At 36.5% G+C, this 115,886-nt stretch overlaps 1 protein-coding gene across 6 annotated transcripts; it reads left to right on the top strand.

The window, feature by feature from the left end:
• Positions 1-17,762: 17,762 nt before the first annotated feature.
• Positions 17,763-101,306, top strand: PUM2 (pumilio RNA binding family member 2). 6 transcript variants are annotated; one of them, XM_063077701.1, is made up of 21 exons: positions 17,763-17,872; positions 36,520-36,588; positions 43,776-43,884; positions 47,004-47,191; positions 47,749-47,918; positions 50,793-51,063; positions 51,297-51,390; positions 56,721-56,846; positions 59,805-59,947; positions 61,562-61,700; positions 70,486-70,629; positions 70,745-71,032; positions 75,256-75,492; positions 89,684-89,951; positions 91,120-91,249; positions 92,883-93,011; positions 94,831-94,968; positions 95,626-95,751; positions 95,970-96,091; positions 96,780-96,972; positions 98,323-101,306. In XM_063077701.1, exons 2-21 carry the CDS (start codon positions 36,538-36,540, stop codon positions 98,452-98,454), a joined length of 3,198 nt encoding a protein of 1,065 aa, XP_062933771.1. In that variant the 5' UTR covers positions 17,763-17,872; positions 36,520-36,537; the 3' UTR covers positions 98,455-101,306. The 6 variants fall into 6 exon arrangements, with proteins under 6 accessions (XP_062933771.1, XP_062933769.1, XP_062933773.1 ...); XM_063077699.1 differs by having other exon boundaries at positions 92,883-93,017; XM_063077700.1 differs by lacking the exon at positions 17,763-17,872 and adding an exon at positions 18,218-18,362 and having other exon boundaries at positions 92,883-93,017.
• Positions 101,307-115,886: the final 14,580 nt, after the last annotated feature.

Genomic DNA, 115,886 nt, shown 5'->3' with positions numbered 1-115,886 from the left:
AGACCCTCAATAAAATACTAGCAAAAAAAAAAAAAAAATACTAGCAAACAAACAAACAAACAAACAAAAATACCAGCAAACAGAATCCAACCAACAACACATTAAAAAGATCATACAACATGATCAAGTGGGATTCATCCCAGGAATGCAAGGATGGTTCAACACACCCAAATCTGTAAACATGATACATTTTATCGACAGAATAGAGAAAAACCATATGATCATTTCAATAGTTGCATAAAAAGCATTTGATAAAATCCAACACAGCTTCTTGATAAAAACACTCAACAAATAGGTATAAAAGGAATGTATCTCAACACAATAAAGGCCATGTATGACAAACCCACAGCTAATATCATGAGGGAAATGCAAATTAAAACCACAGTGAGATACCATCTCACCCCAGTTAGAATGGCTATGATCAGCAAGACAAAAAATAACAAATGTTGGTAAGGATGTGGAGAAAAAGGAACTCCCCTACATTGTTGGTGGGAGTGTAAATTGGTACAGTCACTGTGGAAAACAGTATGGAGGTGGGGGCAGGGATGGAGAAGTGTTAGGGTAATGGGTACAAAACTATGCTACCTACCCTAAGTGAATCATTGTGCAGTATATGTATGTATTGAAACACCACGCTGTACCCCACAAATATATACAAGTAAGTGTTAAAATAATTTGAAATTTTTTAGAATATTAGGGAATATTAGGTCTATGGAATATGAAAATACATTATAAAGCTAAAATAATTAAAAGTGTAATATTGGCATATGAATAAACAGAGAACAGTGGAAGAAAATTAAAAATTCAGAAATAGACCCATATATGAATGGAAATATAGTTAACAATAAAAATGACATTTCAAATCAATGGGGAAAAGATAGATTTTCTAATAAATGGTGTTGAAACATCTAGGTAGTCACCTGGGGAAAAAATTAAGACACATCTATATTCCATGCCTTATACAAAGATAAATAGCAAATGAATCAAGGATTTAAATGTAAAAACAAAAATCTTAAAAAGAATATAGGAAACTACAGAAAAATTTTCAGCCAAACTAGAAGAAATATAATCCACAGTCTCCAGAAATGCATAAAGGCTACCAAAAGCTGCTAAATTCACTTTATAATCTTTATGAAGGTAATATGTTATAGAAGTACCTTGAGGAGGAGTAAGATAGGGGAGTAAAAGCAAAAAAGCCCAAGGGTAACAGATCCCAGAAAACATCAGCATGAAGACTTTCTATACTTCAGAAGCTCCACCTGAAGTCATAAATCAATATTCTTTGCATATAATAAGAATCATGATAGTTAAGGAGGACAGGACAGAGATCTCATTGGAGGAAATGAAACAACATAGTAACAACCAATATGAGAAAAATGCAAGCAAAAATGTGTCCCCTGAAGTAACCTCTAACAAATAGTTAAACCAGGGAAATTCAAAGACAGCCAGCATTGATACAAAGAAAAAAGAAAAAAAAACTACAGGAAATTGCTGCCAAGCTTACCAGATACAAAGAATCACCAAAAAAGTTACCATGAAATAGATGAAAATTCTGACTAAACATTTGGCCATTACTTAAAAAGACTTAGTGAAGAAACAATCTCAATGAGGGAAAAATGCGAAAAAGAAATATACTGTCCTAGAGAAGAAGTGGTGAGAAAATGGGGAGATAAAACTTAATCTTGCATATTTGCAGAATTCATGGAAAAGGTATAAGAAACATCACAGAAATCAAAGCAAAAGTAGAGGAGCACAAGGAGGTATAAAAAAAGTGGAAAACACAGTAAAAGAGCTAAACAATAGAAATAAAACAAGCATAGAAAATAAAAAGAAAATACAGTCCTTAAACAAATTATAGAGACATTGATAAGTAGAAGACAGACAGTGGAGATCCAACAAGCACATAAGTGGAGTCCACAAAGAAGAAAAGCAAAACAATGGAACTGAACAGATGGTGCAAGAAAACGTTCCTGAAATAAAAGCAACTTGACATAGTGTGAACCAGAGAAAATGACACAAAATGGTCACTGCCAAGACATACACAAGTAGTTATTAGACATTAAAAATAAAGAAACAATTCTTCCTCTTTCTATTCCTCTTTCTTTTTCCTTTCCCTTCTAGTTAATTCAGTCCAAAAGCCATTATGTGGTATCAAGCCAAATAGGCATGCATGTCGGAAGGCGGGGGGCCACTGCAGCAGCCCCAAAAAGAGTAGTGTTAGAGCTTGTGCAGAGGAAAAAGGACATCCTGGTAGAAGAGTGACCTGTCCTGGGGTGTTGGAGCCCACGTAGAGTAAGCAGGGTGTCCTTGCTGGAGGGCAGCCTGGCCTGGGGTGTTGGAGCCTGAGTGGGTGAAGAGGGCTCCTGCATGGTGGGACCTCTCAGTGTGAGAACAGTCTCAGCACAGGGTGAGAGGCAGTCCAGCAGGAGGTGCTGGAGCCTGACCACAGCCTGGGGCAGTAAGAAGCAACCAAAGTAAAAGGGAGCCAGAGCATACTCAACAAAGCTCAGAGATACAACAGCGATGGTGGCTGGCTGGTTATCAGGACCCATGTGTAGGTAACAAGAAAGGCAGGCAAGGAATCATGCACATGTAAGCTGTAAATGTAGGATACCTCCCCACCCTCAGACTTGGGAACCATGGGGCCCAGCTCAGTATAGCATATGGTGCCCAACATGGCCAGGAGGCCACAGGCTGCTGAGACCTTGAGGCTGGACACAGTCAGTGCTGTATGGATTTCCCAGTGGAGTACAACCCCAGTGAGCCCATCCCTACCTAAACCTTGCCCTTAAAAGCCTATTAGCCAGAGGCTAGAAGAAGACACATTGTTGTGTTCAGACCAGCATCCATGGGGTCTCTTAGTGCAGGGGTGTAACAGAGAGAGAAAGAAGAGAGTAGGTGGGAAATGAGGGGTAAAATGGGTCAACAAGGGGAAAAGAATGTCTGGTTTATAAGGTAACAAACCAGCAACTTCCAAGACCCCTCTAGTGATGATTTATTAATGTATACACAACCCACAAGCATGGGGTGATAAAAGACTGGGAAGGACCCATAAATCCACAGGAAGATGAGGATATGAGGCAGGCTGATCCCATTGGCCAGCAGAGCCTGTGCCCTGAAAAGGCAGATATACTGTAAGATTGGAGAGCTTAGACCTGCCGAGAGAAGACTGAGGAAGCGGAGACGAGAGGGTAAGGAGCCAGCTGGTCTGAGAGGACTGGGAGGCTGAGGCTCACTGGCTATGTCTGTGCTAAACCAGTCCTCCTGCAGCCCTTCTCCACTTGTCAGACCCAAGTGGGAGAAGTAATGTTCACAGCCGTAAGTCACATTTTCTGTTCTTTTCCCATTTGCCCACTCTGGACTCAAGGGCCCTGCAAATTCTCCTCAAGTGTTGTGGGGAGTTCTCACAGGTGCTCACAAACCAGCCTGTCAGCTTCTCTCAGCACCAACCCAACTGTCCCTCCTGCCCCTGCCTCTCTTTGTTGGTATCCCAGCTCATGATCCTGAAGCCAGGGCTCCTCATCTCTGCTCCGGGGACAGTGCTGCTCATGAAAAGGCCGATATCTGTCCCAAGAATGCTGTCTCCCATGTTTCCAAAGCTGCAGACCAGAGGTGCCAGAGGTGCTGGACTCCAGGCAGAAATTTCCCTGATTTTGTGAAATATTTTGCCACCTCAGTGTTGGAGCAACTCTGCTTCTGTCACCCTAATGCCCAGATCTCAGCACCCTGTGACTGCCAAATAAGGTCTTTAAAAAAACAAAACAAAACAAAATACCCCAACTTTTAATAATAATGAGTTCCTAGTCTACCTCCTACCTCCCTCTTTCTGAGATGGAAGCCCAGTTCAATAGCTCCTCCTTCAGGTATTTTGAGCCTCTGGGAGCTTATGCCACCCCATGATCTATTCTTCCTTGTCACTCACCAGCTTTCTCTGTCTGTGAAGCTGGTGTTCAGTCATGTCCCTGGCAGCCAGACTCTGCAATCACCAACCTTTGGCCAGTCTTGCAGCTGGTTTGAGTTCTCTCCAAAGTACCATGTGCTACTATGCCCTGAAAAAGACCAGGCAGGTGCTACACTCAGAGCTCTGAGTGTTCGTATATAGAAACTGTTTCTCCGAAAGCCCATAAGATGCATCTCCCCTCCTCCGAGTCAGAGAATAGCAGTGCTGGAAGCAACCCTAGAGGTGACCCAAAATAATGCTGTCGTTTATTTCCACTTGTGAGGACAACCCCAGGCCACTGGTCTTGTCATTACCAGAACACAGGATGGGTAGGATAGGGCAGGCAGGGAGTGGCCAATTTCTGGAAACTAACTCATGTCAGCCTAGAGTGTTGTTAGCCCCACCCTGCTGCTTCACATGTGTACCCAAGTGTTCACATGTGACTTCACACCTCCAGCTACCATACGAGTCCAGCCATTCCCAGAGTCCTACAGGAAGTGTGAGTGAGCCCTGTGGCCACTGTGTCTAAGGTGGCTGGGGAAGACTGCAGAGCTGCATGCCCCTCTAAAGTTTCTGTGCATCTCCAATTGCCTCCAGGCCTTGCACCCAGGGCACCTCTGCCAGAGTCGAGACTGGCCCTAGTGTCAGTGCCTGAGCTCCAGTTTCAGGGGCTGAGCTCCATTCCAAACTCCTAACATGACAAGCTTATCATTTAACCCTACCAGAGTCCTCTTCAACTACAGCTGTGGCCAGCACCCCCAAAATACCCCACCCTAAAGAAACATGTCTCGTTCCATTTTTCTGCTTTCTCACTTGGCACAGTCCTCTTCCATGGCCCCAGCAAGCCACAAGCCAGTGCCAGGGACAGACTCCAGGATGGTGAGGGGAGGGCCCACCAGCAGGTGGAGCTCTGGATCCAGAGCACAGGGCGGCAGGCATGGGGAGGTGGGGCAGTCTGTCCATCCATCAGGCAGTTAGCACCAGGTAGGGGAAGAGGGCTGAGGGGTTTCCATGGTGAGGAATAGAGGTGGGAACTCAGCACCTCCTTGGGTCACCAACAGCCTCGGTGATGCAGGCAGCACAGATCTCTGCTGGCTTTGGAGAGGCAGCCAAGCCCCATACCTGCAGCTGCCTCCCAGGGAGAACAGGGAAAATTTCCAACTCAACGTGGTCTCATCATTCTCCTGAACCGACCATCAGCTACTTCCTGGGGCCCCGTTGGTCCATATCCCAGAAACCTTCAGCTCCTAGAACAATCTTTCTAGGCTCCAAATGGTGCTTGGCACATATTACATACTCAGTAAATGATTGTTGAATGAATGGAGGACTCTGGAAGTAAGACCTGCTTACCTATAGCTGCTCATTTCATGGCAAAACATTTTACTAGTCTGGCCGGAATCCCGCCCCACTCCCGTCAGACTGGTTTGGATGACTTCACTTCACAGGGCCCGCATTCCTCAAAACAGCATCCTCACAGCATCATCTCGCAAAACAACACCATCATCTCAGACACCTCACAGCGTCGTCATCTCAAAACACCTCGGCGTCGTCTCTCAAATCAACCCCTCACAGCGTCATCTCTTCCACAGCTCACCTCTCTTTCCCCAGGCAGCTGCCACTGTCTGTGCTGAGGACAGAAGCAGAGGCCATCAGCCTGGAGTGAGGGGCAGAGGCCTCCCTCACTGCGTCTCCTCAGAGGGTCTGAAGAAATGCCTCTCAAAGCTGTTTTCCCAGAAATGCTCAGGCAAGGGCGAGGAGACACCTTCCCATGGCATGTTTATTCATTCATTCCACACCTATTTCTTAAGGGATTACTTCATATGAGGCACTGTTCTAGGAGCTGGGGCTCAGCAGTGAATGAAGTCCCTGCTCTCATGGAGCTTACACTCTAGTGCAGGAAGACAGACAATAAAAAATAATATTTCAGGCAGTGGTAACTGCTAAGAAAAGCCAGTCAGACTGTGGGGGCACAGAAGGATGTGAATGTGTGTGTGCTATCAGAAGAGGGTTCTTTTTTGGTTTGTTTTTATTTTTTGTGGCTGGCTTGTCCAGGGATCTGAACCCTTGACCTTGGAGTTGTAACAGCATGCTCTAACCAACTGAGCTAACCAGCTGGCCTGATGATGAGTATTTAGAGAAGGTATTCCTTACACAGTGAATGTGAGCAGAAACCTGAAGGAAGCGAGGAAGTGAGCTGTGTGTGTATCTGGGGGGATGTGGTCCAGGCAAAGGAATTAAAAAGACAAAGATCCTGAGCAAGTGTGTTTGGTGTGTTTGAGGAACAGCAAAGCATCCAGTGTGGCTTGAGTAAGGGTGAGAGGAGTAGGAGATTTGAGAGAAAGCAGGGAGCTAGATGATGCAGGCCATGGTAGAGATTTGGATTTATTCCAAGTGACACAAGGGACCATTAAAGGGTTCTGAGCAGCTTGAGTTACAAAAGGAACACACTGGCTGGTGCAGACCAAATTAGACTTGGGCAAGGGTGGGAACAGGAAGATGGGAGGCTTTGTAGTAATCCAGCTCAGGGATGAGGGTAGCTTGGACTATGATGGTCGTGGTGGAAGGAGCCAGAACTGGATGGAACCTGGAAATATTTCAAAGGCAGAGCCAACAGGTTGTTCTGGTGGATTGCATATAAGGTGTTAGAGAAAGATAAAAGTCAAGGATGACTCCTGGGATGATTCAGATCTAAGCAAATAGGAAGAATGAAGCTACCGTGAGAAAATGCTTTCAATTCCAGGATCGCATATTTGTCTGAAAAAAAAAATGAAAATCAAGACTAAATAAAGAACACACCAAGAACCTAGGCACTGTGATCAAAGTCCACTGCAAACATGCATGCTGATAGGCGTGTAAGTACAAATGGGGCACAGTGAGGACCAGGACACTGATGGTGGGCATACAAGTGCAGATGCAGATGAGCGCATTGCATACAGAGGTGACACTATAGCTGTGCATTGGGATATGCATGTCCCATACATCCACCCAGAAGGAATCTTGTTAAAATAGCAGCCTGAAGGGCAGTAAATCACTTTGTTTTGATTGATGTGTGTACTAGACTTTTGAAGTGAATCATTCGGTAAGATTCATCCAGACCTAATATCTTCTATGGTAAAATCTTGAGGTTTTATTTAGGACTTTGTATTTGAGGAACCCATACCCTGGAATGAGAACCACAATCAGTGTACTCTAAATTCTCATAGACAAGAAATCATAAATGTTGTGCAGAAGGGTTTGATTTTGGACTCCAGTTTCTCCTCACTCAGAAACTGGTAAAAATTCATAACTAACACAGTCAAGAGTATTGTCTTTTCCTTGCAAGTTTCCCCTACCCAAGGCTTTCCCCAGATCATCCTTGGCAGGTACTGTGCTGAGATTGTCTCACTTGGTGGAGTTCACTCTGGGATGTTTACTTCTTGCTTAAAACTATTTGTTCCTATTCACGGTCAAGGATTCTTAATTTTTTATTACATCCATATTTCAAAGAGGACTTATTTATCTCTAACATACTCTACGAAATGTTGAATGTCAGCTCTACTTTCAACTCAAGAAAACCACATGATGGGGTAGTTCTGTTTTCCCTGCCATGCTGGGTTTCTCTCCGGGATCAGCCTTCTCTGGGAGCTTTGGCAATGGGAGGGATATCACAAACTCCCCCTGAGAAGAGCCAGTCTTGTGCGTAGCACACAGGGGACTAGGAACACTGAGGCTGAGTCTGCTACATGACCAGAAAGTTTTAAATAATATTTTGTATATATTTTTATACAAAATATATATACAGACTATGTGGATAATGGGGATTTTGGAAGTGTGGCATGCCCGAGATAGTACAGGGTTTCTTGGTCCAGTGTTGCACTTGGATTTATCTAATGGTCAGAACAATTAGACAATGTCACAGTTCTCAGATCTAAGACTTGTCTTTCTGATTTTAAGCCAGGGAAAGCCCCACTTTCTACTATACCCAAGTGTGAGGAATTGCCAGGATATTCCCCCTGAGAAATCATAACAAGCTGGGAGAACCCCACCCTATCCAGGTATGTTTATATACAGGAAAATGCCACTGGCTCTCCCTCTACTGTTCAGTTGGCCTCTCCTTCAGGGGTCAATGGAACATGTAAGATTATGACAGTACTGGCCTCATACACAAACATTTATAGAACACAAGCAATCAAACCCACAGCCACCATGGCTTATCTAAGCTAGAACCCAAAAGATACCAAAATCCAGATCCCCATTTTTTATTGTCTGTCATGGAAGAACAACGGGTAGTCAATATTTAGTTAACAGTGAGGTATTTATTCTGTACATTCTTTTGGCAACAGAGTGGAATTCAAGCCTACATGAACCATATTGTTCCTTAGAATATCACCAGAATGACAGAAGGAAATTGCAGAAACTACTCTAAGACTAGAAATAAAAGCTTTGGAGAAATCCCCTACTTGAGACTGGATGTTTCACTTGAAGAGTGAGGTATTATTCAGTGTTATGTAAGTTCATCAGACTGCAAACACTAAGAAATTTCCTCATAATTTTGAAATGAGAAGTTGATGTAAACAAGTTCTTTAAGAAATTGGGCTCTGTTCTGGAAGGGGAAGGAGGCATAGGGTAGCTATGCATAGGCTTGTTCAGAGCTCTCACTTTGTTTTAGTACTGAGCTAGGACTCTGACAGACCAGGTTGCTACAATAGGATAAGTCAGGGAGCAAAGCGGGTGTCCCCATGGCTCACCATCTTCCAGGGCACTCTTCGTTGACAGAACAAGCTGAGGCCCATGGGAGTGGAATAGACCTATGCCTGAGTGGCATAGGCCTTGGCAACAAATGCTCAAGAGGATCTCTGTCTGAATATGGATCAACGGCAAAATGTCCACCAAACTGAGAAGGTTATCTTGAGACTGAAAAATGAAATAGGCAATTCCATGCAGTAAATTCAAACATTTTATTAAAGGGTAATTTACATACAGGATGACGGATTGGGTGGATGACCACCTAGAGACATAAGTAAAGCTCCACACCACCTCCTAGCCAAGCTCAGGCTTATATGGGCAGTTCCTACAAAGCAGTGGAAAAAGCCAAAGGCAGTTACTAATTAAAAAACAAGCTAACAGTAACTAACTCCAAATGTTGATGGTGGCCAGGCAAGCTTGTCACAACATAGGAACTTAATCATTAAGTTCTTTCTTTACAGTCAGCAGGTTGTCTCTATCTATTGTTCTAACTACTTAACCCTAGTTACTGTAGAACTTTATGGGCAAAGCTAACACAAAGGACATCGAAAGCAATAAGGGCTCAAGATGGAGTCAATTATGCTCACATTCTCACCGTCTCCATGGAGTGATCAGAATCTAGATCCTCCAGTGAGATTTCAACTTAGTGCTGACTAAACTCTTTCCCTCCCCAACCATCATTTCCTTGGGCTACAGGAAGTATTCAAACTCCTCAGTATTCAAACTATAGCTCTGAAGGGAAGATGCATTGGTTCCAGATAGAAAGCTATCAAAAAAGATTTCACTCACAGTAGTTCAAAGCAAAAAACAGTGCACCAATCTGCCCATGGTAACCTGGAATAGCAAGAAAAAAAATAGTGGCTTTTCCATTAGGCAAACATACTACAGGCAGGAGAAAAGGAACACATCACACAAAGACAGAGAACCCAGTCTGAAAGAAATCATAACCTAAGAACAAAGGCATTCCATACAAAACGTGTACATGAATGTTTATAGCAGCATTGTCCATAACAGACAAAAGGTGGAAAAAATCAAATGTTCATCATTGGTGGACATATAAACAAAATGTAGTATATCTATGCAACAGAATATTATTTGGCCATAAAAAGGAATGAAACACCGATACATGCTCCAAAACAGATGAACCTTTAAAACATTATGCTAAGTGAAAGAAGCCAGTCACATAAAACTACATATTATATGATTCCATGTACATGAAATGTCAAGAATAGGTAAATTATCTATACAGACAAAAAGTAGATTAGTGGTTGTTTAGAACTAGGGGTGGAGGGATAATGGAGGAATAGCCTACGTATATATGGTTTCTTTCTGAAGCCATAAAAATATTCTAAAATTGACTGTGGTGATGATTGTACCTATCTGTGGATATACCAAAAACATTGAATTGTTCACGTTAAGTGAATAAATTATATGGTATGTAAATTATATTTCAATAAATCTCTTTTAAAAATATGAGCTAGAAATGTCTATAAAAGACTTATTTAAGAAAAAAATAAGATGCAGAAAATTTGTAATAAAGTATGGGGAAAGGTTTTTTTTTTTTTTTTTTTACAGAAAGAAACAGTCACATTCTCTGCAAATGCTTATGCTAGGAAAGAATTTAATAACATGACTTTAATAAAATAAGTTCCAGAAGATGGTGTACCAATTAAGGTCCTGACAGGGAAACAGAAACCATACTGATGATTTTAACAGAGAGAATTTAACACAGGGAATTGGTTAAACAGGCATTCAAAAACTGGCAAAACAAAAAGGGCGAGTGAGGTAACACAGAGTTAGTAACTGTAGTAAGCAGCTACCACCCCTGGGAAAATAAAGGAGTAAAGGGGAGATAAAGGAAAGAGATGGATGTTATCTGAACTTGGAGACTTAGAAGAGGAACCCCACGGAGCGGCCTCTGAGGAAGAGGTGCCCTGGTTGCTCCTGACAGCTCAGGATTTTGGAGAAAAGGCCTTAGACCTCTGAAAAGGGGTACTGTCCAGGTGCTGCTTATTCCTCTGGTGGGGCGGGACTATGAGGCTAGTTCTACAAGTGTGCAAAAAAGTTAGAAACTGGCCCAAGCTGCTGAAGTGGGACTGACATGCTGCTCTGGGGTCATGCTGACGGGAATTACACGCGAACAGGAAGGAACAAAAGGCTTCTCATTTCTCCTGCCTTCTAATCTCTCTCCAGTTGCCTGCTATTGGCAGATCCTAGCAGATAGCTAGCTGGTAAAGCAATGCAGTTTGCAGAATCCCAACTTCAGCTTCACAAAGTTTGGAGCTGAGAGTCAACAGATGAATAATCAGTACAGATGTCTTGATAAAATATCGAAATGGATGATTGCAGAGCTAAGGAAACATTAAAACCAAAACAGTACAGTTACGTTGCACCATTGCACAATTTGGCAATGAATTGCTATTAACTCACAAATTGAGATAATTTGCAAATTCACAAATTGAATTAATAACATGGAGAAAAGTCCTGATTTAATTATAGTAAATTCAGAAGAAAAGGACAAATTTATTAGAGCAATCAGCAAAAAGAGGATACATGTGGAGGACAAAATGTTTCAAAAAAGAATAATCATAGTCCCTGAAGTAGAGAATCTATCAAAGGTGAGAGCAAAAAGTATTTAGAAATATTATACAGAACTTTCCTGAAATGATAAAAGAACTTAATTTTCAAATTTCAGGGTTATATTGTAATACCAGGAAAATCTGTTAGAGAATGTTTGGCATTGAGACACATGTGGTTAAGATATCGAATTTTAAAGGTGAAGAAAAAATTCTTAAGTAAATTAAAATCAAACTAGCCTCAGACTTTTCCATAAAAGCAATAACAAAGTTCTGAGGAAAAAAATTATTTTAAGAAAAATAAGACCCAAGAATAGTTGTTTAAGTTTAAATAAATCAGAAAGGCATTTTAAACATGAAAAAACTCAGAGAATATGAGGCTATCACGAAAGACTGCAAGGGGACACACTTTTTTTTTTTTCTGCTAGTTTTATTTTTTTTAATTTTTATTTATTTTTTATTAACATAGATAACTTTAAAAACATTACAAATGAATACCACTTTATATAAAAGTTTTAACACATGCAAACTATTCTTTACATTATCATGCATTTATTTGTAATTTTAAAAAATTTTAAAATTTATTTTATCATTATGCAACATAAACATTTTTTGTGGTTCTTTATTAATTTCTCTTTAACCCCTCCCCCCCACCCTTTCCCACCTCTGGTAGGCACAAATTTTTTATAGCTCCTCCCATTAAAAGTAATATCTGTTTCTTTTGACCAATAAATTATGGAGGAAGGGATACCATATGAGTTCCAAGCCTAGGCCTCAGGAGAAACCTTGCATCTTCCATTCTCGCTTTCTGCTACCATGTGAACAATCCTGAGCTAGCTTGCCAGGGAGGCTACAAGGTGCCTTGGCTGATCTCCAGACCACAACCATCCGGCCCCTGCCAAACCACCAGCTGACTACAGTTCTGTAAGTGAGACAGGAGAGATCTGTAGAACTCCCAGTTGAACCCAGCCCAATTCGCTAACCCATAGAAGTGTGATCTAAAAAATGATGGTTGGGGGTGGTTTCTAACACAAATAAAAGCTAACTGACACATGACAAAATCCATGTAATCAAATCAAAGTGAAAAGGGCAGAAATAGAGAAGCAGTGAACAACGAATACATTTAAACTCTGAAACTATGACAAATCAATAGGGAAATGATAGATAAAATGGAATGTATATGTTATAAAGCCTGGCAAAGTAAAAAGTAATACTATAAGCAAAGAATTAGATAGCACAGGGAAGAGGTGGCAGAAAGTGACAGAGTGCTAACATATTGTTAATATCAGGAAATTCAGTACTGACCAATATTGAAACATACAGTTTGAAGAGTTACTTTGTCCTATTAACGATTTTTAACATTTTAACCTTTGAGAAACATTTTCTGAATCAATCTCTCTTGTGATGAAGTAACATGCATCTGAGCAGTTCTTTCAGTTTTCTTCTTTTGTCAAATTCAAATAAGAATAAATTCAACCCAGGATTTTAAACATACTTTATTTTAAAAATAGCATGTGCAGAAGGAGCCTATTCCTGTTAACGTCACTCTATGTATCTTTCTATCCATCCTTCTATATGTATTTATGCATGTAATAATGGTGTTCAGCAAATGTGGATATTAGTATCTCTGTAATGTTAAAATTGGGATGATTTGAACTTTTCTAGATTTCTGGATATTTTCATAAAGGCTTTGTATCATTTTTATAAAAACAACAAACTTATAAAAAGAGTTTACAAGAAGTTTCACAAACAGTCCCAGTGGAAGGGAAGCCTAGGGAGTATTCAAATAGCATTATGCTCTAAGATGTGATCTGTCTAAATTGGTGGCTCTCAATCATAGGTTCACATTAAAACCACTGAGGAGGGCCGAGCCCGTGGCGCACTCGGGAGAGTGCGGCGCTGGGAGCGCAGCGACGCTCCCGCCGCAGGTTCAGATCCTATATAGGAATGGCCGGTGCACTCACTGGCTGAGTACCTGTCACGAAAAAGACCAAAAATAAATAAATAAATAAAACCACTGAGGAGCTTTTAAAAAAATACCAATGTCAATGCTTCAGCCCAGACCCTTTAAATCAAAATCTCTGGGGGTGGGGCCTAGGAATTGATATCTTTCAAATGTTCCCCAGGTGATTCTGATGTGCAGCTCTGGTTGAGAAGCACTTGACCAGACAGGCCATGCAGGCATATTCCCAAGATGCAATGCGTGTTGCTGGAAAGTCAGGACACTCCATTCTGTGCCTTGTCCAGCCCACAGGAACATCTACAGCAGGGCCAGTTAGTAAGGAAGAAGGGAAGGACAAATACTGGATAGGCTACTAGCAGTCTCAGCCTACAACAGAGTCTCAGTCTCTGGTTTCCCTGGTGGTCATAAGATGCCTATCACCAGGAACTGTGGCAACATGTTTTCTTGTTTACATCCAGGAGAGAGAGACCAGCTTTCACGCCCCCAATGCTGTGAGTTGGCACTTCTTTGAGTCTCACTGGCTCAAAATGAATAGGACACACCCATTACAGAACCAATTTCTAGCAAGCAGGATGGAATTATTGTGATTGGCTTACTAATGCTTCTCAAACTTTATCGTGTAAAGGAATTGCCCAGGAATCTTACTAAGATGCAGATTCTGATTCAGTAAGTCTGGCATGAGGCCAAGATTCTACATTTCTAACAAGCTCTCAGGTGAAGAGAATGGCTGTTGAAGTGTCAATTACAATGTCCACCCTAACTTCCAAACATACCAGATACTTACATTAGCTCAGGAGCACATTCTTTCCTTGTAGGTAGATCTAAAGAGAAGCCAATTATAATCAGAATTTCTTAATGAGTATGGCAGATTGCAAAGCATATGTGAAGGCACAGAAGCAAGAAACTGTTCAGTGTGCATAGAGAATCACGGGCTGGAGAGAAGATAGGGACACAGGCAGAGTCAGATCGCTGGAAGGTTGGGCTTTAATCTGTGTCCTACAGAGCCCCAAATCTGTAAGGACTCTCCACGAAAAAGGCCTTCTAGGGTTCTGTGGTGGCTAATTTTAGGTGTCAACTTGACTAGATTAAGGACTACCTAGACACCCGGTAAAACATTATTTTGGAGTGTGTCTGTGAGGTTGTTTCCAGAGGAGTCTAGCAAGCAAGTCTGAATGGACTGGGTGGGAAAGATGTGCCCTCTACAGGCAGGCACCATCCAATCTGCTGGAGACCAGGAGAGAGAAACAGAGGAAAAGGCAAATCTGTCTGCTAGAGCTGGGATACATTCATGTATTAGTTTTCTGTTGCTTACAATAGAATACATGAAATGGGTAATTTGTAAAGAAAATAAATTTATTTCTTACAGTTTTGGAGGCTAGGAAGTCTAAGGTCAAAGGGGTGCATCTGGTGAGGGCCTTCTTCTTGGTCGGAGACTCTGCAGAGTCGTGAGGCCATACAGTATATCACATGGAAAAGGGGGCTGAGCATATGTTAATGTGCTCACTTGCTCTCCTTATAAAGCAAGCAGTGGCACTCCAGTGATAACCCACTCATCCATTAGCCCATTAACCCATTAACCCATGAATGAATTAATCCATTCATGAGGCATAGCCCTTATGATCCAATCACCTCCCAAAGGCAGCACCTCTCAACACGGTCACATTAGGGATCAAGCTTCCATAGCAGCTTTGGAGAGGACGTTCGGACCACGGCAAGTTCAGATTTGGTTGGGAAACATTGTATCCTATGTCCCTCACTTGGTCATATACAATGCATGTTTTGATTTTAAAGCTTCTAAGAAGTCTGGCAGTAAAGAAAGCTTTTGTCAAATAGAGATAATAACTCATAGGCATGGCAGGATATATAATTTGTGGAGCTCGGTGCAGAAAGAAATTGAGGGGCCCTTTTTCCAAAAACCATTAAGACTTTCAAGATGGTGACAACAGAGCATTAAACCAATTGTGGGGGCCGGCCCCGTGGCGCACTCGGGAGAGTGCAGCGCTTGGGAGCGCAGCGACGCTCCCGCCGCAGGTTCGGATCCCATATAGGACTGGCCAGTGCACTCACTGGCTGAGTGCTGGTCACGAAAAAGACAAAAATAAATAAATAAAAAAAAATAATAAATAAATAAATAAATAAAAACTAAAAAAAAAAAAAAAACCAATTGTGGAACGCTTCTAAGTTCGAGGCTTTGTGCCCATGCCTATGAAGCCACCCTTGCTCAAAGAGGTATCAGAAGCATTAAATGAGACAATGAATGGTCCTGCATACTGTAAGCACCAAATAAATAATAACTGTGGTATGCACACAGCTTTTAGTTAGGACTCTTGGTTGTAACAGAAACTCACTTCATCTAGCTTAAGCAAAAAAGTAGAATTTATTATAGGCATCCAGGCAGGTGTCTCAGATTCTAAATGTAGAAGCAGCCAGCCAGGCACAGGAATAAGTGGAAGGGAAACATTGACAGGATTCTCCTGTTCTCTCTCAACTCCACTCTTCCCTATGCATTCCCTGAGTCAGTCCAAGAGATCCCAGGTTCAAGAGACTTCTCAAGGGGAGATTGGGGCCTCAGTTCAATTCCACTTTCTGAGGGAGGGCCTCAGATGGGTCTATTTTCAACTGTACTAAGCCACTGTATGTAAAGATTTTTCTGCTGTTAGCCCAATGTAGGGGTAAGGAGAAGGCAGACAAAATGTGTACATCCCAGTATCTCCCATACTTACTTAATGCTGGACATTTCTTAAAGGAACATCTATTAATACGGAAAAGAAAACACTTGGAAAATACTGTTGCAGTTTACTGGAAGCAATGGGATGGTTGAAGCAAAGGCCTGAGTGCCAGTAATCAGATTTGTATTTTAGATGGCAGTGAGCAGAGCTAATAGGAGGGAGTGAGACTGGAGACAGGAAGGCTAATTAAGAGCCAGCTGCAGAAATCCAGACCTGGGAAGCAAGGCTAGTTATAAGAGGGGATGTGAAAGAAGACACTCACTCCAGACATATTTAGGAAGTAAAAGATCTGCAAGATTTGGCAATTTATCTACATAGGCAGTGGGGGATAAGAGGAAGAGACAAGGATGTTTCAGAGGAGTAATCGGGGGAATGAATAGGTGGTGGCACTGCCAACTGTGGAGACAGGGCAAGAGTTGGGGGTGGGGTATGAGTGTGACTTCAGTTAACATTTTTGGTGACAAGAAGAATATTCAGATGGAAACATCTAGAAGCCTGAAATCTGGGCCGTAGGTAAAACCTTGAGATGGATTTCGATGTCAGATATTTTGGGTAATAATTAAAAACCTAGGAGTTCATGCGTTCAACAGGCACTAGGGGACCCAGAGTGGGATAAAACACAAATGGTCCCTGGCCTCGTGGAGCTTACACTATCATGGGAAGACACACATTAAGCAAAGTGATTACAAGGCCCTGAATGTTTATGAAGTGCGGAACGTCAGGAGAGCCAGGGGCTGTGCAAACCATTAAGAACAGGTCGGACATGTGCTCTTCCACGTTACAGCTGTGTGACAGGGAGGGAGCGGCCGCGAGTTGGGTCAGAATCCTGGAACCACCACGCTGCAGAGTTGCTGAGCCAGGGGAAAGGCTGTGCCTCGGCAGGGCCGCTTTGGAGTCTCCAAGGAGCCTTTACAATGGGGAGGGGAGTGCGCGCTGCCCGGGATGAAAGACGGCCACGACAAGAGTGGGAGTCGCTGGCCCAGCTGGAGACCGACGTGAGTCTCCTTCGTGCTGATCCCGGCCAAGCACTGGGGCCGGCAATTTGCTGAGAGCTGGCTCCACCTGCCCAGGTAGCAACCACTAGGTGACAATCCACAGACGGGGTGGAATTTTTCACCTCCAAATGCATCCCCATCATCTTGTTGGGGGGGCGAGGGGGTCAAGGGTGACAGCTAAGGCCTGGATGAACGCCCGGCTCCTGTGGGTGCCAGCACCCTGGAAGCCAAGTGCGAGGAGTACCCCGCGGAGACGGGGCGAGCGCCGCCACCTTCGCGGGCGGTCGCGGAAGAACAATGAGCTGCAGGGGAGGAAGCGGGAGACGAGCGATTTCGGAAGTCGAGGGCCCACGCGGGAAGCCAGCGGAACGCCACGCTCGGAAACACCACGCCTGCGCTGTCCGAGCCCGGGGCGCGTTCCCGCCGGGCATCGCGACCGAGCCCAGGAGGTGAGCGCCAGCCGCGGAAGCGCAGAGCTGGCTGCGAGCCCGCAAGGTGAGGGCGGGGAAGCGCGCGCCGGAGGGGCCGCCGAACACGCGAGAGCGCAGAGGGCTTGCGCACGCGCAGAGTCCCCGCCGGCCCGCGCCCGGAGCGCGGGAGAAGGCACGCACACCACTGACGGAGAGGAGCCGCGCCTCGGTGAGTGCTTCCCCCCTCCCCTTTCTCCCGGAGTGCACTGCGCGCGCCCGGTGGGCGGGGGGGCGGGGAGGTGGCGGTGGCAGCCATGTTGTTGTGAGTCTCTGTGTCTCACCCTCGGTACTTCGGTGGTTCGGAGGAGGAGGGGGAGGAGAAGGAGGAGGTGGGGTGGGGGGGAGGGAGGTAGGTGGAGAAAGAAGACATCGCCGCCACCGAAGGCGGAGGAGGGGGAGGACGGCCAAGAGCGACGCCGCCGTGTGCCCAACGGTCGGTGTACCCGGCTGAGGCAGCGCGGCCGCAGCAGCCCCGTAAGTCAGTGCGCGCTTGCTCCCTCTCTGGTCCCTCCGCGCCACTGGGGCTGGCTCCCCGGGCTTTGTGTGGCGGCCTCGGCGGGAGCAGACTGCCGGCGGGCGGGTCCACGGGCCTGCGGGGGGCCGGGGCAGGCTGCGGCCTGGGCCCGCTCGCACAATGCAGGGGGAGGGGTGCCGGAAGGGGGTGTGCGCCTGGGGGGGGGCGCCGCGCTCGCCGCTTTCCCGCTTCCTTTCCTCCCCCGCGCCACCTCCTCGCGGGCCGGAGGTCCCGATCTGGTTCTCCCTGCGTTTCGGCGCGCTTGGGGTTAGAGAAGGCGCTGTCCGGCTGCCCCAGCCCTTGGTCTCGGAAAGTGAGGGAGAGAGGCCGGGTGAATCCAGAGCAGCGTGCGCGCTGGAAGTGGGTGAAGAGGAAGCTCTGGGCTCATGAAAACAAGTGGGGATTCTCCAGGGCCCGAGCGTGTCCAGGAAAAGCTTGCGGCAGGCAGATGTGGGTATGAGAGGAACAGTCACTTGGGTTCGACTCGTTCAGGTGCCGTTCGTAAGCAATGTTGTGTTTCGTTATGGGAACAGATTTCGATGCTCGGGAGGATACGGTAAATTAAAACCAAAGACAAGATTAGCGGCTTCAGATATGTCAGCGATAGTTTTGTATCTGAATTGCGCCAAACTTGGGGGAAATAAATTATTTAAAGTTTTATGCCCAAGCACGTGTTACTTCTGAGAACATAGAGAAACCTCACTTTTCTTAATTGAGTTTTTCATTCTAACACATATTTAAGCTATTGGGGAGGGGAATGTATTGCCGACGTGTTAGGTCCGTTAAGATAAATCATGTCAGAACTCGGTACTGCCACAAAAGCTGGTGGCAGAGTTTCTGGTGAAGATTTTTAGGGAAAGCCTTATTAGAAAATGTTTTTAAACGCTTAAGAGAAGCATAAAACCTGTAAAGGTGTTGTATCTCAAGGAAAATTTTTTTATTGAAAAATAATTGGTTAAACGTATTTGTGGGGGGTACAGAGTTAATATCACTACCTGTGTAACGTGTGTGATGACCAATTCAGGATGATTAGCATGTTCATCATTACAAAACGTAATCATTCCTTGTGACCATTAACCAGTAAGAAAATAATTTTAATAAAGGGAGTTACCTAAGGATTTTAAAAGCTTGTTTACTGCTTAGCATCGTGTTTAATAGGTGACTCTTCATCATGTGACCTGGAGTTTTGGAGTATGATTTACAGAATTCTGGATAGGAATCCTTTTAAAAATACAAGGGTTAATATTTTTAATTGGTTGAGTTTTTGTTCTTGGTCTTAATGTCTTTTAAAAACCGATTTACTTCATGTGCACAGTCATGAGTAATTGATGGCATTTCCTTTTTTGCAAGAATGTCTAAAATTACAGTTTTGGGTGAAATTGAGTTGTGTAGAATTGATTTTTGGTGTCTTTGAGAGTAGCTTTTGTATACAGGAAATGTTTACAGTAATTAAAGTTACGTTTCTGAAACCTGATTCCTGGGCTTTTAAGTTCAGTTTAAGTTTTCATATTCTGTTCAGAAGTCTAGGTATTTTATCTTTGAGTTTCTTCAAACAATTTAAACTGTGTTTAATTTTAATACATGGTGTCCTGAACTTCATTTGTCTGAGTCCAAAGTTCTCTTAGGTGTTTGAATATTTAGTAAGATTTCAACTTTTTAAAAAAGCCTAAATTAATTACTGATTTTTAAGTCGGTCTTATAAGGCTGTCACTTTACTAGGCCAAATTTTCTTAGACATTACAAGTATTGTATATAAAATACTAAATAATACAGAGATTTAAGATATTAATATTTGGATTTTTTTTTTCTTAAGCTTTCCATACTTGTTTATAAATCTTTCTGGTGTTGAAAAATAATTTGTCTTCCTCAGTAGGTACTTATCCTAGTTAGAGAAGTAATTATGATCAGATTTGGGCCATGTGTGCTATCTAAAGCCATTCTTAGTGCCGTGGTTTTATAGACACTTAACAAGATCTTCATAATTTTAAGTAGAGGTTGATTCTTGTCTCCTGGACTTAAGTTCTATATACTTCCTAATCTAATCTAAAGACTTTTCTGGGTTTCTAAGATATGGAAACATTTTGTATTTTTTCATACTCTTAAAATTTATGGATAATATTAGAAATATCTGAATATTCAGATCTCACATGGCTGTGAATTGCATTCACAGATTGAGGCCATTTTACTAACAGGTGTGATTAAGATAAAAATTGCGCTTAAGAGAGTACTTCAAAAAGTTCATGGAAAAATAAAAGATAATATGAATCTTTTCATGAACTTTTTGAGGACCCCTCATACTTGTGACATATTAAATAGATTTCTTGCTGTTTTTGAGAAGGTATACAAGTAGTCTGACTTGTTCCTGTTGTCCTACCTCTTTCTTCACTTTGATGAATTTGTAAGAGGGAACTGATCAAGTATGACTGAGTCCCTTCCTCTTTTCTCTGGGAGTTTGTCCCCTGCAGAAAGTACTTAATTTTTTTTTGCTTCTTCATGAGGCCACCAGGGCTAGACTGCCCCTGTGAACAGGAGGAGGACAATTGTTGTCCCTTGCTACCTGTGACTGGGTTGGGATAATTATGGGGTATAATGTTAAGAAGCCCACGTGGCCGAGGTCTAAATTATGCCTTCTAGTGTAGCTTTATCAGTAGTAAAGGAGGGAGGTATTTGGATTACCATCAGTCTAACTCCTGTGTCTCACTCAGCTCCAAAGTGGTGTTGTGGAAAAATGTTTACTCTAACCCTATCATTTAGAAGCTAACATTCTAATAGTGATTTTTATGTTTGGCAATGGAAGCAGAAGATAGTTTTGATTTAAAATTTATTGCTTTTGTATTTGAAAAAGTGAATTTACAGAAATATTTTCAAAATTTTTCAGTGAATAAAACTCTTTGTAGAATTAATATATAGGCAGATTCATGATAAATGCTTTTTCTTATCAGTTTCGGTTGGCAGTATGTTTAGAAACAAAGTTAATGTTTTTTTCCTTAGTGACTTTTTCGCCAATAACTCAAAAGATCCAACTTCTTTATAAGTGAAGAATTAAGATTTGCCTAATTGAACACAAGTGTCACCTTCCAGAGAGTCATTTTAATTCTTAATGAAATTGTGCAAATTTTTGTCTTTCATTGACATTTTTTATGTTAATAAAAAGTTTTGTTTGACCCTTGCCTAGCTTCTCTTTATAGTCTTCTAAAGTGCTTTAAAGAATTGAAAAGAATTGGTTATTCAAGCATGTTGGCAGAAGGATAGTTTCTTTGCTGTGTTCATTCTGCAAATTGAGCTACTGTAATCTCATCCATTTTCAGGTTATATATCACTGATTTTCACTTAATGTCTTACTCTTATTTTTCTCTTGTGGAGGGATAAAAGATTTTAGGTAGAGTTCTGGGAAACATCCATATGTGCCCATCTTATGTGCATATTACTGTAGCTGCCAAGTACAAAAAAGGGGAAGAAATATGAAATGTGAAAGAGGGAAGAGGGTAGTTGAAGTGTCAGAATGTTTTCATTGACTGCAGATGGAACAGGAGAGAAAAGGTTGTCATTATCACCCAAGCAAATACGTGTTTGGACCACAGTAACCCCCCGAATTTGTTTCCTGGAAGGGATTTGGTGCAGTTGGCTACAAATGGTAGTACAGAACCACCTAGTCAACAATGCCTAGGAGAATAGAACCTGCAACTGACTGCCAACATACTTACAATGTGGGGGTGAAATGGGGAGGTGGGGAAGAATTACCTTTTTTAAGTACTGGAAACAACCCAGTAAGTATGTAGGGAACCTGGGTTGAGGATAGATCTTTGTGATTTCTATTGTAGTAGACATCTTAACATCAAGAATAAAAAGTTCTAGATCTCAAAGTGGTAATCCCTAATTTTAGGCACTGTTTCTGACTTATTAGAGTTGATAGGAGATAGTCTCAACTGACTAAATAAAATGCAATTGTTTTTATTCATTCAGACATTAAAGAAGGTAAATGAGTGGTAGAGGTAGGGTGACCCTAAGTATGGGTCTTTACGAGGCAGTCAATGAGGCAAATTGTAGGTAGGGAAAAATACGGACTGTACTGTATGATATTGTTAAGTACCCCCAAAATTATATACGAACAGGAGCTACCTGCATCTTCCGTTTTGATGACCAGGTCATTTTTTTGACCTAATTTGTGAAGAACATCTCCATAGTATTTTACCAGTATCTTTAGCATAATTAAATGCAAAACATTCAGTTTTCTGTGGTAAAACCTGAATCTTTAAAGCCAGTTCAGCAGGAACAGAGCTAAGTTTTGAAGTTTAGAGAGGGTGAGGGCTCCAGGTTTTGCTTACAGATGTTTTCTTGGAACACTTTTTCATTGCAGTGTAATTGATTGCATTTCACCCAGAGGAGAGTCTTAGGTGCCTTTATTTAATCTCTAAATTATGTGGATGCTACAATAGCAAAAGCAGGAGTATTCTAGTCTCTTGCTACATATGAATCGTTTGCCAATACTTATGAGAATTCTGGTCGAGCAAATATTCATGGAGTATGGTTTGAAGAACATTCAATCTGTTTGTAGTCTGAATATTCTTAGTTGTATCTTTTTATCAAGCTATGCTACTAGAAACCATCACACTTTTTGGGGGGGTTGCAGACATGTCATGTGCCAGACTGTCCTCAGATGTTGGTGATGCATGGTCTTTGTTCTTAAGGTGTTTATAGTAAAATAGAGAGGAAGAGAATTTAGTGACCCTGATGGGGGACAATGGTAGAGCTTATAATGCAGGTATAGGGAAGAGGATTGGCAAAAGATATGACTGGAGAGATAGATAGGAGCCTACCAGATTGAAGAGGTTAGTCTAATATGGACAGTCCTGAAGACTTTGGAAATCCAGGATTATAATTTAGGAAAATTTAGACTATATTGTCCTGTAACCCTTACATAATTATTGTGGAATTGCTTTCCATGGATTATTTAGGAATTAGGTACGTGACTTTTTCTTGAGGGACTAACTATAAAAAAAAAGTAAGATTATGAAACCTTGCATGTGTTACACGAATGTTGTTGGGGATATTTTCCATTACAACTCTGTCCCTTGTAATACCACATGTAAGAAATTTATTTTAAAGGTTAATGCTAGGAATAAGGTTGCCTCAAAGGGATTGGTATGATTTCTTTCTTGGACAATGAGAATTGTATATATCTTACTGTGTATTTTCTCCCTTTTTATGGATCATCAGAAGTTAGTAAATTTAGAATTTATTTACTATTTTTGTTACTCAATATTTGTTTTGTTATTTTTCTAAATTAATTTTTGTTTCATTGTGTGTATTTTCTGTAGAATAGTCTGCTTTCTTTGAAAAATTTCTGTTCAAATAACTATAGAGTAAATTTCATTTAAATTATACCCAAGAAATAACCTCCCTCCAAAACACCTAAAAGAAATTATGCCTAAGAATCTTTTTCTACCACAGACCCTTTAAAAAAAATTTTTAATATTTAATTTTATAAACTAACATATATTTGGTTTCTCATTCCATACATTGAAATCTAGGTGTTTGGGGGGTTTTTTGTTGTAGTTTTCTAGACAACTTGCCTTTTTTTAAATTTAAGTATCTTTAGGAAGTTGTTTTGGTAATCTCATTTAAAGTTATTGGGAAACAAATGCCTACCGATTCAAGGATTATTCTTGAATACTTGAGGAACATTAAAAATCACAGTTTATACTCATCACCTAAAAGATTCCTCTTATTTAATTCTAAGGTTTGTACAACGCATATATTAGAATATTCATAACTCATAATAAACATTTTAAAACTGTTAACTGTCAAAAATTAATAAATTATGTTTTCCCACACAAAAGTTAAATCTGTTCTATCCAGTTTGTATGAGAAATTTAAAGTATGTTAAATAACTCACTTATTCATTTTTCTTTGTCTTGGAAATGACTAGAAATACTGCTTCTTAAAGTATCTTTTTGGATTAACATTTACCGAAAAAAGCTGTAAAAAACACTGGGTTAAAGTTAAACAGTTTTGATTGTAGGATTTCTCAGAACCCTTACCATGCTAATGACAGAGAGATTGAACGGGATTGAGGATGTGCTCAAAAGAGGATGAGCTTGCAAAAGAGCAAGTGGGTGCTGGGGAGCAGCGTATCTTAAATGCATTGGACAAGGAACCTCTTATTTCAAAGAACACTGTGAGTTGGTGAATAATACACTTTGAAATGTTTTAAAGAAAAAAATCCTTTTAAAATTGCATTGAAGGGGCCAGCCCATGGCTCACTTGGGAGAGTGTGGTGCTGACAATACCAAGTCAAGGGTTAAGATCCCCTTACTGGTCATCTTTTAATTTAAAAAAAAAAAAAATTGCATTAAAGTCAACTGCTTAAAATAGTTTTTATTCCCTTCCATTTGTCTCAGACCGTGCATTCAAATTACTTTGTTTAGTTCCCGATTACAACCTAATTAATGTTTCTTAAGTTTTCCTTGGTGCTATATTAATTCTAATTGATAATGTGTAACAATTGAAAATTACTAAGGTAGCCATTTGAGACAAGTCTTCATTTGTTGGGCATTCAACCTAGTACTAATATGAACTAAAAATAGCTGTACAAGCTCTCTTGTACTCTATTGTGTGATAAAGCGCCCAAACTGTAATGCATTTAAACTGTATTAAATAGGACCTTTTTTAAAAAGTTTATTTTGCTAACTTCAGTAAGCCTTACAACACAGAAATACAAAGGTAAAGCCAACGGTGCCTCCTCCTAAGATGAGTTAGGTGTTTATTTTTTCACACTTCACACACACACGTATCTAGTCATATATTTTGTCTCTCTCCTGTTTTTGAACAAAAATGGGATCAAAGATTAAACAATTTGGTACTTTTTACTTAACATCATAGACATTTTACTATATTAGTACATATAACTTTAATTTTAATAACTTGTAATTTTTAGCGTATGATTTATTTATTGTTAATCTGTTTTTCTGTTGTTGAGTTTCGGTTGTTCAGTCCTATTTTTGAAACACTATAAGCAATGCTTCAGAAAATATCCTTATATGGTTAATTCTTTTGTATTGGTGCTGTTCATGTAAGGTAAATTCCTAGAAGAGAAACTTCTGAGTCAAAAGATTTTATATTGATTTTTGTTTTTTATTTATTTTTAAATTACAACATTGTTTATATAGCTCTGATCATTTTTTAAAGTTCTTTGAACATGTTAGCAAACTTTATACTTCCTAACTATCTTTTAATTAAATTTTCTTTAACCAAGCATTGAAAACTTTGCAGAAATGTTAATTATCTTAAAATGGTGGGGTTCTTTTTCCTTTTTTCCCTTAAAGAGTATAAAGCCATGGCAGGTCCTTTGTAGATACACTTGTTTTTATTCCAACGGGCATGTGATTGATTCTCTGTCAAATCAACATTTTCCGAACAGAAAATCTTATCTAAACAGGGTATATTGATTTTTAAACAGAAAAAAGTATGTTCACTCATTATGGTGGGTCCTTAATACTCTAGAAAGCACTTATATTCCAATTTTATATATTGCCTCACTTAGTCCTTGCAGTAACCCTAGAGGGAATTGTTATTTCCATTTGCAAATAGAGAAACAGGATCAGTTAAAGTAATGTGAGTTCATTTAGCTAGTTAGAGACAAACCTGGAAATATACTCTAGGTCTCGATTCTGGTTTCTGTTACCCCATCGTGAATGATACTAACAACGTTTTAATTGGAAAACCTCTACGGTGTTTGTCGATATATTCCTTAGCCAAATGGTGAGGTATAAGGGTCTCAACCCTGTCTCCTTGCCCAGACTAATTCAAACCAGCCTTGGGTAGCTATGATCTGAGCATCTGCAGTTTTTTAAAGCCTCCCACCTAGATTCCGATGCACTGTGAGTGTTGAGAACCAGTCATCCTAAAATTGGGGTGGTTATATCCCTGAGGTATATGCAAAATTTCCAAATGTCAGTTAGGGCATTTAGTCTTCTGGAAATCAATTAACAGGTCCTCACTATATGTACTAAGAAAGGTAAACCTCTGATTGAGCCCACATCTTACTGTGGTGGTTAAACCTGGGTACCAAAGAGTTAGCTTTCTTTAGTGATTTATATCTTAATTCACATTGCTGTTAAGAGTGAAACAACATTAGAACTGGGTATTTTGATCTCAGTGGTACTTTCTGAATTCAGATCAGTGATAGTCTTGGGTGGTACGAGTAATTACATATTCTTTTAAACCAGTACACCTATTTCTTCCCTAATCTGTTATCAAAGAATATATTACAAAGCAAAGAACAATACTAAAATACTTTGAAAGCCAGAAATACGTAAATCACATTTATCACAGCCTGTCAAATGTATTGAGTTTAAATGTACAATTTGGTTGGCTCTGTTTTTTTTTTTTTTTACTTTGAGGAATTTATCAAAGTACGGTAGAACTAACCCAGGTGAAATAGCATTTATATTCCTGTAAATCAGATGATGAGAGAATATTTAGATCTATAAATGGGCTTTTTCTTTTCTAAAACCCAGAGTGTCATGAAGTTAGGGCTGGAGATATTTTATTAGTATTGAGTGTACATTTGAGTTCTTTTATATTGCCTCTAAAATCATTGAGAGCTTACAAATAAGACTAAAATGAGAATATTTTTCTTTTAGTGATGCTTAATTTATTGAAAAGGTATTTTTGTGTCATATTTCTTTTCATAGCTTATGTATAGGTGTGTTTATTTTAAGAAAAATCTGGCCTTGTTTGTACGTTTTAGTAAATATACATGTTCCTTTGAGATCAACTATAGAAATCTCTTATTTTTAATGTTTAGATGTGGCATGTTCTTAACTAATCTATTAAATATTTGAGCCCTACCATATGTGAGGCCATTGATTTCCAAGCAAATATGACTGTAATAAGAACTATGTAAGTGTGTTCAGTGATTTTAACACATATTTTAAATATTTTCAAAAATACAAGTAGTGTGTGGAAAATATTCCGGGAGTAAAGAATTATGAAATGTGAAGTAAAAATAATGTATATTCTCTTCCCAACTGTGACCACTATTAATGGTTGGGTGTCACTCTGAGTGTTTTGCCATATATACATATGTGTGTATACTTGTACTCTGTTTTTGCAAAATTGGGATGATAGATATATAGTCTGGTTTTCACTTTGCCTTTTCAGTAAGTGACTTACTATCCTGGAATATTTTTATTTTTTATCATTTTTCCTTACTCTTCAATATCCTTAATATCTTTGTTTTGGCCTTCTCCTTCATGACTATTAATATGTCATGAAACATTGGCGTAACCAGAACAGTTGTCAAAATTATGTTAGATTTTTTCCTGGCGTAATTTTGATTTAGAGAAATTTTAAAGTTTAGTGGGTCAGCTGTATTATTAATATTGAAAAATACCAATTAAATGTCATGGGAATTAAGGAAAAGGTTATTTTATGGAGAAAGAGGCATTTAAGCCAGACTTTGAGGGATATGTGGTATTTCCCCTTGAAGAGATAAATGGTAAAGAGCTGTCTAGGGGTCTGGAATGGTGTAAGCAAAAGGAAGATTGGGATAAAGAGCTTTCAGCTGAGTCATGGTTTGTGCTTGGTAGGTATGGGAAAGAGCATGGGGCTTTTGTTGGAGGCTTGATAATATTGAATCCTCTGCCATTTTAGTAGCTTTGTCTATTAGGATAGGGAAATTGGGCACAATTTTCTTATTTGTGAAGTTGGAATACAGTACCTACTTTGCTGGGTTGTAATGAGAATTAGATGTAATTTTCCTAGTATAATCTTCGCATAAAATTGAGTGCTCAATAATTTCTATTGTTATTCTCTTTGGGGGAAGAGTGTTTGATTAGAAATGAGTCCAAAAAAGTTTGTACTCATTTGAAAATCAGTTTTCAGGAAAAAATTTTTCATATGTTAGTCAAAAGTGTGATTGAGGAAGTAATAAACAAAATTAAATTCACACGATGGCTTGGACCCTAAATCAGTTAACCTTGAGGAAAGTAACCCCTTTACAATCTGCAGTTTATAATTTTTTTTAAGGGAGAAGGAGTCCACATTGTGTACCTGTCCTTTAGGGCCCACCACTCACTTCACATGGCTTTCTGTCATATTGTGATATGTATGTTATTAAACTTTGTTATGGAAATTTTCAAATTCAGAAGTAGAAAAGTACAGTGAACCTCTGGATATCTATCAGCCATACTTAGCATGTGTGAAATCTTGCTTATACCCATGTTTTACTTTTTTTTTGTTGTTGTTGTTGTCTTTTTCGTGACTGGCACTCAGCCAGTGAGTGCACCGGCCATTCCTATATAGGATCCGAACCCGTGGTGGGAATGTAGCTGCGCTCCCAGCGCCGCACTCTCCTGAGTGCACCATGGGCTCGGCCCCCCATGTTTTACTTTTTAAAGGAGTATTTCAAAGCAAATCCCAGACAACATGCTATTTTAAGCATAAATTTTTTTATTGATGAGGACTTTAAAAAAAAAAAGCATGGTCCTCTTGCTAGTATTACAAATAAAATTCCGTAATATCATCTAATACCCATTCTATAGTTGGATTTCTATGATTTTTCTAAAAAAAATCTTTTTGTAGTTTGTAAGAATAAGGATTCAGACAAGGTTTACACAAGTCATTTGACGTTTAAGTCTCAGTCTGTAAAATAGTCCTCCTTTTCTCCCTCACTTTGAAAATTTCATGTCGTAAATATGTTAGTGAAACCAAGTGATTTTTACTTTTCCTGCATTCTGCATTTACTTTCTTGTGTATTCACTTTGTTGTTCTGTCTCTTAAATTTCTGGTAAGCCAATATTTAAATCTAGGTGCTTTATTAGATGGATTGAAGGATTTTTTTTAAGGCAAGAATTGTTTGTAGGTGGTGGTACTGATGCTGTTTGGTATTAAATTACATCCTGAGGCATATAAGATCTTGTTCCACTTTTAGGATGATGATACATTTTAAATTACAGAAAATAACATTACTTTAGAAATACTATTTTTGGGGGAGCTCATTTTATAACATGTTTTACATTTTACGTGTATCTTTGACATTAGAACCCTTTTTTGTAACTTTTCTAACGCATGTCATCTTCATTTCCATCTAAATTACTATCTCACCTGCTCTCAGACGATAAAACTAGCATTGATTGAGGTTGTTTTAGTATGTAGGTCTTCTCTAAGCAGTATTTTATTTCTGAAAATAAATCATTTGAGAAAATGCCTTATGAGACTTTGTAAAGGCACATGTGGTGGTTCTCTTTTGAGAGAATTTGCGGGGGGGGGGGAATCTTGCTTTATATTTGCATGTATAAGTAAAAATTTATCCTATTTTGCCTTCTTGAGACTGTGATCTCTGTGAGATTTTATCCTCAGAGAGCTAGAGCATTCTTGCACAGAAATATTTGTAAGTTGTCCCAGCTGGCTGGTACCGGGATCCAAACCCTTGACCTTGGTGTTATCAACACTGTGTTCTAACCAACTGAGCTAACCGGCCAGCCTTGGTAAGTTTTTATTAAATGTCTAAATGCTGGGGCTAGAATGAAACATATAAATAGGAGATTTGCGCTAATAGGGTCTTTGAAGGAAATTTATGATTTCCGGGAGTCTGTATGTTAATAACACTAATTCTTATGCCAAATTTCATTCAAAACATAAAACTTGACTTTTTATTAACATAGTTGAGTTAGTAATACTGTTATTTGCCATAGAGTTTTTGCCTTGCTAGTAAAACAAGCATATATAATTTCCCCATGAAGTACAATGGACAAACAAATAGAAATTATAAAAAAACTGTTGATGTGGATTTTGGTTCGTCCTGGAGCTAAGTGATTTGTCCCTGCCACTAGAAAAGTATGTGATTCAATTTATGCCCCCAGAAAAAAAATGAATTACTAGGTGTTGATGGTGATCAGTAGAAACTTTAAATCTTTGAGGGCTAGTGGTCTACTATAAATACCTAAAGCTGGATATGGATAATAAAAGGCATTGCAAAACAAATTAATTTTGTTGGCAAATTTGCAAAATAATTTAATATACTGAAGAGGAGAAAATATTCTTTAGGACTTCAGCACCTACCTGTTTGTTTGCAGTAGCTTCCACTAATGCTTAATGATTATATTCATTAAAAACAGTCCAAGGAAGATGATTACCAAGAATATGTCATTAAACAGCTTAAGTCACACTTGTGTATTGACTTACATTTATGTGAATCAATTAGGTTTTTATGTAATTTTGTTATTATTGTAATCGATACAAAAGGTAGCTACAGCCTCCAGGTATAGAAGATCAATTTGGAAAAGTAGTGCAAGTGGAGAGTTGCACTTGTAATTTTGTGTTCTTAAATGTGGTCAGCAGTACAAAAAGTCTGAGGAAGAGCCTGTTCATTGCCTTTCTGTTAAAATGAGCATTGTGTATTAATGTATATGAAGCCATTTATAAATAGTCACTATCTAGATATTAGTTGATTTCATGATCTAAATTGACATCATAAAATATTGAGTAATTTTTTTCATTCAGTATATATTGAACATTTAGATGGCTAAGACAGTCTCTAGTCCCTTTGACCCCAGAGTTTAATTTCTTCTGTGGCCTTAAAATGTAATTATAAGACTATGAAAATGTGATTAGTGTTATGTGGTAGTAGAGAGTGCTTTAATACCATTTAGTGTAGTTCTGAATGTGTTTTCTCCCCTAACTTATTTTTTTATTGTATGCATATAGTGAGGAGTTGGATCAAATGTCTGAGAAAAATTTGTACTTTCTTTTTTTTTTTTTTTGCAGCTGGCCCATACGGGGATCAAACCACTGGACCTTGGTGTTATCAACACCATACTCTAACCAACTGAGCTAACTGGCCAAAATTTGTACTCTTAATGATAAAAATATACTATAATGATGCATAGTCTTGGTTCTTTACACAGCTGTAAGTTTTTGGGGTTATACATTAGTAAATATGAAAACTATCACAGAATTTAATCAAGTTGTTATTTGAGGTGGTTTATTTTTCTCACATAATTAGTAATAATCTGCTACAGAAAAATTAACTAATATTATTTAAGTTTAAAATTAGCAAAATAAGGTGTTGGTCACACCAAGGTCAAGGGTTCAGATACCCATACTGGCCAGCCACCAAAAAACCAAAAAACAAACCAGAAAAATTAGCAAAATAAGACACTGCCATTTCTTTTCTTTTGCTAGGAAACAATCATAATCTCAAAAGCTAACTTTTATTCAAATTTACTTCAAGGTTACATTGGTCTTGGTCATAGAAAGGTTTCTTTGGTATATTTTCTATGTTAGCAAATCCTAATTGTTCATTAAAAGAAATAATATTGGGAAGTTTCAAGTCTTAATAACGCAGACCAAAAAAACTGAAAAGAGAATTTGCACCCCAAGCAGTACAGTGTGCTGTACAACTCCCGAATGTATTTCCTTCAAATAAACAAGTCAATTCAGTATTACATAACTAGTAGCTACTAGGTTTTATTACCATTTATAATAAAAGATTGTTTCTCAATAAGATATAACCATTCAGGCCATTACGTTCATGTCTAAATTCACACTCTTCCTTTGCCATCAGATGACACCAGAATTTGTAGCTGCTTAACAGACAGCAGATTGACATTTTGTGAAAATTTAGGAGTCCCACTTAGTGACATATGTTACCCTCCCCGTGGCTCTTCAAATTTATTTTTCTCAATATGGAGGTTATTTCAGGAGAGTTGGAAAAGTGTTTATTTTATTCCTATTTCATTGTCTTGCCCATTTTCTCCTTCATTCTCTTCCTCATGGTTGAAATAAATAGTAACACCGTAAACTGAAAAGCCCAGTTAAGTCCTGCTGTGAAGGAATGAGATGGGGGTGTTGTTTGATTTTTAGTCTTTTCCCTGTAACTTATCCTTGTCATTGAAAGATAAAATTACTTCCATTTAGATGTGACCTGAAATCCCCATTAAAAAAAAAAAAAAATGGGAGGCAGTATAAATGAAAAAGTTGAAAGCAAGGCCCTGATGTTTAACTTTTGGTTTGCTAGTTTTGGGGAGTGCATTATCTGTATTTAAATTTTGTGGTGTAGTCAAGAGAGTAAATGCAATAGAGCAGAGGTCAGCAAAGTGGCCTGCAGGCCATATCTGGCCCATCATTTTTTTTTACACAGCCCACTCTCTAGGAATAGTTTTTACATTTTTTAATTATTAGAAAAAATAAAAAATACTATTTTGTGACACAAAAAATGAAATTCAAATTTTACTTTTTGTAAGATTTAATTGAGATAAATTCATGCTCATTCATTTTGGTATTGTCTATGCCTGTTTTTGTGCTACAGAGGCATAGTTGAGTAGATGCAACAGAGACCACATGGCCTGCAAAACTTAAAATGTTTACTATTGGCCCTTTACAGAAAAAGTTGGTTGACCCCTACACTAGGGATATGACTCACCACAACAGTAAAAATGGATCCACAGAGCCAAGAGACCTTGTCAGAATCATCCAGAGGTTCTTTTACCTTATGACCTCATCTCTTTGGACCACAGATGAAAACCTGGAAGTAAGCAAAAAACAGCATCAGTAAAGCTTCAGTACTTAGTTCTTGAGAAAAATTCTTAGGTCTGCTCCTTTTTTTTTTGGTTGGTTGGTTGCCTTTTAAATAAAAGTCTCCCTCCTTCCATTCATAAATTTTACAGATTTGTTGTAGAAAGGTAATAAAATAGAGATAGATTAAAAAAATAGGTTGTACTCTGACCACTTAAAGACTATGGATTTTTAGCTTAATTCATTTCAATCTGTACATTACTATATAAGAATTTTCTTAATTACATACCCAAATATTTTTAATAGTTAAACAATACTGTATTTAATATAGATGTGTTGTATCATTTACAGGTATATTTGGCAGTCCTCCACAGGGTAAACAGACTTTACAGTGGCTTTTATTCATCCAGTCCACCATACTGGCTGATTCCCTGGGATAACCTCCTGTCTGGATCATGTTTGGTCACCTGATTGTTCCATAGTGAGCTGTGGGTCCTGCTTCATCCAAACATGCTCTTTCATGCTGCAACATTTAAAACCAAAGATACTGCTCCTAAATTAGTTACTCTAAGATCAGTTTTAGTAAAAGCTCCTCAGAAAGTTGATGATACCCATCTACAAAATGAAATAGTTCCTTCACATTATTATACCCTGTGGTTTCAACAGTTTTTGGTTTTGTCCTTCCCCCACATTGACAACCTTCTTGGTAACCACAGGTCTTAGAGACTTTCTGTTGTCCCTACTTAATTTTTTTCTTGGGGGACAGCTTTGAGGCTGCTGACTAAAGCTCAGACTCACTGAAAATCTGAGCTTGGTCCGACTCAGCACTCAAATTTTTAATTTCACTTTAGCTGTTATGCATAACAGTAACCAATGTATTGAATATTTCACTTTTTTCTCATTAAGATCCTTGTCTGCTAATTCTAACCTGGGTCATCTTGGGGTTAATCTTTATAAATTATTTTTCCCTTTAGGGTACATTTTCCTGTTTCTTCATATGTTTGGTAATTATGGATTGTATTCCAGACTTTAGGATTGATATGTTGATGATACTCTTGATTAACAGAATCTGTAGTGGCTTTAGTTTGGTTTTTGTTTTGTCTTGATAGGATTCAAACTCCAAATTCCTGTGACTTCTGTGGTGGTCATTAGCAGAAATTTTTGCTTAATTCTTTTAGCCTTAATTGGGCTACTTCAGGTCTGTCTCACATGTGTTTAGCTCAGGGATCTTCTAAAACTCTGAGCATAGTTTATACACAGAATTCGGTTGTGTCCTTTCTGGGATTTTCCCTCTTTTTCCAGCAGCTGTGGTTTCCCTAAACTCTGTCTTTTGGTTCTTCAAGCCATTGAGACTGGGTTCTCTATATGAATTTTAGAGCCTCACCTCCACACCTAGGCCTGTCCTCAGGTAAAAAAGCTATAGTAAAATTTTATTCTGTGCTAGTCCTTTAAGTGTTGACTATCCTCTAGTCAGCAACAATTTTTTGTTGTTTTTCATTACGTTTAGTAGTTTTTATATTTGTCTGGAGTTTATAGTTATCTGAAGGAGGGGGTTTGTTCTGACAGGAGCTACTCCCCCATTACCAGGAAACACATGATATTCATTTAAACTCTTTGAGTTCATTTCTTTCTTTTCTTTTTTTTAACCATATTTGAATTTTTTTTTCCTACAAAATCTTATACGTTGAAGATGCCAAGTAGAAGCTTACTAAATTAATGGAAGAAAGAATGAAATGTTCACTTTTAATGTGAGAATTGTTAATGAATCCAGCTTTTCTAGCAAGTTAACAAGAGAACAGCTTATTTGCTGTCCATATATCTGTCTGCGTTGATGTATGTGTCAGTTCAGATCTTTTACCCATTTTTTGATTTAGTTGGTTGTTTTCTTATTGGTGTTTGGTTTTTCGTGTGTGAGTTCTTTATGTATTCTGTATACAAGTCCTTTGTTGGATTTGTGATTTACAGATATTTTCTCCTAGTCTGTGGTTTGTCTTTTTCATCTTCTTAAGTGTCTTTTGTAGAACATGTTTCTAATTTTGAAGAAGTCTAATTTTTCAATTTTTTTTTTATAGACCCTGCTTTTGATTTTGATCTAAAAACTCATTGCCAAACACAAGGTCACACAGCTTTTCTTCTGTGTTTTTCTAAAGGTTTTACTTATGTGTATGATCCATTTTGAATTATTTTATTATTATTATTTTGGTGAGGGGGGTGGCTGGCAGGTGAGGGGATCTGAACCCGTGACCTTGGTGTTAATAAGGCTGCACTCTAACCAACTGAGCTAACCCTGCCAGTTCCATTTTGAGTTCATCTCTACATAAAAGTATAAGGTATGTGTTAAGGATTTTTTTGGTTTGGGGGGGTTTTGCATATGGATGTCTAGTTGTTACAGCACCTTTTGATGAATAGGTTGAACGGGTTTTTAATACATGATTTTGGAATGCATATATGCCAGTCACTGTTTTAAGTGTTTTGTTATTTAATTCAGTGTTAACAGCAAGTCCATGTGGCAGCTGCTGCTGTTATCTTCACGTGAGGAGATTGAGAAAAAACAATTTAGGTTACTTGTCTAGAGTTATAGAACTTCCAGGAGCCAGAACTACAATTTGAATTCAATTTTGTCCCTTTGTTAAGCCATATTAAGAAGTTCGAACTTTCTCATTAATGGAAGGATTAAAATATGGGAGTCACATGATCAGAGTACAATTTAGAAATATGACTAATTACACTTTGGAGATTAGCTTATAGAATGGGAAGACAGGAAGTGGGTTGTAGTGTTTTAGTTAAGAGGTGATGATGGTCTAAACAACCAGTCAGCTGGAAAATGGATAGATTTAAGTGAGTTAGGAGATTGATTTAACAGGACTTGGTAAGCGATTGGGTATCGGTTATAAGAAAGGAACAAATTAAAGTTAGAAGTAGGGAATAAAGAAGAGTAAAGTTGGAATTTTCTGTAATATATTCCCAGAATGGGAGAAAGGAGATAATTGGAAATTTTAAAGTAGAAAGAGATTTGGTTTGTAAATACAAATGGGGGGAGGGGTCCTCAGCGTATAGATGCTCTCAGAGCATTGAAAGTGGATGAGATTGACCAAGATAAAGAAATGGTAGAGAAGACAGTACCTTGGACAGAATACTAAGGAACACTAACACTTAAGGGATGAGAAGACAAGTAGGATTCTTTGAATAAGCTTGAGAGGAAGCAACTAGAGACCTTAAGGAAGTAAAAAGAATAACTGTCATAAGAGACAAAGTAGTAGAAACAGAGAATAGTATTACAGAAGAGAAGAGTGCTTTGACCTAAATGCATTGGAGTTCTGAGAGAGAACTGACTGGAGAAGATAATATTTTCCCGATCAAGTTTGAAAGCTATGCCTGTGTCGTGACTTCAATATTAAATGGTTTTTTTCCAGCAATATTTACTGTAGGAGGCAAAGGGCCACTGACTCAATACATTGTCACATAAGAGATAAAAAGCAATTCAAACTCTTGGTTAGAAATGGAAAGACAGAGAAGTATGCTTTAGTTTTAATTTGAAGAGAAAGGAAAATAATTATTCTTGAGGGAACTTCATTCTGAATACTGTAACTACTCTCACAGAAGATTATATGTTGCTTTCAGGTAGAACTGGATCATCATTTTATTGAGTGTATTTTGTTACTTAAATATTTACAGTGAAGTCTTTTCGTCATTGATATAAGGTCTGCAAAAATGAATTGCTGAGAAATTTTTTAAAATCTTAAACAGTTAATACAAAATAATTTTATAATGGGAAATAACACATAAAAAGACAACTATATTTTAGTGCTTGAGCTCGCTGCTTCTGTTCTTTTGCTCAAGAACTGGTAGTGGTTTCTGTTGGCACACAGAATCCTCAAGAGCCCTTGACTGCATGCTTTTCCACAAGTTTTAATGTAGATTGCTATCATGTACTCCATTTGGGAAAACCTGTCTTCATAGAGAATTTGGTTCTTGCCCATCTCAGATCATGCTAATATTAGTCATAGCAGCAATATAATATAAAAATAGTTGATGCAGTCTGTCTAAAAATTTCTTTTTACTAATTTTTGTCTTTGTTATTCAACAGGTTTGATCTGTGGATGAAATGAATCATGATTTTCAAGCTCTTGCATTAGAATCTCGGGGAATGGGAGAGGTAAGTATTTACAAATACTAAGAATTTATACCTCATTTTAATTATTTTAGCCATTGAGACTTATTTTTTTTAACCATAAATCTTGAAAATAGTGGTTATGACTTCCAAACTGTGTGTGTGTGGGGGGGTGGTAATTGCTCTGTCCTTTTTTTTTTTTTTTTAACTTTTAGCAATAAGTAATTTTTAGTGTGATTGTGTCTAATTTGATTTGATTGACTTGGTTAGATGATGTCTTGGATTTTGGTAATAAACCATAACTAGCTTTGCTCAGAAGAAAATACTTCCTTTATCCTTGTTCTGCTATTTTACATAGGTATGCTATGTTTGCTTTAGCCACACTTGATTGTTGACTATTTTTCTCTACCCAAATCTCACTTGTTGACCCAAAGCTGTTAGTGTAATAAACTTCTAATTCTCTACAAGACTCCACTGAAAAGATTTATCTGTTTTCCATATGCTATCTGTTGTAGAATTTATTACTTCCTCATCTGACTTCTAGTTCTTTATACATACTTTTATTATATTACTGGTTACAGTTTATTTGTTTGATATTTGTCTTCCCTATAAATTGCTAGCTTTGGATGCCTAGCGTAGTAGGTGCTCTATATTTTTGAATGGATTTTATCATTATTGTTAATCTGTGATTTTCTTTGGGGCACCTGTTTTAACCTCACTATTACATATACTTTTTCATCTACCTAATGGATATCTCGAGAACTCTGATTATGAAAACTCTTGTGGTCACATCTTTATTTTGTCATGTTCTGTACTACTAACATAGTATGGACTTTGACAATAGAAAATAACAGTGAACAGACCTAAGATGTATAATTAACTGCTTGCTCCTGGAGATTATTTTACTTTAGTAGATTAGAGATCTTCATGAGACTCACTCCATCCAATGCTGTGCTCTTCAGATGCAGAAAGAGAGTCCAGTCACTCCTTTGGGCCACAAGAGGGCACCCTGCAGCTAGCTAGCCCAGCCCTCCCCTTCTTCAGAACAGCGTTTTCCAAAGTTTGTCATTTTCAGAGGACTGATTTAAGGGTGAGTTAAGGTGCTTAAGCTTAAGTATTTCCAAAATAAACTTGTTAGTCCAGTGCATAAGGTAAAATTCTGGGCCCTAAGAAAAATTTGAGAGAGGGAATAATTTTTCAGTTAATAAAACTACAGCTTCAGTGCAGTACAGTGTCTGCTTAGGCATTATTTACACTATGGGAGAATAAAGAGGCAGATGAAAAGGGCTTTTGTTCTTTCCCTGCCACTTGTTTTCTTTGGTCTTTTGAAAGCAGAATAACATCTTAAAAGCAGGTTTGAACAGTGTTTCAGCCTTCTAGTCTTTGACAAATTTGAACTTTGTGATTCTTCTAAAAGCAAGAAGAGTCACACCCCTGTGTTAATTCCAGTAAGATTTCCTGTACTTTACTTCCTAGATGTATATCATGTATATATTTATAAGTTGGCTCTTTTTTTCTCCCTTTCTAAGTAACATTTGCTAAATCCAAAGATATCTCTGCAGTTCACAGAAATATCACGATCAGAAATAGTAGTTGAAAGAGTTTAGTTATTTGAGGGTGGAGGAAGGCTTTCTGAGGTTTTTGGAAAAGAGAAGCTGGATTGAATACTACATCAAACAATCAGCTTAAATCCAGGCTTTCTTAATGGACATGTCAGATACATAGAGTAAAAGTGAGTAGCGTTTACCTAGTCCATAGCAAAAGGTCAGTGTATTTATGACCTTCATCCAGTAAAAATATACTGTTACGTTGTTTTAAATTACAATTTTTTCTTAACAGTTTACCAGCTAATACTGTTACCTCTAAGAGATAGTGAAGAAACCTACTCAGATTTCTGTCTCTGGGTTTTTCTCCCACAAGCCTTTCTATCTTTCCCCATCTCACAGGCATCAAGGAACATTCTGGGGTTTCCTTCTTTGCCTGTCTCTCTCTCACCAGTCTTCTCCTCCTTTCCTGATAGGTGAGGTTTTTTGTTTTTGTTTCATCTCATGATTCATCCATTGAAATAAATTAACAGCAGCCTTGAGTTTCTGGCTCTTGAGTTTTCTAAAATTGCTTGTTGCCTTTTTTTTTTTTTTAACGGAAAATCATTTTTTAGTGGATTGCCCTAGTCTTGAATTTTTCTTTAAAGTTTTTGCTTATTGTGTCTTAAGTGTTATAAATCTCTAATGTACAAAACATTGCTTTTACAAGTAGGACTAATTTCTAATGTACTGGTCTTTTCTAGATCATGATGGCTGTACTGAGCCATCATCAGAAGGGCAGTCTCTTCTGGTTGTTCATACAGAAATAGGAACAGATTTGTATTCATCTATTCATAAACTTGCTCTTTCTGTTTTTTCCCTAATACCATATTTTTATCAGAAACCCTACTGATTTGCATTATGTCTTTTGGCTTAAAAAGAGCAAAGCTAATCCACAGGAGATTGAGCTCAGCTTCTTTAGTGTATGTCTTAGAGACACTGCAGAGGCATATACCTATTATCTTCTCCAGGTTGTTGGGGCTCCTGGGTTCCTACTTTTTAAAAAATGAGGAAGAGGACCCTGCCTGAAATTCTTTAGGGAACCCAGAATTTAAATCACTGAGTTAATTATTTTGAGAATATTTTCATAGTTTAGTATGATAAATAATGCTCCTTTCTTTTCTGACACAATTATATTTAAAGAAAACATTGAAGAAAGTTTATGTACTAACCCAGGTAGTGTGGTGAAGTGGAAAATATACTGGATGGGAGGGAGTAAGGAGACTTCTGTTTTCTCTCAGATCTCTCACTATTGGTAGGACCTTAAGTATGACTGACATCTTTGAAAATAGTAATAAGAATAACCTTTTGTATGAATCACATATCTCAAATGCTCTAGCTTTGATCTGATCTGAGCTGTTAGGGATAAGTGGAATGAAAGCCAGCTGTTTCAAATAGTTTTTAAATAGCTCATCATAGTTTGTCTACATAATTCTCTCTTAACAATCCTGCCTTTGTCCATTATAATGGAAAGAATATTGTGGTGATATCTTAAACTTTTAATTTTTCATTATACGTAGTGGTGGTCTAATACTAGAAATTTTTAGAAATATTGATGAATTAGACAATGACTGAAAAGAACTGTCTTCTTTGGTAGTTAAGTATAAAGAGAAGGGCCTTAGAGTTGAACACATACGAGTTGAAATCCCATTGCTGCAAGTTTACCAGCTGTGTATGTAACCTTGGACAGTTTAACCTCTAGCTCTGTTTCCTTATGCAAAATGTGACTATTTTAGGCAGTTGATCTTCCTAATTAATGGGGTGTCACGATTCCCTTAGGAATATTCAAACTGACTCAAGAAAAAGAAGGCAAACAGGTATAGACATAATCTTTGTAATGAATAATATAATCCCTTGAAATAATCGACCAGTTAAATGTGCGGGCCATTGTGTATTAACTCATGTTTTATAATATTAAAGGATTCATACTTTGGGTAGTGAAGTTACCTAATATTTATGTGTCTATGTGCTAGATATTGTGCTAAGCAGTTCACTTATTTAATTCCAGCCTCATTGTAATTCTTAAGACAGGAGCTTTGTTATTATCTTTCCTTTACATATGAGGAGACTGAAGCTCACAAAGGTCAACTAACTGGCCCAAGGCTACATAATAGTGCTTGAATAGCTTATTGAACTCATGAGTATCTTGACTATATGCAATACTACTTCTCATTGGAAGTGACCACATTTTCAAGGGATATTAGGAATGGAGATTTGGGGAAGTAATATGACTTGAAAAAATTAAAAAGTATTATCTTTTATTGACAGAAAAGATTGAAGTCTGGAAAAACACTGTTCTTGAGATCTAGGGAATTACCTTATGTTTTTTGTTCTCTATGCAACTTAGCTTTTAGCATCTATTTCTGTTTTTTATGCACTTCCATTATAAGTAGAGTAACCTTACATCCTGGTTTGCCCATGTCAGTCCAGATATATATCTGTTGTCATGGTGTAATTATTAATAGCATCCTTTTTCTCAAAAGTGTTCCAGTTTGGGTGATAAGTTATATGAACACCTTAATTAAAAACATGATAATGTGGACATTTAGCTTTAAATCCTTTTACGTCTTTGGATTATGTTAATTTGGTTAGTTTGGGGATTTTTTGTAACAGTTTGTATTAGAAAAATCTGAAGTGTAAGTGGAGCAAGAATTTTATTTGTTTTTGAGGCGGTTTGCCTAGGGTACTGACTGATTTCTTTGGAGAGAGAAAGGGCAAGCTGTAAATACTTCTTGAAGGAAAGAACATTGTATGTCCATTTAATTATATATGACTTGGAAGGATTGAAGAACAGGTTGACAAATACTGAATTACTTGACTTTGGTTTAGAGCTTTTGTAAATTAGGGAACTAATATGAAGTGGTATTGGATAATATATTTTATAGTTCTTCAATGTTTCTTAGCCTTGTTTTCTGTAATGTGCTTCCCTATTTCTACTACAGTAAGTCTCCGGGGCAGATCTCTATTTTTATTGCTGTTCAGTCAGTGCATTTAACCCCCCCCCCCCTTTTTTTTAGCCTATTCTGAATTGTTGCCTTCCTCTATATTTATTCCATTTTTAACCTAATCTTGGTCACAAGCTAGTTGTTTCTGTAAAAGTATTTGAATCAGTGTCTTAAACTCACAGAAAGCAGTTTTTAGAATGTTGGTGAAGGCCTTTGTTAAAAGTATTAATTTTAACTACTAAATTGTTTTCTTGTGCATGGTAACTCATAAATGTTTGCAAAATGAAGAGAGATTCATTATACAGTGCTTGGCAAAAGTAGGCCCACTCGTTAAGTTCTTGACATAGATCCCCCACCCCCAGCCATTATACAATTTGCACGTTAAAACAGTGGTCTGTGAAGGCACTCATAGAATCCCAGAAGTCTGCAATAGTCTCCTCCAAGGAGTTCTATTATTTGTTACCTCAGAAGAATTAGTCTGTTTCTTCCACTTCTATGGCAATAAATGCTTCTGTGAGTTATAACTTTATTTTATATTTTTTGTTACTCTTATTTTGATACTGTTAACATTTTTCTTGGGTAAGTGCCGGCTAAAAGCATTTCTTTATTATTTCAGGAGTTATTTTCCTCGGCCTGCAGTGACCTATTTAGACAGTATTTTTAAGGGATTAACTTGGGTTTTACTATGAATAAATATTTAATTATTTAAATATACAAGTACGATAGTTTGTTTTTTTGGCGGCTGGCTAGAAGGGAGATTTGGGTCCTTGACCTTGGTGTCATAACACAGTGCTCTAACCAACTGAGCTAACTGGCCAGCCCCATAATACTTTAATATTAGTATTATCAGCTTTATATTTTGTTTGAATATTTACATGAGTCTTTTATAGTGAGATTTGAAAAATTGAAAGAACAGAGATTGTAGTTTACTTCCTGGGATCTAATGGATTATTGTTTAAAATGTGTATGCTTTATAAATACAAATCATTTATAGCCCAGGAAGATCTTAACATGCAAAAATTTTGCTTTTTCTTTTTAAAATTGAAGATAGTTTCCTTTAAAGTGATAAATATTTGGTTTAGCAAAAGATCTGCAAATTAGTAACATGGTCAAATTGAAATTTTCCCTCTCCCTTCAAAGATGTTTCCCCTGCCCTCTTCTGTTTTGGTCAATAGCACTATCATTTACCTTGTTACCCAAGTTTTTAAAATTATATCCTTTTTATACACCTTTCCCACCATTTGTATTTAGGTCCTATTGTCTCTCAAATCCATTCTGTTTTCTCAATTCTTTCTGCCAGTATCCTCTTGCAGTTCTTGCAGTGTTAGCCCTGTTGTAATTCTCCTAAACTGGTCTCCTTGCCTCTAGGCTTTCCCTCTTCTGTCCATTATTCTTATAACTTACAGCTTGAGTTGTTTTCTAAAACATGTCACTCTTGCTAACCTCTCTTGATTCCCTTTTGCTTCAGCATCCACTTTCCTTAGCATGTCTTTAAAAGTCCTCATAATCTGACCTGGTTAGCTTTACCATCATCAGTTTTTGGCCTTGCCTCATCTGTTCCTCCATCTCGCATCCTCTTCTACACACTGCCTTTTTTCAAGTTTTGCATTTGTTATTGCTTTATTGCACCTTGCATGTTCACTTTCAACTTCCAGCACCACACACATGCAGTCTTATCTCTCTGACCCAATTCAGGTGTTATTAAGTTACATTCTATTATAGTTTATACGTTTTTGAGCTCTCTGAAGATGAGTTCACTATGCCCTTAAAGAGGCAAACACAGGTAATTTAGTTTGCTAAGTGTAGTAATAGAAGTATACACAGATTTGATTATAAGCACTGAAAGACTGGACACTTAATTATGAGCTGAGAATGATAGGTGTCTTATGAATGCTTATTTAAAATGCCAAATACATATCTTGGAAAAACCAGTCTATTCAAACAAACATATCCGAAGACTGCCTCCTCTAAGTGCCGGGGAAGGTAGAAAGGAGATACCTGGATAAATATCAAAAATAGATGAGGAATTGCCCAAATGTACATTTTGAGTAATCTGTGAATGACTGTATCAACACAATTTTTGTGTTCTGTATGTCACAATTTAGGATAGAGCATAGAGCCTCGAGATTATTATCTCACAAGTATTTGTGGGTCTTTTCTATGCATGTTTTCCGTCGTCCATAGCTTCTTGATTTGCACTGACAGATTGATAGTATTCAGGAGCTAATAAGAGTTGGGAAGTTTACGTCCATCAAATAACTGAAGTAAAAATGAAAAAATATTTTCTATCCTGGAGGCTGTAGCATAAGAGATGGTCTAAGGGCAGTATTTGGAAGTGAAGGAAAAATTTTAAGCATTCCTATGAACATTTGTATCATATTACCTATTCTTAAGTAAGAAACTTAATAAGACTTTTGAAGAAATTTATAAAGAAAATCACGTAATAATAAAAATGTTTGAAAAAAATGTAGAAAAGTCAGAAGTGGACTTTGTTTAATGTTTAGATCTAGACTTCTTAGAGCCATTACGTAATCATAAGCGGGAAGTTATTTTACTATTAACAAGACAACTTAGAAAATAGATCACTCTGAATTTTCATTAGCATTGAAAACTAACATTTCTGTGATGTGTTTGCTATCCTCTGTATATTAATTTGTTGTAATTAGAATAAAACTTAAATGTGATTTTTTTCCCCCCCAAATAGCTTTTGCCTACCAAAAAGTTCTGGGAACCTGATGATTCAACAAAAGATGGACAAAAAGGCATATTTCTTGGGGATGATGAGTGGAGAGAGACTGCATGGGGAACTTCTCGTAAGTTATTGGTGTTTGTGTGAGAATTACAAATATACTCAATATAATCCTTTTTTTTAAACAAACCCTGCCTACCCTCATACATTATTGGGAAAAAATTTGTGATGTCTTTGAGGATTTCATAAATCATTATAATGCACATTTCCTTACAGCAGTTAACCTTTATTTGACAGCACACTTACTTGATTGTCACACTTAACTGATTAGTGTTTGCCACTGTAAGATTTTAAGAAGTTTTTTGTTTTTCTTTTTTGAAATTAACTTCGATTCTAAAATTCTGAATTTCCATTAAAGTAGAGGACATATTAATTTAACCATGGGAATTTTCGATTCCATTTGATGACAAAGACTGATCTATTTAATTGCAGCTCAGTCAAGCTGGCATTATTGTCTAATGATGTTTAACTATACCCAGAAAGGAAGTAAACTGCCTTGTTAATGTAGCACTCCAAGAAGAGAAGTAGATCTTTGAATATTTTTGATTTCCATAAATGCAGGGGAGAAACTTAGGTCTAAGAAACTCTTAAGGGAAAATGAATGGTATATAAGGAATATAACTTGCAGGAATGACAGTATTTATTGGTAAATTAAAGAGCATGGTTATATTCTTAAAATAATGCATCATTTTATTGATTCTATTTTTAAATGCTTCTGATTAATAAAATCTGAGAGGTGTACAGATAGGACTATCAACATGTATTTTACACATAAGTTTTCTTTTTTTATTACTGAGTTTAATGCAACTTGCTTAAGTGATGAAAATGAACAAAGTTAATATAAATTTCCAGATGATAATTACCAAATTAACCTTATATTTTGAGTGTAAATTACCAGGTGTTTCTTTATTTTCCAAATCATTAATATATATTAAAAGATTTTAAACTTCTTTAAAAGTTTTAAAAGTTTTATAGTTTTATACTAAAATAATTTCTAAAAAGCTAAAACCCAAAAAGTTATGAAGTTCTAGAAAGTTTTTAATGATTTTTACAGTCAAAATACATTGAAAACTTTGTTAACAACTAATTTAGACAAAAATTTCCTTAAAATATTGGAAAATTTCTGTGCGTTTAACCAATATGTAGTATGCCAGGTTTGGAGACTGCAGAGATAAATGAAATATGATCCTTGTTTTCAAGGGATCTTTTTTTCCAGATTAGAATTAACCTAAATCAGATTAGACTAGTAAATTAAAATATCTGGTAATTTGTACTAAGATACATTTTCCCCACAAAGACACATTCTTTTCTAAAAGTACATATGCTTAATTTGATAACTTAGTTGGACATATGAAAATTGAATGGGTAATAATTTTTTTTAGTGTTCAGAAGCAAAACGTCTTGAGCACAACATGGTATTGAGACATCATTTTCAAGATGGATGGTAGGGGAAATGTCAGATTTATAATTTTAGCCAGTTCTTTGTTCCACTCCCTCTCCCAGCTTAACTTTTAGTTCTATAGATAAAATTTTGAAGATGAGTGTGTCTTTTACCAGAAAACATGAGAAGATTAGAAATAAGTGGAATTTTATCTGTTTACCTAACAAACATTTATTGAAAGGTAAGAACGAATAAGTATGAATGACACATAAATATGAACAACACATTCTTTGTTCTAAAGGAATTGTCATTCCAACCAAGATTCTCTTTCCATGATTGCAAGACACTTAATTATATACCATATTCCTTCAGTTGAACCAAACTACTTGTGATCGGCAGTTTTATTATGTTCTCTTGACACTCCCAGGGTTTTGAACATGGTGAGCATGTTGCGTTTTTGTAACTGAAATGCCTTCCCTGCCTTGTTTTCTCACTTTAACACTTTATCCTTCATATTCAGTCCTTTGGGCTTCATTCCAAGACTGTGAAGGCTTGATGCCCTGTCTTTCTTCTGTTCCTGGATTATTTTTGATTTTTGTTGAAGCACTTTTATTCTGTTATGCTTGCCTTTTTTTTTTTTTGAGAGCAGAGATAGTCTTGTTTGTTCTTAGATTCCCTATACACAGCACAATGCCTAGCATAAAAGAGATGGTAAACCAATATTTGAACTGTGTAAATGAATGGATAAATAATTGAATGAAAGGATATAATGGCTGATCTCTTATGGATACAGGTATTGAAATGGAAATGTTTTAATATCCTTTAACAAAAGTAGCAATTGTTTCAAAACTATTATAGTTAACAAAATGGTGACTGAATACCCCTGTCATAGTTCAGCCCAGCTAGTTTAAAGAGCTAGACCTAATATTGAGTATTGGACCTGTTCACAAACAAGCCAGATGTAGCTGGTAGCTTATTGGTTCATTATAACTTTCAGCAAAGGCTATGTGAATGTTGCTTCAGATGTATTATTTTATTTATATTCCATTAGCTCTCAGATCTTAAATATTGCCTTTTCTTTTCATCAAAAAATACATAGAAAAGGTATTCATGTCAGATGATTAATATTGTTTTAAAATAAATGGAAAACTTTTAAGATACAAGGAATATTTTTTAAAAAGTCTTTAGGTGATAGCTTTTTCACCAAGAATTGAAAATTCCATGGCATTACTGGTTTTTCCAAGATCATTCATTTGTGTTTATAGTGTTACAGCCATTCTGTGAGCTTCAGAAGTGCTTCTGCCAATTTGAAAGGAGTTACTTTTATTCTTCTAGGTTTTATCCCCAAAGGCTTTTGTTGTGAATTATGTTACAAATCACCAAAAGAATGATAACTTTAATATGATGATAAAAAGCTTTCAGGTTAATGTTTCTACCCCCAGTGACATTTTTGGTTTTACTGTTCTTTGGGTGGTGGGAGAGGATGGGGGCCGCTGGGCGGTATAAGGATTGACCTGGACGGTGTTATCAGCAACATGCTCTAGTTTTTACTGTTCTTTACATAGGCTTTTTTTGTTGTTGTTACCTGTTTATTACCAAATGGCTCTCTCCATCTGTATTTTCAAGAGATATGGCCCAGCCAGTGAGTCTCAACAAAATGAAAAGCTTTTTAAAAAGATTATAATAATAACATTCAAAAATGAAACAAATGTGCTGATTTTTCTTAGCATATTAATTTGTGTAACTACGTTTTGTTTGACTTGAAAGTACAAATATATAATTGTGTTCTTTCTTTCAAACAGACCATTCAATGTCCCAGCCTATTATGGTACAGAGAAGATCTGGACAGGGTTTTCATGGAAACAGTGAAGTAAACGCAATATTGTCTCCGCGATCAGAAAGTGGAGGCCTTGGTGTGAGCATGGTAGAATATGTATTAAGTTCTTCTCCTGCTGATAAATTGGATTCTCGATTTAGAAAGGGAACGTTTGTAAGTATTCTGAATATAGAAATATTTAATATTAGCTTGACGGTTATTTGGTTATTATTTTTATTTTTAGGTTATTTTTCCCACACTTCCTAAAGCTAAAGGAAATTTTGTAGCTAATTGTGCTCTTGTTTTCTTCCCTTGGCCAACTACATGAAGTGGTAGAACCATTGGAACTATTTATGATCTTAACCGTGTTATAAAAATCAAACCATATTAATTTTAAAACACAATTTGCAAAATTAAAATTGCTTATTCCTGGTGGCACTTGATCTGAAAGTAATTAAACAAAATTGTCTGTGCATTAAACACAATTTTAAATCTAGTTTGTGGTGTTACAGCTTTTCCAGCACCGCTATAGTTAAGGTTGCCTTAGCCCTTCTGTTATAAATCACTAGTTTGTACTCAGTTTTTTGGCCTTTGATAAATTAATTGACTACGAAATTAATATTCAATGCTTTTATTGTTTACATGCACTATAGTGTAGTTTTAGGTCACCTTATGGTGCCTTTTTTTGTGTCTATTAAATATTGAGAATCAAACAGATTCTTTTTCCTCAGGGCACTAGAGATGCTGAAACAGATGGACCTGAGAAAGGAGATCAAAAAGGCAAGGCTTCTCCATTTGAGGAGGACCAAAACAGAGATCTTAAACAAGGAGATGATGATGATTCTAAAATAAATGGCAGAGGTTTGCCAAATGGAATGGATGCCGATTGCAAAGATTTTAAGTAAGATTTTAATTTTCTCAAGAAGAAAAGCATATCTCTTTAGGGATTATTACTGTTAGTTGGTGTGACATTTTTCCAATTTAGGTTTATTTTATTTGCTTTGTACCTTTTGTTACTCTGGATGAATATTTTATTTTATTCATAAGGAAAATTAGTCATTATGAACCATTTAAAAAATAATCTTAAACAGTTTCACAGTTTCTAAAACTGTATTCTGTTGAAGGAGTAATTTTAGAAGCTGCAGTAATTTTTCTACTAATATGGTAGTCTAAATTTGCATTTTAACTCTTTGCTAAAATTTAGTGAATTCTAAATTTAATCTATGATTTTTTTTTTTTTTTCCCTCCTCTTGGGGTTGCTTTTGAGCATCTCTTCCTTCTATCACTGTATTTATTCTCTATCCCCCATTTAACTTTTAATCTTAGAAATGAGGAGACAAAATTAACTTAGGAACAGTGACTTTTCTTACAGTACATAAGTTTCTGCTAGTACTTAATATTGCTCCTGCAAATAAGAAGTAGGGAACATGCCAGAGACTTCAAAAAGTAGCTTTAAGCTCAGAATTCTTTAAGTTGTAGCTTTTTAGTTTTCTCTTTATGGCAATTAAGTATTTTCTGTTAGCCTTTGGTCTTAGATTAGGCAGTGAGCATTTATTTGCATATTAGGGAGTTTTTTCTTCATAATTGGTTTTCTGTACTTTATACTGCAGTGGTCAGTGCTTTGGAACTTGTACCTGAACATGAGGTGTTTCTTTGAGATCTTGTAAACTATGGAATCTTAGATAACAGAGTATAGGTACATGGTGGGTGATAGACTTTTACATTTATTGCCTTTAATTACCAAAAGCAGGGTAACAGTGCTTTTTAAAAATAGTGTCATTTCTCTCTGTTCTGAGTGCAAAAAAGCATCCAAAACCAGTAAACCTCTTTTGACAAGAAATAAATTTAATGCTATTCAGTTTGTTTTAGAACCTTATCTTGATTTTGCTCTTATGCTGTTACCTAATTTAAGTTTTAGGCAAGGGCATGCTTTTAAAACTCAGTTGATCATAAACCCTTCAGATTATACATTTATAATTGAAGTGTTAATACACCATTAACTATAGCAAGAAAATAGCACCACTGATAGCACAATGTGTCTACTTTTTTTTCTAGTTTCTTCTACTTTTTGTTACATTATTTTGTGTGTGTGAAAGGTTATACTTCTTCCCTTAAAATATTAATATGAACCTTACATTTATTAGCATTCTAAATTATTCCATTAAGTTTTATATGTGTTTTAAATTATTGCTTTAGATATGGCATTAGTTAATATTTGTGTAAAAATGTTTTAAAAGAATAGCTGTGGCCATATGGTCACAATATCAGCACATCATTAATATGTATATTAACTGATACGTCATCAATATATACATTACTGGAGTAGAGCTAAAATGAATGGACTATAGGAGGCTTTTTTTTTAATTGCTGATTTTAAAGAAAATCCTTTAAGTTTTATTTTTTCTTCTCATATGTTTCAAATGAAAAATGGACCCTTGGAATGTTCACATGCAAAATTAGGTATGGCTAAAGGGAAAAGAGTTTGAAATCTTCTAATGTTGCAAGGACGGTGGTTGATTTTTAAATAAAATGTATGTTCACTTAAAAATCTGGAGAACAATTCTTGTAGTTAAGGGATTGCTTTGTAGACTAGTCTGTACATGTTAGCAAATTTATCCCAATGTGAAGCACCTGAAGTTTGGGGCAGAGTTAGATAGATGTAGCAACTGGCATTTAAAAAGTTATTGCCATTTACTTAAAGTACTTACGTTGAGTATGTTATGGATGCATGGTTCCTCAGAATAATAAGCTTTTTTCGTGTAAAGAGGATCCTATGTAAAATACTTGTGTAGAAGAAAAGATAGACTGTAAATGAGTATCAGTTATGTGGAATAAGGTAAAAATAAGGTTTAGACCGTGAAGGATGTTAATAAAAAGAGAGAAGCCAATCATCCTTAAAATTTAGTCCAATCTTAATGAATTTCTTAGGAAAATTAAGGTAGTAGAGAAAATTTTTTTGTTGTTTGTTTGTTTTTTAATGTCGAGTATGTTTTATGCTGTGTGTACAGTGCTTAATTTTTGATAAGCATGTTTACACATTTTCATTTCTTTCTGATGTTTTAAACTGAAACAATTTGTTACGATAAAGATGCCTTTGAAGAGGTGTCATAGAGGGCTTTCATGAATACTTTCTTTTGTTCTTGTTAGAACCACGGGTTCATCTGCTCAGTCTCTTTAATAAGGGAACTGGGACCTGAAAAATGAAATGATTTGCTCAAAATCATATTTAAAAGTCACAGGCAGGAGCCAGCCTTTTGTCTTAGTTCAATGCCTTTTTCTGTTGTATCTCACATTTTACCCCCTTAAGCCATGAAAACTGTAATGAGCTCTTATGGCCAATTATTTCCCTGATTATCATTGAGAAAGATGGTATGGCAAAATCATGTGCTGGTTGTCAGGATAGTGTTATATAATAGTTGTGTTTTGGTTTTGAGCCTTTCCATATTTGCTACCAAATAAGCCTACCTTTCATGCTTACTGTTCATTTTGTCTGATTTGCAACAAAGGTTTCAGGTAGTATAAGCTTAAGTTATATTGGCCAATTTTTCTTTTATGTAGAGTTGAGTTATATCTTTATGCTATTTAAATGGAGGAGGGTGATAAATAATATTTGAAAAACTGAAACCATGCCAACTCTTAAGAGAAAGTTACATTAAGTAGAAAAATGTGATAATTTTAGGATCATTTGTTTTTCATGATTTTTCTGCTTTCCCATTTCACCTTTTGACTTGTTACTTTTACTCATAATGCCTTTTTTTTTTTTTTTTAAATGTAGTCGTACTCCTGGAAGTCGTCAAGCCTCTCCAACTGAAGTAGTTGAGCGTCTAGGCCCCAGTACTAATCCCTCGGAAGGATTGGGGCCTCTTTCTAATCCTACGGCTAATAAACCACTTGTTGAAGAATTTCCAAATCCTGAAACTCAGAATCTGGATGCCATGGAACAAGTTGGTCTGGATTCCTTACAGTTTGACTATCCTGGTAATCAGGTACCAATGGACTCTTCCGGAGCTACTGTAGGCCTTTTTGACTACAGTTCCCAGCAGCAGGTAAAGTATGCTACTTTATTTAAGAAGCTCCTCTGTATACTGGTGTAGCCTGAAGTGATATGAGGGATTAATGTGAATGATTAGAGTTCTTGAACACTTAATGTTATATTGATTAAAATGTCCTCATAGAGAAAGTACTTAAAGTAAGTGCTTAAAATATTTTATTCACAGCTTTTTAATTAGAAATGAAATGTTTCAACACTAATCTTTGTATTAAATATTTTCCCTCACAGCTCTTTCAGAGGACTAATGCACTAACAGTTCAGCAGTTAACTGCAGCTCAGCAGCAGCAATATGCATTAGCAGCAGCTCAGCAGCCACATATAGGTGAGTGTATAGATCATCATTTTGACCAGAATGTTAGAAAAATCTTGTTAAAGTGTTTCTAATGTTTCATTTTTTATTTATTGATTGGTGATATTTTCTTACTTTTTGAAACATCTCATTGAGATTATATACACACAGACACACACAGACACACACACACACACACACACACAATCTCATTGAGATTATATGGTAAGGGTATTGATTAGGGAAGAATTATTTGTGGTTATTATTTGTATCATTGGTTAAATAAAAATCTGTAACTTGATAAAAGTTGTCAGTGCATAAGTTATTTTCCCAATGTAAAGTCGAGAGTCAGACACCTGGAAATTCAGTTGCAGTTATTTGTGTCCATTATCAAGTTAGAATATTCATTTAAAAAATTGTTTGGAGATAGGAATCCCAAGAAAAGTTCTTAAAAATATTTTCTTATTTTCTTCTTTCATTAAGTTATTTGGTGTTTGACCTTTTGGTCTTTGCTGTATTGTGAATTGTTACAATTACATATTTGTTATTGCTAGAGTTCAAGCATGGTACATTTTGTTGTCTCTACTGGGGTTTTTGCTTTGTTCTCCCCTGTCGCCGCCGGCCCCACCCCCTCCCCATCCCAGTGCAAGTATTCTGTTTCTTAATACAGATAAATCTTGCTGGCAGCCATTTCATGATCAGTCTTATTTATTTATTTGTTTGTTTATTTATTTTTATTCCCGTCCCAACTCTGTGATTCTGACCTTTCCTGTAGTAGAGTGGAATAAAATAAGTTGAATGCAGTTTTTTTTAAAAACCTTTTTATTTTGTAATTATTATAGATTCACATGAAATTGCAAAGAGAACACAGAGACATTCTCCATACCCTTAATCTGTTTTCCCCTAATGGCTACATTTTACTTCATTATAGTACAGTGTCAAAAGCAATAATATGACATTGATACGGTTTGTATGTATAGTTTTATGTCATTTTATCATATGTGTAGATTTGTGTAACGATTTATATGCCTGATTTTGATCGTTTTTATGATCTGATTTTGGCTAAGCTTGATTTATTTCCTGGTTGGAAAAATTGTGAATGCTCTTCAACATCAGAATCTATGAAAGGGGAGATATACAAACTTATATACTAAGTTTGTTCTCTTGTCTTAACTTTGTATTGTTCTGTGTCAGTGCGATTAGGTGCCACATTTTCTTTTTGGTTTTAATCAGAGATGTCCACATTTATAGATGACTTCTAAATAGCAGCATGCTCTCTGGCCCTGTTTCTTTCCTTTTTCCCCAATCCCCTTTATCCATGTACTTATAGTCCATCCTTTTCTCATTGTTAGAAATGTATTGATTCCTGTATTTTTGCGGCCCAATACAACAGTTTTATTTCTTGAGGCTTTTTTAGGTTTTAATATTTTGCTGGCTAATATACATATTGCTTTGGGGGAGGTGGAGCTTAAAATGTTTTTTTGTTGTTGTTGTTTATTTGCTTTTTTATATGAACTTTAGAATCAGCTTAAATACTTCCCGAAGATCAGGTTAAGTTTTAAATTTACTTAGGGAAAATTGACATCTTTATGACATTAAGTATTCTTACCCAGGGCATGGTGTGTCTTTACTTTCATTCAAGTCTCCTCTGGTTTCATTTTTGAGTGCTTTAAAGTTTTTCTCTCATAAGTTTGCCTATTTCTTGATAAGTTTGTGCTTAGATATTTTATTTTATCATTGTAAACGGGCTCCTATCTTACATTATAACCTTAAACTGGTATCTATGAAAGCTTTTTTTTTTTTTGGCAACTGGCCGGTAAGGGGATTCAAAACGTTGACCTTGGTGTTACCAGCACCATGCTCTCTATGAAAGCTTTTGAATACCATATATTATTAGATTTTAGGAATATTTTATAATAATTGAATCATCCTTCCATTCTTAGAATAAAAAAGACTTGTATATAATTATTATTCTTGTAACAATTCTTTAAATATGCCCTTTCAGTTTGCTAATGTTTTATTTAGGATTTTTGCATCAGTATGTTTAAGGGAAATTACTTTCTGGGTTTGTGTGTGTGTGTTTGCAATTTTTGTCAGGTTTTGGTATCAAAATACTTGCTTCATAAGAAGAATTTAAAGATATTCCTTTTTTTTAATGCTTTAGAGTATTTTAAATAACAGTGGTTTTATATGATATTTAAAGATATGGCAGAACTTCTCTGTGAAATCATTTGGACATTTGATGCAAATAAATTTGAAAACCTGAATAAAATGGAAATATTTCTAAGCATAATTTATTAAAATTGACTCCACATTTTAATCTTGGTTCCACCATTAAATGTATTCATTGTTTGCCATCAGTCCTTTTTACCAAAGTTGGCCCAGTCATCTCCTGGCTGGCCAGTAGCTCATTTATAACAGCATTGTCCAACAGAAATATAATATGCACCACATATAATTTTAAGTTATTTAGTAGCCATAGTTTAAAAAGTAAGAAAGAAATAGATGAATTAATTTAATAATATTTTATTTATCCCATTATACCCAGAATATTATTTCAAAATGTAATCAGTATAAAACTTACTGATGAAAAATTTTGCGTTCCTTTTATATGAAGTCTTTGAAATCAGGTGTGTGTTTCCCTACTTACAGCTGATCTCAAAAGTTAGTATAGTCACATTCAGATGCTTAGTGGCTATACATGGCTAGTAACTACTGTATTGGTCACAGCAGCTCTGGAAGATTCTTCTAGAATGAGATTTGACAAACTTTTTCTAGAAAGAGATAGATAGTAAAAAAAATTTTTTTTTTCTTTTTCTTTTTGGCAGTTGGCCAGTATAGGGATCTGAATCCTTGACCTTGACAGATAGTAAATATTTTAAGCTTTGCAGGCCGTATAATTTCAGTCACAATACTTAACTCTGCTGTTACAGCATGAAACTGGTTATAGAAGATACATAAATGAGATCACTGTGTTTCTATAAAACTGTATTTATAGATACTGAAATTTGAATTTCATGTAATTTCTATGTGTTACAAATTATTTTATTCAAACATTTAAAAATATTAAAACTGTTCTTAGCTAGTTTGTACAAAAATAGGTAACAGGCTTAGGCTTGGTCCATGGACTGGGCCAAAAAGACAATGAATAGAGTATGTTTTTTAAAATACGCATCCATATTTAAAAAAAAAAAAAACCGAAAAAGGCAGGGTTGTAAAGTTGGTTATGGAATTTCTGTAGTACAGGAAACTGAGGGGAAATCCATAGAAGTAAATTGGGAATAAAGCCATGTGACCTGCAGAGAGCTAGAAGAGTATAACAAAAAGAGGACCTACACACTACCAAGACTGGTGTTCAGGTCATGTAAGGCAAGATCCCCCAAGCCACCAATAGAATACTTGGTTTGGAGATTTGGCCTTGTAGTATGTAGTTGAGGCAATTATACTAACTGGACACGTGAGTACAAGAGAAACTCTTCTTATAAGGTAGTGTTTCAAACAAAAATAATGTACAAACAAGAAAGATCAGCCTGAAAGCAGTCATATAACAGAGTTTATACCCAAGATGTAGAAATAAAAGCACTTGAAAGTTAAGGAACTTTAGAAGTATACTCACAACCTAAAAGATAAAGAAGACTTAAGCCATCAGATATCATCAGAGGTCTTGAAACAACAGAATGATGTGAAAGTGAATCAGTTCAGGATCTTGAAGAAAAAATAGTTCTGGGGTGGCTATATAATTGACTGGCTATCACCTAGGACTAAATGAATTAGAAAATAAAACTTAGGAAATCTCTCAGAATAATGAAATAACCCATAGTGATCAAGACATGAGAAATATAAAAAAGAAATGAAAAGCTATAAACTTTTCCTAAAGTCTTGAGTAAATGGAGACACATGCTTTTGTGGGGGAAACTCAACATTGTAAAGATGTCAGTTCTCCCTGAATGGGTGTGTGGATTTAATGTAGTCAGTCAGAATCCCAACAGGAGTTTTTTGGTTTTTGGGTTTTGGGTTTTTTTTGATATATTAAAAATATATGAGGGGGGATTTATTAGGGGAGGAGTTTTTTTTTTTTTTTTAAATTTGAAAGTTTAATTTTGTTGTTTGTCTCAAAAAAGTAAAACCAGTAAATTAATGGAAAACTAAAGTGGAGGAGGGGAACTTGCTCAACTATATTTCAAAACTATTATTATTCACAATAATTAAAACTGTGGTAATGGCCTAGGAATATACTAGTAGACCAGTGGACTACTGTTTTTTACACTGTATTATATAGTAGCTTTCAGAGTTTTTGTCTGTGATCCACAGTATGAAATACACTTCACATCTTGAATCTTGATTTTAAGGCCTAGACTTGAAAATACATTCTCCTTTTGAATATTTTTTTAAAAATTACTTTGTTTACCTACTTTTACACCCATATCCCCCTCCCTCGTCCCTTAATCATCTTTTAAACTCAAACTTTTTTGATCTCTTTTAACTTTAAATACATCCTCATTCATTATTTCCTTACCTACCTTCCACTTGTCTCAGTTACTTTCTAGATGAGGCAACCCTAAACAACACATTTTCAAAGTAATATTTTCAGTAATTATGGTGAAAGGTCTATACAGTGATTCCTCAATAGCCAGGAGTTTCTTCTCTCTTTAATAAATACTGCAGATGTATATTTTTAAATCTTTCTTAGCCTTAACTAGATCAATTTGGGGATATATTAGACTCAGAAGTGGGCTTAAAGTCACTCTCCTTTAAACTCTTTTTTTTCCCTGTTGCCTTTTGAGTAAAGTCTAAACTACTTAACATGCGCCTGGAAGCTCTTCATGAGGCTTCATTCTGGTTATACCACCAGTTCTACCCACCTTCTTCCAAGGTTTATTAGATGTTCCTCTTCTCTATGCCCATTGTACTTATTATACTACATTCTAATTGCTAATTTACTGTTTTTCTCAGTAGATAGAGTGCTTTATGAGGACAGATTGCATCTTCTTTCCTCATTGTTGAATTCCTAGGTCATAGTATGGCTTAATAAAGACTAAATGGAAAACTACTATTTAACAATAGTAGTTTTTGCTCTAAACATTTATTGTGTTCCTATTGTGTGCTAGTACTATACAGTCATTTCATATTTAATATCGTATTTAATTATCACAAAGATTCTATAAGACACCTATTTCTTAAATGAAAAACTTTAGAGTCAGGTAGTATTACATGCCCAAGGTTACTTAGTAAGAATTTGAACCATTGTATATATTTTCCTCCCCCACCCATCCCCACCTCAGATTCAGAGTAGAAATGTATTTACCTAATGAAGAAAATCATACTTTACATTTTTATTCATTATTTTCCCTTTTTAAATATAGCTGGTGTATTCTCAGCAGGCCTTGCTCCAGCTGCATTTGTGCCAAATCCATATATTATTAGTGCTGCTCCTCCAGGAACCGATCCGTATACTGCAGCAGGATTGGCTGCAGCAGCAACATTAGCAGGTAACTTATTGTTCATCCTTGTTGCTTATTATGGATTTAGTTTTAATTTTGGTGGAAGCTTTTTTATCTATTTGGGCAATTCAAAGTTCCTAGGAAAAACTGAAACATGCAGAATGAACTGCAGTTTCCAGGGAGTCAGTTTATATTTTTCAGGGAAAAGCCTAAGCAATAACTCTTTTCCTCTTATATATAGTTGGTTTACATTTTTCAGTTTTGCAGTTTTAGAAATCTTAAATTGTCAACCATGAATCCCCATTCTAATGACCAAATCCCATGACCCACAGAGATAATGCAAAATAAAGTTACTTCTCAGAAAATAAATTGGAGGTAGGTGGTGTGAATATCCAGGTCAGGGATAGTATAAGCTAAAGAGCTTCAGCAATCTTGAGAGAATGCATATCTAAAAAGTTTCTAGGGCAATGTTAAAATGTGCAAGCAAGCTGGGGGACAAAAAGGTAGGGTAGAATTGGAAAAAACTTACTGAAAACTATGAAAGCCTGAGACTGCCATGCAGAATTTGAAATAAAAACCAAAACTGTATTTATTGCTTATTAAAGTAAGGGAGAGTTGTGTGTTGGTCAGGCACAGTCTTATGGAGCAAAGCAATTTGCTGATCTTAATGTAGGGTTGTTGGGAAAAGTTTGCTTTAGATGGAGTTGGCTACAGAAACAGAAATGAGTTAGTCTTAGGCATGATGTATGTTGGTTATAGAGGCAAGAATGGGTTGATGTCAGCCTCAGAAGTATGTTTACTGGTGTGAGTCTGCTGATGGGTTGATTTTCAAAACTCAAGGCTGTCACTGATCTTTTTTGGCTTTCAGAGATGTCTTTACTGAAATGATTATCACTTAATTGTCAATTAGACAGCCTTAACTTACTTTTGGTATTTATTATCATAACTATAGAACAGTCAGCCTTTTCCTAGGAGTTTGGGAACTTTTAAACTCAAAATCTTGTTTTAAAAAGTTGGGGGGGAGGTTACTGTAATTTCAAATTCTTGTTTGATATTTTACCTAGCAGACTGAAACTAACCCGTCATTCAGTAGCTTTTGGTGTAGATTTGTATGTGATTCCGTAAGGATGTGAGCTTTTCTGGTGCCATTTAACTGGATATTAGTATATAAAGTGCTGGTATGTTATACATACAGAGAACCATTAACCAGTTGGACTGAAGAAAGAACTTGAAGAGGTCATTTAGTTTAGGGATAAGCATTCTGTGGATTCTGAACTTAGGCTTTCTAGGACCAATGCTGTCCAGTAGAAATGCAATGTGAGCCAGAAAATGTAATTTAAAATTTTCTGGTAGCCACATTATAAAAGTAAAAAGCAGGTGAAATTAATTACAATAATATGTTTGGTTTAGCACAACATATCCAAAATATTATCATTTCAGCATGTAATCATTATTTTAAAATTATTACTAGATATCTTTTAAATTTATTTATTTATTTATTTATTTCTTTTTCCATGCTAAGTTTTCAAAATCCTGTGTTTATTATATACTTACAGCATATCTCAGTTTAGGCTTTCCATCTTTTGTTCAGTAGCCACAAGTGGCTTCCGGCTATGTTGGATAGTGAGGTTCTAGGTAGGTGTCTGACTCCTGTATTGGATAGTGAAGTTCTAGGTAGGTGTCTGACGCTTGTTTTGTTTTTTTTTTTTTTTTTTCTCGTGACCGGCACTCAGCCAGTGAGTGCACCGGTCATTCCTATATAGGATCCGAACCCGCGGCGGGAGCGTTGCCGCGTTCCCAGCGCAGCACTCTACCGAGTGCGCCACGGGTTCGGCCCCGCTTGTTTTGTTTTTAAAGTATATTCTTTCTTCATAAATTCTTCAGTGTTTTAACAGTCCTCACCATAGGTTGTAGTTACCTGACTATCTTCAGAAATATTTTGCCTTTAAATAAGTTTTGAAAGCTTTTCATTATAGTGATTCAGTCAATTATACTGGGATTTTATTTTCTTCCCAAAATGAAACCAATAGTTTGACTTTTAAAAATATACAACTCAGATGTCCTTAAATTCCACAGCTATGATTTTAGGACATGTTTGTTGTATCAGTCAGGAATCGTGACATTTTATTCATTACTTTAATGGTGGGGCTTTTTGTATACAATACTATCTACTGTCCAAGAATCAAATATTGTCTTGAGTAAAGTAGAATAGAGCTGGTACAATTCATTTTTCCTGTTTTTTTCTATTTTTCCTAGTTTGCTTTCTTACCTCTATTTTCCTCTGTGCTTATATTATCTAGTTCTTTCTTGTCTTGACTCACTAGTCTCATTTTCCTAACTACATAAACATTGATGTCCCATTTATTATATAATATTCAATCACTTTGTGAGAATTGTGTCCAATTCTGTTGCAGATATGAAGAATATTCTTAAATTCAACGTTTCCAATCCAAATACCATTGTAGCAGGCTTGGTACGAGAATGTTCCTTATTTTTGTATTATAGATTGCAAAGCAAAAGACTTTTTAAAAATTTGTCATTTGTTTTAGTAGTCAGGAAATGCTCTTTTTTAAGAGAAGTGATGAATTGAGCACAAGAAATATTAAAGTTTTATGGTGTCCAAAGTTTCTTGAATATATTATCTGTGTTTGTCAGTCTAGACCCATAAATTGGCACTTGATAAATGTTGACTAGATGGTTAAGTGTCCTGTCAGTTCATTGGTAGCCCTGAGTTTTTCTTCACATCTCTTCTTTAAGTCCACCACTGTCACTCCTGAACACTTAATAATAATTTAATAACCCATACCTGAATGATACTTGCTCCCTAGTAGAATCAGAAAAAAATAGGATATAGCAAGGGTATGTGGGTAGAAGATTATAAGGCCATGTTCTGCTCTAAGTTTTATGCCTGTTCCCTTTTATAGTTCCAGGGTACTGACCTCATATATCTATAAAACCTGGTGACTTTTTTCTTTCTTTCTTTTTTTTTTTTTTTGTGGGGTTTAGGTCCAGCAGTGGTTCCACCTCAGTATTATGGTGTTCCGTGGGGGGTGTATCCAGCCAATTTATTTCAACAACAAGCTGCAGCTGCAGCAAACAACACAGCCAATCAGCAAGCAGCATCACAAGCTCAACCTGGACAACAGCAGGTGGGCCTTTCTCCATTAAATATTATCTGAGGATTCTTTGAAATTCTATGAGCTCCTGGTATTTAATATTTTTGTTTTCTCTTTTGTTTCCTCATTGTATAATACCTGGCATATAGTTGATACACAAATATTTATTGCATGGATGTTTTTCCCTAATCAGTATTTCATGAATTTAAAGATTTGGTTGTATTCCATTTTCATTTTGCTATTTGAAATCTCTATCAATTTTTAAATTTTTTTTCTTAAGTATATGCTAATAATGCTCCTGTTAAAATAATTATCCCTTCATTTTTCTTCAGGTATTTAAATTACAATTTTAAATATTAAATATTACTAGGTACTTTATATTTTTAAGCAAGAAAAGATGAAATATTTTTACTAAAGGTAGCTTTAATTTCTTAAAACAGAAAGAAAATATCATGAGAATTTTTTTTTTATTAAAGCCCCTTAAAGAACTATTTTGATTAATGTAAAAACATTATTGATATATATGAATATTATGGCTGTCACATTCATCATATTTATACCAAACAGGCAACTGAATGATAAGTATGGTATTGCCTAGTTGGCAGTTAAATTTTATTTTGAATTTCCTTTAATATAAAGGTCTTAATACTACATTGATGCTCTGTTGAAGCTGTCCTTGTGCCTTAGTCAGTGTACATCTTATCACAGCATTGTTTAATAAATTATTTTTTAATCTATATCTTCTTTGAGCAAACATAAAAATAATACATTACCTTAACAATACACATATCTGTGTTTGATATTTATTTATATGGATGGGTTTACAATGAATGCCCTTTGTCCTGAATTTTTTAAATATTTGTAAAGTTGATTAAGTTTATCATGCTTGTGTGTAATCACTGCAAAAGCGATGTGTTAATAAAGTAGTGAAACTTGACCAGCCTTAAGAGTTTTCACCTTGTTTTGATGTATTATTGTGTTCTTTTTTTTTACACTGAGGCTTTATGTCAAAAAGCAGTTTTTACTCACTTTTATTAAAGCTTCTGAATTCTGAAAACTTAGTTTGATTTGAAGTTTTTGTTCTGCATCACAATCTTATAACAGATATCATACTTAGTTTATTCCCTTAAGCTTCCTGTTTGTTTTCAGCCTTAGAAAATAATTTTAATAAAATCTGAAGTCTTGGGCTGGCCTGTGGCTCACTTGGAAGAGTGCAGTGCTAATAAAATCTGAAGTCTTTAACTAAGATTTTGCCATTCCCTCCACTCCCAAACAAATTTCTTTTTAAAAAAATACTGTCTTGATAAATTAGAGAGCACAAATATTAGAAATAATTTTTACCCAAAGACCTTTTATAATCTCCATGTTACTTTATAGATTGCTCTAGTTGTCAAAATCCAGTGATTGTGTTTTTGATGTTATTTTGTGATTTTTCATGCTAAATCTACGTTTCATTTCATGAAAATATGTTTAAAAACTATCCACAGGCTATTGGTAACAGTACTTCTGATTTTTGGACTTTATAATGGGCTTATTGTGATGTTAGCCCATTATAAGTTGAGGAGCATCTGTATATACAGTTGTCCAAGATAAATTTCTTTATCTATTTTTTATAATACCACTTTTAAAATCGTTTGTCCTTTGTAGGTTCTCCGTGCTGGAGCAGGTCAGCGTCCTCTTACTCCCAATCAGGGTCAGCAAGGGCAGCAAGCAGAATCACTTGCAGCAGCTGCAGCAGCAAATCCAACTTTGGCTTTTGGTCAGGGTCTTGCTACCGGCATGCCAGGTATATAATTGGTTAGTTGTAGAAATTTGAATAGATTTTAAAATGTTAAATGTAGACATACACACTGAACAGTGAGAAAATCAAGAAGTGTGTTCAGAATCTTGCCTACCCTGTAATAAATTATTTAGAACTGAGATGCTGATAGTTGAAATCAATACTGTTTGTGAGATTCAGTGACAGAAATGGCAAATGTGTATCATAGTTCTCAACACAGCCATTTTTTCTTAATCTGTTTATGGTATAAACTATAGCATCTTTCCAGCTGACCCTACCCCGGAATTTTCAATACAGTGCTTCAGGAAGTAAAACCAGCTGGTTAGAGTTGGCATGCAAGACAAAAGCTATTTGTCATTCCTGCCATATAAGAATAGTCATTTAATTAGTTAATATTGAAAAGTTTACAGATAACATTTTTTGCTTTGATCATTGTCCAATCTTGTTTAGCACATTAATAAGCATTTTAAACTTGATATTTATAACTTCATAGCAATAATGTCTATAATATGCCTATGAAAGCCTAATGTATAGAAGATTATAGTATAAAATTTCTGCCCATTGCTGCTGTACAACTTGTAGAAAGGGGCACCAAATATATTTTTTGTGTGTGAAATTGATTTTTTTGTAACTGGATATAAAATCATTACTTTAATGGGCTGGCCCCGTGGCTCACTCGGGAGAGTGTGACGCTGGCAGCGCTGAGGCCGCGGGTTCGGATTCTATATAGGAATGGCCAGTGCACTCACTGGCTGAGCGTGGTGCAGACCACGCCGTGCCAAGGGTTGTGATCCCCTTACCGGTCAAAAAAATATATATGTGTGTATCACTACTTTAATAATAATGGAGGAAGGAAGGTGTTTCTCTTAAGCTAAAAAAGCAGTGCTTGTTTTGTTTTTAAAGTGAAATTTAAAAGCTCTATTTGAATATCAGTAGATAAGGCATCACTTCCCATTCTCTCCACTTCTGAAAACTCACTTTTTCTTTTAACTATGTTATTTTTCACTTTTCGTATATGAGTGGTTACTCCTATGACTATTCGGTTTACTTAACTAATGAAATGTGGGTTCCAGTTTCCATTTAATTGTAAGGTAGTTAAATTTTCTTTCTTTTTTTTTTTTTTTGTGACCGTGCTCAGCCAGTGAGCGAACCAGCCATCCCTATATAGGATCCGAACCCGCCGCTGCGCTCCCAGCGCTGCACTCTCCCAAGTGAGCCACGGGGTCGGCCCGGTAGTTAAATTTTCTATTCAGGTCATTTAGAAAGTGTGTTCAGTGTATTGGAAAAGATTGTAACTTGCATGATTGAAGGTTTCTTTTATGTATTAAATGTTGGTTAAATACTCCTGTATGTTATTTTAAGGGTTTCTATGTCAATTGTATTAATTCTGTTCTCTGGAATTCTAAGGTCTGGGTTTATCATCTTGTCTAGTCCACTGGATAGAGAGAAGATTTTCATAGTGCTGTCCCTGAAGTATAAATTTTGGTAGAGTAGTGTGTTTTGTGATTATTTTCTTTTATACTCCATTCATATGCTCACTTCCTGGAAGCTACCTCCTGAAGCCATTGTTCATTAGAGATGTTAGCAAAAGCAGCCTTTTGAGGGATGGAGTGTGACACTAAAGTTGTAGGCATATGGAAGAAGGGCTTAATGGAAGTGAGCTGGTAGTTTTAGAGAGCCACTAAGACTATTTTGGGTTCTTCTTAGGTTTTAGCTACAGCTAGAAAGGGAAGCAGAGTCATAGAATACAGCAGTCTTTCCTGCCTAACTAGATCCCTAGTGGAACCTGGAATTAAGAGAGTACTTCTGGCCTGTGTGTATATGCTGCTGACAGTGACAGTTCCTGATCTTTCTAGTCTCTTTATGCTGTTCCTATTACTCATTTTTTATAAATGCTTTTGCTCCCCTTCATATTCAGCTCATAGTCTTAATAAAAACGTCATAGTATTTTGCTATTAAATTTCATTAACTTTGGTCTTAGAATTTATATTTATATTCACTTTTCTTTTCGTTGTGTGAGAAAGCTCTGTATTGCTTTCTTTTTTTGTTTCATTTAACAGGGATCTCTAGGCTCATAATTCTAGAAGAAAGCAAGCTCTTATACTATTATTTGTCTAAAAGTGATTATATCTTTGGAATAATAATAAAAATAGGTATAACTTTTAGGGCATGTCTTAAAGCAGATTATTTTACTTAACCTTTTGAGCCATAACATTTAGCTCCTTAGAAATATAAGTGTAAAAACTGGTCTCATAAAATGGACCTTACTAGAATTAGTATTTCTAAGTCTCAGTGACTTGTTAGCTGTTCACATGATTGCCTTGCTCTAAAACTTTCTCTTATCTTGTCTGTACTTCATTCTGCCCAGAACTCTGATGAAATAATTTTCACTTTCTATATCCAAATATACACATAGTTATAAATCTAATGTGCTATTTTAAAAAGCTCACTTGAGAAAATTGATGTTCTTCAAGTCTTATTATACTTTAACTCTTACACTTTCTATCCTTCTTCAGCTTTCATCTATCAGATCCCTGGTTATTGTCCTATATTTAACCTTTCTGCTTGATCCTACATGCTATCTGTTGTTTTTCAGTCTCGTATCTTCATTCTTTCTCTCTCTGCCACCTCCTTCCCTTCAACCACCGTGCTAGTCTGCCTTTTCATCCTAAAAAGCTTTATCTCTACTGCGATCCGTTCATGGACTCAGTGTCAAAATTTACACTGTACACCACACTTCTTTTATGCCCAGCCTCTATGATTCCTTTGTAATAGCTCTAATATTACTTGGCAACAATTGCAAAGTATGACTTCCTCTCCTCCACCCTTATTTTTTTCAGTTCTTTGTTGTATTTCACCCTGTTGACTATCTCCAACTCTCTGAAACTCCTTTCTACTATCACTTCTATTATACTTTACTCTCCTGGCCTTTTCACCTTTCTCGTTGCTATATCAGTCCCCGTTTCCTCTATGTATATCTTTAATTAGAAGACAGTCTGGATTAATGACTACATGCTTTGGAGTCAGATCTGCTGTATTGTTCTACCACTTAGTAGTTATGTGACCTTGGCCAAGATACTTTGAACTTTGGTTTCAATATTGGAAAAATGGAGATACTCTACATTTATTCCCTTAGTAGAGTCTATCTACTTTAATTATTTTAATTTTCATCCATATGAGTTTACACCTGCATCTTGGATTATTTTCCAAATACCTGTAACACATTTCTATTCTACCCTTTTATCAGATATTACCATTTGTACATTCCAGCCATTCCTCCAACTGAAAATGTCAGAAAATGAACTCATCTCTTCCAGATTTGCTTATCGTATTATTTACATACTATTTCAGTTAACTCTACTATCCTCTAGGACTAGAAACTCTTGGCTTCAACTGCAAAGTCATCTTTACTTCTTGGTTTTTTACTATGCTGGACAATCCATAACTTGCCAATTTTTGATCATTGTATGTCATGTTTATTTCCTTTCGTATCTGCTATTCTTGTTCAGTCCCTTATCCTCCCACTAACTCTGTCTTATGCTGATCTCTTTTGTTCATTTTATCTTTTTATTCTCCTTTCAGTTACCTTTCAAAAATACATGTCAGGGGCTGGCTGGTTTGCTCAGTTGGTTAGAGTGTGGCCTTGTAACACCAAGGTCAAAGGTTTGGTTCCCCATACCAGTCAGCTGCCTAAAAATAAAAATTTTTTTAAAATAAATAAATACATGTCAGTTTATACCATTCTGGTTCCTCACACTTTTCATGATCTAGCCCCAAACTACCGTTTTAACCTAATCTGTTAAATCTCTTTGTTAGTCCTATGCTTTAATACACTAGACCACATACTGTTCTCCAAATACACTGTACTTTTATGCCTCTAGCCCTAGCTGATCATGTTTTTCTTTAGCTTAGAGTACGCTTTTATAAATTTTAAACAAAGTTGGTGTGTATAGTTTTGCCTTTTGCTTTTTTAATCTAGCTTTATAAGCATTTTGTGATTAACTTTCCTTCTCATCCTTTAATATGATTTCTTCCACTGATCATTCTTTTCTAGTACTCATGTATTAATAATTACTTTTTTTTCTTCCTTGCATTTCATTTAGCTATTTGTAGTTTATTAGTTCTGCAGTGCTTACTTTAACATGTTTAAAGATGGGAAAAGTCTTAAAATTAAAGTGGAAGGAGTTTTGTTTCTCTCTGAAGGAAAGTTATTAGATCAAGGTCATATCTTACAGTAAGTGGCATCTTATAATTCAGAAAGGCGTGTATTTCCTCCTCTACTAGATTGTACAATTTTTGAGTATGAAGACCATGCCTTTTTTTAATTCCCCATGTCTTATGCCATTTTTCTTTACCTTACCTTCTTCCCTTTCTCTACACCTCATAATGTCACATTTCTCACAAAGTTTCTCAGTAACAAAAAGATAATACAGTGGAAGTTAGAAATGTTTAAACTGAATTATAGTGAAAATGCTCCATAGTTTAAATTTGTGGATTGCAACTGAAACAGAACATGGAAGGAACATATAGCGATGCATACATTAGAAAATAAGAAAGTCTGGAAATTAATGAGCTAAGCATTTGTTTGGAAACTATAAAAAGAAGAGAATAAACTCAAGGAATGTACAAGGAAGCAAATAATAAAGATAGGAGATGATGTGAATGAAATAGCCAGTAAACATACAATAAAACGGATCATTTATCCCCAGATTTCTTTCTTTGAAAAGACTACTAAGGTTGATCAACCTCAGAGAGGCTCATCAAAAAAAGAGACAAAATGAAGGCATAAATAACCAATATCAGGAGAATTAAACAATCATAAGAAGCTATCAGGAATAATCTCATGTTAATAAATTGGAAAATGTAGACTGTATAAATGCATTGTGGTATACTTCACAATAAATAGCTCCATTCTTATAATACTTTAACCAAAAATAGGAGCAATTCTTGACTCTTTTTCTTATATCCCTCATCTAGTCTCAACAAATTCTGCTGGCTCTCACAGTCTAACTACCTTTCTTAAAATAAAAAAATAAAAAATAGAATCTGCCTTTCTACCTCCACCTCTTCTACTCTGACCTGGTCACCATTACATGTCAGTTGCATTAGCTTTCCATCTGGGTTACCATATTTCATCTTGCCCTTCCTTTCTGCCCAATGGAGTCTGTTCTGTACACAGTAGCTAGAATGAAAGAGAAGTTGCATTAACTCACTCCTGTCCTCAGAACTCTAATGGTTTCTTATCTTTTCCGAGTAAATGCCTTGAGCATCCCCCAAAACTGTTGCCATGATCTTTGCTCTTGACTGGTCCACTTTTGCTTTGTCGTTTTGTTTTTGGTGGCTGGCAGGTATGGGGATCCTAAACCCTTTGACTTTGATGTTATGACACCATGCTATAACCAGCTGAGCCAACTGGCCAACCCCAGTTTTGCTTTGATGGACCATTTATACCTCTTGGTACCTATTGCTTTGATTGTGCTTTTTCTTCAGGATCATACTGCTTAAAGGCATGTATTATTTCTTGATACAGTTCATTGAAGAGATAGTGTCAAAGTAGTGTAAAAGTACTATATGGTATTATAGTAGTAGACAAAACAAGTAGTGTCTTGATCCTGCTTGTTTAAAATTACCGGCAAAAGCTGTGCTCTTGTCTACAGCTGATTTGGGTGCAACAGTTTTGGCACCCACCAAGTAGAAAGTTTGCTCAACTTTAATTTTTCAGTCAGAATTGTGTAAGCTGCACCGATTGAGATGTTTATGGTGTTGGTTATCGTTTCTGCTGTTAATTGTTGGCCTTCTTCAGTTAGGGCATGAACAAGATTAATTTTTTCCTTGAAAGTTGATGTGAATGGCTTATGGTGGGCTTCATCTTCAACATCGTCTCATCCCTTCTTAAAACGAGATATCCATTTGTAAACTGCTAATTACTTTGGGGCATTGTCCCCATAAACTTTTAATAAAGCCTCTGATTTCACCATTCTTCCACCCAAGCTTCATCATCAATTTGATGTTTGTTCTTGTTTCAGTTTTAGCAGAGCTCATGTTCTTCTGATAAGAGCTGGTACTCTTTAAACTGATGTCTTATTCTTCTTAGGGCCTAAAACTAGATCCTCTTCAGACATGTTGTAACAAGTTAGTATGAATTTATTTTGGTGCAAAAAAATTTTGAAACTCTTGCATAGTTTTGTCACAATATGCATTTTCTGTGAACTTTTTGAAGACTCCTCATATTTTCTGTTTGTCTCTATCTGCAGTAGAAATAACTTCCTTGAGAATAAAGATATTTCTCTTTATGGTTTCATGCTGTATCTCAGTACTGAAAATAGTGCCTGGCATATGGTAGCTACTTGATGAATATTTGTCAGATGGATGAATGCATGAAAAATTAAGTAGGGAATGGGAGAGGAAAAGAAAAGCATTCTGTGGCAAGGAAACAGAATAAACCAAAGCCCTGTGGGAAGAGGAAGCATGGTGCCTTTGAGGAGTTTGAAAGCTCTTTTTTCCTAGAGTGTAAAAGGTATGAGAGTGCCACGTGAAACTGGAAAGATGGTCAAGGGCCAACCAGATCATGTTGTGGGCCATATTCAGGACTTTGCTTTTCATTTTAAACCCTTTGGAAGGTTTTGAGCAGAGGTATGGTATTAGATTGGATATTAAAAGATCACTCTGGAGATTAGGTTATAGAAGGCAGGGTCTTCTATAGATCTAATTGGACGAGATAGTGGCATTGAAGAGAATGAATGGATTTGAAAAAGATTTAGACAGTAAATTGAACAGGTGTTGGGATGAATTGACTGGGCTAATTCTTTTTTTTTTTTTTTTTTTTTTTTTGTCTTTTTTGTGACCGGCACTCAGCCAGTGAGTGCACCGGTCATTCCTATATAGGATCTGAACCCGCAGCGGGAGCGTTGCTGCTCTCCCGAGTGCGCCACGGGCTCGGCCCTTGGGCTGATTCTTTTTGAGAATTTTTGTCTGCTGTTTACTTAAGAAGCACTAAGTACTATTTGATTTTTCAATAAAATGTTTGCAGCCAAATGTCCAAATGGATTAACTTTTATTTTTTAATTTAAATTTAGATGTTATGTAGACAATAATGCTTTTGACCCAAGAGTATTTTCTTTGTGTCTCGGGTTTAAAGACTAGACCATATGCACCAGTTATAACTGTTGACTAGCATCTGCAGTTTGAGATTTACTGGTAATGTGGATGTTTCACTAGCAGTGTCCTTACTCTTGGTCAGAATTACTGTATTTAGTTAAATTCAACCTTTGTATACAAAAGTTGTCAGTCTTGATGGTAAAGTATTTATCCCAGCACAGTTTATTATACTTGAACTTAATTTAGCCTACCATGTTTGAAAGCAATAAAATTTTCATGTTGCTTTATGACTATAATTTTACCATGATTTTTGCTTCTGCGTAATCTTAAAATAAAACTTAAAAATTGATGTTAGGATATATTTTAATTTATTCTATGTTTTAAAAAACTTTTAAGACTATTAGAAGTTGCCACTACATTTTTGCAGTTGATATGTCAGTCTGTTGGGCCCAAGTCCTTGTCAGTGTATAAGGCAGCCTTTCTCAGCCTGAGTTCCAGAAGATAATTAATTGCCTTATTGCTTTAAAGTACCCACAGTATATACAAATGCTCCTCGACTTTCGATGGGATTATGTCACAATAAACTCATCGTAAGTTAAAAATATCCTAAATCAAAAACGGATTTGGTACACCTAACCTGCTGAACATCATAGCTTAGTCTGGCCAACCTTAAACATGATCAGAATACTTACCTTAGCCTGCAGTTGGATAAAATCATTGTACTATGAAGTCTATTTTATAATGAAGTGTTGAATATCTCATGTAATTTATTGAATACTGTACTAAAAGTGAAAAACAATGGTTGTATCGGTACTCGAAGTATGGTTTCTACTGAATGCATACCTCTTTTGCACCATCATAAAGTCAAAAAATCCTAAGTCCAAACCATCCTAAGTCGGGGACCATCCTGTAGTTAACTTCTCTCCTATTCCTCTAAAGTGGTACTTGTTAATGTACCATTTTGGGGAGAATTGACACAGTAGTTACTTAAATCATTTTCTGTGTTCTTTGGTTCATACCAGAAATCCCCATTGAGAAAGGCTGCTAAGAGGTGAACTTCACTGTCCTGTAGTTCTGAATAAAGTAAATTGTTACCTGCCTTGTGCTCAAGGCTACAATAAAACTAATGCCTACATGATTTTTACTGAAACTTTAGCTTGAGAACCTTTACTAATAGACTGTTATGATTTTAAGGTATCCAGATCATGATTTAAGTTTTTAAAGGGATGATTACAAGTGAAAATCTAGGGCAGTGCTGGTAATGAGGCACTTGGTTTGGAACTTGGTAGTAAACATTTCTTACAGTGTTCTACCTTACTTATTTGAGTTTCTCTAACCATTCTCCTCTTAGGACTGACTAAATGGTGATATTTTTCTAATGTCAGCCCTTGATAGCCTATAGTTTCTGTTTTAAGGAAAGTACCTCTTCGTTTTGTGATCCATAAGTGAAAGGCATCTCTGTTAAAATTTAGAGAAAAAATGTTTAACTACATTCTATTACTTTTCATATATTTAGTAAAACCTTCTCTAATGTGTTGCTTTTCATGTGGTAAATATTTAAGGGCTTTATATTAACAGTATAAAATTGCTGTGTTTTCTGGTTGACAAAAATACAAATGCAGGGGAAGATAAAAATGCATGTTTTCTGTAATAAGTATTTTTATTAGTAAACATTTGTTTTAATGTTATCTAGGCTATCAAGTACTAGCTCCAACTGCCTATTATGATCAGACTGGTGCCTTAGTCGTTGGCCCTGGAGCAAGAACTGGCCTTGGAGCTCCAGTTCGATTAATGGCTCCAACACCTGTTTTAATTAGTTCAGCAGCAGCGCAAGCTGGTAAGTGTAACTGACATCTTAAGGGATGGTATTTTCTGGTGGTGGTTGAGATATTTAAAAAATATCGAATAGTTTTCTGGGTAGTTTTAAAGAGTATCTGAAATTTATTTTACAGCAGCAGCAGCAGCAGCTGGAGGAACTGCAAATAGTCTTACAGGCAGCACAAATGGTCTGTTTCGGCCAATTGGCACTCAGCCACCACAGCAGCAGCAGCAACAGCAGCCAAGCACTAATCTGCAGTCTAATTCATTTTATGGGAGCAGTTCTTTGAGTAATAGCTCCCAGAGCAGTTCTTTATTTTCTCATGGACCTGGTCAACCTGGAAGTGCATCTCTTGGCTTTGGAAGTGGTAGCTCTTTGGGTGCTGCTATAGGCTCAGCCCTCAGTGGATTTGGTTCATCAGGTAAGTTTGTTTTTAAGATGAGTGTACTCTGGTAAGTGGACATGAGGTATATGTATGTTTTTAATATTAAAATAAGCAACAATAGCATATAGTATAGGAAGAACAGAGATAAAGTGTTGGATTATTGGTTTAAAATATCTCCTGCAAATCTTCTAAACATTTGTAAATGTTTAACTCATATCAAGTAGCCCATATTTACTCAAATATAAAATGTTTCCTTTTTCCCCTGTCTTTGAGTTTATTACCATAATTTTTGTTTTAGTGAGGTTTGTTTGGATCAATACATTGTGTGCTAATTACTAGCTCTTCCTTATTCTATGCAAAATATCTTTGAGGAGGTAAATATTTTGCCATTTTTGGTGTTTTAAAATAATAATCATGTGCTTATGAGATAGTTTATTCTTATTAAATGCTAGTGGTTTGTTAGGGTTTTCTTCATTTGGTGTAATATGTAATTAGATTATAATGAAATAATCTAAACAGAAACCCCTAAGAAACTACCAGTATGCTTATCTTTATTTTAGATTAAATAAGTTAGCTTTTGTCACTAAAAATCCATTTAAAAGAATGTTTATTCACGTCTTAGCTTTATATAAAACTTAAGAAATCAGAATTTTAAGTAGTTTCACAAAATAAGTAATTTTCCCACACAAACTAGTGTCTAGATTTTATGACCAAAGAAGTACTAAGTGAAATCAGAAGAGGCCCACATTAGCTCCATATTGACACACCTTGTATATTCTCTGAAGTTTTCAGAGTATTCAGGAAATGTTAGGAAAAAACAGCTTACCCTAGTTCTATTGGTATAATTGGTATAATTCTATTGGTATAATTTCTTCATGAGGGCAAGGTTATTTATTTGGACCTCAAAAGATTTTTTGTTTCTGTAACATAACGTCCTAGAATCCTAAATATGTGCTTCTCATCTATTTTCCCACCACATCAAATTATATTATTTTCTGGTGGGGAAAATGGCAAAACTTAACATATGCCAGTCATTATTAATGATGCTTGCCAGTTTTCTAAGGAAGTGTCTTCAGAACTTTTACCATGTCATATTTATAGGGGAGATAGTCTCGAATAGCTATAAACTTTCTAATGCAGAATACTTTTTTGTTATAATGAAGTACAGTAAGGAAATACCACACTTGCCTAATACAAAATTATCTGAAGAATGGATACAAGAACTTCAGAGGGAAAATTATGAACATGGAAACTGTTTAATCTTTTAACTTTCCTATTTTTTTTTTTTGTTCCTTTTGGAGTTTAGTATTTTTATGCCCAGCTCACACATTCTCATAGGATTCATTTTTTGTTTCTAACACAATAGGGACAAATATTTCTCCCCAAACAATCCTAAATATGCTGAAAAAAACTGAACAAATATAACTTAAAAAACAAACTTTGTGGAAATAACTAGTTTCTAAACTAAAGATTGTAGACCCTAAATAATACAGGAAAAATAGAGCTTTGATAAAAACCCCATGTTCCCTTTCCTAATGTCTAACATGTCACTAATGGTCTGGTATAGATTTGTAGGCCCCTTATTAACTCAATTCTTCATCCAAATTCCCATTTGTCTCAGTTAAGACTGTTTCCCCTACATTCAGGAACTGGTTGGCATGAACCTTTTGTTCCCTACAGATGTTTCTTTCCTAGTTTATCTTTATGCCTCCCTTATTTATAAGCATCGCTTACTCAATTCTGATTTCCATGCTGGGAAAGGTTCATTTTACCTTGCTTTAGAGGGCATTAGTAATTGCCACTCCTGAGTGCCAGTGAATAGTCTTCACTTCCCTCTTCTTGGGTATTTTGTGAGAGTTCATTCAAGTGCTCTTACAAGTCTACCTATTGCCATTTCACATTATGGCAATTACATACTTATATGAAATCTAAAATAGAATATGGTTGTGTGCACATTTGCATATACACCATTAACATATATTTAGTCATTCTCTTACCTATGTGATGAAATTATTCATGTTTAACAATGTTTAATACCCCCTAGTTTATAATATAGTTGGCCAGGAAGCTTAGCCATTGTAACATAGTAATTAAATCGTTCTTCCTATGACCTATTACTTTTAAAGTACTATGATAATTAAAAGTTTGTAATTTAACATGTTAAACACAGTTGATAAATGATTAGCGGCTTCATTGTCTGTCTAGCCTGTTAGATATTTTAGGTGCACTTTGTTTCATATTTCATAGTCATACTGTTGCAGATAATTTAGGCATATAGTAAAACCTAAAGAGCCAGCTTCTTTATATTTAAAGTAATTTCTGGATTATTTTTAAATGTTCGGCTTGGCTTTTCCTATTTGGAAGAAAATAATTTTGCATGTATCAAAACTTTTCTTTGGTTATTTGCAAGGGGAATGGTAATTTTGCTGCTCTCATTTAAGAGCTGTTGTCTTTTTCCTTGTCAGTTAAATTGTTTTCTGAAATAAATAGGAATTTAAAATATAGCCGTGTTTTAGAAAAATCACTTTGACAGTGTCCTTTTAAATTAGCATAGTTAATGTAGCATATGTTGACAATTTTGCCAAAACCAACTCAAGAAGAACTGTTTATTACATTAATGTTCATATTTGTTTTAGCTATTAAAATGTGCATAGCTACCTAGGATTTTTGTATTATTTGCTATCTTAAAATATGAAATTTGCAATAAGACATATGATCAGTCTTTCAGAAACTGCATTAACTGGTATAAAAGGTTGAATTAGCCGTATAATCTTTTGCCTAATATGGTAGCATGAGCCTGTTTTTTGTTTTCTTTATAGAATTTTGAATTTGGCAAAAACCTATATAATTTTCCTATTTGTATTATAAGCTTAACTTGGTCTACCAGATGTCATGTGCTCAGCTTAATTTTTTTTCTTTAGTCTGTACCCTGTATTACCTACTTACGTATGACTTATGATTAGAAAACCAAGATTTAATAGAAACTTTAAAATTTCTTGAAAACAGTTGCCATATTGGTCCGAATATAGAGTTCGTCCTTAAAAAATTTATTTAACAGGTTAAGAAATGTAACATGAAGTTTTCTTAGCTATAAAAGGCATTGAATTAAAAGATGCTAATGCTTAGAAATAGGAAGGAAGCGTACTTGAAAATATGGGCTCTGAGACTTGAGAATCAGGAGTTTTGGATGGCCCTTTTAGACACATGGTAAAGAATTTGATTATCCACATATATGATGATTAACAGTCAGATCTCGTTTGCCCATCTGAGCATGCATAGCTCACTGGAGGCCTATATGGATAGTGTGATTCTACTATTCTTTTATGATTTTGTGGAATATAAAAAGGAAAAAATAATTAGAAGTCTAATAGTTGAATTTGGGATTAAGTAAAAAGAATTTGGTATGTAGTACAATAAGGGATGTGAGATAATATAAATTGTTTATTATCTAAGACAAAAAAAAAGCTGATCAATCTTTACTTGAGTAAGGGACTCAGGAGGCCAGTTAATGGAATCTTAGGAATTGGAAAGTCCTGAGGGGTAAGTGAAAGCATGTCTTTGGTATGATGACAATAATGAGAGCTATTAATTCTCTAAAAGAAAGTTTAGTATTTTCATATATATTTTATAATCTAGTTGTTGGAGAATAAGAGAGAACGTATAGTGTGAAAAATACTGAGGTGTTAGCTATATGAAAAATAACTGACTAATATTCGGGCCAATATGGACTTAAAGGGCTCTGGCCAATATAGACTTACAGGGCTATGTTTTGAACGTGATTAGAAGCCAAATCAAATGTGAATGGTGAAGGAAATGTACTAATACTCTATTTATTAGTATAATCTTTTCTTGGCATTGAGTTGAAGTCTGAGGACCAGGTTCCAGAGAATAGGATACTACCAAAATTTAACCTTGTTGGAATCTAATCTCTAGCATGTCCTAAAGCAGACAACTTGGAGTTACAGGGTTTATAAATCATACCAGGGTATTAAAGCACAGTAATCATATGGTCAGTGGTAAATATGTGTGAAATGAAACATATGACTGCTCTGCTAAGTATTTGGTTACTTTATTGGGGTGCATTTATACCCTTTTATGATTAATAAGTTAGTATATATAGTTATCACAGTAATTATCTTCTCTATAATGTTTCTAAAAATAATTATTGTGATCACTTGTTATTTCCCAGCAAGAGTTGGGGATAGGTTTCATTCAGTTAACACTGTATGTAATTAGGGTTTTTTTTATTTCTTCTTCAGTTGGCAGTTCTGCAAGTAGTAGTGCCACAAGGAGAGAGTCTCTATCTACTAGCTCTGACTTGTACAAAAGATCTAGTAGCAGCCTAGCACCCATAGGGCAACCATTTTACAATAGTCTGGGATTTTCCTCCTCTCCAAGTCCAATAGGCATGCCTCTGCCAAGCCAAACTCCAGGACATTCACTTACGCCACCGCCATCACTTTCATCACATGGATCCTCATCCAGTTTGCATTTAGGTAAAAAACAACCCAAAACCCTTTTTATTTGTATGTATACATGTATGTGTGTTTGTGTGTGTGTTTATAATATATGTAAAATATTTAATGTTGGATAAAACATGCCAAATTGCTTTTGCTTTTAGATATTAGCCTTTTGAAAAAGCTCTACTTTCCTGAAAATTCAAAGTGAGGGTCTAATGTACAGTAAGGTAAAGACCCCCTATCGTATCTTACTATTATTATTATTATTATTAGTTTTTATGAAATACAATGGTGTGTTTTCCTTGTCTGTGCCTTTGATTTGTGTGTTTTAGTGCATCTGAAAAGTCAACTATGCATGATAGTGAAAGAGAAATTTCACTATCAAAAGTTTTGCACACCATACGAAAAATATTAGTCATACAGTTACTGAATATAAATAATTTAGTTTAGTACAATGGTTTTTGCTTTGGCCTTTGAATGCCTGGCCATTTTATCAAAAAGTTATATTAGGAGATATGAATTTTGTATGTTTGTGAGTTAGAGAAGCTTCTGGGCTTGGGCCAAATACTTCTCTTTCTTTTGAATATGTTAAGGAAGGAAATGTTTTAGGCTTTTTGAACCCCTGAACTTGGAACATTTAAAACTTTTGTTTATATCTGTATATTACAATTATCCCCACCCAAAGATTACTAAGTTGATATCTTTTTTTCCTCTCCAGGAAATATTTACCCATATAGATAACAGTATATTTTGAAGGGTTTTTGGACATCGGAGACTATGTCTGTCCCTTTTTTGTCAAATAAATTATTTCATTAAAGTTAGATTTTGAATTTTTGTAGTCCTAGTTACCTCAAGTAAAACTGAGGGATTCTATTGCTGACTTTATGTGCATAAAGATATTTAAATCAGCTTGTGATTTTAAGTAATGTTGCTATTGTAAGCAAATATACTGTGATTATGTTTGACCCCTAATCATATGGATGTAGCTATTTTTTTCTAAAGCTTATTAATACTGTAAATGTTCACGTAACAAAGGTATCTGTTGCAGTAATCATCACTTAGGTTTATGTTATTGCACGGTGGGCTAGATTTCTTTTTTAAAGACTCTGACCCTTTACCCCAAATTCTGGGCCTTTGCTCTTTTGGGGATATTTGCTCTTTGGTGGATATTGAGTATATACAACCAATTAATTTATTCAGATGGGGTCCTAAGATCTGCTTTGCAGCACTATTAGGGTAGACTTACCAGTTTTTATCCTAATACCTTCCTTCATTTATCATCTGTTCTTAGTCACAGGAGCTGCTCAGTTCCTGATTTTTATTGTTACTTGTTAGACAACTCCCACCCATAAGACATGCCTTTGAAATGGACTCAAAAATTTGGAATATAACAAACCTAAGAATAGACCTATTATAATAGTTTTGTGTTTTATTGTTAAGATTATATCTGTCATGTCCTGTCATCTTTTCATAGGTAAGTTTTAGATCAGATTCCTGTTCAACTGTTATTGCTTTTGTTGTGCTTTAGAGCCTGTATAAATGGCATTAATTATTGTTTTTACTTAGCTTGCTTAGAAATTGGATATAAATGACTTTTTAGATGTCTCTACAATTAAACAAATCTACATATGTACTTCCATACTTTTCTTTAGACTGTAAAGAATCCAGCCCAATAGATGCTTAAGGAAAGAATTGTAGTCAATTATGGGAAATAATCACCACTCAAGCCAGCAGTTCTGCATTAATTTTGTGTAGCCATAGTTAAACTCCTTAGTTCAGCCTCAGCTTGAAATCCAATATTTAATATGCCTCTGATTGGAATTAATAATTATCTATATTATTCTCTCTTGTAATCCCCCACTTTCCCTTATCATTAGTTGTAGTATGACTGGCAACATTGATAACAATGAATAGATCCCTGCTGGGTTGAAAATAACTCAGTAGATTTCATAAATTTGCTCTTTGCATACTGTTCATGAAAATAATTTCTCCTGCACTTTCCTGTGACTGAATCATGGTACAAGTTTTTCATATTCTCTGGTCTAAAAGAAAAATATTTTAAATTATATTTCCTTGAAGCAGATTTCTTCATGAATCAAGTCTCAAGGCTTCTGATGTATAAAATACCTCTGAAAATGAAATCTGCATATTCCTTTTTAAAAATAATTATACCAGGTTCGCATATTGAAAGTACAAAATCATAAGATAGAGATAAGTTCTCTTGTCTCACTAGAATTAGTTGGAATTAATTTCAGGTTATTTTCTTGTGAGATTTAATTTTGACATGAATGTTATGAGCATTATTATCAATAGGCCCTGAAATCTGTCTGCGTTCTCATCATATTCAATAAAACATATTAATTTTTTTAAAACCAGCTTTCCCTTTGCTTGTGCTAGTTGAGATTCACAGAAAACAGAGCAACATTCTCTGTTGGCTTTCCAAAAAATGATGTTTCATGTTTTTAAACAGTTGGCATTTAATCATGCATTCCCATCGTATTCAGTAAAATATATTAATTTTTTTAAAGCCAGCTTTCCCTTTGCTGTGCTAGTTATTTGAGATTCACAGAAAATGGAGCAACATTCTCTGTTGGCTTTCCCAAAAATGTTTCATGTTTTTAAACAGTTGGCATTTAATCATATATAGAAGAATAAGTATTTCAGTTTATTGGTTTTGAATGTTCATTTTTTATAAAAATGTCAAACCTTTTTGTTCACATCTGCAACCCTTCTTTTAATATATTGGAGTTAAAAGCATGAAAAAATAATTTTATTATTCTGCTTTCCAGTATGTAATATATATGAGATTCCTTTTTTAAAAATGGTCATAACCTCATTATCACACCTTTTAAAATTAGTGATTTCTCATTAACTCTAGTTTCCCTGATTAGTTGTCTTTTTACAGTTGTTTTCTTTGAATCAGAGTCCAAATAAGGTCCACACATTACATTTATTTGATGTCTTTTAATCTGTAATTGTTCTTCATCTTTTTTTCCTGTCCATTTATTTGTTGAAGAAACTTTGTCCTGTTGAATTTCTCACATTCTTGATTTTGCCTATTGCTTCCCTGTGGTGATGTTTAGCATGTTCCTATTAACTCTGTATTTCCTTTAAACTAGAATTAGATCTAGGGGCTTGGTCACATGGTTGGTGGGTTGATTAGTTTATTTTGGCAGGATATGGTTCTGTGTACTTTGTGTTGCACCATATCAGGAGACACATGTCTGGTTGTCTCCATCGTGAGATTGCCAGTCTGAGCCACCTAATGGTTGTACTAGCCTTTGATCATTGCCTAAATATTTCTTCAGAGGTTGCAAAATGATGATACTCTAATTCTGTCATTCTTTCTGCATTTATTATGTAGAACTTTTCTGTAAAGAACTTTTCCTCATCAATTGAGAGATTGATTACCCTGAAAGACAGTTCATATAGGAGTCAGTATAATGCTTGGTTCTTTTCCTTTATTTTCTATCTTTCAGAACAATGAGTTGATGCCTTAGCAACCTCTAAAAGGTGACTCATGGGTGTTTTCCTCATTTTTATCTGTAAATTGATGGTTTGGGGGATAATTGGTATGTTTTAACCTACTGCAGCCCGAGAAACATCAATTTTTTAGGATTTTTTTGGCAGCTGGCAGTACAGAGACATCAATTTTATACATATTTTTAATTGAAAATTATATTATCTTTGGCCATTTGGAGCCCCTGATTGGCTCCCGTGTTGACTACAACTTTTTTAAAGGTGCACTTAAATTATTGGAGGGCAGAGAAAGAAGTGGAAAGGAATAAAGAGAAGAACTTTAAGATTATAGTTTTTATCCTGAGATAGAAAGAACAGTATAAAATTCTAAGCTTCAGGTACAGCACTGAATGTTAAGTGAAGTATTTTCACTTGTATTGTTCTATAGAGATGGGGGTGGAGAGATCTTTTACCTACAATTGTTTCATTAATCATTCTCTCTGATAGAAGTCAGCATCTTATTTTGAGATAATTGACTCCTTGTGAAGAACATTAAACATTTTCAGCATTATTTTATTTTTCTGCCTGGAGCTAGCCAGCTGGTTCCTTCCTTATTTCCTTTCTTTTTCTTCTTATAATAAACTTTTAAAATATGTTGGTAATTTCTGATTTACTCTAATCTTTATCCTCATAGTAATTAGATTGATATGGAACTTCTTAGGTATAAAGCAGCATTCTGTATTTTTGTTATTTACTTAGGTTTTGACAGATTAATGGCTTTCTTGCACCTCTTCATTTTTGAACTGGCTTATTTTGTTCTTAAAGAAAAGGTACTAAAAATTGCAATGTAAGCTTTGAACTCAGTGAAATTAGTTTATTGAAAAGTGGCTTTCCGTTCTGAATATTCATTAATGTCATGTATTTAGAGTTAATGGGAGTGCTTTAGTTTGCTATGGAATAGAAAATTATATAACCTGTCTTTTCTCCCAGCCACAGAAATTTTATATTATAAATAGGATAACACTAGCTTTTAGGATCATTTTTCCGGTTAAGTAGCTGTTACCTGTTAAAATTGCTGGCCTTTGGCAGATTTAGTCAGCTGCTTCTCTTACAGTGAAATGTTTAAGAATTAAAACAAGTATGGCCAAGTTGGTTGTAAGCCTACATTCCGTTTTTCTGAGTTTCATATATGGTCGTTAATATTGCATATTTAAATTTGACAGGGGGGCTTATGGGATAAGAGGTAGGAAATTGAAAGTCTGATCTCTTTTTGTATATGTTTTAAAATGCTTTTTTCCCTTCATGCATATTTAACAGATTGGAGCTTTTTCTTTTTTTAATTTTACATACCTTAATTCTGTATATTGTTTACTGTCATTTTATAGTTTTTCTTTTTTCTTCATTGGCTCTACCTCTTCTTCACATTTGCATTTCATCTTTAGTACGTACTCAGTGTTTTCCATCTTTTAATTTTACTGAGCTAGCAAGTAAGTCTTCTTATGCCTTAAGTCCTAACTTTCCTGTTTCACACAACATGGAAAAGTTTAATGTTTTAACTTACCGTTTATATCTCTTGTTTGGGATTTTATATTTTATAACATCTGAGGTACATGTTCATATAACTTTTTTACTTTAATTATATGTGTCTATTCAAAAATGTGATACTTAAGTATAGGTTTATGTTAAAAACTCATGTTTGACTTTTTAAAAATAATTTGTAGTTATTACTAAGAGCTGGTAGAGATTTTTTAAAAATTATTTTAATCTACCAAGAATTCACCTGGGATTTACATAATTGCATTATGCTGATAATGTACACTAAGGATCAAAAAGTAGCTCTTAAAATAGAAACAGACATGCTTCATGAGAGATTTACAACTTTAGCCAAATAACTTTTAAAAATCAAAACAGCATGTGTCTCATGGGATGGTGTTGAAAATTGAATCTTGTATGTAAAGGGTATTTTCATCTGAGACTGTTTTCTTGTGACATACCTGGGAATAAATTGAACAGAAGGGCAAGATCTTTGCTTTGTAAAACACTGACAGAGATCAAAGAAGACTTTAAATAAATGGAAGAACATACCATATTTATGGGTTGAAAAACTCAGTATTATAAAGGTACAAACTTTTCTATAGTTGGTCTATTGACTTAGCACTATATCAATAAAAATTCTTCAGGTTTTTAAAAGAAATTGACAAGCTGATTTTTAAAAATGTAAATGGAAAAGCAGAACCAAGAATAGTCAAGAGAATCTTGAAGAACAAAGTTAGGGAACTTAATATGGCCAGATACCAAAGCTTCTAAAGCTGTAGTAACTAAAATTGTAGTATTGGTACAAGGGTAGATAAACAGACCAGTAGAACAGAATAGAGGATCCAGAAATAGACCTGCTCATGTAGTTACCTGATTCTCATTTGTGACCAAGGTGCCACTCTAGTGTATATGTAAAGGGTGGTCTTTTCAGTAAGTTGGGCTAGAGCAATTGAATATCCAAATGAGGAGAAATGAAATTTGATTCCTGTTTTACATTACACTATACACACACACACACACACACACATTTTATTCTCAAAGAAATTAAGTGGATTTATAGCCATAAAGTTAGTAAGAGGCAGGACAAAAATTGTGAGCCCAGGATCTTATCTGGATTATTCCAGATGTCATACTGTTTCTCAAAGGATGCTTTTAGTTCTGTGTAATATCTATCCAAATAAATTAAAAGGCTCTTGTTCCCTAAGTTTAGAATCTCTGTGAATTTTTCTTAAAATTATAATAAAATATAATTAAATCTGTTATGGCTTGGTGGAAAAAGTGAGTTGGAATGTCAGTGTATTGGTATCTTTGTGGTTTTAATTCAGCTTAAATTCTTTTTTACCTCAGGGTTTCTTAAATATTTTATTAGTAATTTTCAAAATAAAACTGTTCAGATAAGGATCTTCTTTATATATTTTAAAATATTTTAAATACAATATAAATAGCAAGTTTTGTTTATAATTACTGATCTAATGTTTATGTTTATCTTTTATATCAGCCTTTATTTTAGAATTTTTATGTGTAATCAGAATTTTTACTGATTAATTTATTAGACCAATATTGAATTACCTACTTGCCAGACTCTGCCCAGCTGAGGGAAAAAAACCCACCATTGTTTTCCACCGTCATCGTGTTTGTAGTTTTGTGGTAAATACAAAAACAGCAGTTACAATATAATGTTTGCAGTGCTATTGCCTTACTACATTTTATTTAGTAATTCCATTCTACATAAACATAGCAATTCTCTCCATTGGAATTATCTTGCCTTTATTGTTTTTTGAACCAAATTTATCACAGACTGGGTTATGTTAGAGTTGCTTCTAGTTTTATTTCCCCCCTAGATTAGAAAAAAGAAAAGCCCAGAACTTTCTCTACAATTTTAAGAGTATTCAGATTTCAATAAATGTTTTTGTAGTTGAATTTGAGTGGTTTTGTTTCTTTGTGTTTTATTCATAAATACATTCTTGATCAAGAACACTGACTACTTCTTTTTTTAAGAAAATATTTTATATCCTATGTAGACTTTAACCTTAAAGCACTATTTGGCTGTTCCCAATCAGTGTTTTCTGTTCATCATGTCAGGACCATACTCTAGAATACTGCACCACAAAAATTAAGTATTATGACAGTCAGTTGTGGGGTTTTTGTTTTTGTGTGCTTGTGTGTATTTTTTTTTTCCCACGGTTTTTCTGGATTAAGTACACCTTTCATAGCACCTTCCCAGTTCAGCCCTCTTCTCACCACCATAACAACCCCCTCAAGAGAGAAAATAAATGTGCCTGTAATATTTGTTTGGGATCCGAATTATTCTCCCCAGTATTTATAATTTATGAAGCAAATCTTAAGATTGTATAAATCCTTCTTAGTAATCATGGTTTAAGAGAAAAATCCCAGCTCCTACAATTTTTCTTCAGCCCAATCAGGAAAGGCAGCTGGCCATGAAATCTCAGTAGGAATATTCAGAAGGAAATACAGATATACCTTGATGGTTTATTATCTATCACCAAAAGTATTAACCAAAGAAGAGTATTTAATTCAAATCTGAAAGGGTGATTTGAAATATGCAGGAAAGTATTTTTGCCCACATGTTCATATTAGGCAGCTAGTAGAAGCTCATCCTACTACTTATTCCTTTGGTAGATTTTTAAAGTGTTCTCATATTCATCAATTACAGGGGGAGGTAGTTTTCACTAAAGATATAAAATTCAGGCAATTTTTGAAACCATTCAAGTCCTACCCCCTTTTGATGGAATAATGAAAATTGGCAAGTTGGTTATTGATAAAAATGATATAATGCCAGTCTGAAGACTATATAGTTCATATGTTAAAACTTAGTCTGTTTAAAGGCTCTGATGAATGAGAGAGCGTTATTAAATACCTTCTGTGTTGATGGTCTTCCCTTATCTTTTTGTTTGTTTGTTTAGAAGAGAATCACAAGCAATAGAAATAGAAACAACAGATTTTTATTTTTTATGGTAGAACTTTTGGTTTATAGTTTACATCTGTTTGCTTACTTATTGTCAGAAAATTTACAGATTTGGGGTAGCACACTTGACATGTTTATGTTTTTTATATTAGCATGTTAAAATGTTGTGGAAGAATATACTTTTAACTAGGATCACTTTATTTTTTAAACTCATTGTAGCCTTAGTCTTTCACCCAATAAAATGTATGTGTTTTTATATGGCAAATACATAGTTACTAATAATAATCAGAAAATTTTTATATAGTTTGAACTCCATGTAACTTTAGCCAGTTCCCAGATTTAAGAATGGCATATGGCATTAAATGTTTGTAATGTTCGTTGCATGAAATATAGCAGAGTATAACTGAAAACTCTTAAGTGAATTATTCAAACATAATAGTGAAAAAAAAATTGTCTATTAGCCATGCTTCCTTGACTTGAATAAGTTATTTAGCTTCTGTAAGCCTGTTGTCCCACAAGTAAAATGGAGATTTGTTTGTCTCAAGGGTTATTAAGAGAATGGCAATCTCATATATCAGTTTTACAATAAAATCATAAAATAATGCAAACACTTGTCAGTTTAGAGAAGCATAAATAAAAAGGATTTATACTTTAAATACAACATGTATCTAAAAAATTTTTTAATTCTGAAAAAAAAAATCCCACACATTTAAGTCATTCATATATTAATCTGTAAAGAAATTTTATTGCTACTTTAATCAGTTATGTTTCATTATCTTTGTTTCATCATTCACCATTTGTGTTTATGTACTATATGCTTAAACATGTAACATTACTTATTCTAGGTAATATATGATTAGGTTTTTTTTATTTTAAAAAAGGATGCCATTTGTACTAGTTTCCTAGGGCTGCTGTAACAAATTATTAGAACTAGGTGGCTTCAAACAACAAAAGTTTATTTCTCACAGTTCTGAAGACTAGAGGTCTGAAATCAAGATGTCGGCAGAACCATCCTCTAAAGGCTCTTGGGCTCAGTCCTTCCTTGCGTCTTCCTAGCTTCTGGTGGTTGCTGGCAGTCCTTGTTTCTTGGCTTGCGGACACAGCACTTCAGTCTTCACCTGTATCGTTACATGGTGTTCTCCTTATGTGTCTCTGTGTCTAGATTTTCCTCTTATAAGGACATCAGTCACTGGATTAGAACCTGCCTAATCCAGTATGGCCTCATTTTAACTCGATTACATTTGCAAAGACCATATTTTCGAATAACATCACATTCATAGGTACCAGAGGTTAAAACTTGAACATATTTGTGGGGCAGGGCACAGTTCAACCCTCTACAGTTTGCCCTCTGGTCCCCAGCTCTAAGTCCAAAGTCTCAGCCAGTTGGGTAATGAGTAAGAAACTGGAAGAACTTTGAGGTACATAATAAACAAATGGCCACAACTGATGAGTAGCTTAAAACATTTTTAAGGATGATTTTTTGGAGGACACAACCCAACATAGTACAGCATTTCATGCAAAATTTGCCTATCACAGTGTCTGATACAGAATGTTCAATAAATGGTAGCTGCCTTTTAAAAACAGTTAATTGGGTGCAGGAAGATAACAAAGCCATGTCAGTGTGCAGATAGTAGGTTAAGTTGGGCTCACAGATAATTTATTTTTTCTCTCTCAACAAAAGAAATTATTACATACCATAAACTTTCAAGGTCTAGCATATAGTATCAGCTATGAGTATTTAGAAATATAGAACCAAGATCCCAAGGTGACTTGTGCTACGGTCTTTTTTTCCCCACTTCTCAACCTTGGGTTTTCCCACTAAAGCCAAGTGATGGGCAGATAAATGTAGTAATAATTCAGGATTATTCATGGCTATTACAGTCTACTCTGAGTGTTTCAAAAACTTCTTTTGAAAAGTTATCAGAGGAAAAATAGTGAACTGAAAGTACTAAGTGGACCTCTTTATAGGCTAGAATTAACTAAAGTTAATGCTGTAAAATGAACTGTTCTCATTTTAGACTTTTCCCGTAGCACTACCCATTCTGTGTTGTTTCTTTGTCTACTGCAACTAATTAATCATCTTCCCTTATCATCTTCCCATTTATTGAGATTTCCATAGCCTTGCCTTCCTTCTGAAACAGACTGTACCTAGGGGCCTATATGTAATTATACTCTTTTCAGGGCCCAAAGTCTACTTGAATGGCCTTTCTTTTCCCCCCTTCCCTCTCTCCTTCCTCCCTCACTTCTTACTGTCTTTCTCTCTGTCATTGGTGGCTGGTGGGCCAGTACAGGGATAGAACCATCAAACCCTGGACCACCAACACACTCTATCCAACTGAGCTAACTGGCCAGCCCCTACCATTTTTATGTGTAATTAGTAGTTGGTAATCTATTGTAAAATGAAGCCTTAAATTATCTTGATTTTAATTCATTAGTTCTCAGACTCTTCTATCAGAATCACCTTCAAATACGTTTTTTAAATACAATTATCCAGAGAGTAGTTTAGTACGTCTTGAGTAAGGCTCAGGAATCTGTATTTTTAAAAGAATGTACAGATCTGATAGACAGATTGAGGAGCTGCCATTACAAATTCCAGGGGGGGAGGGGGTGGAAAATAATGAAAAGTAAAGGCTAATCAGATTTGTTTATTTTATGGTTGTTTATGTTTTTGTTCCCTGTGTTTTCCCAATATTTTGAAATAATCTTTTTGACTTCTGATATTTAATAAGGAAGGGTTCTAAAATAATACACTTCTCAAAGAAATTAATGAAAACTTGTAAAATCATATTATTTCTTCTAGTAAAATTGTAAGATGTTTGCATTCGGTACATTGTCATGAATAAACTTGAAAGATACTTAGGTAAATGTCATATAAGGGCAGCATGCTATAATGTGATAAGCTCTGGCCTAAGAGTCCTGGCTGACCAGCTAGCTGCATGTGACATAGCAATGTCATCTTTTGGACCATAGTGATGTCATCTGTAAAATTATAGTACTGATCTATGTGTCCTAGACACTCTTATCCAAATAGTGATTAAGAGGTAGTAAATGGTAGTGGAGACTGAACGATGAACTGAAAGGACCTATTATCTCTTTAACACATTTGGTGCAGAACATATCTGCTTTAAGACTACCAGCAGCAGAAGTGATATGGATGACCTGTTTGTGTGTGTGTGTTTCTTTTTAACTAATTCTGGAATAATTTCAGACTTACAGGAAGCTTGCAAAACTAGCTTGAAAAAAAATTCCAGAATGCCCTTCACCCAGATTCTCCAAATGTTATCATTTTACCACATTTGCTTCATCATTCTGTCTCCCACACCCCACCCCAAACACGTAATTTTTTTTTTCTGATACTTTTGAAAGGAAGTTGCAGGCATGATGTCACTTATCATAAATATATCAGTGTATGTTTGCTGAAAATAAGGATATTCTTTCATATGACCACAAATATCAAAGTCAGGAAATTAACACTGATATACTACTACTATATCTGCATACTTTACTCAAACATTGCCAGTTGTCTCACTGATGTCCTTTATAAGAAAGAGGGAGGGAGGAAAGGAGATTGATTGACTTGGGGGCCCTTTATCCAATTGAGGATCACACATTAATTTGTCAGCCCTTTTCTTGAATCTTTACCTGTTTCTCTTTTTCATGAACTTGACATTTTTGAAGAGTATAGGCTCACAGTTTCTTGGAATGTCCCTCAATCCCAAATCAGTTTTTGGATGACCTACTTTAAATGTTTAAACAATCAGATTTAAAATGTTTAACGTATATTGTAAATTGGGTTTCAAATGCTTATTTAATTAATTTGTAAAGAAAGGAAGGTATCTGCTCTGGATGAAATTGTTTCTATTTTATAAACAATACTGATTAATCTTCTAGAACTGAAAGTAAGATTTTTAAAACTCAAGACAGTTTATAATTATTAAGACAGTTGTTGCACAAAGGGTGTATCAAGAGTTTGGTATTGGGAGCTGATAGAATACAATCAAAAATTCTAGATACAGGAAAAATTCCTGTTGGATATTGGTAGCATACTTGGTAGGTAGCAAAGAAAGTTGGTTTAGTCATTTCCTAGGGTATGTATTTCGAATTTGGTGTTAAAAATCTTTAGTGCAGTAAGCATAAGATTAGGCCTTATGTTTGAGGTAATGATAAGCAATGGTACATAGATAGTCATGAATGGGAAGGAGGTGAATAATTAGGGTACTGCTAAGAAATTTGTCTGAGAAGTATAAATAATGACTTGAAAACTAAGTTGAAGATTTTAGAGGATGTGCTCTAGTCGGATGCTGTAGGTTTTTACCATAAAGTGACATTCTCAAAATGGCCTTTGAAAGGAAAAATAAAATTGATGTATGTAAAAATAGATTAGAATGATGAGCAAGGCACTACCACCCTACAAAAAGATCAAGGATGGTAGAGAAAACGAAGTGGCAATTTGGGATGTGATAAGGACCCAATTATAGTAGTAATTGTTAGAGTCATCTGGGGCTGGCCCGTGGCTCACTTGGGAGAGTGCGGTGCTGATAACACCAAAGCCACGGGTTTGGATCCCTATATAGGGATGGCTGGTTAGCTCGCTTGCAAGAGCGTGGTAATAACAACACCAAGTCAAGAGTTAAGATCCCCTCACCGGTCATCTTTTAAAAATAAATAAATAAAGTCATCTGAATTTCTTTGTTAAAGAATCTAATGGGCTAGTGATCAGTTACTGCTATGTACAGTTCTTGGAACGATGTAAGACAGAAGTAATGGGACTGAAAGGGTTGACAGTAGTGATGAAATTCAGACTATTGAAACACTAAACTCTTTCACATTTTGAATATTTCATACATGGGTGCTGAGATAGTTATATAGAACTGGAGCAAACAAGAATTTGGTGTTAGTGATTCTGGTGTATAAGATGGCTTGTTAAATTACACTCTTTTTAACAAGATATTCTAGAACTGAACTTTAGGCAGTTGATGCTACATCAAGTATGTGTGCTCTCTAGTTGTCATTCAGTAAATACATATTGTGCACCCACTCACTGCCAGACATTTTTCTAGGCACCAGATATCTAATATGTAGATGAATGTCGTTTTATGCCACTTAACATTGGAGAGGGGGCTGGGGATTCAAATAAATAAATATATAATATGCTGTATAGTGGGAAGTTGAATGAAGAAAAATAAAGCTGTGATAGTAGGGACAGAAAGTAAAAGAGGAATGTTCTAACTCAACTCACTCTCTGGGATTAGAATTCTTTTTCTGCTCCCTGTCCTAGTCATTCTTTTTGACCTTTAATGCCTCTGCATAGCTTTGCACTGACAGTGTGTCCTTGGGATCATCTGTAGCCCATGGCCTGGATTGTATATATAGCACTACTCTACATAGAATTGGTATATAATAACATAAAGCTGATGGTGGATTTTGTTTTTCTGAACTACTAAGTCTCTATTTTACAATTTTCTATACATTTCTCTTTTTTAAAAGGACACTGTCAAGTACTTTTAGACTGTTATTTATAATAAAAACAATTTCTTGCTTATATTTATTTTTGTTTCTGTTGATTGCCCTGTAATTTTCTTGTTTGGAATGGGACATAAAGAGGCTTTTTATTCATTTGTCTTAAATGAGAAAGGCTCTAGCAATAATATCTGCTGTTTATTATTACTGTTTCTTATCTGTAAAATACTAATATTTTATGGCAAGTATTTCTAATAAAAAATTTTAAAATATTTTTTAAATGTGTAATTTAGACTTATTGTCTAATATTAATTTTTTAAACCAATCAATTGGTTAACTAAGAAATGGCTTATCTTTACTTAAAAGTATATATTACTGTATTTTTAATATATTACAAAGAATACATATTTAACACACTAAATGTTGTTATTCTATGAACAATGCAAATGAATGTCAATCAAAGTATTTCAGTGGCTTAAAATCTGAGTTTGCTAACTACTTATAACTTGCTTGTTACTGTAACTGAAAATTTTGCTGATGGTTTCCCTATTCTGGTGTTGATATCAGGGTATCACATTAAATCTTAGAATTATATTTTAAACTAAGCTGCCAAGAGCAGATACAGGTTTATTTTTCTTGTGTTTTCTGCTCTCTCTCTTTTTTATATAGCTACATATGTTAAGTATCTGTGTGAAATTTTCCCCTCCAATTTTAATTTCCTGTCATAACAAATAGGAATTAGTGGGGGAAATAATTTTTTATTGACTGAATTTATAGTTTTAGTAACTATTATTTGAGGAATAACTTTGTCAAAAATATTTGCTGACTACAGCTGCTTTGTTGTAGGAGGACTGACAAATGGTAGTGGTCGATATATCTCTGCGGCACCTGGAGCAGAAGCAAAATATCGAAGTGCTTCAAGCACTTCCAGTCTGTTTAGCTCCAGCAGCCAGCTCTTTCCTCCTTCTCGACTTCGGTATAATAGGTCAGATATTATGCCTTCTGGCCGCAGTAGATTATTGGAAGATTTCAGAAACAACCGCTTCCCAAACCTTCAACTTAGAGATTTGATTGGACACATAGTTGAGTTCTCTCAAGACCAGCATGGTTCTAGGTAAGTGATTATGATTCGTGATACTTTTCCCTTCGTTTTTGCTTTAAAATTGCTACCTTATAAAATCAAATTTTCCATGACTAGGCTCAGCTAATCTACATTAAGTGTGGAAGTTTTTAAAAAATAAAACCTAATATGGATTATGGATTATATATTTTTTTCTTTCACATTAGGATAAATTATAAAAATATAAAGGCTTTTAAATTTACTTTTTATGGTTTCCTGGTTTTCTACAACAAGGATATTTTTATAATGAAAATATAGCAGTGCCTTTTATTGGATTATTATTGGCTCTGAATTATATTTACAGATTTAAGTGTCCCTGGTGTATATTTTGTCTTCGAAAAATAGCAAAAAAAAAAAAGTTTAAAGCTTTTGTATAGGCTAATATTAAATGTGATTTGACTTAAATTGAAATATTTTACATTTGTTATAGGAAAATTTGGTGCCTGTTTACATTAAACATACTTGATGTAATGCTTGAGAGGTACATGTGAATTAGCATTCTCAAGAAAGGAAAATAGAATTTTAACACATTTATTAAATTTGAGAAATGGGGCCGAACCTGTGGCTCACTCAGGAGAGTGTGGCGCTGGGAGCGCAGCGGTGCTGGGAGCGCTGAGGCCGCAGGTTCGGATCCTATATAGGGATGGCCGGTGCGCTCACTGGCTGAGCGCGGTGCGGGCGACACCAAGCCAAGGGTTCCGATCGCCTTACCGTTCACAAAAAAAAAAATTGAGAAATTGCCTCTTTATAGTTTTATGGTAAACTCAAAAATTTTTTTAAAAATAGATATTTAGTAATATATTATGAAAAATAAATGAATAACCAGCAAGATCTTTGTAATTTTCTTTTTCCTTGATTATAAGAGAGCTAACCTAAGAAAGATTAAACATCTCTATGTTTAGGTTTATGTCAGTCTAACTAGTAGTTATTTTAAGTTAAGGTGTTAAACGCTTCATAACTTCTGGGGTTTTTTTTGTATTTTTGTTTTTTTTGTAAATTAGCTGTTCACTGTGTAAACTATAATAGTATTACTTCTGGAAATAATTTTATTTGTGTGTATATGTGCGGGAGAGGACATGTGATATATTCAAGTAAGAGATTTTGCAGAGTTGCTTTTCAACCTATTGTCTGTCCATGGCACTTAAATTTTTTACCCACATAGGTTCATACAGCAAAAGCTAGAGAGAGCTACTCCAGCTGAGCGACAGATGGTATTTAATGAAATTCTGCAAGCAGCCTATCAATTGATGACGGATGTTTTTGGCAACTATGTTATACAGAAGTTTTTTGAGGTAAGCACACATGCATATTTGTGTATCTACCAACTACATATTTAGTGCAAAGAAAAGCCTTTAAAATTGTGTAACAGTCATTTTCATATAAAAATTATATAAACCTGGGAGAAGATATTTGCAAATCATATATCTGGTAAAGATATATCCGGAATATATAAAGAGCTCCAAAACTCACACACACACAAAAAAAAAAAACAGCCTAATTAAAAAATGGTCAAAGGACTTGAATAGACATTTCTCCTTAGCAGATAATACAAATGGCTCATAAGTCATGAAAAAATGCTCAGTATCTTTGGTCATTAGGAAAATGCAAATCGAAATCACAATGAGATAGCACTTTACACGTACTAGGACGGCTGTAATTAAAAAATGGAAAATAACAAATGTGGATGAGGATGGGGAGAAATGAAAGCCCTCTCACACTGCTGGTGGGAATATAAAATGTGCAGCCATCATGGGAAAGTTTGGCAGTTCCTCAAAAAACTAAACATAAAATCACTGCACAACCCAGTAGTTCCACTCATAGGTATATATCCAAAGGAACTGAAAACAGGAACTTGGACACGAGCATTCATCGCACCATTGTTCACCACAGCCAAAAGGTAGAAACCCAAATGTCCATCAGCAGATGAATGTATAGACAAAATGTAGTATATGCATACAATAGAATATTATTCAGCCGTAAAAAGAAACAAAGTTCTGATACAAGCTGCATTATGGACAAACCTTGAAAACATTAAGCTAAGTGAAGTAAGCCAGAAACAAAAGAAAAACATTGTAGGGTTCCACCTATATGAAATATATAGAATAGCAGATTCATAAGGACATGAAATAGATTAGGGCTTATGGGAGCTGGGGAGGAGGGGAATAGGAAGTTATTGTTAATGAGTACAGCATTTCTGTTTGAGGTCATGGAAAAGGTTAAATTATGATGGTTGTACAACAGTGTGAATGTAATTAATGCCGTTAAATTATACACCTAAAAGTGTCATATTTATGGTGTATATATGTTTTATCACACACACAAAAATTATGTGAGCCTACTTGAAAAGTTTAATATTAGTCCTGATTAATATTTGAAAATGTAAAGCATTGGGAGTAAGTCTTAGGTGAACCAGGTAATGAATAATTCTGTAGTCTTTATTTCGATTTATAGGTGTGTTTTATTTTGTAATTTAGCTAATTTTTAGTTTTTAACTAACTATGTTGTAGCTTAACAGGTTTCCTTCTCAATTTTATGAGAATATAGTTTGAGAATTATCTAGGTGAGAAAGTTTTAGTGGTCTCTGTATGGCTCAGATGTTCATATACGAGTATTAAAGATAAGGGTTTTTGTTTGTTAGAAATGAAGGTGTTTACTTTAAAAGAATATTACTTTACAAGATGGTTAATATGTTAGTATCAAGGAAATTTTAGATAAGTATGTCTGACTTAACAAAAAAAATAATAAAATTATCATTGCGAGTATATCTGGGTCTATCTTAATTGGCTTCTACCTTAATGCCTCCTCCCTACATAATTACTAAATGTAGTATTTGAAAAATAGATTCAGTAGGCTACAAACTGTGTCTTATTCAAGTTTAACAAAGTAATATTATGGTCACTCTTTATTAATATATTTTTTTGTCAGTTTGGGAGTTTGGATCAAAAATTAGCCTTGGCTACTCGTATTCGTGGTCATGTTCTACCCTTAGCCTTGCAGATGTATGGCTGCCGTGTCATTCAGAAAGCATTAGAGTCTATTTCATCTGACCAGCAGGTAATTGTAAGTTAAGATAAAATTTTGCATTATTTCATTCATTTTTTAACTTATTACTTCTTTTTATCTTAGAGTAATTTTGAAATTAAATGTCTTCAGTATTTCCACTAGTCTAAAATATTATTTAAAAATCTGTCTCAAACAGTACATTACTAGTTAAAAGGTACAAAGCATATTTTTGATTTGTACTATTTATTCCCTTCAACATCTTTTCGTCTCTAAATAAAGATATTTGAGTTACCTACATGTGGTAAACAGAGTGCTAAATAATGGGTGTTTTTGCTGTCACTTGCTTATTTGGTTTTCTGTAATATCAGAATGCATTTTTACTATTTCCAGTGTTTATTTGGATTGTGTCTAATGTTTCTATTATAAGAAATTTTTAAGACCAATAACATTTCTGAGTGCTGGTCAAATAGATATATAAAAACAATTTTTAAATCTAACTCAACAGAAAAGTAACCTAAGAATCCCAGTTTTTTGAAAGAGAACACATATATATTAAATGAGAAATACAAAGGATTAATGCAGTTTCAGTCATACAATGATGGGGCTTGTAACTGATCAAAATAACTTTTAAAATTATTTAAAATAGACAAGAATATTGATTATAGGGGATGTGGATAAATGCTGATTTCATCAAATTTTAAACCGAAGCAACACTAATTAGTGGGAATCTTGTATGAAATTAAGCAGACTTTTAATATGAAGTTAAGAGATACTGTTTTATGTATGTTATATATGTACTACAATGAAGGCATAATAAGAGTGAGGAAAAAAATTATTTCTGAAAAGTTAGTGGAAATAAGTTTGGAAAGATATCAGCTTTGACTTGTACAATAAAAGCAAATTCCAGAATTAAAAACAATAGTATATGGATGGATATGTATGTGTGCATGTGTATATATTAATCACAGCATTAAAATTTTGTGAGAAAATACTATTATTTCTCTGGAGGAAATCCTGAGATTTAGAGTAAATAAAGATATGTCACAATGGAGAAAGATAACAAATTTCATTATGTAAAAGCTTAGAACTTCTTTGCCACAAGGTTCAATCTGGTGCAGATATTTTAAATGTCTTTGATATTCAAAAAAATAAAACTTTAGGAGTAAATCTTATGTGAATCAGTTGATGAATAATAGTATTCTATTCTTAAAGATATTTTAAATGTGAATACCTTTATACTGAGTATGTGTACTCCATTTCTCCACAGTACTATTTTTTATAGCTGTAATAAGGCACATAGATTATTGTTATCAATGATAAATAAAAATAAGTTCTTTATTATAAGAGCATTAAAAAGGAAGAATAAAAATGTCTAACTATAATTCATTCTTATGGGAATTATTGAAATAATATGTGAAAATCACATAGCCCATAAGTGCTCAATTCCTTACCTTTTTCCATGCGGTTGATATACTCCTACAGCCATTAAAAATAATTCCTTTGGGAAGGGGGGAGTGCTACTTAGGGCAAAAGTATAGAATTCTGAATTAGTTATATGTTACCAGCTTAGAAAGATTAGTGCAAGTTGTACACAGTGAAGACTAGTTTCAATATGGCAAATTCAATATCATCAGGTTGTATTTCAATATTTATTATTTAGATTATAATTCTGCAATATGTTTTGGTATTTCTCACCTTCAGTGGTTTCTGCCAATTATACCAAAGGGAAAAAAAAATTTAATGTTTGTTCTTTTAAAAAATTACAGGAAATAATATTTTTGAGTATATTTCTATTCCTGTCTCAGTATTTTTAATTCTAATTAGGTTGTTTGATGAGCTGATTACTTAAATACCATCTTCTCTTTTGCAGAGTGAAATGGTAAAGGAACTAGATGGTCATGTACTCAAATGTGTGAAAGATCAGAATGGAAATCATGTTGTACAAAAATGTATTGAATGTGTTCAGCCACAGTCACTGCAATTTATCATTGATGCTTTCAAAGGACAAGTAAGATTGATTTTTGATTTCTAATTTGTTAGCAGGGCATTATTGTAGAATTTGAATGTTGACACAGTTTTTTGTAAGTCATAAGATAATACACAGCACTTGCATTTAAAAATAGAAGACAAAATAGTAAATGTGCATTAATTTCTGCCTCTTTCATAAAGTCGGTAGATAGCTTCTTTTTTTGAGCTGAAAAACCTAGAAATACAAGTTTAATCATATTTCTTTAAGAAGCAAAGGTAATTCACTATTAGAATTATAAGCCCAACATCGTTTTCCAAATTTCCTGGGAGAGGGCAAGGAGGGAAGACTTAAGACTGTATAAGAAAAGACAGAAAATACATAGCAATTAGGAACTAATACATAGTAATTAATAGCTCTTCATTACAGTGCTAAACTACCCTTCCACTCCCATCCATTTTTTTCTATTATTACATATTCTCAATTTCTGATCCTATTACTCAAAATATCTTTAGCTCCTAAATTGAGCACTCCCTCCCCCAGCTTCCCGGTGTTAGCTAACACTGTGGTAGTCATATTAAATGTGAGTCCATCACCCTTCTGTTTTAAACTCATTCAGCACATTGTCAAAAACCTGTCTGCCTCTACTGTTCAAAAATGTTAGAGAATGCAGTTTTTAATTTTTCTAATTGTTTTAAGGTGTTTGTGCTTTCGACTCATCCTTACGGTTGCAGAGTAATTCAGCGCATCCTAGAGCATTGCACTGCGGAACAGACTCTACCTATTTTAGAAGAACTTCACCAACATACAGAGCAGTTGGTACAGGTATATAAGTTCCCTAATAATTTGTAATGTTTTTATATATTAGGAAGTTGTTCTGGTTTTCTAAAAGAAATGTAATTTATTGTTAAACACACTATAGAAACAGCGAGGCAAAAGCCTGTCATATTCTCCTGACTATACTACTAGAATTTTAGACAAATGATTAACATCTTTTTAAAGAATAATCATTATGAAAGTAATTTTTAAATATCTGTCTTTAGGATCAGTATGGCAATTACGTTATTCAGCATGTGCTGGAACATGGTCGACCTGAAGACAAGAGCAAAATTGTTTCCGAAATCCGAGGAAAGGTCTTAGCCCTGAGTCAACACAAATTTGCCAGGTATTGTAGTACTTTCTAATTCCAGGGGTCAATTCTTTCAACTCCCTGGCTTTTATTAGTAAGCACAGAAACGCATGTGTAGACTATAGCATAAAACTATAAGCTTCTTTGGTGGCATTAAAAAGTACATACATAGGGCCGAGCCCGTGGCGCACTTGGTAGAGTGCTGCGCTGGGAGCGCGGCGACGCGGGTTCGGATCCTATATAAGAATGACCAGTGCACTCACTGGCTGAGTGCCGGTCACGAAAAAAACGACAAAAAAAAAAAAAAAAAAAAAAAAAAGTACATACAGAACATTGCTTTTATTTTGTGAAAATCTACATAAATTGGTTTTGCCCACATACATTTCATTTTTGAAATCTCTTTTTAGAAAATTACTTGTCCCCAAGACCTGTGAGAAAATGCAGATTTTTTTAGTATGCTTTTGAAAGTCTCAGGCCTTATTAATGACCTGGTTTTCTTTTTTGAATTGTAATCTTAAGAGGCTAGTAATTAAACTTGTGGATGTCAAAATGTGGGTTGTCCTATTATACCAATTTCTGTTTTAAAAGTAATTGTCAAGACAGAAGAATTCCATTGTGACTCCTCTTCTGTTTTCTAATGTGTTGGAGCAGTTTCTTTCAAATGTCAAGGAAATTTTTCTGTAAATGAAAAAATAATATTTTTTGTATGCACTTTAATTTTTAGCAATGTAGTAGAAAAGTGTGTTACTCATGCCTCCCGTGCTGAGAGAGCTTTACTGATTGATGAGGTTTGCTGCCAGAATGATGGTCCTCACAGTGCCTTATACACCATGATGAAGGACCAGTATGCCAATTATGTGGTTCAGAAGATGATTGATATGGCTGAACCTGCTCAAAGGAAGATAATCATGCATAAGGTAATATGGTGTTTAGCACTTGAATAGGTAACTCAATTTGTCTATGTGATTTTAGGCTACACATTTAACTTCACTAGGCTTTAATTTCCTCATATATGTTATAACTGGAGAAAAAAATTAAAATCCATGGATAACCTTTGTCAGATATTGGTATGGTTTCCACTTTTATTAAATTCTCAATGTCATCTACTTAGTAAAATCACATTCATTTCTCATCTGTTTACCTACATTTAACATTATTCTTTCTTCCTACGTCTTATTTAGGTATACTTGATTTGCCATAATCAATGGGTTGAACATTGGATTTTAAATGTAATTATATTTTCCCACTAATCTAAAGAGAATTTTGGGCTGATTTCATTAATTGGGTGAGAGTATAGTAGTATCTCCTAATATTTTCCTTTCAAGCTGCTTTCTGTGTTCTCCTCCTAGAAATCTAGTGGTTCTTTTAAGAAATCATTAATTGCCACAGGAAAACTTACTGTTAAAAAGAACACTGAAAGAAGTAATATTTGAATATTCACTCTTGATCTTCTAAATTTGTTCATTTAGGAAACATGGAGCAAAGTACATAACCTCTTTGGACCTCTCCTTATGTAGAGAAGAAATGATCTCTTAAGACTCCTCGTAGCCTTAAAAGTGTTTTGACTTTCTGACTTTTAAAATTCATTCTTCGACTTGATATAGTAAATTTTCTACATGTTTTTTAATTTAATATTTGTGCTTAAAAATAATACATACAGAAATTTTTCAATCTTATTTTTAACAGCTACAGTATTTAACCATTATATAATGGATTGTTTCCAATTTTCTTAACTGTTACAAGTTGTGCTTTTATGGAAGTCTTTGCATAATTAAGTGTTTTGGCAGGATAAATTTCTGTTTGTGGAATCGCTGGGTCAAACGTATATAAACATTTTACATTTTAAGTAGATACTACCAAGTTGAACTCAAAAAATCTCATACGGGTTTACACATCTATCTATCCATAATATGCTAAGAGTGCCTGTTTGACCATACCCTTATCAATACGTTATTATTATTTATTAAAGCTTTGTCAGTGTGGATGGAAAGATCACTGGTGATACTTTTCTGCTGTTTGGAGCTTCTCTCTGTTTGCATGTGACATAGTTTAGAAGCAATGGTTTGTTTATTCATTGAACAATTCTTAGAGCAGATGTGAGGAGGGATTGAATAGATCAGAACTGCTTTTGCAAAAAGTAGCTTTTTTTGGATTTAAATTTTTAAATTGCAGTTATTTCTCTAAATTATCCAGATTGGGGGCCACTTTTTTAAGAAATCAAAAGCTAAAATAACTTAGATTTCCTAAGCAGATTATTTGTTTTTCAGATTCGCCCTCACATTACTACTTTACGCAAATATACATACGGGAAGCATATACTGGCCAAGTTGGAAAAATATTATTTGAAAAATAGTCCAGATCTTGGGCCTATCGGAGGACCACCAAATGGAATGCTGTAAAGAAAAAAAGAAAAGATGATTTAACCATGTGAAAAGAACGTTTCCTTTGTGAATTATCAAAACGCAACTCAACTATGAATCTTCAAATTTTTTTTAAAGCAAAACTATTTATTGACTTTATTCATCCATTTGTAAATTTTTTAAGGTTCTTGTGTATATTTGGGGGGAGAGTGGTGAATTATAAATTAAATTCAGCCCTGAGTGGAGACCTATCAGATTGGATTGCTGGCAAAGCACAGAATGCCTGTATATGATGTAACTGTATCAAAAAAAGTTGTCACATATTTTGTAAATTTTTACCTTGTAAAGTCACAAAAATAGTTTTTAAAGGAAAAAAGTTCAGTATTCTTTTAATAAACTGGCTTGCAGTCTGGTAGGTCTACAACCCCATAGCACAACAGGTTTATAGAGATGTATATAGAATTATAGTCCCCCCCCCCTTTTTTTTCTTTTTTGCATGAAGCCTTTTATAACATTAACAATCAACTGCATAAATATTAGTATTTTAAAAAGAAAGTTAAGTTGTATTTTGGTAATTCACAAACTATCATGCAAATAAAAAGCAAGTAATAAAATTATTGGAGATAAAAAGAACATTATTTACAGTGGATGTAGTTTAATACAAATACTGCCCTAAATTGTCTCTGGCAATGTACAGAAGAATTGTATATACTTACATATGTAATTGTTGTAATAGTTAGAAAAAGCAAAATCATGGTGACACTTCTATCCAGTTAAGTGCACTAAATGAAAAGTTAAGTCTTATATTAACTTTTCAGTTTGGTTTGCAATGAGAAAGAGTGGAAATTTGTATTTTGTTTTGCTTATAGAATTACAAAGACATGTTGAGGAAGTGTTGAGCTTTATTTTGCTTTTTATTAGTAGATGCAGAAAGTAGATGCAGAACCAGATAGAGGTGAAAAGGGGCCACTGAGAAGTGAATTTGATAGCTCAACATTTAAGCATGATTACATATTCAGATAGCTTTTTTTGCTTCCTATAAATATATGCATTGTGTGTGTAGTAATAGATGTAAGTTTACACTTTGAAAACAAATCTTGTTTCAATGTTTATTATAAAAGCCTTGCTAATTTAGTAGTGACACTTTCCTTGGTTGTACAGGTGTACATTTGTAAACCTTCATGCTGTAAATGGAATTTGTTTTATCTCTTTGGGAAACATTTGCATTTTAGTGTACATTTATGTCCCCGCCCTCTTTGACCTGGCAATATAGTGTTGTATAATATAAATTTATTTCTCCAAATCGAGAGTGATTTTTTAAAAATTTTTTATCTTTATATGGTTTCAGAAGTATGAACCAGCTTTCTTTTTATTATTGTGAGATACATTTTGTTTTATAACATAGTTGTTGACTCTGTTAATATGGACATGCTAGGATTTGGATCACTTTCAAATGAAGTCAGGGTATTGTGCATAATAGAAAGTATTGGACTGGAGATATTTGGTTACCATGGAGGCCAATGCTTTTTCCATCTTATTAAATGTGATGTGACTTTTTTCTTTGTACAGAAGAGTACTGTATTTTTGAATAGCCTACTCCCAAGTAAGAGCAAATCTGTATGATAACGTTTTTTTCTCTGGACATAAGACATAACAGTAACATGATGTACATTTACAAGCGGCCTTATGTACATTTCCCAACAATCTTTTTAAGGCAAAATTGTGACCATATGTGTATAATTAAAATCGTTTTTAATCCTTTGCCTATGAAAATATTTTGGAAAAAAACTTGCTTTGTATATTCAGTTTCTGAAAGATAAAGAAAGTGCTTTGTATTTTGTTGAAGTCAGTATTTTGTATAAACATTTATGTTGACCCACTTATGTTTAGCGCTGAAAACTAAAATGAACATTCTATCTCTGTCAGTTGAACATGGAAGGGATTTTTTAACTAGAGGTCTGCAGAAGAAAAGTAATCTTCTGAGCACAATATTGAATATATAAAGGTTTTTATCACTTAGCTGTTCATATTATGAACCTAAAAATAATGGCATAAAGTTTGAGGTGCCAGGCATACTTTTTCATGTTTGATGTTGAGTTATTCTAGTTTTCTAATTCAACATTCCTTGGTGAGGCCATTAAATCCAACCACTTGTCACTGTTCCTTCTCATAGTCACAGTGGTTTACCACCATGTCCCTCTCTCAGTAGCAGTGCTTTTGCTTTTTTTTATCTATTCAGAGCTGCTCTCTTCCAACCTTTTCTACTTTGTTTTGCCAGACTCAGAGTATCTTGGCCCTGTCTTGAACTTGGGTTCCCAGTAACATCAGCCTGTGGTTTCAGGATCAAAGCTGTCCTTGTTGGAGATTGATACTGACTTTCCTGTATTTGTACAGTTTGAATTCCTAGTTTTCCTTTGTCCTTACCCTCTTTTAGCACAGGCAGTTATCTCTGCAAACTTAGAAAATTACAAGTCCTAGAGAATACTACATTGGGAAACTGAACCCTCTTCTTGGGGTCCTATTGTTCCCATGTGTCCCAGTGCTGACAACCCAATCTTCCCAGTACTTTTAGGTCTATTTTAGAAAAATACTTTCTATAGAAATTTTATGGTCTGCCATTTTTGGTGCCCACCCAAATTCCTCCTTTTAGCAAGTTGGCATGAATTTTGGTAAAATCTGAAAATGGCATTTCAGAATAAAGAAATTTAATTGGGCAGAACTGCTTAGGTTTTACTCTCGAGTGTCTCCTTTTGATTTGGATTGTTTCTGGACCAGTTTGTCTAAGTCCTGGCTCTTATTGGTTCATATGAAATAATGTTATCTTCACTTCTTTGTATATTATGTATAAATTAGAAAATGAAAAATGTGTGAATAACATTGTATGAAATAAACCTGGTCTTGTGTTTTTCTCTAGATAAAATACCCCTCTGTACCTCAATTATAATTAAGATTTCCCATTCAAGTTTACTCTGACATAAGGAAAACAAATATTTTTGTCACATGGATGCTATTCTGGGGCCACTGATCCCATCTGTACTGATGGTATTAATCCCATCTTTTGATTAACATTCAGGATCTGCCTAATCATTAACCCATAGAGTAATTACGTACTTCATAGGATAAAACTTTAAGCCTGTTTTTGTATCGATAAAATGATACATCTTCTAGGTTGTTGTGAGGATTAAGTAAATCACACACCTTTACCCATAGGTGTTTGTTTCCTTTCCACATGAACTGGAGGAGGCAGTGTTGTCTAAAATAAGAATAATCTGGGTTCAGACGTGAATTTGTGTGTGTTAACTTATATAAGCCTTGATGCCTTCATCTGTATCATGGGATAGTGCTGCTTACTCGTTGGTTTTAAGAGCCAAGAATATATAAAAGATACCCAAAACCTAATTCTCAACAAATGCTAATACCATTCCCTTCCTTTCTATAGCTATTTAAAAAGGCAGACTAATTTGATAGAGTCCAAGATGGAGATTTACGTAAAGCTAAGTGGGAAAAGGAAACTTCATCACATACAATATTTTGACATTTAATTTTATCTTGGTTTGGGTCTATTTAGAGCTATAAAAGCAGCCCTCTGGAATTGTTGGCCTACCCCAATTTGTAGTGAAATTACAAGAAAAGAAAATATCACATCTTCCCACCCTAACTTACCAACCTAAAAGTAGTTTTCCTAAAGTGACTTGGGTAATGGTTACTCTATTTGCACTTTCTCAGGAAGATTTTAAGAAAAAAAAAATGGTGAGAGGGGCAGAAAACCACCTAAGGAGCAGTATTCACTGTCTGCCTTGCCTATCTAACTTAAAAGGACTTGGTTTAACCTGTCTGATGGGATTTGGATGCTCTAGACATTTCAGAAAATTCATCTGTGGACTGGGAGGTGAGAAGGAATGGAATGCTGAGGCCCTGTTACTCAACTTCTAAGAGGCTGCCTTGTGCCTGGGGAAGAGCATTGTACTGCGGAGGGAAGGAGGGAATCTGGGTCCCAGGTTGGGCCTGCCACATGTGGACATATTCCTGTTTGTAAAGCAGGGGTTCTAATCTGACTACCCACAGAATAGCTACAGGATAGGTCCTACAGGAAGCTCAATATTAGGTGGGGTTTTTAGTGAAATTCCTATAGGTAGATTCTCCAGTTTATGTTCCAGTCATAGAACTCTACTCTTTAAAAATATTTACCAGAAACTTAAACCAGATGAAATAGCCTTGTATGTTATTTGGTAGTTGAAGGGGAAAGAAACTGACTAGATTAAGTAATGGTTCAGAGTGGGTTTGGGAATTAGACTGCCCAGATTCCAAGCATTATAGCTTTACATCTGTTAGGCAAAGGGTTTCATTTTTAAGCCTTAGTTTCCTCATTTCGGTAGGGGAAATGATATCAACCTGCTAAGACTGTGAGGATGCCCTGGCAAGTGAGTACATGTTAGCTAACAAGGTGACTCCTGATCATCATTTTGGTCACAATAACTAAAGTTTTGTGTTTTTTTTTTAATTTGCCTATATGCAGACTCAAAACATCTGCTTTGGAGCTCGTTGATGTTTCTACAGATGAGCAAAACTCTTGAGTTGCAGACAAATCAGTAGGAAGATAGGAAAATAGTTTTCCATAGGAAAATTATTAAAAGTATAACTAAGGAATTTTGTAGCATTCTAGTTCTTAGTCCTCTTTTTCTTCGTACTAATATATGTAGATTTGCTCTGAGGTGCAAAAACTGCCAGGATGGACAGAAGGGCAAGAAAATCCAGTTTGGTGAAGAATATCTCTCTCTCCCACACACACACCTAAGAAATCATGTTAGAGACCGAAAAGCTGCTGAGGTTTTGTGAAGGTAAGACTCTTGTTCAAGACCATCAGTTGATCTCTGCCATTTCTCACTCCCATGGGTTGCATCATTTTCACTGACTAGTTTGGGAATCCTTGATGTGAGGAGCCCTTGACTTTGTGATTATGCTTTAGTAGAAGAATGAACCTGCCGACAAGTCAGTGTTTTGCTGAGTAATTCAGAAAGTCACCTCTGGTCGTTTATAAATGTCTACTTTGAGACTTGAGCCATAGTCATAGCAAAGTGAGGAAAAAGCTCTCTGTGAGTCAGTCCAAAACTTGATGCATCAAGTTTTGAGGTTCATCTGTAGGAAACCACAGTAACTCCTCAGTAAAACTCTGCCTTATATATCTGGCTTATAGCAAGGAAAGCACTGACTTGAGAAGAATTTGCCTGTTCACCTTCTAGACTATTCCCTCAGCATCTGTTTGGACAACAAAGTTAAGATTACAGAGACCTCCCCAAAGCAGTAGGTATTTAGGAATCAGAAACCAAGAGGATTGCATCTAACTTCACATAAAGCACAGTATTTCTTCTTCAATTGGGAACATTGCCCAATTCCATGGATGTGGCCATCTATGACTTCCGAGGCAAATCAAAGGCTGCTTGAGAAGATAAGGTGTGATTTCCCTCAGCACACATTTTGGGAGTAGACATGGTGCCCATGCATCTGAGCAAAAGGCTCCCATCTAGTTCAGGACCATGTCTTTACTATGTACACAGCCTCTAGGCCATGGGCGGACAAAACTTAAGGGAATGGAAAGAAGGTGAACAGTGGAGGAAAATCCACAAATCATCCCATGTCCAAGAAGATCTAAGAGCATTAGGTCTTATTTATTTTTTGGAAAAGCAGTAAGCCGGGTGGGGGGGGGGGGGGGGCGGTGAGTTCCTGTCCCAAAAGCTTTAAATCTAGACAAGAATCAAGATTTCAAAAATAAAATTGGGAGAAGAGGGCTGGATGTGGTGCCTTGGGCTGGAAAGGGAAAGGCGAAATGAATAGACATAAACTAGGGTGAGGAGGTGGACCTAGGAGGTTGGGAACAAGGCAGCAGCCAGCGTATTTTTTACAGTCATATTTAATGAGGACCTGCTTTGTGTCAGGTATAATTCTAGGTGCTGGGGATACAGCCCTCATGGAGGGAGAAACAGTGAGGTTCTTAATGATAAGCAGTGCTGTACTTAGCAATAAGGAATCATCAGATTCTTGAGCAAGGAGTGACAAGTGCAGTGCTGAGAGGATCCACCACAGGGTGGGCAAAGCAGGGAGAAACTGGAGGGAGGGCACAGCACTGCAGATTTCACAGTGGGTATTCCCATAACAAGTGGCAGCTCCACCTCTTGCCGTGTTCCTAGCCAAGCCTTTAATGAGAAGAAGGCTTTGAAAAGCTGGGTTTGCTCAATGCCTGCTGGGCCCATCCTACACCAGGGGTTAGGGGGAAAGCACATGGATCATCCTTGAGAAGAGGAGGGGTATTTGGGAACTCTTCTCTGCCCCACTTTTTCAAGTCAGTTCTGGTCTGAGCTCTAGAGTGGGGGCTTGGAGGGCACCTGAGATCAGAAGAGGGGAGTCACCACCCAGATTTAGGGAGGGTGACAGCTTCATCTGTATTCCAATCCCACCCTCTTCCTGAGTAGAGTGGGGAACTATAGAAGGGACCTGGAGGCCAAAGCTGTCACAGGAAGAGGCAGCTACAGACACTGAGGGGACAGCCTCCAGGTGACTCAGAGCCCTCACCACCTGCCCAGCCAGGCTCATGCGACAAGGGGGCTGATGGTCAGGCCGTGGCCTTAGATACCTTCCACCCTCCCAGTTTCAGTTTGCTTATCTGACCCTACCCCACAGGGCTGTTGGGAAGGCTACCCTGGAGGAGACACAAGAAGGATCGCCATCTCTGCACGCCCCAGGCTGGGCCCAGCCCTGTGGTATCACTTCCCCACCAACCGGCCCCACTGAGGGGTGCCGCCTGCCAATCTCCTGGCAATCTGTGCCTCCTCCAGAAAGCCCAATCATACTTAGCCTTCCTAAAGTCCAGTTGCAGTGCATCCCAGGGAATCACTCAAGCTCCAGAAGTGTTCATCCTTTAACTACTTGTTGATCTTTCTAAATGGGATTACACAGACATGCCCTATCTTCTGGAACAAGGAAAGAATCCCTACCTGCTCACCCCGTGGCTTCAACTGGCATTGTGTGACTGCCTGTGGCTATACATATCATGTATCATATCATATATATATATATCATATATCAATCATATCGTAGCAGCCTGTATATATATCAGAGCAAATCTACATGTTACTTACTTACATTAATACCAAGAAAAAGAGGACTAAGAATTAAAATGCTGGGAAATTCCTTAATTATACCTTTAATAGTTTTCCTATTGACTTAGTGATTTATCTGCAGCTTGAATCAAATTGAGTTTTATTCATTGCAGAAACATAAATGAGCTCCAAACCAAATGTTTGAGGCTGCATGTAAGCAAAATTTATTATAAAGCTCCAGTAATCAAAATCATGTGGTGCTGGCATAAAGACAGACATATAAACCCAATGGAAGGGAATAAACAGCCTAGAAATAAACTCTCATGTATATGGTCATTGGATCTTTGACAAGGGTGCCAAAGCCATTCAGTGGGGAAAGGACAGTCTTTTCAGCAAATGATGTTGGGAAAACTATATCCACATGCAAAAGCTGGACCCTTATCTTACACCACATACAAAAATTAACTCAACATAGGTAAAGACCTAAATTTAAGACCTAAAACTATAAAACTCCTAGAAGAAAACATAAAGGAAAAGCTTTGTGACACTGGATTTGGCAATGATTTCTTGGCTGTGATACCAAAGCACACGCAACAAAAGCAAAAATAGATAAATGAGACTACATCAAACGTAAAAATTCCTGTGTACCAACAGAAATAAAGTGAAAAGGCAACCTATGTACTGGGAGAAAATATCTGCAAATCATGTATCTGATAAGGGGTTAATATCCAAAATATATTTTAAAAACTACTGCATCTCAACAACAACAAAAAATAACCTGATTTTAAAATGTGCAAAGAAATTGAATAAATATTTCTCCAATGATATATGAATGACCAACAAGCACATGAAAAGAGTCTCAACATCATTCATCACTAAGAAAATGCAAACCAAAACCACAATTAGACATTACCTCACACCCATTAGGATAGCTACTACCAAAAAAACAAAAACAGAAAATAACAAGTGTTGACAAAGATGTAGAGAAATTGAAGCACTTGTGCACTGTTGGTGGGAATATAAAACAGTGCAACCCTATGGAAAAAACAGTATGGTGGTTCTTTAAAAATTAAAATATAATTACCATATGGTCCAGTAATCCCACTTCTTGGAAAACATCCAAAAGAATTGAAAGCAGGAGATTGAAGAGATATTTGCCTACCCATGTTCATAGCAGTGTTATTCACAATAGCCAAAAGGTGGAAGCACACAAGTGTCCATTTACAGATGAATGAGTAAACAAAATTTGGTATATTTATATAATGGAATGTTAATCAGCCTTAAAAAGGAAGGAAATTTTGGGCCGACCTGGTAGCACACTCGGGAGAGTGCAGCGCTGGGAGCACAGCAGCGCTCCCGCCGCAGGTTCGGATCCTATATAGGGATGGCCGGTGCGCTCACTGGCTGAGCACGGTGCAGCCGGTCACAAAAAAGACAAAAAAAAAAAAAAAGGAAGGAAATTTTGACACATGCTACATTGAATGAACTTTGAGGACATTATGCTAAGTGAAATAAGCCAGTCACAAAAAGACAAGTGCTATATTTTCCTGAATGAGATGAAAACTATGCCCACACAAAAAACTGTATACAAATGTTTATAGCAGCATTATTCATTATTGCCAAAAATTCAAAGCAACCACGATGTCCCTCAGAAGGATAAACAAACAGGTACATCCATACAATGGAATATTCCGCAGTAAAGAGAAATGAGCTATCAAGTCATAAAAAGACATGAAGAAACCTTAAATGCCTATTACTTAGTGAAAGAAGCCAATCTGAAAAGGCTATACTGTATTATTCCAACTATACAACATTCTGGAAGGGGCAAAATTATGGAGACAGTAAAAAGATCAGTGGTTGCAGGGGGTTGGGGGGAGGTGGGGATGAATAGGTAGAACATGGGATTAGGGCAGTAAAACTATTCTGCTATTGTAACGGTGGATACATGTCATTATGCATTTGTCAAAACCCATAGAGTGTGCACCACCAAGAGTGAACCCTGATGTAAACTATGGACTTCAGTTAATAATGTATCGATAGTGGTTCATCAGTTATAACAGATACACCACACCAATACAAGATGTTAATTACAGGAGAAACTGTGTATATTGGGGGCAGGGGGGTTGTGGGAAGTTGCTGTACTTTCTGCTCAATTTTTCTGTAAACCTAAAACTTCTCTTAAAAAGTCTATTAATTAAAAAGGAAGGGAGGGAGGGAAACCCCTCCTCACACAAGGCCTGGTTCCTGGTGGGCTCTTAGCAGATGTCAGTTCCGACCTCCACCCAGGCGCATCTGTCATCTTTCTGTCCACATGCCTGGTTCAGACTTCCTCAGGTGTGTGTAATCAGGCGACTCTGCTTAACGCCCTCGCAGCCTGCCTCACATCATTCCTGCTCCTGAGCTTGGTATCTAAGGCCCTTCACCATCAGGCCCCCGCCTCCCTTGAGCCCCGCCAGCTGCCACACCCTGCCTGTCCCTGAGTGTTTAGGGCTGTTACTTGGCGGTGCACAGATGGCCCTGACCTTTCATACCTCTGGCTGGCCGAGCCTTCCTCCACCTGGAACATCCTTTCCCACTTGCTCTTCTGCCTGGCAAACTGCTACTCAGCAGTCAGATTTCTGCCTGGACATCACCTCCTCCAGGAAGCCTTCCCTGAACTCCTTCCTCTCCTTGCTCTTTAATCACCCCATCACAGGGATCTAAGGCTTCATCACTTGGCAGCCTCCCCCGCCAATCAAGAGCTGTTCCAGGACAGGGCCCTGTCCTAGTCACTGTGCACCCCCAGGATCTGGCTTAGAATGGGTACTCAACCATTTTTTAAATTATTATTAGCATATTCATTATTACAAATCACAATTTTTCTTTATGCCCTTTATCCAACCTATCAATCCCCAACACCTCTCCCTCCCTCCCACTCAGTGGAATTTTAGGAACCAGCCAAAGGAATTTGGGAGCAGTTTAGCAGAGTTCTCACAGTCTCCTCCAGTGCAGCCAATCCACTTCTATTCTAAAGAAAGTTCTGGTCTGTACTCAGTGTGAAAGAGTCCACGTGAGGATGTTCAGCAGCCTTGTTGGTGATTGCAAAGCATTTAAAAATGACACCCATCAGAAGTGGAATGGTAAAATAAATCAAGATATAGCCAAGCGGGGAATCCTAAGCAGCCGTTAACAAGATTGAGTCTGGTCTATAGATACTGACATTTCTAAGACACATTATTAAATAAAAAATGCAAGTTGCAAAAGATATTAAAAAACACATACACAGAGTCTAGGTCAAGATGGAGGAATAGACAGTCCCCAGCGTCACTCTCCCACAAATCAGCCAATTTACGACTATTGAAAATATGTTCCCACCAAGGCTGATAAATAGGCTTATAGTACTTGTTAAAGAAATGTTGGAACACGTGTTAAATGAGCAACTATGAATATGTGACTGTTGCTACTTTATGAAAAAATTAAAGGCAAGCAACATATAAAACAATTAAAAAAATAAAAAGAAAAGCAACAACAGCCAAGCTGGGGCTGCTAGAGTTCAGGGTAGGAGGAGAGAACTATGGAATTCGTGAAGGCGGGAGAAGCCACAATGAGAGAAAGAAAGGATTGCTCTCACCATTTCAAATCCCAGCCACTTCAAGGCTGGCCCTGGTAAGCACATGGAGCAAAAGCTGGCAGAAGCCGCAGCTGTGCCCTTCTTATGAAGTTGCTTGGAGGCAGCAGGGGAGAAGAGGGCTTTCAAGACGACTAACAGGGTTCCTGTGGACCCACACAGGAGCAAGGAGCCACAGACAACTGAAAAAAGGAGCCACTCAGAGGCTGGTGAGTCATCACACCGGACCAGCACATGGCCCATCCCATGGGAAGTGTTTGGAGCTCGGGCAGTAGGGGAGGCGGGCCACTGGGGGAGTGTTGGGTCATGGTATGGACAGCTGATCTGCCCCCCAATCAGTGGAGACAGGTTAGGAATACAGAACTGTTGGGGGTGCAGTTTGCTGAAAAGTCTCAGGCTCAGACCAGAGTTTCCACACAACCTAGATGTACCAGACTTCATGAGACCCAGAAGTACACACAGGTCAACAATTAAAACCTGAGCTGCACATAAAGCCTTCCCCAGGGAATCAGCAGCAAAGCAGCAATTTAGCTCAACCACAGAGCTTAAGTGCTGGTCCCCACAGGAAGTTCCCCCATTTTCGAAGCAAGCAAAGAACAACAAATTAGTTCCAGTGCAGAGTTTAAATGGTGGGAACAGTGAATAATCCAACACAGAACTGAAAGAAAAATCAACATACCCACACATCAGAGACAAAGTTTGATATTAAGTAGTAAAGGCCTAACACCACCAAAGAACACCTATAAAACGTAAAAGGACCAGAAGTCCCCTGGGCTCCCAAGCCAGGGAGCAGGGAGGGCCAGGGGCCTCAGCAACACCCCCTCGATGTCTGCAGCCAGCACAGCGGTGACCACCAAGCTGCTGTAGGAAGTGCCCTAGGCTTCCGAGCCAGGGCAGTGGGAGGCTAAGGGTCTCACCCATGCCCTGCCCTACCCCCCATCTGCAACCAGCCCAGCAATGACCACCGATCCACCACTGGAAATGCCCTGGGCTCCCAAGCCAGGGTGGAGGGGGGCCAAGGTCTTCAGTCATGCCCCCCTGATATCTGCATCCAGCCCAGCAAGGACTGAATCACCACTGGAAGCCCCTTGGTCTCCCCTGCAGGAATGAGGGGGGTGCTGTGGGCCTCAACCACACCACCCTCCTTCCTCCTTCTCCCACCCTATTTCTTTCCCCCTTCTCTCCCCTTCTGCTCTACAACTGCTCCATAATATCTTAGAATGTAAAAATTAAAAAAAATTTTTTAAAAATACACATAAAAAATCTTTTATTTGTATTAGTAGCATTTATGTATGTAAACACATAGGAAAAGGTCAGAATAAGATCCCAGCAAGCTGGGGAGAGGAGTATGGGGGAAGAGGTAGTTACTTTTTCTCCATATACCTCTGTATTGTTTGAATTTTTATAGCATGTATGTATTCATGTATTACTCATATTAAAAAAATAGGATGGGTCTATATATGTTGATTTGGAAATATGACCAGTTATGTTGTTAATATAAATGTTTACACACACATGCAATTGTGTATACACAGGAAGCAATTTGGAAAGATCCATAACAAACATTTGAGTGGTTACCCATCTGAGGAATGGGCTCAGGGAAAAAGAACTTCCAAGTTCTATGTTACACACTTTGGTACTGTTTGAATTTATGATAAGCAAATATTAATTTTGTTGTTAAAACAACAATAAAGCTTATTTTCTAAGAGAAGTTTTTGGTGAATGAATGAATGACTGGATGAATGAGGTAGGTAAATTAAGAGACCCTTTGACAGGGGTGCTTCTCATTTCTAACCTGTCTTCTCTGCAAAGAAGGTTTGTCTAGAGGGGCAGAAGGTGGCCCAGCCTTCTTGGCTAGCTCAGGAGAAGTGCAGGAAAATTGCCTTCTCATCAGAGAGGGCTCTCCACACTACCCATGGATGCAGGACCACCACCCAGAATTAGCGTCCATACTCCATGATCCCAGCTCACCCACCTTCCCAGTAGAAGCCTAATGACTGGTTTCCAGTAAAACAAGGCACGTTTGAGCCTCTCCTGCTCTGCTCACGCTGGGCTCACTGTCTGGAGTGCCCTTCTCTGGACAAGCCCTACTCATCATTAAAGGTTCCCCGCTTCCCAGGGTTCCCCCACCCCCCCCAACAACTGCCAAACGTGCCTGGCCTGACTGCCTGGCTCCTGTTGGGTGTAGTGTCTTGACTGAGGGTCTGTCTGCCTGTGCATCAGTCTGTCTCAGACAGAAGCTGGGTCTTTGAGGGCAACGTCCCCATGGCCTGGTCCTGATATTTAAAGGAATTCTATTTCAGCTTACCAACACTCCATACCATAGGATTTCAAAAGGGGTATAGGAAGATGACCAAATATGACACTCATGAGAAATCACGGGGTGCTATGTCAACAATAAATGTTTTTCCTGATTAGGACTAAGTAGTACATGTGACAGGGAATTGGATGGTCAACACAGAGACACATGGAAGCATCAGATCCCAGGAGAGGGTTCCAGTTCTCACAGTGTGGTCTCCGGAGATTATCAGTGGACAGAGGTGAGACCTGAGGAAAACAATCTGTACCAATTAAGAAAGATCCCTTCCAATCTCCATAGAGGTCAGCTTTGATCCTGAAATCATGGGCTGGTGCCAGATATAGTAATAACAGCAATAGCTGAAAATCACAGAATACTTAGTAAGTGCCAGGTGCTAAGTGCTTTACCTATGTTATCTCAGTTCACCCTCGCTGTGGTTTGAATGTGCCCCCAAAGTTCATGGGTTGGAAACTTGATCCACTATGCAGAAGTGTTGGGAGATGAAAGCCCTAAGGAGGTGTTTAGCTCATGAGGGCTCTCCCCTTGTGAATGGATTCATGCCCTTATGGAGAAAGTGGGTTCCATGTATAAAAGGATGAGATCGGCCCCCTCCCTCTTGCCTCCTTCCATGGGATAATACAGCAAGAAGACTCTTAGCAGATGTGGCCCCTCAGTCTTGGACTTCCCAGTCTCCAGAACCATGAGCCAAACAAATTTGTGTTCATTACAAATTATCCAATTGTCATATCAGCACAAAATGGACTAGGAGGCTCCTAGTCCATTAGCCTAGTCCAAAACCTCCATTAGCACTCTGTGAGGAATATGCTAGTGTTATACCCAAGAAATGGAGGCTTCCAGGGTGGCAGGGCCAGAGTTCCAATTCAGACAGTCAGATGCCAGGAGGTAGAGTATGACCTAGAAACACACACACTGTCACTCCTGGCTTCGGCCGGTCATTGCCATGACAGGGTATGGTCTAGTGTTCTAGCTCTTCTTATTCTGCTAGAAAAGCCAGATATCTGGGTCCTTACATGCAATTTCCTCATGGAAATCTGCTTTTGTAAACACTTCTACAAGGCAAACATGGCCCGAGGGCTGTAAATTTGCAACTTCAGCCCCATACAGCCTCCTTAATGGAATATAAAGTTGCCTTTGATTGAATGAACTCAGTTACTACCTGTTTTGTGAATTTGCATATGTATCCTGGGGCTGGAAGCAAGGCACACCTGTGTGTGTGTGGGGGGGGTGCTACACACAGGTATGTGTACCAACTTACACAGCCTGGCTGTGGTGAGCTCAGGAATACCTTTAGAGCCCACCCCAGATTCTTCCTTGGGTGGCTTTAGAATGTTTAACATTTTTATTACTTCTGGGGTCCCACCTTGTGCCAGGTAAAGTGCTAAGTGTTTTATATGCATTGTGTCAGAATGCATTCAGAATGCTTAAAGAACTTGCCCAAGGTCACAGGGAGAAAGGGCAGTCAAACTGAGATTCACACCTGAGTCTCTCTGCCCCTACCGAATTCCACTGTGGGCACCTTCAGCATCACTCACACGCAGGGAGCACCCTGGCGTGTGTGCCAGGCACCGTGCTTGTCTCATTCAGTCCTTGCAACAACTCTCTCAGGTGGGTACTAGTATTTCCCCAGCTCTTAGAGGAGCAAATTAAGTGCTGCCCCAAGTCACACAGCTAAAATAGCTTTAAGAATGTCTAGAAGGAAATTGCATATGGCAGGGTCTTTGTAAAGCCTGTTGCTGGCTGGGAGGGTGGAAGTGGGCAGGACTCACGTGACCTGCGCTTCCCTGCTCCCTGCCCTATGGCCCCCCTTCCCAGCAGGGGGCTGAGTCAGAGAGAGCCTGGGGCTGCTCAGACACCAGGTCATTGATGACAGCAGTGTGGGGAGGACTGATGTGAGCCAGGGGCAAGTGGGGCCCCCCTCACCAGGAAGTGGCTCAGGGTGACGCAGCCTGGCTGCACCTGGGAAGGTGTGGCTGGTGTTGGCACAACTACCTGCGGGAAAGTTTCCTGTCCAAGCCTCCAACAAAGGCTGCTTCTTGGGGCAGCCCAGAAATGAGTCAAATGCCTTGGGTGGGGTCCACCGCAGGACTTCAGCACCCAGGGCTACCCCAGCCCCGGGCGGCCACTTCACACACTAATTTGGTCCCTCTCATGCTAGCTGTTCACATAAACCAGGTGCCCTCACTGAGCATTTTCAATATGACACATTCCTCTCCCTCATCTATCTCCAAGCCTCATCGCATCCTGTCTCCCTCATGTTATTCACTCCTGTCCCCTGTCTTCACTCTACCCCCTCAGGGTGTCACAGCCTGCAGTCTCCCCCCCTGCAGCCCATCCTCCACACAGTGGCCAGAGGATCTTTCCTAAATGCAAACCTGATCCTGTGTCTCCATCACTCTGAAAAACTAGAGGCTCCTCCTGCTTGGGAATGGGCCATTAGTGGCAAAAGGGTACATAGGCTCTTTCCATGTGACCCAGCGCTTGCCAGAGGGCCTGTGCCCTGGCCAATCCAGGCCATTGCTGGGACTCCTTCCAGTTCCTGAACATCCAAAAGCTCTTTCTTGCTTCCCTAACTGCTCTTTGCTGCGTTCCCTGCCTGGGATGGCCTTTCCCTGTTCTACCTGCCTGTAGTAGGCTGAATAATGGCCCTTAAAGAGAGCTACATCTGAATCTCCAAAATCAGTGAATGTTACTGTACAGGGACAAAAAAAAAAAAAAAAAAAAAGCATGAGGGTGTGTCTTTGCAGATTTGTAGATGTGATTGAGTTAAACATTTTGAGATGGAGATGATTATCCCAGATTATCCTACTGGCCCCTAAATGCAATTACCTGTATTCTTAAAAGAGGGAGGCAGAGAGAGATTTTACTACACAAGGAGGAGAAGGCAATGCGAAGACAGAGCAGAGAGAAATTTGAAGATGCTGGCTTTGAAGGTCCAAGTGATGTGGTCAAAAGCCAACGAATGCTGGCAGCCAAAAGCTGGAAGAGGCAAGGATCAGATTCTCCCCTGGAGCCTCCAGAGAGAGCTCAGGCCTGCTGACACCTTGATTTTGGCCCAGTGAAACTGATTTTGGATTTCTGGCTACCAGAACCATAAGAGAATAAATGTGTGTTATTTTAGGCCACCAAAGTTGTAGTAATCTGTTACAGAAGCCACAGGAAACTAATAGATTGCCCTAATCCTCTTTCTTTATCCAAGGACAGGTTCTCAAATGGCTTCCCACTCACCCCCAATCTGCCCTCATTTGAAAAACCTTTTGGAACCTTGTACCTGCATTTGGAATTCATCATTCCCTCCAGCTGATGGTAAACAGGCTACTATTACACACACTTCTTTGTTTTATAGTGATTGTTTATATCAGTTTCTCCCAAAAGACTGTGAACTCCTAGAAAATGGAAACCTTATGTTTTCACTTTTGTATCTCCAGCATCCAGCCCTGCGCCTGGCCCCCAGTGGGTTCTCTACAGCTGCAGCACTGTGGCATTGCCCGACGCCATAGCACCAGTCCTTCTGGATGCTATGGGATGGGAATCCCTAGAGCGCAATTCCAAGGGACACTGTTTACATGGAAGACACTGTGAATTGTACTTCCTGGAGTTGGGCCATGCTGCAGCTCTGGACACATTTACCAGATGAATAAACTGTATTCCTCCTCCTCAAAATAAAAAACAAGCAAAAAAAAAAAACTATCCCCCTAGACAAAGGATTCCTGGACCTCCTTAGGAGGATGGGCAGCATCAGGTGAGAAGTGTGCTCTCCTGATAGACACTCTGATTTGGATGTGTAAATTCCAGTGATATTTACAAGTGTATTACTCTCTCTCTCCTCTGCTGACATTCTACTAGATATCAGAGGCAACTTTGCAGGCGAGGAAAACTAACTATAAAGTAGGGGTGAGGTGGTTTGCATATGTAACAGATAAGTAGGACATAAAGTCCAATACACTTGCTGTGCACTCAATTACTCAAAGAGCTACCTGAGCACAAAAGTGAAAACAGAAATGTGCTTAGTTATATAGTTCTCAATATCTATGAGAACAAACATATTCATTCCTTAGAAGAAATAAGAACTTTCCGCTCTTTTTATGTCTTCATGTCTCACAACGGACTCAAGGACAGCCCTACCACAGTCAAAGGTAGGGCTTCCCCTGGAGTCCCCCGATGGAAGTCTGGCCATGATTGTGCACCAGGACTCAGTGAGGTCAATTCCATGGTGCATGAGAGAAACAGAGGGCTGGTGTGGCCCTCAGACACTCCTCTGAAATCACTTCTCTCAACACACAGCTCCTTTTAGTCTACACCTCTTTTGGGGACAGGAATTGTTAGGTGACTTGGGTCAAATCCAAAACTTGACATACAGTCCAGGCCTGGGAAACTGGCTGCACTGCCTCCCAGAGGCTCTTATTAGTGGCATCCTCTCTCCTCTTTCCCTGCCACCTCTTCCTCCCTCTTC

The sequence above is a fragment of the Cynocephalus volans genome, chromosome 14, assembly GCF_027409185.1.
Source record: "Cynocephalus volans isolate mCynVol1 chromosome 14, mCynVol1.pri, whole genome shotgun sequence".
Lineage (NCBI taxonomy): Eukaryota > Metazoa > Chordata > Mammalia > Dermoptera > Cynocephalidae > Cynocephalus > Cynocephalus volans.
The sequence above is the reverse complement of the archived record's forward strand: the minus strand, read 5'-3'. Positions and strand labels throughout refer to the sequence as shown.

Excerpts from the sequence above, each read along its gene's own strand:
- PUM2 (XM_063077699.1), top strand. The coding sequence starts at position 36,538 with ATGAATCATGATTTTCAAGCTCTTGCATTAGAATCTCGGGGAATGGGA. Across the intron at positions 59,948-61,561 it reads CTCAACCTGGACAACAGCAG|GTTCTCCGTGCTGGAGCAGG; the intron begins GTGGGCCTTTCT and ends TGTCCTTTGTAG. Across the intron at positions 93,018-94,830 it reads CATCTGACCAGCAGGTAATT|AGTGAAATGGTAAAGGAACT; the intron begins GTAAGTTAAGAT and ends TCTCTTTTGCAG.